Source organism: Lolium perenne, chromosome 6 (genome assembly GCF_019359855.2).
Source record: "Lolium perenne isolate Kyuss_39 chromosome 6, Kyuss_2.0, whole genome shotgun sequence".
NCBI lineage: Eukaryota > Viridiplantae > Streptophyta > Magnoliopsida > Poales > Poaceae > Lolium > Lolium perenne.
The window spans coordinates 109,818,206-109,962,384 of record NC_067249.2 but is presented as its reverse complement, the minus strand read 5'-3'; the positions used below and the strand labels follow the sequence as shown (position 1 = coordinate 109,962,384).

At 42.9% G+C, this 144,179-nt stretch overlaps 1 protein-coding gene and 1 long non-coding RNA gene across 2 annotated transcripts; one reads left to right on the top strand and one right to left on the bottom strand.

Annotated features, from left to right (window-relative positions):
• Positions 1 to 4,684: 4,684 nt before the first annotated feature.
• LOC139832005 (uncharacterized) lies at positions 4,685 to 10,447 on the top strand. Its single transcript, XR_011746434.1, has 3 exons — positions 4,685 to 4,785; positions 4,864 to 4,989; positions 10,355 to 10,447. It is a non-coding gene; the product is annotated as an uncharacterized lncRNA (long non-coding RNA).
• A 30,313-nt stretch (positions 10,448 to 40,760) lies between these two features.
• LOC139832475 (uncharacterized) lies at positions 40,761 to 114,373 on the bottom strand. The gene is made up of 7 exons (XM_071822248.1): positions 114,230 to 114,373; positions 113,908 to 114,145; positions 113,726 to 113,798; positions 113,377 to 113,640; positions 113,027 to 113,298; positions 41,168 to 41,218; positions 40,761 to 40,766 (listed from the first exon to the last, which is right to left on the bottom strand). The coding sequence occupies exons 3-7, from the start codon at positions 113,793 to 113,795 to the stop codon at positions 40,761 to 40,763; spliced, it is 663 nt and encodes a 220-aa protein (XP_071678349.1). The 5' UTR covers positions 113,796 to 113,798; positions 113,908 to 114,145; positions 114,230 to 114,373.
• Between the last annotated feature and the right edge of the window lie 29,806 nt (positions 114,374 to 144,179).

The following is a 144,179-nucleotide window of genomic DNA, read 5'->3' as shown; positions in this document are numbered from 1 at the left end:
GTCTAGACAAATTGAAAATACTGAAACTCCTAATGCTGCTACACCTGTTCACCTGAACTTGATTATTCTAGTGATGATCCTGATGAGGATTATGTGGAGCTTAATGATGATTTTATTGATAAATGCAATGCTATTACTGATGCAAGAAAAATTAAAAAGTTTCTCGCATAATATACTGTAAGACATAAGTTATCTCCTAATCCTAAATTTGCCACATCTCCTATATGCATTAAGGATAAAGATTATGATTTTTCCCTTGATCTATCTCATATAGCTATTGTAGAGAAAGCACCCTTTTGTGGTACTGAAAAAGAAAGTGCTGTAGAACACATGAATGAACTTTCTTCTATGAGTAGATTGTTTTCTGATGATGTCAAGATACGTACTTATTTTGTTGCTAAAATTTTTCCTTTCTCATTAAAGGATGATGCTAAAACTTGGTATAATAATTTGCCTCCTGGTTCTATTAAAAGTCCAGGTGATTTTTTTAATGTTTTATTTCGGAAATACTTTCCTGCTAGTGCTCAACATGCGGCTTTACAGAAAATTTATAGCTTTGACCAGGAAGATGGAGAGAAATTGCCTGAAGCTTGGGCAAGATTTTGCTCTCTTATCAGAGCTCGACCTAGACATGATTTGGAAAATCATGATTTACTAGATATATTCTATAGTGGACTAACCGTTGAGTCTAGAGCATATTTGGATAGTTGTACTGGTTGTGTTTTCAGGAAAAGAACTCCATTTAAGTCAAGAATTATTGGCTAAAATAGGCCGGAATCATGATGATTGGACTACACCTGAACCAACTCCAACACCAATATTGAAGAAGAGGGGTTTAATTAAATTGAATGATGAAGATATGAGGGAAGCCAAGAAGTCTCTTAAGGAGAAAGGTGTTAAATCCGAAGATGTGAAGAATCTACCTCCCATAGAAGATTTATGCGAGATAATTCCCCCTTCATCCATGATTGAGGTAAACTCCCTTCAACGCTTTACTACGGAAGATATTCCGTATTCAAAACCTCCTTCTCAATGTTTAGATGAGTTTGATAATTATATTGTTAAGCAAGAAAATTTTAATATGAGAGTAGAGAATCATCTAATAGAAAATTATCAAGCTATTAGCAATTTGCATGATATTGTGGAGAGAACCTCCAATGATGTTAAGATGCTTGTTAAACATTTTCAAATGGTTCAAACTCAAATTGATCAACTCACTAAAGTTCAAAATGACTTGCTAAAAAATAATTCTAAAGAGAAACATGCTTATGAAGTAACAACTAGAGGCGGTGTTTCTACCCAGGATCCTCTATATCCTGAAGGGCATCCCAAAAGAGTTGAACAAGATTCTCAACGCATTGAAACTAGTGCTCCTTCTAAGAAAAAGAAGAAGAAACATAAAACTGTTGTAGAATCCTCTGAACCTGTTAATGATCCAAATAGTATTTCTATTTCTGATGCGGAAACTGGAAGTGGTAATGAACATGAAAATGATAATGATAAGAATGATGCTTCTGATAAAGAAGAAGTTGAAGATGAACCTGAAAAGCATGCTAAAAATAAAAAGTATACTAAAGAAGATTTTATTGCTAAGAAACATGGTAATGAAAGGGAACCTTGAGTGCAAAAGCAAATGCCTTTTCCTGCTAAGAAACTAAAATCAATGGAAGAAGAACACTATAATAAATTTTGTGATTGGATGAAACCTTTATTCTTGCAAATCCCTTTGACTGATGCTATTAAATTGCCTCCTTATTCAAAGTATATGAAAGATATTGTCACTAACAAAAGGAAAATCCCAAATGAGGAAATTTCCACTATGCTTGCTAATTACTCTTTCAATGGTAGAGTTCCAAAGAAGTTGGGCGACCCAGGTATACCTACTATTCCTTGTTCTATTAAGAATAATTATGTTAGAACTGCTCTATGTGATTTGGGAGCCGATGTTAGTGTTATGCCTTTTTCTCTTTATAAGAGACTTTATTTAGATAAGTTGATACCTACTGATATATCTTTGCAAATGGCTGATAAATCTACTGCTATTCCTTTTGGTATATGTGAGGATGTTCCTGTTCAAGTTACTAATAACTGCTTGATATTAACTGATTTTGTTGTGTTGGAAATGCCTGAAGATGATAATATGTCTATTATTCTTGGGAGACCTTTTCTTAACACCGCAGGGGCTGTTATTGATTGCAATAAAGGAAAAGTTACTTTCAATGTTGATGACAAGGAGCATACCGTCTATTTCCCCAAGAGGATTGATAAAGTATGTGGAGTTAATACTATTTCTAATGTGAGAACTATCGATTGTCCTATATATGAGCCTAAAGAAGGATATCAAAATCTTATGATTGGATCCATATCAATACAATTCAAGGTAACATGATTGATTTGAGGTTTATTTCTTCTTATGCTATGTAAAATTTATTTGGTGGCAAGACTTGATCAACCTTGTTAACAAATACTTTTTATATGCATAGAGGAGGTAAACAACATCTCTTTCTTTCTCCCTCCACTTGTTCTACTTGCTGTAGCACTTTTGTTTTGCAAAGTTCCTTAGTTAATTAGAGATTTAAAAAAAAATTCATGTCCAGTAATAATAAACTTAATACCCAGAAATGTGCATTTTTCAAAGTTTTCAAAAATTCACAAAAATTATACCGTTGGTCCTATTTTTCGAAGACGCACCTGGGAGCACCTGGGGATGACCAGTGGGGCACCCCAGGGTGGCACCCAACAGGCCGGCGCGGCCTGGAAGGGGGGCGCGCCACCCTGGTGTGTGGGCTCCCCCTTGCCCCACTTCTTCATCTCTTCCTCCCACACTCTTCTCTCTCCCGAAAAAACCAGCACCAGCTTTCTCTCACTCGTGTTTTTGCTCAAGAGCTCAAGATTTCTCGATCTCTTTGCTCAGCCCAGATTTCTGTCTGAAATTTGGCACATTTGCTCTCCGGTATGTGACTCCTCCGATTATCCAAGTAGAATTTTGTTTGGTTGAGTATATCTTGAATATTTTGCTGCTGTAGGTAACATGTTTAGTGAGCTTGCATGCTTGTTCTAAGTTGTAGAAGCTAGTTTTGATGCATAATAAGTACTCTAGCAAGTTCCTAGAGTAGTTCTCCTCAATTATATGTCACAAAATCAAATTTTATATTGTTTGTTGAAAAATTTCAGAAAATGGAGTGGAATAGACATCAACTAAACCAACAAGAATTGGAGGTGCAACAAGTCATGAGAGTGAACCGCGAAGAGGGAGTATACCCCTCTTACTACCCGTGCACAGATTTCATGAGAAGTGCAAGAATCTTGGGAGATGTTCAGAATCTAATTTCTCGTGCAGGGTTGAATGATTTTGTTGACGGAGAACCATGCCAATATGCAAAATTGACCATGTCTATTGTGCAGGATTTTAAGTTCAATTGGTCGCAATCTAACCCCATGGTTCAGTACAAAATGTATAATAAAACTGTCAACTTGCCATTCAATGATTTTTGTACTGCAGGAGAACATAGCTTTGGTAACACTGTCATGTAACATATGCAAACTTGTGTTACATGTAATTATAAAGTAACACATGATTTATGTTACAAGTTTAGCCTGTAACACATCGTAAGCAAGATCTAAATAGATGTTACAAGGATATTAGTGTAGTAACATGTAACTTTCTGTTACTCAAAATGTGTTATAAATTATAGATTATAGTAACATAGAATCATGTGTGGGTACATATGTGTTACAAGTCTGATATGGACCAAAGGAAAAGAACTTCAATAATTAAACAAAATAAGCGCATGATGAAATTGTATGCAGAAGAAAGCAGAAAATTATGCAATTAGATGATGTCGAACAGACCACCATCCATTACTAGCTCCGGATCAATTTTGGAATTATTAAATTTAATATTAGCACTACATAATCATTTGTTAAACCAAACTGATAGAGGGTTATCACTCGTGCATGTTCCCCTTTTATGCATCCTTGATGGCTTAATTTTTTCACTGCCAATTTGCATATGACCTTGGAGCCTAGTATCGGATTCGAGAAGCTAAGTACGGCTTGGACATGAGGAAGAGTACCTAGGAGTTGGATCCAAAAAGTCGAGTACATCATTGACTTTCTATACCAAACCTCACTTGACGAATCTTAACGTACGACTAAGTCGTGATGTAGCGAGGCATAAACTATGCAGAAAATATCGTTGTTTCAATACATTTTAGTGTACGACGACCTTCGGCAAAAAAACCATTTTACCCATTGGGTTGCCACTTGCGACTAAGTGTGAAATTATACCCCCTAGTTTGTCATCGTTGCAACAGTACCAAAATTAACATGTAGCTCAAAAATATTAAAATAGAAATAAAGATGTAATTTTGGGTCTATATACAAATTTAGGCCATATACTCTAAAGTAGTTGCAAAAGTCTATTGTTCGTCAGAAAAAGTTAAGATCTGAATTTTCTTTGTTTTTCAAGGTTGATTTATGCCTGTTGTTCCTTTTCTTTCTAACAAAATGCTGAACACAGTATGTCTCGTGGGGCCAATATAATTTAGGTCCCAGTAGCAGCCAATGGAAGACAAAATACTGATGTGAAAAAAATTAGCGAGGACGCTGCGCGCGAGGTTAAAACTTCAGTTCCATATATGCGGGGAGGAAAACTACATACTCCCTAATTTAATCATGTATCGTCCGAAGGCTAACCCTATTCGTCTCGCCCTCCGTGTGCCGCCGTCATAGAGCCTCCTCCGCCACGTACTCGCACGCCGCCATCCGGATCCGTCAAAGATGGTGTGTCGCCATTCTCTCCTAGCAGCGCCCCAAATATCTTCATCCTAACCCTTAACAGATGCGTCCTGATCTCCATAGATGACGCACCATCGAGGCAGATCCCGGCAAGGAAGGCGGCAGTGGTCACGAGACGGCGGTGGCCTTCATCATGGACAAGAAATCATACGGATTGATCTCCATCAGACCTTTCTGTAATGGAATACGGTGAGTCAAGGCCGTGTATGTGCCTTATCGTCCATCTGCCATTGCCTGCCTTTGTCACGTATCTGCAGGCTTTGAATCTCTGTTTTCGTCCGATATTATACTGCTCGGATACGAGATCGTCGGAATATATGAGAGCAGGTCGTCGGGCACCTCCGCCACTTTTCTCTTCATAACAACACATGGATGGATGTTAAGATGGGTCTGCTTCGCTCGCACCTAAGTTCCTAGGTGAGTATAGGCCTTTAGTTGCGGTTGCGCAACCGCGACCAATTAAGCGCGACTAAAAGCCCCCCCTTTAGTCGCGGTTGCTTACGAACCGTGACTAAAGGTCCGTCCACGTGGGCGGCTAGCGTGCGCCTGGCCGAAGGACCTTTAGTCGCGGTTGGTGTCCCCAACCGGGACTAAAGGCTATTTCGTTAAAAAAAAAATTCATTTGGGTTTCTAATTTTTTTTTCACTCCGTTTTTTTTCTATTTTTTCATAATTTCTATTATTTCAGTTATTTGCATAGCTTAGTCCCTATCTCTAACTACACTTATCTCTAGTCAAATTACTTACTCGTGGTCAAACTTCCCGCTCGGTCACACATCCTCCCACTACTCCACCTCTAGCACGCTTAATTTCCGAGTTCCATTCCGTCCCGCATCCAAGTGCTACGTGCACATGTATGTGATACATCATATCAATCCTATTAACATGTTGGTCGAAGTCACATTTTTTTATTTTTTGAATTTCAAATAATTTTTTTCATAAACAAAAATAATGATGTAATAATAATCGTGAATAAATAAATAAACATTTACTTTTTAATTTTTATTATTTTCAATTTTTTAATTTGTTAAATATTTTTTTGCCAAAACCTAAAAATTTGAAAATCTAAAAATTGGGTAAAAGTAATATTAATCTTTATGCTGGATGCAATTATTAATTTTATTTTTTTGAAAAATTTAAAAAATATAAAATCCATAATTTATAGCAAAAACTAAAATCTTCCTGCTTTCATATTTCCATTTGGAATTTTGAGAATCTAAAAATTGGCTAACCGGGTAAACCCTAGTGAATCCGGATGTAACTTTTTCCCAGGATTTTTTTGATATATTATACGTTTTTTTTCCGACGTCGTATGCAAAAGTTATTGCGGTTTTACCATTTTTTAATTTTTTTTTTTAAAAGTGAAAATTCGAATTTCTTAATTTCTCCGAATAGTAGATTGCATAACATACAAGAATCTGAAAACAATTTTTTTTGAATTTTCTATCATTTTCTTTTGTATTTTACAAACCAAAAAAAGGCGATCCACGGGGGGGGGGGGGGGGGGGGTGGGTGTGTGTGTGCAAGGTGCGTGGGAGTAAAAAAACTCGGAAAAACCGGGACTAAAGGGGTACCCTTTAGTCGCGGTTGGTGTCCCCAACCGGGACTAAATGTTTTTCCGCTGGCCGCATCCCTCCATAGCCCTTTAGTCCCGGTTGGTGTTACCAACCGCGACTAAAGGGGTACCCTTTCGTCTCGGATGGAGCATTAGTCGCGGGTCACCTCTCGAACCGCGACTAAAGCCCCCTTTAGTCGCGGTTCGAATATTTCCGGGACTAATGGAGGTGGACGGAAGCCTCTTTTTCTACTAGTGTGTTCACCGGTAGTTGCCTTTATTTTTTTTTTGGCAGAAATTAGGAATCTCATTCATCAAGACGTACAGGTCATAAATCTGCAAACCGGTTTTCACCAACACGGCAACACCACGTGTACATGCCATCCCACCAAGTTCCTAAGGGCATCTCCAGCGGCGCGACGCAAACGGTCGCTGAGCGACCGTTTTCGTCCGCCGTGACCGGAAATGCGTCTGGGGCATGTTCCAGCGGAGCGACCCAAAGTGACCGGGCCGTCCGCGGAGCGCCAGGCTTGCGTCTCCGCGGACGCTCGGCGGTCGCGGAAAATGTCCGCGTTGGGTACATCCGGGCCCGGTCGGCAGTGACTAGGTAAGCAAAAGATGTTTTCATTACTATTGATTGGTCAAAAGGACCATCTTTACACAGATGGTTAGTCGAGTTAACCTAAAACTACAACGGCCGTACCTACTCGCCGTCGCGCGGCCTACACCGGCCTCGGTTACTCGCAGTCGCGCGCCCTACTACTGGCCGCCGGATGGGCCGGCGCCGTCGTCGAAGCGGGAGCGCTTCTTGCACTCCGCGCGCCGCGCACGCCGGCGAACGGACATCTCGTCCTGCCGCTTGCGGCATTCGAGGGCCTCGGCCAGGGAGCTGTCCCACAGGGCCGTCACCGTCGCAACGGCCACCTTGGTAGCCGCCGCCTTCGCCGTCGCCCGGGCCTCCTCCTCCTCTGCCGCCGCCTGGACCGCCGCCGCCGCCGGGCCTCCTCCTCCGCTTCCGCCGACCGCCACCGCCGTCGCCGCGTCCTCCTCCGCCTGGATCGCCGCCACGTCGGCGACGAAGCGGGCCCTGCCCCTAGCCGCCGCCACAGCTTCGTCCCTGGCGGCGATGGCGACCTCCAGCTCCCGGTTCTCCTGCTCGACCCGCGCGGGAGAAGGGCCCCTACGCTGGAGCGAGTCCAGGTCGGAGCACATTAACCCCCCAGCCATGGCCATCGCATAGTTGTGGGCTTCCTCCTCCGCCAGCCAAGCCTGATGGCGCTGGGCATCCCCAGCCAGGGACTCGAAGGACGCGAGCAGAACGAGCTGGTCACCGGCGCACTCGAAGCGCATGGGCACACGGACGTCGTCGTCCGCGATGTCGTGGATGACGGCGTCGGCCGGAGGGGCCGCGATGGCCGCCCGCGCCTCCGCGAGCTCGGCCCTGGCGTCGGCGAGCTCGGCCATGGCGTTGGCGATCTCCGCTCTGGTCGCCGCGAGGCGCCCTTCCGCGCGCTCTGCCGCCTCCGCCTCCGCGACCTCCGCCTCCGCCGCCACCACCTCCAGGTCCAGCTGCTGCGCCTCAACGCCAACGGTGGCTACCTCGTCTTCCTCCTCCTCCGGGTGGAGCTGGCGGCACATCTGAACAACGTGCTCCCAATTCATGTGGTCGGCCATGGATGGATGGTAGCTTGAGGTGTGCCCGTCGCCCCCGCCGGTGTCCACCGTATATAGCCACGGCGCGGCGGGAAACGGCGTTGGCGCGCAGGGCGTTTCCCGCGCGCGCGAACCGCCGGCGAAACTTGCCAATGTATTGGGCGTGCGCGGGAACGATCGTCGCCGCGCGGGAACAGTTAATCGCCGGCGGCAGTCCTCGACGGGACGTAAAACGCCATTAGCGACCTTGACGCTGTCCCGGGATAAAATATGCGTCCGCACCGCTGGAGCTACCCCCGACGCAAACGGTCGCCCTGGCCCACAACGCGTCCGCGGGCCGGCGCAAACGGATATTTCGGACGTCCGAAATGCGTCGGCCCGCTGGAGATGCCCTAAAGCCATTTTATTGGCATTTCTCCCTATCTGAATACTTCAAATGTCTAGTTGCAGATCAAACTGCTTGATCTCTTCATAGATGTTCACTGCATTTAGTACAACCCCACTGTCTGATTCCAGCACAAAAGGCCCATTGACCATTGCAGTTACCAACTGTTTAGGCAAGACAAATTGTAGGCTTCCTCCGCATCTACACACTTTGAATCACTTAACTGACAGCTATTTTACCACTCTATAACTGTCTCTTAATGTACATGAACTATCTTTCTGCAGTTTGTAGGAAAACCTCGTGGCTCTTGGCATCAACACTCGAGCTGATGTTACCAGGACACTGGATATTGTAAAGAATGCGAATAAATCCGGTACTGGTAATAGAGAAGCCACCTGCAAAACGGTGAAGTAGTGTTGTTACTTCGTGCAGCACTACTTCATATAAAATGATGTAATGATTTCATGCATATTTGCACTACCTTTGTTGCAAACTATAATAAATCGAGAGAGCACACTTCCTTCTTAATGTATGTGTCTACTCTCATAACGTATTGCATAGTAAATCTGGTTATTTATATGAAATATATGTAGTTTTCTTTATAAATATACTTCTAGTTGTGTGTGATTAAGTGAAGGAAAGGTAAGTTCATGTAAGTATTTACCAGGATATCCATGTTTAGTGTCTCTATGGTATTAAATTTATTTTTTCATATGTTGTTGCACCACCACCAACAATAATAACAACAACAACAACAACAACCAAGCCTTTCAGTCCCAAACAAGTTGGGGTAGGCTAGAGTTGAAACCCATAAGATCTCGAAGCGAAGTCATGGTTCCGGAACGTGGATAGCTAACTTCCACGCACCCCTATCCATGGCTAAATCTTTGTCGATATTCCAAACCTTCAGGTCTCTCTTAACGGACTCCTCCCATGTCAAGTTTGGTCTACCACGACCCCTCTTAACATTCTCATCACGCTTTATCCGTCCGCTATGCACTGGCGCTTCCGGAGGCCTCCGTTGGATATGTCCAAACCATCTAAGACGATGTTGGACCAGCTTCTCTTCAATCGGTGCTACCCCAACTCTCTCCCGTATATCGTCGTTCCGTACCCGATCCTTTCTTGTGTGGCCACATATCCATCTCAACATGCGCATCTCTGCTACACTTAACTGTTGGATATGTCGTCTCTTCGTTGGCCAACACTCAGCGCCATACAACATCGCAGGTCGGATAGCTGTCCTATAAAACCTGCCTTTTAGCTTTTGTGGCACTCTCTTGTCACAGAGTACGCCAGAAGCTTGGCGCCACTTCATCCAACCAGCCTTGATTCGGTGGCCCACATCTTCATCGATATCGCCATCCTTCCAATAGAACTCAAAAATTCCGACCTGCACCACCAGTAGGAACAATTCCAATAGAACTCAAAAATTCTCCATGACTATTAGGAAACAAGTTCAAGCTTTCGACACTTCGGTTCAGTCAAAACGGCCAACCGCCAAAAAGGTATATGCATATAATTATTCTGCATCTGCTGGTTGTTCCTATAGCTCCTGATGTACAAGTTCTTCTAGATTAACATGCACGTTCTTCTGTTTGGCGGCTGACACAAATTAACCCTTCAGAAATTGTATGGATGAGCAAAAGTTAACTTATCTATCCGTTTGTTTGAGTTGCTCTGTGTATATACCATAGTTAATATGTGTTATGTAATAGCTTATAATGTGTAGTAGTTGACTAGATATTCTGACCATGAAACATTCATGATTTCGCATGCAGCTAGAAACATGTGTGTTTTATTTGGAGTAGCTGATTGTTAGTCTCGATTTCTGATCTTGCTTGTTCACAACAGTGAGTATACTAGCGAGGCCTGAGTACTCTTCAAAAAACTTGTATGCTAGCAAAAGTTTAGCAATAGCTGGTGATGTTGCATGTTATGATGTCCAATTTTATTTTACAGATTCGAAGAAGGATTGAGTTGCAGCAGCTAATTTCTCCGGTTGGACCAAGAAGAATATTTTGAAGATTTTACATACAAATAATTGTAGTTTACATTGGCAGATTGAAAAATATAATATCTTTCATATAATCTTATTCCTTTGTCAAATTGATGCAAATACTATGTTGAAATATTCTTCACAGATGTGTTTTCTATGGTCAAATTGATATCAATGTTTTGTTGTTGCACCAACAATATTGGTATTTATTTATTGTAATGCATATGTACCATATACTTGTATATTTGTAATAAATGTATTGACATTCTGTGTCATTATTATGGTGCTAAGCATCATTACAGAATTTAATTAATTAATTGAGTATGTGCGGAGATTCTATTAAATAAATGTATATCCCTAAAAAGAGTATCTACTTTTGTGTTTAATAATAATAAATAAATACATTAATTATGTTGGAATAATAATATTATAGTGTTAATAATGGTGTTACGAGAGTTAGAAAATGTGTTACTAAGGTAGCGGACGACTATAACTTATAGTGTTACAATTTCTTGATATTGTGTTACTAATTGTGCCCCAAAGCTATAAAAAAAAATGGCCACCAACTATGTTACTAAAGTTGCAAAAATATGTTACCACCAATGTTTTACGTCCACGTAAATATGTTACTACTGGTGTTACCATAACCATTAAAACATGTTACTAGCGCATGTAGTAACACAAAATATGCATGTTACTAGAACGGAATTGTAACACAGTTTTTAACATCTGGTAACAATTATTATGTGTGATAGTGGACACCACTTAGTAACACGGCCTAATGGAACACATTTCAAAACGTGTTACTGCATGCCCTAGTAACACTGTTTTGGATCTGTAGTAACACAATACTATGTTACCAAAGCTATGTCCTGCTGTAGTATACAGCAATTAGAGTACCGCAATGGGGATCATGCGAGAAGATAAGGGGATCGCCGCGAGAGCTCTTAAACCTCTTCGAGATGATTTGTCATGGAAGGAGCTTCTCAGAGGTTGGTGGTAAAATCAGTAGCATTCAACTCCCAGCTATCCGCTACTTTGCTTATTTTATTACTAAGTGCGTTCTTGCTAGAAAGAATGGTAGTAAATTATCTATCCAGGATTTAGCTTTTCTAGCTGCTGCATGACACGCGTACAGCACGCGACCGTTGGGAACCCCAAGTGGAAGGTGTGATGCGTACAGCAGTAAGTTTCCCTCAGTAAGAAACCAAGGTTTATCGAACCAGTAGGAGTCAAGAAGCACGTTGAAGGTTGATGGCGGCGAAGTGTAGTGCGGCGCAACACCAGGGATTCCGGCGCCAACGTGGAACCTGCACAACACAACCAAATTACTTTGCCCCAACGTGACAGTGAGGTTGTCAATCTCACCGGCTTGCTGTAACAAAGGATTAGATGTATAGTGTGGATGATGATGTTTGCAGAAAACAGTAGAACAAGTATTGCAGTAGATTGTATTCTTTTAAAAGAATGGACCGGGGTCCACAGTTCACTAGTGGTGTCTCTCCCATAAGAATAAGCATGTTGGGTGAACAAATTACAGTTGGGAAATTGACAAATAAAGAGGGCATGACCATGCACATACATGTTATGATGAGCATTGTGAGATTTAATTGGGCATTACGACAAAGTACATAGACCGCTATCCAGCATGCATCTATGCCTAAAAAGTCCACCTTCAGGTTATCATCCGTACCCCTTCCAGTATTAAGTTGCAAACAACAGACAATTGCATTAAGTATGGTGCGTAATGTAATCAACACATACATCCTTAGACATAGCATCGATGTTCTATCCCTAGTGGCAACAGCACATCCACAACCTTAGAACTTTCTGTCACTGTCCCAGATTTAATGGAGGCATGAACCCACTATCGAGCATAAATACTCCCTCTTGGAGTTACTAGCAAAAACTTTGCCAGAGCCTCTACTAATAACGGAGAGCATGCAAGATCATAAACAACACATAGATAATAGATTGATAATCAACTTAACATAGCATTCACTATTCATCGGATCCCAACAAACACAACATGTAGCATTACAGATAGATGATCTTGATCATGTTAGGCAGCTCACAAGATCCAACAATGAAGCACAATTGGGAGAAGACGACCATCTAGCTACTGCTATGGACCCATAGTCCAGGGGTGAACTACTCACTCATCACTCCGGAGGCGACCATGGCGGTGAAGAGTCCTCCGGGAGATGATTCCCCTCTCCGGCAGGGTGCCGGAGGCGATCTCCAGAATCCCCCGAGATGGGATTGGCGGCGGCGGCGTCTCTGGAAGGTTTTCCGTATCGTGGCTCTCGGTACTGGAGTTATTATCGACGAAGGCTTAAGTAGGCGGAGGAGATAGGTTTAGGGGCGACGCGAGGGGCCCACACACTAGGCCGGCGCGGCCAGGGCTTGGGCCGTGCCGCCCTAGCGTCTGGCTGCCTCGTCGCCCCACTTCGTTTCCTCCCTGGACTTCTGGAAGCTTCGTGGAAAAATAAGATCCTGGGCGTTGATTTCGTCCAATTCGGAGAATATTTCCTTACTAGGATTTCTGAAACCAAAAACAGCAGAAAATAGCAACTGGCTCTTCGACATCTCGTTAATAGGTTAGTGCCGGAAAATGCATAAATATGTAAAGTATGCATAAAACATGTAGGTATCATCAATAAAGTAGCATGGAACATAAGAAATTATCGATACGTTGGAGACGTATCAGCATCCCCAAGCTTAGTTCATGCTCGTCCCGAGTAGGTAAACGATAACAAAGATAATTTCTGAAGTGACATGCCATCATAATCTTGATCAATACTATTGTAAGCACATGTAATGAATGCAGCGATTCGAAATAATGGTAATGTAATCAGTAAACAAATGAATCATATAGCAAAGACTTTTCATGAATAGTACTTTCAAGACAAGCATCAATAAGTCTTGCATAAGAGTTAACTCATAAAGCAATAAATTCAAAGTAAATGTATTGAAGCAACACAAAGGAAGATTAAGTTTCAGCGGTTGCTTTCAACTTGTAACATGTATCTCATAGATATTGTCAATGTAAAGTAATATAACAAGTGCAATATGCAAGTATGTAGGAATCAATGCACAGTTAACACAAGTGTTTGCTTCTTGAGGTGGAGAGAGATAGGTGAACTGACTCAACATAAAAGTAAAAGAAAGGCCCTTCGTAGAGGGAAGCATTGATTGCTATATTTGTGCTAGAGCTTTGGTTTTGAAAACAAGAAACAATTTTGTCAACGGTAGTAATAAAGCATATGCATTATGTAAATTATATCCTACAAGTTGCAAGTCTCATGCATAGTATACTAATAGTGCCCGCACCTTGTCCTAATTAGCTCGGATTACCTGGATTATCATCGCAATACATATGTTTTAACCAAGTGTCACAAAGGGGTACCTCTATGCCTTTGTACAAAGGTCTAAGGAGAAAGCTCGCATTGGATTTCTCGCTTTTGATTATTCTCAACTTAGACATCCATACCGGGACAACATAGACAACAGATAATGGACTCCTCTTTAATGCATAAGCATTTAGCAACAATTAATGTTCTCATATGAGATTGAGGATATTTGTCCAAAACTGAAACTTCCACCATGAATCATGGCTTTAGTTAGCTGCCCAATGTTCTTCTCTAACAGTATGCATGCTCTAACCATTCAACTAGTGGTAAATCGCCCTTACTTCAGACAAGACGGACATGCATAGCAACTCACATGATATTCAACAAAGTGTAGTTGATGGCGTCCCCAGAAACATGGTTATCGCACAACAAGCAACTTAATAAGAGATAAAGTGCATAAGTACATATTCAATACCACAATAGTTTTTAGGCTATTTGTCCCATGAGCTATATATTGTAAAGATGAAGAATAGAAATTTTAAAGGTAGCACTCAAGCAATTTACTTTGGAATGGCGGAGAAATACCATGTAGTAGGTAGGTATGGTGGACACAAATGGCATAGTGGTTGGCTCAAGGATTTTGGATGCATGAGAAGTATTCCCTCTCGATACAAGGTTTAGGCTAGCAAGGTTATTTGAAACAAACACAAGTATGAACCGGTGCAGCAAAACTCACATAAAAGACATATTGTAAACATTATAAGACTCTACACCGTCTTCCTTGTTGTTCGACCCTTACTAGAAATTATCTAGACCTTAGAGAGACCAATTATGCAAACCAAATTTTAGCAAGCTCTATGTATTTCTTCATTAATAGGTGCAAAGTATATGATGCAAGAGCTTAAACATGAGCACAACAATTGCCAAGTATCACATTTTCCAAGTTATTATTCCAATTACTACATGTAGCATTTCCCGTTTCCAACCATATAACAATTTAACGAAGTAGATTCAACCTTCGCCATGAATATTTTGAGTAAAGCCTAAGGACATATTTGTCCATATGCAACAGAGGAGCGTGTCTCTCTCCCACGCAATGAATGCTAGGATCCACTTTATTCAAACAATACAAAAACAAAAACAAACAGACGCTCCAAGCAAAGTGCATAACATGTGATGGAATAAAAATATAGTTTCACTAGAGGAACCTGATAATGTTGTCGATGAAGAAGGGGATGCCTTGGGCATCCCCAAGCTTAGACGCTTGAGGCTTCTTGAAATATGCAGGGGTGAACCACCGGGGCATCCCCAAGCTTAGAGCTTTCACTCTCCTTGATCATATTGTATCATCCTCCTCTCTTGATCCTTGAAAACTTCCTCCACACCAAACTTAAAACAACTCATTAGAGGGTTAGTACATAATCAAAATTCACATGTTCAGAGGTGACATAATCATTCTTAAAACTTCTGGACATTGCACAAAGCTACTGAAAGTTAATGGAATAGAAAAATCCATCAAGCATAGCAAAACAGACAATACGAAATAAAAGGCAGAATCTGTCAAAACAGAACAGTTCTTAAAGATGAATTTCTAAGAGGCACCAGACTTGCTCAAATGAAAATGCTCAAATTGAATGAAAGTTGCGTACATATCTGAGGATCACTCACATAAATTGGCATAATTTTCTGAGTTACCTACAGAGAATTAGGCCCAAATTCGTGACAGCAAAGAAATCTGTTTCTGCGCAGTAATCCAAATCTAGTATGAACCTTACTATCAACGACTTTACTTGGCACAACAATGCAACAAAACTAAGATAAGGAGAGGTTGCTACAGTAGTAACAACTTCCAAGACTCAAATATAAAATAAAAGTGCAGTAGTAAAATCATGGGTTGTCTCCCATAAGCGCTTTTCTTTAACGCCTTTCAGCTAGGCGCAGAAAGTGTATATCAAGTATTATCAAGAGACGAAGCATCAACATCATAATTTGTTCTAATGATAGAATCAAAAGGTAACTTCATTCTCTTTCTAGGGAAGTGTTCCATACCTTTCTTGAGAGGAAATTGATATTTAATATTATCTTCCTTCATGTCAATAATGGCACCAACAGTTCGAAGAAAAGGTCTTCCCAATATAATGGGACAAGATGCATTGCATTCAATATCCAAGACAACAAAATCAACAGGGACAAGGTTATTGTTAACGGTAATGCGAACATTATCAACTCTCCCCAAAGGTTTCTTTGTAGAGTTATCAGCAAGATTAACATCTAAATAACAATTTTTCAATGGTGGCAAGTCAAGCATATTATAGACTTTTCTAGGCATAACGGAAATACTTTCACCAAGATCACATAAAGCATTACAATGAAAGTCATTGACCTTCATCTTAATGATGGGCTCCCAACCATCCTCTAGCTTCCTAGGAATAGAAGCTTCACGATTTAATTTCTCTTCTCTAGCTTTTATGAGAGCATTTGTAATATGTTTTGTAAAGGCCAAGTTTATAGCACTAGCATTAGGACTTTTAGCAAGTTTTTGTAAGAACTTTATAACTTCAGAGATGTGGCAATCATCAAAATCTAAACCATTATAATCTAAAGCAATGGGATCATTATCCCCAATGTTGGAAAAAAATTTAGCAGTTTTATCACAAAGTGGGCTTCAAAGTAGCTTTAGCGCTTTCAGTGCTTTTGCACGCTTTGCATTAGAAGTGGAAACATTGCCAACACCAATTATTTTACCATTAATAGTAGGAGGTGCAGCAACATGTGGAGCATTAGCATTGCTAGTGGTGGTAATAGTCCAAACTTTAGCTATATTATCTTCTTTAGCATTTTCTTCTTTCTCCCACCTAGCATGCAATTCGGCCATCAATCTTATATTCTCATTAATTCTAACTTGGATGGCATTTGCTGTAGTAACAATTTTATTATTATTATTTTCATTAGTCATAACTTTCGATTTCAAAAGATCAACATCAGCAACAAGACTATCGACTTTAGAAGCAAGTATATCAATTTTCCCAAGCTTTTCTTCAACAGATTTGTTAAAAGCAGTTTGTGTACTAATAAATTATTTAAGCATGGCTTCAAGTCCAGGGGGTGTGTTCCTATTATTGTTGTAAGAATTCCATAAGAATTACCATAACCGTTACCATTATTATAAGGATATGGCCTATAGTTGTTACTAGAATTGTTCCGGTAAGCATTGTTGTTGAAATTATTATTTTTAATGAAGTTTACATCAACATGTTCTTCTTGGGCAACCAATGAAGCTAACGGAACATTATTAGGATCAACATTAGTCCTACCATTCACAAGCATAGACATAATAGCATCAATCTTATCACTCAAGGAAGAGGTTTCTTCGACAGAATTTACCTTCTTACCTTGTGGAGCTCTTTCCGTGTGCCATTCAGAGTAATTAATCATCATATTATCAAGAAGCTTTGTTGCGTCGCCTAGAGTGATGGACATAAAGGTACCTCCAGCAGCCGAATCCAATAGGTTCCGTGAAGAAAAATTTAGTCCTGCATAAAAGGTTTGGATGATCATCCAAGTAGTCAGTCCATGGGTTGGGCAATTTTTAACCAAAGATTTCATTCTTTCCCAAGCTTGGGCAACATGCTCATTATCCAATTGTTTAAAATTCATTATGCTACTTCTCAAAGATATAATTTTAGCAGGAGGATAATATCTACCAATAAAAGCATCCTTGCATTTAGTCCATGAATCAATACTATTCTTAGGCAGAGATAGCAACCAATCTTTAGCTCTTCCTCTTAATGAGAAAGGAAACAATTTTAATTTTATAATGTCACCATCTACATCCTTATACTTTTACATTTCACATAATTCAACAAAATTATTAAGATGGGCAGCAGCATCATCAGAACTAACACCATAAAATTGCTCTCTTATAACAAGATTCAGTAAAGCAGGTTTAATTTCAAAGAATTCTGCTGTAGTAGCAGGTGGAGCAATAGGTGTGCATAAGAAATCATTATTATTTGTGGTTGTGAAGTCACACAACTTAGTATTTTCAGGAGTGCCCATTTTAGCAACAGTAAATAAAGCAAACTAGATAAAGTAAATGCAAGTAACTAATTTTTTTGTGTTTTTAATATGGAGAATGCAAACAAGACAGTAAATAAAGTAAAGCTAGCAACTAATTTTTTTGTGTTTTGATATAATGCAGCAAACAAAGTAGTAAATAAAGTAAAGCAAGACAAAAACAAAGTAAAGAGATTGGATGTGGAGACTCCCCTTGCAGCGTGTCTTGATCTCCCCGGCAACGGCGCCAGAAATTTATGCTTGACACGCGTACAGCACGCGACCGTTGGGAACCCCAAGTGGAAGGTGTGATGCGTATAGCAGTAAGTTTCCCTCAGTAAGAAACCAAGGTTTATCGAACCAGTAGGAGTCAAGAAGCACATTGAAGGTTGATGGCGGCGAAGTGTAGTGCGGCGCAACACCAGGGATTCCGGCGCCAACGTGGAACCTGCACAACACAACCAAATTACTTTGCCCCAACGTGACAGTGAGGTTGTCAATCTCACCGGCTTGCTGTAACAAAGGATTAGATGTATAGTGTGGATGATGATGTTTGCAGAAAACAGTAGAACAAGTATTGCAGTAGATTGTATTCGATTAAAAGAATGGACCGGGGTCCACAGTTCACTAGTGGTGTCTCTACCATAAGAATAAGCATGTTGGGTGAACAAATTACAGTTGGGCAATTGACAAATAAAGAGGGCATGACCATGCACATACATGTTATGATGATCATTGTGAGATTTAATTGGGCATTACGACAAAGTACATAGACCGCTATCCAGCATGCATCTATGCCTAAAAAGTCCACCTTCAGGTTATCATCCGAACCCCTTCCAGTATTAAGTTGCAAACAACAGACAATTGCATTAAGTATGGTGCGTAATGTAATCAACACATACATCCTTAGACATAGCATCGATGTTTTATCCCTAGTGGCAACAGCACATCCACAACCTTAGAACTTTCTCGTCACCGTCCTGCATTTAATGGAGGCATGAACCCACTATCGAGCATAAATACTCCCTCTTGGAGTTACTAGCAAAAACTTGGCCAGAGCCTCTACTAATAACGGAGAGCATGCAAGATCATAAACAACACATAGATAATAGATTGATAATCAACATAACATAGCATTCACTATTCATCGGATCCCAACAAACACAACATGTAGCATTACACATAGATGATCTTGATCATGTTAGGCAGCTCACAAGATCCAACAATGAAGCACAATTGGGAGAAGACGACCATCTAGCTACTGCTATGGACCCATAGTCCAGGGGTGAACTACTCACTCATCACTCCGGAGGCGACCATGGCGGTGAAGAGTCCTCCGGGAGATGATTCCCCTCTCCAGCAGGGTGCCGGAGGCGATCTCCAGAATCCCCCGAGATGGGATTGGCGGCGGCGGCGTCTCTGGAAGGTTTTCCGTATCGTGGCTCTCGGTACTGGAGTTATTATCGACGAAGGCTTAAGTAGGCGGAGGAGATAGGTTTAGGGGCGACGCGAGGGGCCCACACACTAGGCCGGCGCGGCCAGGGCTTGGGCCGCGCCGCCCTAGCGTCTGGCCACCTCGTCGCCCCACTTCGTTTCCTCCCCGGACTTCTGGAAGCTTCGTGGAAAAATAAGATCCTGGGCGTTGATTTCGTTACTAGGATTTCTGAAACCAAAAACAGCAGAAAACAGCAACTGGCTCTTCGGCATCTCGTTAATAGGTTAGTGCCGGAAAATGCATAAATATGACATAAAGTATGCATAAATCATGTAGGTATCATCAATAAAGTAGCATGGAACATAAGTAATTATCGATACGTTGGAGACGTATCACTGCATTGCAAAGTAATAAGGCTTATAATTTGGGTGCGTTGATAGCTTATAGACTTGCTACTAACCGTGAGAAGGGCGGAATTTGTGGAGGTCTCATCGCCTCTCGTTTACTAGCTTTGCATGGTGTAGAACCTCACCATCTTGATATTCAACTTCCCATAGAAAAACTTGACATAGTCTCTATGATTAAACATGAATTTGTTTCTAATTCATCTAATTTGGGTAACCTGTTCTACAAGATGACATTTTATAAGAAAGCTTGGAGAATAACTAAGAAAACTGAAAAACTACTAAGATTGCCTGCACCTGTTCTATTTAACCTTGATTCCAGGGAGGATTGGTCAGTCACAGAAGGTGCACTGAATGCATACATAGAGGGAGGAGGCCATCGTGCAAGAGATAACACGGAGGAGGCCGAGGAACACCTCGACTCGTCATCCGATGCAGCAAGTTCTTCGCATCAACATTTTGGGCATGTGGAGCCTCCACGCTTTTCTTCTGCATCGGGACCTCACTATGATTACGCCATGTATGATCCACCGGCGTGGAACAGCGACCCTCGCTGGGGTTGAACTCCACTTAGGCCAAAAGCCTAAGCTTTGGGGGATGATGAGGTCTAACACCCCGTGTGTGGCCCGATCTCGCGGAGTGACTTCGAAACCAAGGGGAGAGATGGGAGAACGCGAGGAACATGAAGAACACGATGAACACGAGGAACTCCGAGACTCACGCACGCACACCAACCCGATACACCCGATGCTTACCTCCGTGGCTCGATGGACCACGCCAATAGAATCTCCGAGGAAGAGGCCGTGGCAGAATTCCCGGAGAGAGATTGGGGTTGGAGAGGAAGAGCTTGGTGAGGGAGAGAGAGTAACTTGTACTAGAATCTCACTCAACAAGATCAGAGTCAACAACCAAGGTGCCTTGATTACAGAGGGATGATACCCAAGGGAGACTAAGCTCAAAGGTAGGTTTGAGTTCAAAACAAGTCTAAAGAGCTAATGAGGGGTCCCAGCTACTTATATAGGCACACATGGCCAGCAAGGGCGAACAGGTACGCGAATGGATAAGTTAAGGCAGTTTGGTGGGGCATTCCCATCAGATCCGGTTTGGGTCCGGTCTGACCGGGCCTTTGACCGGGCTGTCCGGTTTGGGTCCTGGCTCGACTGGCTGTGACCGGGCTGTCCGGTCATGGGTCCGGTCGACCGGCGCAAACCGGAATCTGCGAAGAATCCGGTCCTGGGTCCGGTCGTCGTCCCGCATGAGGGAGCTGGGCCGGTTTGCGCCCGATCGGCCGGGCCTCGTGGACCGAGCGCCCGGTTGTAGGTCCGGTCTGACCGGGTCCTGGACCGGCCAGCGTCCGTCTCTTCCTTGGAGCGCTTCGAGCGACGTCGGCTTCGGCTTCATGATCATCTCCATGTCCAGCTGCTTCTCTCCTTCCCTTGACCTTGGCGTCTCCTCCTCTCCGGGTTCTTGATGCACCTTGTACCTAATGACACATAGCACGTCGGCATGAGGTAGCAATCCATCCAAAGGGGTACCAAGATCAAGGGTGGTGAGGAGCGAGTTCACCTCATCATGTAGAGCTTTGACTCGGGCTCGTGTCATCGGTCCACTTGGGGGACTTGTTGGTCTTGGTGTAGCGACGTCGGTGACCGGGGCTACATCATCTCCCCCCCCTTGGGAAAGAGTCGTCCTCGACTCTTGCACTTCCTCATCTCCATGATAGGGTGACAAGTCCGAGACGTTGAACGTGTTGCTCACCAAGTACTTGGATGTCGGTATGTCGATGACGTAAGCGTTGTTGTTGATGCGTTTGAGGACCTTGAAGGGGCCATCTCCTCTTGGCTTGAGCTTGGAGTTGCGCTCATGAGGGAACCGTTCCTTCCGGAGGTGGATCCAAACGAGGTCTCCTTCTTCGAATATTCTTGCCTTCTTCTTGGCGTTGATGCGGTTGGCTTGATGAAGAACATGTTCTTGTATGGTTGCCCTTGTCTCTTCATGTAGTTTCTTGACGGCGGCGGTGCGCTTGTCGAAGTCCATGTTGATGCGCTCGTGGAGTGGAAGCGGAAGTATGTCGAGTGCCGTGTAAGGTTCGAAGCCATAGACGACCATGAAGGGGCTCCTTGACGTAGTCTTGTGCTTGGCGCGGTTGTAGGCGAACTCGGCGTGAGGAAGGCACTCCTCCCATGACTTCAAGTTCTTCTTCACGAGGATGCGTAGGAGGGTGGAGAGGCTTCGATTGACCACTTCCGTTTGGCCATCCGTTTGCGGGTGCGATGATGATGAGAACAAGAGCTTCACTCCAAACTTCGCCATGAGCGACTTCCAAAGATAACTCATGAACTTGACGTCTCGATCCGACACAATGCTTTGCGGTACTCCATGTAGGCGGACAATTTCCCTGAAAAACAATGAAGCAATGTGTGAAGCATCGTCGCTCTTATGGCAAGGTATGAAATGAGCCATCTTAGAGAATCTATCCACTACAACAAAGATGGAATCATGACCATGCTGAGTGCGAGGCAAACCTAGAACGAAATCCATGCTAATATCGGTCCATGGTGCATAAGGAATAGGCAATGGAGTGTAAAGACCATAAGGGTTGGAGGTAGACTTAGCTTGTAAGCAAGTGGTGCACCGGCGGCAAAGGCGTTCCACATCTCGCTTCATCTTTGGCCAATAGTAGTGGGTTGAGAGCATGGCATATGTCTTGTCACGTCCAAAGTGACCCATAAGACCACCTCCATGTGACTCTTGCAAAAGCAATTTTCGAAGCGAAGACTTGGGAATGCAAATCTTGTTAGCTTTAAACAAGTAGCCATCATGCAAATAGAAATCATCCACTCCTCGTTCAACAGAGCACTTCTCAAATATGGGAGCAAAGAAAGAATCGGAAGGATAGAGTTCTTTGATCTCTTCAAGTCCCAAGACATGAACATCCAAACGAGTAAGCAAAAGGGTGTTTTTGCGGGAAAGAGCATCCGCCACAACATTGTCCTTGCCCTTCTTGTATTTGATCACATATGGGAAGGACTCAATGAACTCGACCCATTTTGCATGTCGTTTGTTCAAGTTGTGTTGGCTTTTCAAATATTTCAAGGACTCATGGTCGGAATGAATGATAAACTCTTTTGGCCAAAGATAGTGTTGCCAAACTTCAAGAACACGAACCAAAGCGTAGAGCTCCTTGTCATATATAGGATAGTTGAGGCGTGCGCCATCTAACTTCTCACTATAGTATGCCACGGGTTTGCCCTCTTGCATAAGAACACCACCAATACCAAGCCCACTTGCATCACACTCAATCTCAAAAGTTTTGGCAAAATTTGGAAGAACAAGAAGGGGAGCTTCGGTAAGGCGTTTCTTCAACTCATCAAAAGCATTTTGTTGGGCCTTGCCCCAAACAAACGGAACATTCTTCTTGGTAAGCTCATTCAAAGGGCAAGCAATGGTGCTAAAATCTTTCACAAAGCGGCGGTAAAACCCGGCAAGTCCATGGAAGCTTCGGACTTGACCAACATTTGTAGGAGTAGGCCAATTGTGGATGGCCTCCACCTTGGAAGAATCAACTTCAATCCCATTAGCGGAAACCACAAAGCCAAGGAAAACCAATTTGTTTTGAGCAAAGGTGCACTTGGGGAGGTTAGCATAAAGCTTTTCATGACGCAAGATGCACAAGACCTCTCTCACATGTTGCACATGGTCCTCGAGGTTTTTGCTATAAATAAGAATATCATCGAAGTAGACAACCACGCTCTTGCCAATGAGAGGACGCAAGATGTGATTCATGAGGCGCATGAAAGTAGATGGAGCATTGGAAAGACCGAAAGGCATAACGAGCCATTCATAGAGACCGAGTTTGGTCTTGAATGCCGTTTTCCATTCATCACCAATAGCCATGCGGATTTGATGGTAACCACTACGCAAATCGATTTTAGAGAAAATCGTGGCACCACTAAGTTCATCAAGCATGTCATCTAAACGCGGAATGGGATGGCGGTAACGGACGGTAATGGCATTGATGGGGCGACAATCCATACACATCCGTTGTGTCTCATCCGGTTTAGGCACAAGAATCACGGGAACCGCACAAGGGCTAAGGCTTTCGCGGATACCCTTTGGCGAGGAGATCTTGAATTTGGCGTTGGATCTCCTTGGTCTCTTCGGGGTTGGTGCGGTAGGCGGCACGGTTTGGAAGCGGAGCGCCGGGTATGAGGTCGACGCGGTGTTCTATGCCTCGGAGTGGTGGTAGTCCATGAGGGAGCTCGTCGGGGAAGACGTCTTGAAATTCCTGCAAAAGAGACAACAAAGACGGAGGAATGTTGGTTAAGTCGTTAGCCGCCGATGAGGGTCCCTTGCATATGAGCACATAGTGCAATATGGTGGATGGGTTCTCTTGAAGCTCTCTCCACTCACTCTTGGTGGCTAGAAGGACACTCTTGGACTCACTCATATATGGCTTGTGGTGCTCACTATCTTTGTGGTGGGTCGCTCCCTCTCCTCTCATCTCACTATGGTGGGTGCGGAGTTGTGCCCTCGCTAAAGCCTTCGCATTATCCGCGATGATTTGGCTAGGAGTCATCGGGCGCAACTCGAACTTCTTGTCGTTGACCTTGAAGGTGTATGTGTTGGAGAGTCCATCATGTATAGCCTTCTTGTCATATTGCCAAGGGCGGCCAAGCAACATGTGGCACACCGTCATGGGTACCACGTCACACTCGATAGTGTCCTCATAAGGTCCAATCTTGAAAGTGACGGTGACGGTATGTTGTATCTTGACGTTGCCCTTGTCACTCAACCATTGGATATGGTAAGGGTGAGGATGCTTGCGGAGAGTGAGGTTGAGCTTCTCGCACAACTCGGTGCTCGCAAGGTTATGGCAACTTCCACCATCTATGATGACCTTGATCGACTTGCCACCAATTCCGGCACGGGTTTGGAAGATGTTACACCGTTGTTCTTCCATAGCATGAGGTTGTGTGGTTAGCACCCTTGTGACCACAAGTGAGGGACTTGGGTCATGCTCACATAAGAGAGGATCTTCTCCACATTCTTGCTCATAAGCTTCTTCACTTTCCACGGCGGCTTGCACAAGGGCTTCGTATTCTTCTTCATCTAGTGTCTCGATGTCACCATTCTCCATAGTGATCATAACCTTGGTGTTCTTGCACTCGAACGATTTGTGACCTTGGGTGCCACACTTGAAGCAAGTGACACTAGAGGGTCCCGTGGATGCCTTAGAGGAGGCGGTGGAGGAGACCGTTTGCTTCATGCGACTTTGGATAGTCGGTTTTTTGGATGGTGTAGATGACACGTCGGCCTTGGCACTTGTAGCATGAGGAGTTGATGTAGTAGGAGGAGTCGATGTAGCGAGCTTGGAGGAGAAATAGGTCTTGGCCTTGGAGTACTTGATGTCCTCAATCACTTGGCGCTCGGCCTTCGATGCTTGGTGGACCAACTCAACCATGTTGGAGTAGGGTTGGAACTCGACGATCCTCTTGATGGGATAAGTGAGGCCATTGAAGAAGCGAGCAATGGTTTGTTCCTCGGACTCTTGGATGTTGGCTCGCATCATAGTGAGCTCCATCTCCTTGTAGAACTCCTCAACGGTCTTGGTGCCTTGCTTCAACTTTTGGAGCTTGTTGAAGAGGTCGGTCATGTAGTGCGTAGGGACAAAGCGAGCATGCATCTCTTTCTTCATTTCTTCCCAAGTGTCAATAGGAGGTTCACCCTTCTCTTCTCGAAGAGTGAGGACTTGCTCCCACCAAGTGTTGGCATAGTCTTCAAACTCAAGAGACGCCATAGCCACCTTCTTGGCACCGGAGTAGTTGTGGATGCGGAATATCTTGTCAACCTTGAGTGCCCATGAGAGGTAGGCCTCGGCATCTTCTTCTCCCTTGAACTTTGGCATGGTGAACTTGAGTCTTCCAAACATGTTCTCTTCATCCTCCAAGGTTCTTCTACGAGGAGGGGCGACTTCATCTCTTGCGGCTTGAGGAGGAATAGGAGGTCTTCTACGGCCAACCATAGCATTGGGTTGGTGTTGGAGGTGCACACTTGCTTCACTTGGTTCACGGTGAGGATGTGGTTGAAGATCTTGTCGTAGTTGAGGGCGATGCTCAATGTTGGGTCTCTCATCTTGATCATGGTGCGGCTCTCCTCGTCCACGTTGGTCATGGCGAGGGTGGCGACGGAGATCTTGCCGAGGTTGATCTTGAGGACCTTGGTCTTGGGGATGGCCATCACGCCCATGGTGGGCATGGCGATCCGCTTGGTGACGATCTTGTTGAAGGACTTGGTATTGTGGAGGTCGCTCATGTGGACGAGCATGGCGATGAATTTCTCCACGCCTAGAGTTGGAGCGGGAGTCTTCATGACGAGCTTGTGGGCGATGAGGTCGATGATGGTCTTCATGCCTTGACGAGGAGCTTGAGGACGAAAGGCCACCATGAGAATAGTAATCTTGTGGCGAGCTTGATGAAGAGGAAGTAGAGCGGTGTCGACGATGACGACCCAAGTTGGTGATGGCACGCTCAAGGCTATCCATGCGCCGCTCCATGTTGGCATCATTGGCCGCCATTTGGCCATTCAAGTTGTCCGTAGCTTCACGAAGAAGAGCCAAGTCTTGGTTCACGGTGGAGAAGTTGTGAGCCACCTCATCGTATTGCTCATCGATGCGCGTCTCGAAGAGGGTGAGTTGCTCCTTGAACTCTTGTCGTTGCGTTCATAGGTTGTGTTGAGTAGCCAACCTCTCGGTGTTGCGGAGGATCTCTTCATCCCTATTGGTATCTCCGTTCCTATCCATGATGGAAAGACAAGAACTATGTTGTGTATGTTAGTGGAAGGAGACTACCTCGCACTCTTACCAAGGTAAGATAGTATTGAGGCAATCCACCAAGCCGAAAGCAAGATCAAGTGTATCGGGAACACACGCAAAACCACACGCAAAAGCTAGCAAATATGGTGTTAGGCGAGTGTTGTGGAAAGCCAAATGACAAATCCAAGATCGAGTATGTTGTTAAAAGTGGGTGAGGTCCAAAAATCCAAATGTCAATGTGAAGATCACTATAAACACGGAAAAAGTTGTGGAACACACACACGAGATAAGCGGGGTTAGTGCAACCAAAAGTGAGCGGAAAAGTGTATGTATAAGTGCTCGGTGTCACACTAACACAAGGAGAGCCAAAGCTTCGGTTGCAAAGGAAGAGACAACAAGATTCACACGCGGCCTCTCTTCTCGTATCTCTCTTTGCTTAAAAGCTTTTTCTCTTTTGTATATGGTGGCACTTGCACTCGTTTGTATCTTTGGTGGCACGTGGACACTTTTGTATGTATGGGCGTATGGATGTATGGATGTATGGTGCTACTCGCACTCTTTTTGTGTTTTTGGGGCTTTTTCACGCACTATGTTCGCGTTAGCCTCGCTTTTGCTATCTTGCCACACGAGTGTTTGCTTGGATGCCTTACTCAACGCGACACACACACCTCACAATGCGGGGCCACGTGCAATGTCTCGCAACACTAGACAAGCAATGCTCGATGGGATAGATCGCAAAAGGAAGAGGGGTTACAAGGTGAAAGCTGCAAGTTATACCTGCGATGGTGGTGGTGGTGGTGGTGGTGGTGGAGATCGCCGGAAGTCGAGGTAGAAGGAGGGCGCGAAGAGGCGCCCGGTCTGGGGCCCGGTTGGACCGGATCCTGGACCGGCCTGCCCGGTTGCCGCCCGGTCGACCGGGTTCTGTGCTGGCTCGTCCAGCTCAGGGGTCTTGCTGACCGGGTTCGAAACCGGGTTTCACGATTTGGAGCTTTCTCTCTCCTGTTCTTCCCCAAACCAAAACCAAATCGACCAAAACGAAGGGAAACGATGGAATCGGAGGCTCAAAGTTGGGGAAATAGTAGATCAAGCACAACAACACCAGATCCACGGACCAAAACCACTCAAAACGCAACCAAATCACAGATCGGTCAAGAGGCAATTTGGGGCTATTTTTGGGGATTTTTTGGAAAATTTTCTAGGAACGAAATCGAGTGGGTGGAAGGTCAAATCCGCGGTAACCAAGAGCTGCTGATACCATATGATGAGGTCTAAGACCCCGTGTGTGGCCCGATCTCGCGGAGTGACTTCGAAACCAAGGGGAGAGATGGGAGAACGCGAGGAACACGAAGAACACGATGAACACGAGGAACTCCGAGACTCACGCACGCACACCAACCCGATACACCCGATGCTTACCTCCGTGGCTCGATGGACCACGCCAATAGAATCTCCGAGGAAGAGGCCGTGGCAGAATTCCCGGAGAGAGATTGGGGTTGGAGAGGAAGAGCTTGGTGAGGGAGAGAGAGTAACTTGTACTAGAATCTCACTCAACAAGGTCAAAGTCAACAACCAAGGTGCCTTGATTACAGAGGGATGATACCCAAGGGAGACTAAGCTCAAAGGTAGGTTTGAGTTCAAAACAAGTCTAAAGAGCTAATGAGGGGTCCCAGCTACTTATATAGGCACACATGGCCAGCAAGGGCGAACAGGTACGCGAATGGATAAGTTAAGGCAGTTTGGTGGGGCATTCCCGTCAGATCCGGTTTGGGTCCGGTCTGACCGGGCCTTTGACCGGGCTGTCCGGTTTGGGTCCGGTCTGACCGGGCCTGTGACCGGGCTGTTCGGTCATGGGTCCGGTCGACCGGGCGCAAACCGGGAATCTGCGAAGAATCCGGTCCTGGGTCCAGTCGTCGTCCGGTACGAGGGAGCTGGGCCGGTTTGCGCCCGGTCGACCGGGCCTGTGACCGGGGCATCCGGTTGTAGGTCCGGTCTGACCGGGTCCTGGACCGGCCAGCGTCCGTCTCTTCCTTGGAGCACTTCGAGCGACGTCGGCTTCGGCTTCATGATCATCTCCATGTCCAGCTGCTTCTCTCCTTCCCTTGACCTTGGCGTCTCCTCCTCTCCGGGTTCTTGATGCGCCTTGTACCTAATGACACATAGCACGTCGTCATGAGGTAGCAATCCATCCAAAGGGGTACCAAGATCAAGGGTGGTGAGGAGCGAGTTCACCTCATCATGTAGAGCTTTGACTCGGGCTCGTGTCATCGGTCCACTTGGGGGACTTGTTGGTCTTGGTGTAGCGACGTCGGTGACCGGGGCTACATCAGGGGAGGTATACCGGCATCACTCATTATTTGCATATTATGGTTGCTGGATACTTGTATATACTTGTTTAGTTTCTTTGAGTGGTTTTCTAATGAGAGGGAGATGATATTTGGGGAAGTGCTGCCTGAAAACAGATTCTGGACTGTTACCAAAAAAATTCTCAAAACTAGCCAGAACGATATTTTGCAAAGCCAATTTTTGTGCATGTTCCCCAGGTTGTTATCTAACTTTCATTAGTTGAGAACTTTTCGATTTGAGCAGTGGAAGAATTTCTTAAAAATCGATTACTGTATTGCTGTCAAGTTTGATGAATTCCTGCTGCTTTGTGTTTATGTGATTTTTCTAGTTTTCCTTTTCTTGTTCTTGCTTGGTTTCTTTCCTAAAACACAAAAAGACCAAAAATATTTATGTTGTTTCTCTTCACCATTTTCTTGTTTTGGTTTCTTGCATTTATTTTGCTTTATTTGCTATCGTTGGTTTGCTATAAGAAAATCCAAAAAGATTTTGCTTTGTTTGCTTGTTTCCTCTTGTTCTTGTTTCCAATTCGAAAACACCAAAAATATTTGCTGTTCTTCTTTGGTTTTTTAAAGTTCATTATGAGTTCAATGGTCTTCGGTGGCTGGAGCGTGGTTTTCATTTCATATTATCCAAGCTACACAAGTGAAAGGCAATAATGACGATCTACGACAATCCGATTGTGGTGAGAGGCTGGTATGAACTCTATTTGTTTTCATTTTTGTACATATACTCATCCATGTGAGCATGCTTAGTTGGTTCATGTGAGGTATATGTCATTTAAGAAAGTCTAAGTAGTTCATGATCTCTCATGTCTAGCTCCAATTTATTAATATGAGTAGCATGTCATGGATGTTTGCTTGCATTGTTTTATTCATAAATAGGTATGACATTGTGGTATCCTCCTCTGAATAATTCATTTGAATCGACTTGGCACATGCTCACGCATGCATATGACTGAACAAAAGTCAATTAAGCCTCTATGATTTACATTGCTTCAGAGTTCTTGTATCACTTTTATGCCTCCGTTAATTTATTTTGCCGCAAGCATGATTATGACAGTGACTGCTCTCTTGATTGTCGCTCCCCAGTCTATTGCTAGCCTTCACTTGTACTGAGCGGGAACACTGCTCGTGCTTCCAAACCCCTGAAAACCAAGTTGTTCCAAAGTATCCACCATAAATACCTATGCATGGCATTTCAAACCAATCCAAGTAAATTCTCATGCGCTACCTTTAAACCTTCAAAATGCTTCTCAATTTGTGTTAATGTTTTATAGCTCATGAGGAAGTATGTGGTGTTCATCTTTCAACCTTGTCATTTACTCTTGACGGACTTTCATTATGGACTAGTGGCACATCCGCTTATCCAATAATTTTGCAAAAAGAGCTGGCAACGGGGTTCCCAGCCCCGATTAATCAAACTTCATTAATAATTCTCTTCACATGTTTTGCTCTGATTCATCAGTAAGCAACTTAATTTTGCAAATAGACACTCCTCCATGGTATGAGATTGATGGATGGCACCCGAGGATTCGGTTAGCCATGGCTTGTGTAAGCAAAGGTTGGGGGAGTGTCACCCATAATAGAACTAAAATACGTGTGTAAACAAAAGAGAAGAGGGATGATCTACCTTGCTGGTGGAAATAACGTCCTTCATGGGAGCCGCTCTTGAAAGTCTGGTTGGCGAGGTAGTTGGTGTACCCATTACCATTCGTTGACAACAACAAACACCTCTCAAAATAATTTTACTCCTGTTTTAAAAATGAAAAGCTCTAGCGCATGTTAATCCCTGCTTCCCTCTGCGAAGGGTCAATCTTTTACTTTTATGTTGTGTCTCCATCCTTTCTTTAAGCACTTTCTTGAGAGCACAACTGTCATTCTTAGTATAATATGCTTGTCTCAAAATATGATCGATTGTGGTATAACTTTGATGCTTTTATCTTTGGCAATCACTATTTCTAGCTTTTCTATGAACCTCAGAGGTGCCTGGGCATTTATGTTTTCCTGATCAAATATGCGCAAGCGAGATACCACTTTATCATACTCTTTTATGAACATTGCAATCCTGCTTATAGACATGATTCATGATTCTTATTATTAATTGTTGGTACCTTTCCATGATTGACATAGCTATTAGATGATCTTATTTGCATATATCTTATTATGAACTTCCTAAGTGTTAGCCATATCATGACAATATTTACATCATATGAGCAAATGTGTTCGTGAAAGTTCTTTTATCGCACTCAGTTGTTAACTGAATTGCTTGAGGACAAGCAATAAGCTAAGCTTGGGGGGAGTTGATACGTCCAAAACGTATCTACTTTCCTGAACACTTTTGCTATTGTTTTGCCTCTAATTTGTGTATTTTGGATACAACTAACGCGGACTAACGCTGTTTTCAGCAGAATTGCTCTGGTGTCTTGTTTTTGTGCAGAAATTCAACTTTCAGGAAAATCCTCGGAATTTATACCAATGGGCCTATTTTACCAGAAGACTCACGGAGCCAGAAGGGGAAGCCAGGTGGAGGCCCGAGGGCCCCACACACCAGGCTGGCGCGGCCCAGGGGGGGCGCGCCACCCTAGTGTGTGGCCCCCTCGGCTGGCCTCCGATGCCCTCCTCTGGACTACTTAAAGGTTTCGATCTAAAAACCCGAGACACGAAGTCGAAGTCGCCAGAAACCCTCCAGAACGCCGCCACATCGCGAAACTCCGTCTCGGGGGCCAGAAACTCCGTTCTGGCACTCCGCCGGGACGGGGAATTGGAGGAGATCATCGCCATCATCATCACCGGTGCCTCTCCATCGACCAGCAATGCTTCCCCCATCCATGTGTGAGTAATTCCCCCGATGTAGGCTGAAGGGGATGGTAGGGATTGGATGAGATTGGTCATGTAATAGCATAAGATTGTTAGGGCATAGTGCCTAGTGTCCGTAATTGGTACTTTGATGATATTGTTGCAACTTGTTATGCTTAATGCTTGTCACTAGGGCCCGAGTACCATGATCTCAGATCTGAACATGTTATTATTTCATCATGATATGCATTGTTTTATGATCTTACCTGCAAGTTGTATACACATGTCACTATCCGGAACCAAAGGCCCCGAAGTGACAGAAATCGGGACAACCGGAGGGGATGGCGGTGATGTGAGGATCACATGTGTTCACGGAGTGTTAATGCTTTGCTCCGGTGCTCTATTAAAAGGAGTACCTTAATATCCAGTAGATTCCCTAGAGGCCCGGCTGCCATCGGCTGGTAGGACAAAAGATGTTGTGCAAGTCTCTCATTGCGAGCACGTACGACTATATATGGAACACATGCCTATTGATTGCTTTGTACTTGGACACCGTTTTATTATTATCTGCAAATGCCCTGCTTTGATTGTTACATGAGTTTCTCTCATCCATGCAACGCCCGTCATCCATCCCTGTGCCTACAGTATTTTAATCCTGTTGTTTACTATAATCACTACTGCTGTATGTGTTACTCTGCTGCTGTTATTTCACTACTGCTACTGCTATAAAAGCTGACCTCTTGATAAACTCTTGCGAGCAAGTCTGTTTCCAGGTGCAGCTGAATTGACAACTCCGATGTTAAGGCTTTCAAGTATTCTTTGTCTCCCCTTGTGTCGAATCAATAAATTGGGTTTTACTTCCCACGAAGACTATTGCGATCCCCTATACTTGTGGGTTATCATGCCGCCACCATCTTCTGAAAACCTCCTCAAGCACAAGGCCACGAGCCAGCTGGGTGGTATCCTTTTCAGTAAGCAGGTATATTTTCTTAATCCTCATACATTATTTGATTTGTCTATTTATTGCTGGCTTTGTCTAATGCTTACCAATAGTTCAGAAACACACACAACCATATTCTTCCACTTACATCCAGCACTATATGCATCAGTGTATCATAGATTAATTTTATATATCACTGCTGATGTCTGTTGCTCTTCAATTTTCATATGCATGGCGCTAAGCCTTCATTGGTCAAAAGGATTGCAACTGCTGTTGATGAGGCATCTGCAGAGGCTGCCACCAAGTTACTGTCAGCCCCACCTTCTGGATGCTTATATAAGCTCAAGTCCAAGGACCAGCCGGGCCGTAACCATCCAAGGGTTCGGGTATATTTTCTTAAGCCACATATACACGCCATGATTTATGTCTGATATTATCACCGGCTCTGTCTAATGCTTTTTGGAATTCGGAAACGCCAAATTAGCATGCTTATATTCATCATACACTAAATTTTGACTGTTCAGTTTGTAACGTAGTGCTATGCACTCGCTTTTCAACATTTGCATTGCTCTGGACTATGCACTCTACACAACCTAATTCTTCCACTTACATTCAGCGCTACGCACCAGTAGTACCTCCCATGTTTCCTTCACCATCCTGATGCCGAGCTTGCGGGAATATGGCGGGCCCATGTACATACCCCGCATATAACACCTCCTACGGCTCTATCTACCTTTCTAATAACTCCTTCACAGAGTTAAAGGTATGTATTCTCAGTGGTTTAGCATGAATTGGCATATAATAAAGTCTTGTTTTTAGTCTTCCTGCTTCTTACATTAGTATCAATTTTCACCTGCAGACTGTACCTTGTGAACTTCGTCCAATGATTAACCAGATGTGTCCGCATGAAGGGTCTTTCACTATGCATGGCAATGGCAAATTGATGGACACCTACACGGTCTATGAGGTGTATGTCTACAAGACACATGCCATCACATATTTGTATGGACATGATTGGATAAAGTTTGCTTTTGACTACGATCTGAAGAAGGACGACGAGCTGAGGATCAAAAACTGAAACGGGCAGATATACGCAACTGCTTACAGAGTTGGAGACACTTCCAAATATATAATATGTAACTTTTTTGTACTCATATCCTTTGATTACCGCATTCTGAGCAGTTGTTCTAAACCATTCCCTCTGTTCTAGCTTGCTGGGTTTAACATGATCAAAGCTGCAGATCCCCTGATGGAACAGGAGCGGATGTCACAAAGGGCACCCACACCAGCACCGGCACCGGCTTCCCACTCTCCTGCATCAGCACTGGTTCCTGTACCAGCTCCGTTTAATGCATCTATCCAGCAGGCCCCTACATCAGCATTGGTTCCTGTAGAGACCCCATATATTACACCTGCCCAGCAGGCTCTTGCATCAGCACTGGTTCCTCTAGCTGCACCGTTTACTGCACCTGCCCAACAGTCTCCTGCATCAGCACCGGTTCCTCTAGAGGCACCGTTTATTGCACCTGCCCAGCAGTCTCCTGCATCAGCACCAGCTCGTGTACCAGTCCAGGCTCCTGCACCTGCCCCAGCCAGATCACCGAGGTCTCAGCTCATTGCTGTGGCTACCCGTGTGGTGACCAGGACGCATCTGAAGGCTATGTTCGTGAGTATATGACAGCATAACTGCTCTTATCTTGATGTCTTCTCTGCTCAAAGTCTCACATGGTTCAGTCTTCAGTGCATTGGTGCCATTGACTAATTTTGGTGGTATCTCTTGCTTTGAATCAGAAATTGCCTAAAAGTATCTCCAAGGATCTCAATGCCGGCCGAAGGGGCAAGATGTCCCTCGTCATGGAGAGTGAAGGTCTCACCGTGAGGTACGGTACTCCGTCAGTCCCACAGATGGTCGCTTGGCTGTTACTTCCAGGTGGAAAAAGTTAATTGACGGTGCCAAACTTCGCATTGGATCAAAGTTGAAGGTCAAGATCTTTCGATGCTGTTGTGACATGCTGGTCATAAAGTTTGCGGTTGTCTAGTTCTGTTGTCCCATGAGCCCTTAGCAAATGCATTTGTAGTTATACTTATATAAGGTTATCTTATCTGAACTGCTAATTAATTGTATGGGTGGTAAAACTCTGGCAAGCTTTTGCTCTTAGCAAGTATGTATGTATGATCAGCTATTATGATAACTAATGTTTGTGTTCATCTTAATTTGCATTTCCGTTTTAGAAAAAACTTAATTTCTATTTTGGCTGACCTGTTAGAGAACTATCAGATTGAATCCACAACATGATTCAAATAGATTCATTAGACCGAGCCACATATCTTGACCTTGCTATACACTAGTTCCATTAATCAGTGCAAGAAGGCTTACCTAAGCTGCCTGAACCACGGCAGATTCGAACCCACCTTAGCTATCTAGCTAGAAATACAACCTTTGCAGAAAGAGGATTTGCAGTACGGGGAGGCTGACATTGGGGACCCATGAGCCAGCAGCGTCGTCAACGTTTTAAAGGCGGCAGGAGATCGAAACAAAAAAATAAGCCAAAAATCAGTTGGTAAACAAAATCCAAGAAATGAAACATTTACCTTTCTGAGAGGATGACATGCGGGACCCATGAGGCAGGCATCCTCAACTATTCCAAGGCGGCAGGGGATCAAAATAAAAAAAGGAAATAGCCAGAAATTAATTAGGGTCAAAAATAAATCTATCAAAGGAAACCTTTATTGTTCATAGAGGATGACATGTGGGACCGACCTGCCAGCTGCGTCGTCATCGCTTCAAAGGGGGCAGGGGATCAAAAGAAAAAGGCAAATAGTCAGAAATTAGGGGTAAAAAATAAATCCAACAAAGGCAACTTTTATTGTTCATAGAGGATGACATGCGGGACCCATGAGCCAGCAGCTTCCTCAACATTTCAAAGTCGGCATAAGATTGAAAGAAAAAGGCAAGTGACCAAATATCAGGAGCCAAAAATAATCCAAGAAAATAAATTTTATTGTACATAGAGGATGACATGTGGGTCCAATTTTGCAGCAGCGGTCTCAATGTTTCCAAGGAGGCACATGACCAAAAGAAAAATGAAGTAGCCAGAAATCAGGGGTGAAAAAAATCCAAGAAAATAAAGATTTCAATTGGGCTGCATCTGGACATCTGGGCGTTCGAACTATCCTGCTGGGCCTTTTGACTCGTACAATTTCAGCCCACTCCAAAACAGGAAAGTTCAGATTTTTCTAAAAAAAACAGGAAAGTCCTATGCTTCGCAAAAACACAAAACAAGGATATTCAACATATAAGTTTGTTTATGTAAAAATAAAGATTTAATTTATCCATTTGCAATAGCTCAGAGCGAAATAAAATGTTTATTGTCTGCAAAATAATCAAGATATCACATGTTTCTTGTATGGGGAGGCTGACATGGGGACCCATGAGCCAGCAGCGTCGTCAACGTTTTAAAGGCGGCAGGGGATGGAAAGAAAAAATAAACCAAATATTTGTTGGTAAAAAATCCAAGAAAAGAAACATTTTCGTTATGAGAAGAAATGACATGCGGGACCCATGAGGCAGCAGCATCCTCAGCGTTTATTGTTCATAGAGGTGACATGTGGGACCCGTGAGCCAGCAGCGTCCTCAACGTTTTAAAGGCTGCAGGAGATCGAAAGAAAAAATAAGCCAAAAATCGTTTGGTTAACAAAATCCAAGAAAAGAAACATTTACCATTCTGAGAGGATGACATGCGGGACCCATGAGGCAGCAGCATCCTCAACAATTCCAAGGCGGCAGGGGATCAAAAGAAAAAAGGAAATATCCAGAAATTAATTAGGGGTTCAAAATAAATCCATCAAAGGAAACTTTTATTGTTCATAGAGGATGACATATGGGACCGACCTGCCAACAGCATCCTCATCGTTTCAGAGGGGGCAGAAGATCAAAAGAAAAAGGCAAATAGCCAGAAATTAGGGGTAAAAAATAACTCCATAAAAGAAAACTTTTATTGTTTGTAGAGGATGACATGCGGGACCCATGAGCCAGCAGCTTACTCAATGTTTCAAAGGCGGCATGAGATCGAAAGAAAAAGGCAAGTGACAAAATATCAGGAGCCAAAGATAATCCAAGAAAAGAAACTTTATTGTACATAGAGGATGACATGTGGGTCCCATTTAGCAGCAGCGGTCTCAATGTTTCAAATGCGGCTTGAGATCAAAAGAAAAAGAAAGTTGATTGTACATAGAGGATGACATGCGGGTCCCATGAGTCAGCAGCTTACTCAACGTTTCCAATGCGGTAGGGGCTCAAAAGAAAAAGGAAATAGCCAAAATCAGAGGGTGAAAAAAATCCAAGAAAATAAACTTTTATAGCACATAGAGGATGACATGCGGGTCCCATGAGCCAGCAGGTTCCTCAACATTTCAAGGCATGAGATCGAAAGAAAAAGGCAAGTGACCAAATATCAGGATCCAAAAATAATTCAAGAAAAGAATCTTAATTGTACATAGAGGATGACATGCGGGTCCCATGAGTCAGCAGCTTACTCAACGTTTCCAAGGCGGCAGGGGATCAAAAGAAAAAGTAAATAGCAAAAAATCAGAGGGTGAAAAAAAATCCAAGAAAATAAACTTTTATAGCACATAGAGGATGACATACGGGTCCCATGAGCCAACAGGTTCCTCAATGTTTCAAACGTGGCATGAGATCGAAAGAAAAAGGCAAGTGACCAAATATTAGGATCCAAAAATAATTCAAGAAAAGAAACTTGATTATACATAGAGGATGACATGTGGGTCCCATTTAGCAGCAGCGGTACGTATCACCGTTTGAGAGGCTGCACGGAATCGAAAGAAAAAGGCAAGTGACCAAATATCAGGAGCCAAAAATAATTCAAGAAAAGAAAGTTTTATAGTACATAGAGGATGACAAGCGGGTCCCATTCAGCAGCAGCGGTCTCACCGTTTGAGAGGCGGCAGGGGATCGAAAGAAAAAGGTAAGTGACCAAATATGAGGTGCCAAAAAATCCAAGAAAAGAAAGTTTTATAGTACATAGAGGATGACATGTGGGTCCCATTTAGCAGCAGCGGAATCACCGTTTGAGAGGCGGAAGGGGATCGAAAGAAAAAGGCAAGTGACCAAATTTGAGGTGCCAAAAAAAACTCCAAGAAAAGAAAGTTGATTGCTCATAGAGGATGACATGCAGGTCCCAATTAGCAGCAGCGGTCTCAACGTTTCCAAGGCGGCAAGGGATCAAAAGAAAAAGGAAGTAGCCAGAAATCAGGGGGTCAAAAAAATCCAAGAATAGAAAAAAATTTGGTTCATAGAGGATGACATGCGGGACCCATCATCCTGCATCGTAAACGGCTCGATCGGAGAGCGTTGAACGAGATGGCGCGATCGAGAGAAAAAACAATGCCAGAGAGGCTGCCATCTGGGCCCAACATCCCTGGGCGGTGCGGATTTGCGTTGACTCGGCCGGCGAACCCGAGAATTCGAGATGCACCACGTTCCGGGACACCATACGCGACGTTTTGGCCATTTTCGTCGGGCTAGGTGGCCTCAAAAACGAGAAAAAAAACGTTTTGACATGCACAACGGAGAGACCAAAAATCGTCGGCCATAGTGCACCAGCAACCACGGCGCGACTTCAACTTCGTCGGCCATGGCAACTTTTCTTGTAGTGGATGGTTTGGTTTGGTTTTGGTTTGATTCTCTGGATGATCTATGGCAATACACTACTGGTGTGTTCTTTAGCTATTCTTGTTATTCTGAATGATCCAACCTTATCCCTAAACCACTGTGCTATATATAACACAGGGAGCTGCTCTCCTTGGTCGACACCACTTGTGTGGCTGTGTGTGCTATGCTGTCTAGCCCTTCTCCCCTTTCTCATGATGGATAAAAGCTGATGGGCCTCCCCTTTGGCTTTGGTTGGGACTTGATCCCCCTGCCAAGGATTATCTCATGATTTCTTTTTATTTTACTGCGAAGTGTCAATGACACTTGTTACTAGACAAAACCATTCTATTTGTTGCTCTTATGCAGTTTTCGAATTGGACAAAGCTTTGGAGAAGATCAAATGAAGATTTGATGAAGACTTTAGCATAGAAATAATTTCATTGATGTAATCTTCATTTTCTTTCTTAATTTTGTTTCATATATTCCATTTATTGTAATATAAAGAATTCTATAATGACAATGTAATGTGTGTGTGCAATCAATAAAGCTCAAGGTTTTGTTTATGAGCTTTTATATAAATTTGATATTCACTTATGAATTATTTGTATAAGTGTGATGTGCTTTTGAATTATGAATTCATAATTCATTTATATATATTGATTCATTTATAATTCTTTTGTTTGAATTCACATTTGAAATGCCAAATCAAACCTTCTCGCAAAACCCTAAGTTTCAAAAGAGGTCATGTCGAAATTCATAGCACTCACATTGCTCTAGCCCTAATAGCAACGAGAGAGAGAGACCTCGATCCCTCTTATGTTTTATGCAATAAGGCGCGAAAATCTCCCTATTTTGCGATGAAATGCACATCCCATTTCTAAATCTACCCTTCGTTGTTCCTATGTTCTGGGATATTACAGTTTCCTTGTGTATTTTATACGATCAATGCTAGGACTTGATTTTAGTTCATATAGGTAGCCTACCTACAGCCCCACATATATCATGTTTTGTCGTGTGATCGCTCTTTTATCCTTGGTATTCGCTTCGCTACATCCGTGCACTAGTTTGTCAATCCAAGTTGGTAAGCAATACTAATCACTTTGGAGCGGTAAGATTTACCTTTCTTATCAGTTTTGAGTAAGTTGTGAGAGTACCACCAAAGATTTTTGATTTAGTGGACTAACCTACTAATCATGTCTTCTCGTGATGTTGATGTGATGCAGAAAAAGGATCCAGCATCGCCGATTACTTGGCGGGAGTATGAGTCTCTCTGTGATCATTTGCAACGTGAAATTTGTGGCGCCACTGATGCATTTGATAAGGACATTCAGAACATTCACTTGAAGGTCGATGAAGCTACTGCAACAATTAATACAGTCCAAACTCAAGTGACATAGATTCAAGCAGCCATACATATATTAACTCAAGCATTCACTGATATACCTACTTTTGTGCAACCACAAAAACAACCGCAACCTGAAGATGAGGACAATGTACATGTCGATTTTGAGGCTGCACCTGCTGCCCATGGACTTGGTAGTTGGCGTGGTGCTGGTTTTGGTCTCCGTGGTCGTGGTTTTGTCCCCATCGGAGCCCAAAGTGTTCCTTGACAAGCTCTGGAAGATGGTTTGGGTAAGCGAAATTCTCAATACCCAGATTTTAAGGAGGTTCTGATGTTGAAGAGTATCTCACATGGGAGCTCTAAATTGAGAAGCTATGGCGTTTACATGATTATATTGAAGATATGAAGATCAAGCTTGCTTCCTCGGAATTTAATAGTTATGCATTGCGTTGGTAGGATGGAATTGCTCGTGCTCGGGAAGAAGATGGAGAACTTATCATTATTACATGACGCACCATGAAGGAGGTGACGCGAGCTCATTTTGTTCATACTAATTACTTGCGATTAGTTTTTGATAAATTGACCCAATTGAGTCAAGGTGCTATGACGGTTGATCCTTATTACATGGAGATGGAGATGCTTATGCAGCGTATCAGTGTCCGTGCATCTATTGAGATGACTATGCAACGTTTTCTCCATGGTCTAAAATTTACCATCAAGGGTATTATTCGTCATCACCGTTACACCACTATGAATGAGCTACTACATCATGCAAGAAAAGCTGAATCACAGTTGGCTGAAGAGGCGCAAATCAAGGTCCGTGCTACGGGCGTCGGGCGCTACATGCCTAGGGCGCCACCCTCTACGGTGTCATCTTCGCGCCCCGGAAATGTTTCTACTTATTCTAGCAAGCCGGTCTCCAATGAGTCCAACACAAAGAAACCTGCAGCAAGTGGAAGTGGTTCTAGCATGTCTGCGGTGTGCAAGATATGGCTTGTCATACATGTGGTGGCAAGGGTCACTTCAAGAGAGATTCTCCTAACCGCAAGGTGATAATTGTTAATGAGGACAATGAGTATGAGACTGGAGATGATGATGATCCGGAAGCACCAGAAGATGATGATTTTGATAGCGATAGTGTTGATGCTTTCCCTTCTGAAGCACAAACTATTGTTGTTTCATAGCGTGCTCTTAATGAGCAGCCAAGTGCATCTACTCAAAGCTGCAATTTGCTCCAAACAAAGGCACTAGTTGGTCTCAATAAAGCTTGCAGGGTCAACCGCATTGATGATGTTGGGACTCCAAGTGCAGAGTGTTGCATCAGCGTAGTATTTCCCCACAAGGGTGACTCGAGGGTTTATATCGAGCTCTCGGGGAACTAGCTCAAAGAGTATTCTCTTCTCTCTTCTTCAAGCAATCCATCTAGTAAATAATGCCTTGTGTCACCAACTCCACCTTGTGGTTGTCAAGCACAAGGTTTCGTCTTGATAAGGCAAAGGTGTCCGATCTTTTGATGAGAGTCTGATAACGTCGATTTGTTGGTGGAGTTCGTTCTTGACGATCCGACTACACGTGCAAAGCTCGTGCGCCAATGCAATCGATAGGAAAATCTCTGGGAGTTACTGATCTTGCGGATGCACGATCAACCTGACCAGTAAGGGTCTTAATTCTTACCTGAAATCAAGAACAAGTAAGAACTAAAGATGCAATCAGAATATTGCGGATATAGATGAAAACTTGATTGATAATGGTGGGATTCCGAATAGTCGGTCTTGTTCTGGGCGTTGACCTCAAAAGAAGTACACGAGAGTTGCACCAATTGGCTAAATTTTAGTATAATCAAAATCCGAGTTCAACCCTAGATGGTGGCTAACTATTTATTGGAGGTTCTGGTACACACTGGTGGAAAAAGGGCCTTCCATCCAACCCCATTAGTCCCCAAATATTTCGAACCGTGACTAATGGGAGCTTTAGTCGCGGTTCGGGAGGCGAACCGCGACCAAAGGCCTGGGCCCAGGGCGCTCGGTGGCCAGTGATAACCCACAAGTATAGGGGATCGCGGCAGTCTTCGAGGGAAGTAAAACCCAAATTTATTGATTCGACACAAGGGGAGGTAAAGAATACTTATAAGCCTTAACAACTGAGTTGTCAATTCAGCTGCACCTGGAAAAGCACTAATAACAGGGGTGATGTGAAAGCAGCAGTAATATGAGAGCAATAGTAATAGTAACACAGCAGCAGTAATAGTAACACAGGAGCAATGGCACCAGAAAATAGTTGATACTACTTCCAATGACATGTAGAAACGAGTATATGATGATGAGAGATGGACCGGGGTTCCCAGCTATCTACACTAGTGGTAACTCTCCAATAACAAGTGTTGGGTGAACAAATTACAGTTGGGCAATTGATAGGATTGATAAAGCATTAAGACAGAACATCAATTCATTAATCATGTAGGCATGTTTTCCATATATAGTCGTACGTGCTCGCAATGAGAAACTTGTACAACATCTTTTGTCCTACCAGCCGGTGGCAGCCGGGCCTCAAGGGAATCTACTGGATATTAAGGTACTCCTTTTAATAGAGTACCGGAGCAAAGCATTAACACTCCGTGAAAACATGTGATCCTCATACCTACGCCTTTCCCTCCAGTTGTCCCAATTTCTGTCACTTTGGGGCCTTTGGTTCCGGACATAGACATGTGCATACAACTTGTAGATACAATCTAAGCAATAATTATAGAGCTTAAATCTAAGATCATGCCACTCGGGCCCTAGTGACAAGCATTAAGCATAACAAGATTGCAGCAACAATAACTTCACAAACTTTATAGATAGACTAATCATAATGTATCATCCATCAGATCCCAACAAACACAACACCGATTACATCAGATGGATCTCAATCATGTAAGGCAGCTCATGAGATCATTGTATTGAAGTACATGGGATAGAGAGTACCAACTAGCTACTGCTAGAACCCGTAGTCCATGGGGGAACTACTCACGGAGCATGATGGAGGCGGTGGCGTCGATGGAGATGGCTTCCGGGGGCACTTCCCCATCCCGGCAGGGTGCCGGAACAGAGACTTCTGTCCCCCGAATTGGAGTTTCGCGATGGCAGTGGCGCCCCTGGAGTCTTTCTGGAGTTTCGTCAATTGGTCTCGCGTTTTTAGGTCGAAAGGGGTCTTATAGGCGAAGAGGCGGCGCAGGAGGGGCACAAGGGTGCCCTCCCCATAGGCCGGCGCGGCCAGGGGCTGGCCTGCGCGGCCCTATGGTGTGGGGCCCCCATGCCTCCCCTCTGACTTCCCTTCGGTGTCCTGGTCTGTCTCGGTGAATTATGATGTTTGGTCTTCGTTTCGTCGAATTCCGAGAATATTGCCCGAACAGCCTTTCTGGAACCAAAAACAGCAGAAAACAGGAACTGGCACTTCGGCTTAATAGGTTAGTTCCGGAAAACGCATAAAAACATTATAAAGTGCAAGAAAAACATGTAAGTATTGTCATAAAACAAGCATGGAACGTCAGAAATTATGGATACGTTGGAGACGTATCAGCATCCCCAAGCTTAGTTCCTACTCGTCCTCGAGTAGGTAAACGATAAAAAGAATAATTTCTGTAGTGACATGCTACTTACATAACCTTGATCATACTATTACAAAGCATATGAAATGAATGAAGTGACTCAAGGCAATAATCTATAGTTGCTAACAAATAGATAACATATAGCAAAACTTTTCATGAAGAGTACTTTCAAGACAAGCATCAAAAGCCTTGCATAAGAGTTAACTCACAAAGCAATAGATTCAAAGTAAAGGCATCGAAGCAACACAAAGGAAGATATAAGTTTCAGCGATTGCTTTCAACTTTCAACATGCATATCTCATGGATAATTGTCAACATAAAGTAATATGATGAATACAAATAAGCAAGTATGTAAGAATCAATGCACAGTTGACACAAGTGTTTGCTTCTAAGATGGAAAGAAGTGGCTAAACTGACTCAACATAAAGTAAAAGAATGGCCCTTCGCAGAGGGAAGCAGGGATAAAATCATGTGCTAGAGCTTTTTAAGTTTTGAAATCATATAGAGAGCATAAAAGTAAAATTTTGAGAGGTGTTTGTTGTTGTCAACGACTGGTAGCGGGCACTCTAACCCCCTTGCCAGACAGACTTTCGAAGAGCGGCTCCCATGTTGTTTTCATTTTTGGGTGACACTCATTCCAACCTTTGCTTTCACAAACCATGGCTAACCGAATCCTTGGGTGCCTTCCACAATCACATACCATGAAGGAGTGTCTATTTTATTTTAGTTTTATTTAGTGATGACACTCCTCCCCACCTTTGCTTTCTCAAGCCATGGCTAACCGAATCCTCGGGTGGCTTCCAATCATTCACATACCATGGAGGAGTGTCTATTTGTGATTAATTGGGGCTGGGAACCCCGTTGCCAGCTCTTTTTGCAAAATTGTTGGATAAGCGGATGAAGCCACTAGTCCATTGGTGAAAGCTGCCCAACAAGATTGAAAGATAAAACACCACATACTTCCTCATGAGCTATAAAACATTGACACAAATTGAGAAGCATTTTGAATTGTTTAAAGGTAGCACATGAAGTATTTACTTGGAATGGCAGGAAATACCATATAGTAGGTAGGTATGGTGGACACAAATGGCATAGGTTTTGGCTCAAGGTTTTGGATGCACGAGAAGCATTCCCTCTCAGTACAAGGCTTTGGCTAGCAAGGTTGTTTGAAGCAAACACAAGTATGAACCGGTACAGCAAAACTTACATAAGAACATATTGCAAGCATTATAATACTCTACACTGTCTTCCTTGTTGCTCAAACACTTTTACCAGAAAATATCTAGACCTTAAGAGAGACCAATCATGCAAACCAATTTTAACAAGCTCTACGGTAGTTCTCCACTAATAGGTTCAAACTAAATGATGCAAGAACTTAATCATGATCTACTTGAGAGCTCAAAACAATTGCCAAGTATCAAATTATTCAAGACAATATGAGGCATTTTCTGTTTCCAACCAAATAACAATAAGTGTTGTAGCTTCCAACTTTTACCATTGAACATTAAAAGTAAAACGAAGAACAAGTGTTCATACGAAAAAGCGGAGCGTGTCTCTCTCCCAAACAAGGATTGCTAGGATCTGAATTTATTCAAACACAAACAAAATAAAAGCACACAGACGCTCCAAGTAAAGCACATATGATGTGACTGAATAAAAATATAGTTTCAATAGAAGAAACCTGATAAGTTGATGAAGAAGGGGATGCCTTGGGAATCCCCAAGCTTAGACGCTTGAGTCTTCTTGAAATATGCAGGGATGAACCACGGGGTCATCCCCAAGCTTTGACTTTTCACTCTTCTTGATCATATATCATCCTCCTCTCTTGACCCTTGAAAACTTCCTTCACACCAAACTTCTCATAAACTTCATTAGAGGGGTTAGTACTCAATATACTTGAATCCACCTTAGTCCTGTAGTGACACATTGCAAGAACTCAATAAAACATTAGCTACAACTCTCCACGTCTAGAAAGCCTTGCTTAAAGTCCACAAGAGACAATGCAAAAAACAGAGACAGAATCTGCCAAAACAGAACAGCCAGTAAAGACGAATTTTAAAGAGGTACTTCCGTTGCTCAAATCAGAAAACTCAAAACTAATGAAAGTTGCGTACATATCTGAGGAACACGCACGTAAATTGGCAGATTTTTCTGAGTTACCGACAGAGAACACAGCCCAAATTCGTGACAGATAGAAATCTGTTTCTGCGCAGAAATCCAAATCTAGTATCAACCTTCTATTAGAGACTTTACTTGGCACAACAATGCAATAAAATAAATATAAGGAGAGGTTGCTACAGTAGTAACAACTTCCAAAACACAACAAAACAGTAGCAAAATAAAGACATGGGTTATCTCCCAAGAAGTGCTTTCTTTATAGCCATTAAGGTGGGCTCAGCAGTTTTAATGATGCACTCGCAAGAAATAAGAGTTGAAGCAAAAGAGGGCATCAAGAAGCAAATTCAAAACACATTTAAGTCTAACCCACTTCCTATGCATAGGAATCTTGTACACAAATAAATTCATGAAGAACAAAGTGACAAGCATAAGAAGATAAAACAAGAGTAGTTTCAAAATTTTAAGCATATAGAGAGGTGTTTTAGTACCATGCAAATTTCTACAACCATATTTTCCTCTCTCATAATAATTTTCAGTAGCTTCATGAACAAACTCAACAATATAGCTATCATATAAAGCATGCTTTTCATGATCCATAAACATATAATTTTTATCAAGCTCAAAATAGTGGGATTAAAACTTTCAAACCCACTTTTATCAATAATATAACATGATGATTGATCAATCTCAAGAGATATGGGACTCATACATGAAGTAAAGAACTCTCCAATCCCATTTTCATTAGTAGTACAATTAATATTATCAAGTAACATAGGACCATCATCTAGAGCTTTATCATAAACATTTGCTACGCAAAACTCTTTAGTACCATGCATTTCGACATCAGGCACAAACAAAGAATTATCATAAGATTTATCAAAGTAGCATGGATTATCATAGATAACAGTAGCATAATTATTCTCACAAGTTTTACTCATAGGGAATATTTCAAGAGAATCCACAGGAACATAACATTCAACCTCCTTTGGTAAGCATGGAGGACAATCAAATAGTGTAAGAGATAAAGAGTTACTCTCATTAGAAGGTTGGCATGGGTAGCTAATCCATTCTTCCTCCTTTTGTTCATCACTCTCCTCTTCTTTTTCATCCAATGAGCTTTCAGGTTCACCAATTTCCTCCTCTTTTTCATCCAATGAGCTTTCAGGTTCAATTTCTTCTTCCACAGGTTCCTGCAAATTGTGAGTGCATTCTTGTGCATTAATGAGTCTCTCTTTATAATCAATGATATAAGGATTATCACTGTAACTTTCATTGCAAAAATTAAGGATAGAAGAGACATAATCTTTAAGGTCCTTACAAACAACACAAGTTTCATAATTCTTAACCATGAAGGATTCGATCTCAGAAGCTCCCATAAATATGACAAATTGTTCTACCTCTTCGAACCCAAGATGTATATAGTTATTCCAATTATAGTTCTTAATTAAAACTTCTTCACTAAAGCCACATTGAAATTTCAGATGTTTAGTATCCTCTTTAGAGCAACAATTTATATCATGGCGTTTAAGCAAAATTTTAGCAATTGTATTCAATTTTTCTATCATAGCACTCATTACTTTACCAGTTCTTGATTCTCTATAATTATTATAATATTCTATGAGCTCCAAATAGGTTGTGGGTTCTCCCATAACAGCAGTTTTTAATTTTTAGGTTTTTCAATTTTTTATGGATTTTCAGGTATATGAGGAAAACTAAAACAAGATAAAAAGAAACTAAGAAAAAGTAAACTAAGGAAAATAATACTAGACAGAAATAAACTAAGCACAAATAAACTAGACAAAAGTAAACTAAACAAAACAAAATAAAATAAAATTAAAACAGAGAGAGAGGTAGAGTGTACTCCCCAGGTGAACTTATGAGTAGAGCTATGCCTCCCCGGCAACGGCGCCAGAAAACAGTCTTGATAACCCACAAGTATAGGGGATCGCGGCAGTCTTCGAGGGAAGTAAAACCCAAATTTATTGATTCGACACAAGGGGAGGTAAAGAATACTTAAAAGCCTTAACAACTGAGTTGTCAATTCAGCTGCACCTGGAAAAGCACTAATAACAGGGGTGATGTGAAAGCAGCAGTAATATGAGAGCAATAGTAATAGTAACACAGCAGCAGTAATAGTAACACAGGAGCAATGGCACCAGAAAATAGTTGATACTACTTCCAATGACATGTAGAAACGAGTATATGATGATGAGAGATAGACCGGGGTTCCCAGCTATCTACACTAGTGGTAACTCTCCAATAACAAGTGTTGGGTGAACAAATTACAGTTGGGCAATTGATAGGATTGATAAAGCATTAAGACAGAACATCAATTCATTAATCATGTAGGCATGTTTTCCATATATAGTCGTACGTGCTCGCAATGAGAAACTTGTACAACATCTTTTGTCCTACCAGCCGGTGGCAGCCGGGCCTCAAGGGAATCTACTGGATATTAAGGTACTCCTTTTAATAGAGTACCGGAGCAAAGCATTAACACTCCGTGAAAACATGTGATCCTCATACCTACGCCTTTCCCTCCAGTTGTCCCAATTTCTGTCACTTTGGGGCCTTTGGTTCCGGACATAGACATGTGCATACAACTTGTAGATACAATCTAAGCAATAATTATAGAGCTTAAATCTAAGATCATGCCACTCGGGCCCTAGTGACAAGCATTAAGCATAACAAGATTGCAGCAACAATAACTTCACAAACTTTATAGATAGACTAATCATAATGTATCATCCATCGGATCCCAACAAACACAACATCGATTACATCAGATGGATCTCAATCATGTAAGGCAGCTCATGAGATCATTGTATTGAAGTACATGGGATAGAGAGTACCAACTAGCTACTGCTAGAACCCGTAGTCCATGGGGGAACTACTCACGTAGCATGATGGAGGCGGTGGCGTCGATGGAGATGGCTTCCGGGGGCACTTCCCCGTCCCGGCAGGATGCCGGAACAGAGACTTCTGTCCCCCGAATTGGAGTTTCGCGATGGCGGCGGCGCCCCTGGAGTCTTTCTGGAGTTTCGTCAATTGGTCTCGCGTTTTTAGGTCGAAAGGGGTCTTATAGGCGAAGAGGCGGCACAGGAGGGGCACCAGGGTGCCCTCCCCATAGGCCGGCGCGGCCAGGGGCTGGCCCGCGTGGCCCTATGGTGTGGGGCCCCCAGGCCTCCCCTCTGACTTCCCTTCGGTGTCCTGGTCCATCTCGGTGAATTATGATGTTTGGTCTTCGTTTCGTCGAATTCCGAGAATATTGCCCGAACAGCCTTTCTGGAACCAAAAACAGCAGAAAACAGGAACTGGCACTTCGGCATCTTGTTAATAGGTTAGTTCCGGAAAACGCATAAAAACATTATAAAGTGCAAGCAAAACATGTAAGTATTGTCATAAAACAAGCATGGAACGTCAGAAATTATGGATACGTTGGAGACGTATCAGCCAGCTGGTGCACGTGAGGGGCTTTAGTCGCGGTTGGCCAGGCCAACCGCGACTAAAGGCCTTCGGGCACCTTTAGTCGCGGTTTGCCAGGCCAACCGCGACTAAAGCCCCTCCCCTATATATACCCATCCAGCAGCCACACTTAGCCATTTGGAGCCATTCTCTTCACAAACTTCACAAGGGGGTGTTAGGTTTGCTTTTGGTTCCTCTTATGCACACAAGGTGTTTGATGAAATGCCCCAAGAGCATGAAACAAACATGATATGAAGTGTCGGAGCCACACTTGAGCTTCCTCATTTAGTTTTTCCTCCTCGATCACGGTTAGCAACTTGAACCTTTCATGTGTCATTGATAAAATATGCATGTGTGTAGTTCATTGTTTAATTTCTATTGTTTGTAGCTAGTTAGTTTAACAAATGCATGATGGTTAATTATATATTTTATATTATAATAATGCAGATGAATCGGCAATGGATGTACGGTAACCAACTCTCCGGCGAGTTCACTACGGGTTTGAAAGATTTCCTCGTAGTGGCTAATGCGAACAAGCAGGGGGGGTTTGTTATCTGTCCATGTGTTGCCTGTAAGAATCAGAAGGGTTACTCTTCCTCAAGAGATGTTCACATGCACCTGCTTCGGCAGGGTTTCATGCCAAGCTATAATTGTTGGACCAAGCATGGAGAAAGAGGGGTTATAATGGAAGAAGATGAAGAAGGGGATGATTTCATCGATGACAACTATCTTGATCATTTCGGTGATACTTTCATGGAGGATGCTAAAGGTGGGGAAGGTGAAGGGGAAGGTGAAGAAGAGGCACGTGATGAGCCCGTTGATGATCTTGGTTGGACCATTGTTGATGCACGGAGAAGCTGCAAAACTGAAAAGGAGAGGGAGAATTTGGATCGCATGTTAGAGGATCACAAAAAGTCGCTGTACCCCGGATGCGATAATGGTCTGAAAAAGCTGGGCTGCACACTGGATTTGCTGAAATGGAAGGCACAGGAAGGTGTAGCTGACTCAGGATTTGAAAACTTGCTGAAAATGTTGAAGAATATGTTTCCAAAGAATAACGAGTTGCCCGCCAGTACGTACAAAGCAAAGAAGGTTGTCTGCCCTCTAGGTTTAGAGGTTCTGAAGATACATGCCCGCATCAACGACTGCATCCTCTACCGCGGTGAATACGAGAATTTGAATGAATGCCCGGTATGCACTGCATTGCGTTATAAGATCAAAGGCGATGACCCTGGTGACGATGTTGAGGGCCAGAAACCTAGGAAGAGGGTTCCCGCCAAGGTGATGTGGTATGCTCCTATAATACCACGGTTGAAACGTCTGTTCAGGAACAAAGAGCATGCCAAGTTGTTGCGATGTCACAAAGAGGACCGTAAGTCGGACGGGGAGTTGAGACACCCCGCAGATGGAACGCAATGGAGAAAGATCGACAGAGAGTTCAAAGATTTTGCAGATGACGCAAGGAACATAAGATTTGTTCTAAGTATAGATGGCATGAATCCTTTTGGCGAGCAGAGCTCCAGCCATAGCACCTGGCTCGTGACTCTATGCATCTACAACCTTCCTCCTTGGTTGTGCATGAAGCGGAAGTTCATTATGATGCCAGTGCTCATCCAAGGTCTGAAGCAACCCGGCAACGACATCGATGTGTACCTAAGGCCATTAGTTGATGAACTTTTACAGTTGTGGGGCAGACCTGGTGTACGTGTGTGGGATGAGCACAAAGAAGAGGAATTTGACCTACGAGCGTTGCTTTTCGTAACCATCAACGATTGGCCTGCTCTTAGTAACCTTTCAGATCACAAATAAGGGATACAATGCATGCACGCACTGCTTACATGAGACTGAAAGTGTATATTTGCCAAATTGTAAGAAGAACGTGTACCTTGGGCATCGTCGATTTCTTCCAAAAATTCATCCAGTAAGAAAGAAAGGCAAGCATTACAACGGCAAGGCAGATCACCGGCCGAAGCCTGCGGAACGTACTGGTGCTGAGGTATTTGATATGGTCAAGGATTTGAAAGTCATCTTTGGAAAGGGTCCTGGCGGACAATCAGTTCCGCAGGGGGCTGATAGGCACGCACCCACGTGGAAGAAGAAATCTATATTCTGGGAGCTAGAATATTGGAAAGTCCTAGATGTCCGCTCTGCAATCGACGTGATGCATGTTACGAAGAATATTTGCGTGAACCTCCTAAGCTTCTTGGGCGTGTATGGGAAGACAAATGATACAAAGGAAGCACGTCAGGACCAGCAACGTTTGAAAGACCCTAATGACCGGCATCCGTAATGGTTTCAAGGTCGTGCCAGCTACGCTCTGACCAAAGAAGAGAAGGTCATCTTTTTTGAATGCCTGAGCAGTACGAGGGTCCCGTCTGGATTCTCGTCGAATATAAAGGGAATAATAAACATGGCGGACAAAAAGTTCCAAAACCTGAAGTCTCACGACTGCCACGTGATTATGACTCAATTGCTTCCGATTGCTTTGAGGGGGCTCCTACCGGAAAATGTTCGAGTAGCCATTGTGAAGCTATGTGCATTCCTCAATGCAATCTCTCAGAAGGTAATCAATCCAGAAGATCTACCACGGCTACAGAATGATGTGGTTCAATTTCTTGTCAGTTTCGAGTTGGTGTTCCCGCCATCCTTCTTCAATATTATGACGCACCTCCTGGTTCACCTAGTCGAAGAGATTTCCATCCTCGGTCCTGTATTTCTACACAATATGTTCCCCTTTGAGAGGTTCATGGGAGTATTAAAGAAATATGTCCGTAACCGTGCTAGGCCAGAAGGAAGCATTGCCAAGGGCTATGGAAATGAGGAGGTAATTGAGTTATGTGTTGACTTTGTTCCTGACCTTAAGCCGATTGGTCTTCCTCGATCGCGGCACGAGGGGAGACTAAGTGGAAAAGGCACGATCGGAAGGAAATCAACGATATGTATGGACGGCCATTCTATGACTGAAGCACACCACAAAATTCTGACCAATTCCAGCTTGGTGGCTCCGTACTTTGAGAAACACAAGAATATTTTACGCGAGGACAACCCGGGGAAGCCTGAATCCTGGATTACGAAGGCCCACATGGAGACTTTCGGCAGTTGGTTGAGAAAACATTTAATGAATGACGATGATGTTGTAGATCAGCTGTACATGTTGGCCAAGACACCATCTTCGACTATAACGACTTTCCAAGGGTACGAGATAAATGGGAATACATTTTACACGATCGCCCAAGATAAAAAGAGCACCAACCAAAACAGTGGTGTCCGCTTTGATGCAGCAACCGAGAATGGGCAAAAGGTCACATATTATGGTTACATAGAGGAGATATGGGAACTTGACTATGGACCCTCCTTTAAGGTCCCTTTGTTCCGGTGCAAATGGTTCAAGCTAACAGAAGGTGGGGTAAAGGTGGACCAGCAATACGGAATGACAATGGTGGATTTCAACAATCTTGGTTACCTTGACGAACCATTCGTCCTAGCGAAAGATGTTGCTCAGGTTTTCTATGTGAAGGACATGAGTAGCAAACCGAGGAAACGGAAAGATAAGAAAACGATCAGTACATCATGCGATGATCCAAAGCGCCACATTGTTCTTTCAGGGAAAAGAAACATCGTGGGAGTGGAGGGCAAGACAGTCAGAAGATTATAATATGTTTGGTGAAATTCCGCCCTTCAAAGTGAACACCGACCCAAGCATTAAGTTAAATGATGAGGATGCTCCATGGATACGGCCCAATCGTAAGCAAGCAGGGACACAAGGGAAGAAATGATGTGTAATAATTTATCGTACCAAACTTTGTTGAATGGATCATGTGAATTATATTATCTGTGATGTGTTTGGTGTCCATTTTCGAATGATTCGATTGATTCGAGATACCACTGATGATACATGAAATATGGAGTGACTAAGTCATACTCCTGCCTAGGCGTATAATGGGAAAAGGACTAGAGGAGCCGTAATTGCATGGGATTTGGTGGATCTAGCATTGCCAAAATTGATTGGCCATGCCATAAATGCCACTGATGATACATGAAATTTGGAGTGACTTAGTCATACTCCTGCCTAGGCGTACAATATGCATACTCGTAGTCTTCATAGTCGACGCTGTTGTACTGGTAGTCGTCGCCTTCTAAGTTGTCGTCGTCGTCGTCGCTGCCGTCTTCGTCGTTGTCGTCGGGCGGCGCTCGTGGCTCGAACTGAGGGTAGCGCAGGCGGGGGATATCGCCGGCCGTGATGTAGTCCATGACGCTCTGTAGAGTCTGGCCGTACCACAATAGCCGACGGCCGGTCTCGTGGAAGTTCCCAGGAGGCAGACCGTCCTCCTCATACCTGGCGAGCGCCCTGTCACGCCGATTGATGAAGAAGGCGTCCCAAGTATGCTGGTTATCGGGATGCCAGTGGGGATTCATCCGCTGCTCCGGCGTGAGATCGAGGTAGTAGTGGTTCGTGATGGCCGCCCGGCGCGCAGTACCCTGAGGGACGGGAGGGACCGGCACACCTCCGGTGCTTAGGCTCCAGCCGGCGGGGATGAGGTAGCCCGGTGGGCAAGGGTAGTTCGAGGCGCAAAGCTCCTCCACCAGCTGGTAGGTTAGAGTGGGTGCGGTGGAAGCCATGAGAGAGTGATGAGTGATTGTAGAGATGTGATAATGCTGGCCAAGCCGGGCTACATATATGTAGTGAGAAATGGCGGGAAAAATGGGAGCGGGAAGACATGAGGCGGGAAGACAGGGAAGAAATGGCGGGAAGAAGAGGAATCCAGAGCTGGTCATCTAACCTTTAGTCCCGGCTGGTGGGTGAAACCGGGACTAAAGGTGGTTTTGTATCATCTAACAAAACTGTCGGTGGGATAAGCACGTCTGGGTAAGCTTTAGTCCCGGCTGGTGGGTGCAACCGGGACTAAATGTGGTTTTTGTGTCATCTAAGAAAACTGTCGGTGGGATAAGGACGTTTGGGTAAGCTTTAGTCCCGGCTGGAGGGTGCAACCGTGACTAAAGCTGTCGGCAGGATAAGGACGCATGGGTGGACGCACTGCTCGATGAGATAAAGCATGTAGCGCACGATGCCCTGTCGGAGGAACAAGACAAAGCATCAGCGGCGCCGTGCCTATAAAAGGAGCATCGATACGCCTTGGCAAGCAGACCAACAAGCCATCCTAGAAGGTAGGAGGAGTTTCATCCCCATGGATGGAGTAAAGGGTTGGAAAATCTCCCGTGGCGCAACTTCTCGAAGATGTCGTCGGTGCACACGCCCTACGACATCTTCGGAAGTTGCTCCTCGGGAAAATTTTCCTGCAGGCCCGTGAAAGACTCCATCTCCTCTAACAGTGTTGGGTAAAGGGTTGGAAAAAATCTCTCGTGGTGCAGCTTCTCGAAGATGTCGTCGGTGCACACGCCCTACGACATCTTCAGAAGTTGCTCCTCGGAATTTTTTTTCCTGCAAGCCCATGAAAGACAAAGGCGGGAAGACAGAGGCGGGAAAGAACTGGCGGGAAGAGGGGCGGGGGAAGACAGAGGCGGTCGGGAAGAACTTGTGGGAAGCAAGGGCGGGAAGACAGGAGGCGGGAAGACAGATGAGGGAAGAAATTTATTTTTATGAATTTTTTGATATATTATTTGTATTTTTAAGATTTTGAAATGAATTAGTTTTATTTTTCTGAATTTTTTGATATATTATTTGTATTTTTAAGATTTTGAAATGAATTAGTTTTATTTTTTGAATTTTTTGATGTATTATTTGTATTTTTAAGATTTTGAAATGAATTAGTTTTATTTTTCTGAATTTTTTGATATATTATTTGTATTTTTAAGATTTTGAAATGAATTCGTTTTATTTTTCTGAATTTTTTTGATGTATTATTTGTATTTTTTAAGATTTTGAAATGAATTAGTTTTATTTTTCTAAATTTTTTGATATATTATTTGTATTTTTAAGATTTTGAATTGAATTAGTTTTATTTTTCTGAATTTTTTGATATATTATTTGTATTTTTAAGATTTTGAATTGAATTAGTTTTATTTTTCTGAATTTTTTGATATATTATTTGTATTTTAAGATTTTGAAATGAATTAGTTTTATTTTTCTGAATTTATTGATATATTATATGTATTTTTAACATTTTGAAAAAGAAAAGTATTTTGAATAAGGGCCTTTAGTCGCGGTTGGCCTCGCCAACCGCGACAGGCCAACCGCGACTAAAGGTATTTGCGCGCGGGAACGAAAACCCCGGCGAAAAAACCCTTAGTCGCGGTTGGTGTGGCCAACCGTGACTAAAGGTACCCCTTTTAGTCGCGGTTGGGGACACCAACCGCGACTAAAGGGGGGTCCCTATATAAACGTGCGCGCGATGGGCGGTTCATCTCTTCGATTCATTCTCCGTCGATCTCTGCAGCGCCTCGCCGTCGCCGTACCGCCGCACTCGAGCACGCCGTCGCCGCATTCACTCCGTCGCCGCCCTCTCGTCGCGCCGCCCCGAGCGTCCCCGCCCCGTACGTCGCCCCGTCGTCGCCGCCGCCCACCGTGTAACGCTCGCGCGCGCTGCCCCTGCCCCGTGTCCCCGCCGGCCCCATCGACGTCGTCGCCGACGTGGTCGCCGGCGCCGCCGCTCGCAGTGAGAGAGAGGAGAGGGAAAGAGCGCGGCGCCATGGCCGCGCGCGCCGCTGCTCGCCGGCGCCGCTGCTCGCCTGAGAGAGAGAGAGGATAGAGGCGGCCGGCGTGGCCGCGCGCGCTGTGAGAGAGAGAGAGAGAGAGGGAGAGGCTGCGCGCCCCGGCCGTGTTTTTTGTTTCTTTTTTTAGTTTTTGTTCTTGTTAATTTTAAAACAAAAAATAACTAAAATTTGAGTTAAAAGTTTGTCTAAAAAAAGAACTACAAATTGACTTAAAAAACAAAAAATTGACTTAAAAATTTTGTCTCAAAAAGAACTACAATTTGACTTAAAAAAGATTGTGTAAAAAAACTAAAATTTGACTTAAAAAAACTAAAAATTGACTTAAAAATTTTGTCTCAAAAAAGAACTACAATTTGACTTAAAAAAGAACTAAAATTTGACTTAAAAGTTTGTCTCAAAAAGAACTAAAATTTCACTTAAAAGTTTGTCTAAAAAATGAACTAAAATTTCACTTAAAAAAGAACTCAAATTTGACTTAAAAATTTTGTCTTAAATTTTTTGACTTAACTAAAATTTGACTTAACCACCGCGCATATACGGAGGGGGCAGCGAGCCATTCGTCGCCCCCTCCGTATACGCGCGGTGTTTTTTTTTGGGATCGAGAGGGGGCGGCGAGGGTTATGTGTGTTTTCCTCGGCACCGCCACTGCCCTTTCGCCACCGCCCTTTCGCCACCGCCACAGGTCTCTCGGTCACGCGGTCATTGCGAGGCGAGGTCGATCGTCCGCATATACACATCTAATACGCGTCCCCCCTCTCACCTCCCTCATCGCCCTCTCTCTTTATATGTAGAGGAGATGTGATAATGCTGGCATATACACAATTAATTAGTTTTTACTACATGTTTTCAGGAGTGACACATATGGCGGACGATAGAGCCGACCCGATTAGGGATAACTATAATCCGGAAGCTGAGGCACATCTTTTCGGCATCATAAACGGCGACATTCTTTATGTGCCGGCCGAATAAGTTGAAGAAGAGGGTATCTCTTCTTATCTGAACCTTGGTGGTGAAGATGAAGGTCGTCAGCGCGGTGATGACGAAGGAACGGGCACTGTTGATGGAGGTCAACCGTCGACAAATACCTCCGGCGATGTTGATAAGCAATTAGCAATCACCGCCTCCGGCGAGGTATATATATACATTGAGCCTCTGGTGATACAAATTTACCGATTTCAATAAATATGTGTATTAACTCGACTCTCTTTCTTATTTTAGCCCTCGGCCAGCGGATCGTCGAAAAAATCGGTGAAGACAAAGCGTGGCAAAACCAAGACGCTGAAACAAGGAGTAATATATACCACTGATGTTATCAGTCCAAAAGGCAAGCCGCTGGAGCCCGAAGAGGTGTACATCAAGTTCATCAACCAATGCGGAGTCGTTGTTAGAGACAGCGTCCCGATCATCGTCCAGGAATGGCATGAGCCAGTGAAGGCACGTGTTGGTTCCAGTTTCGTCAGCAAGAGAAAGAAAAAGGAATGCTGGAGAAATCTTATGGAGCATTTCGTTCTACCTCCGGAATACAACAAAAAAGATGAATTCGGTAACGACGGTCCGGAGGAATGTAAGAGGAGGAGGCTGGTCAAAGAGTTTGCTCTTCAGAAGATGGCCACAGCATTCCGGACATACAAGAAAAATTTAGCGGCTTAATATGTCGAGAAGCTGAAAGATGATTGGCCCAAATTTGTGAGGCAAAAGAAATCAGAGGAATTCAAGGCCATATCGGATAAAAATAAGGCAAATGCAGCTAAGAAGCAGTACAATCATATTATGGGGCCAGGAGGATACCGCCTTTCGAAGCCTAAGTGGCAGAAGATGGAGGATGACCTGAGGGCGCGAGGAATCCCTCTAGGTACAGAGGGATGGGACCCTAGGGCCAAAAGCTGGTGGTACGGGCATGGGGGAACGCTAGACCCGGTGACAGGGGAGTGTACCCACCGAGACACAAAGTTTAAACCCACCCAAGCCCTTATTGACGCAATGAGGGATGCTCAAGAGGGGAAGATCAAGTTCAACAGAGAGAATGACGCGCTGACAAAAGCCCTCGGGAATCCTGAACACGGAGGACGTGTACGAGGCAAAGGCGTCATTTCGTGGGAAGAAGGGTTTTCCCAGGAAAATGACCCCTACAGTTACAGAAGCCGTAAGAGAAAGGCGGATCGGGAAAAAGATGTTGTGGCGCGGGTGGCATCGGAATTCAATGAGATGAAGAAAACCCTGGATGTACTAGTACAAGAAAGAGAGGCAGCTCGGACGCATGAAGATCATCCACCGGATGTCGGAAGCCAGCAGCGGAGAAGCAGCGTGGCTTCCACGGAGCCCCCACCGGCTGGTGCTACTGCACATGCACCGACGATCGATATTACTGCACCGGAGCCTCCTCGCTACCCCGTGGACGATGTAAAGGAGATGAAAGAATGTCATCTGTATTATCCAATGGGGAACATGTCCATGAAGGTAGCCATCGGCAGTGCTTTACCATGTGAACCTGCAGCACTCCACCACAACAACCCCATTCAAGATGGCTATGCTCGTGTCACGGTGGAGGACATAGTACAAGGGTTTGAGGACCTGGAGATTGACATTGCTACACCTGAAGGGGAGAGAAGACTTGGAGATGTCAAGCGCCAGTTCATTCTATGGCAAAAGAAGTTTATCAAGTTTTCAGGCGAGGTGCCAAGGCCAACAAGTCCACCCCCCTACGGTGGTGGTGGCGGTGGCGGTGGTGGTGGTGGTGGTGCTTCACCTACACCTCCTTCACGTCAGCCGACGCCGCCCCCCAATTCACCTCCGGCGGGTAAGCAGCCGCCGCCCCCCAGTCCGCCTCGGGAGGGTAAGCAGACGCCGCCCCCCAATCCACCTCCGGCGAAGAAGCAGAAGCAGTCCTCGACTATTAACCCGGACCCTTATGTACCTAAGACCACAAAGGTACCGGAGCCATCACTGAAGCCTCTCCCCACAAGGCCTTGGGAACATAGTGCCGAGGAAGTCGACGCGGCCGCGGCTGCTGACCATGAGAAATGGAGGGCGGAATCGAAGGCGAGAAGAGAGCCTGAGCCCAAGCCAGTATATTCTGACAAGGAAAAGAAGTGGGCTAAGTCATTTTTTGAGCACACCGTCCCAAGCCGCGAAGAATCTGCCTGACGACTATGCACGTGAACTTCGTAGGCAAGCACTCATGTTGAAGGAGAAGAAAGAGCTGGCGGAGAAGCAGGAGAAGAAAGCCTTGGAGGAGGCCGAGAAAGAATTAGCAAGTAAAAAAAAGCGGGAAACGAGTTGCCCAGCTCGGGGAACAAAGTAAACAATCGATCGCCCCGCTCATAGTGAAAGCCGCCGGTCCGGATGCTGAACTAATGGACCCCACAATCATAGCAGCTGCGGCAGAACGGGGAATGACCGTAACGGGTGCCAGAGAACAAGCGGCCCTGATCGGTATGACTCTTCGTGCACTGTTAGGCCTTGATGAGGCGCCAGTGAGGGAGGTAGTAATTACATATGTGCTGAATGGGCCTCTCGTCGAGCCTGCGCAGGAAGAGGATCTACCTCCACAAATGAAAAGTCTGCTGAAATGATACAAGGGTTACATAAAAAATAAAAACGCCAAAGAATATATTTATGCGGTAGTTAGACATGAGCATCACTTCAAACATTACTATGTAACAGTTCATCTGAGTGAATTGTTCCTGCTTTTCAATCTGCGCGAGCTCGACAAATCTATCATCAGTTGCTACGTTCTGTAAGTGATTTATTTCTACCCCATCTCGTTCATTGCCTGCACTATATATATAGATATATATATATATATATATATATATATATATATATATATATTGTCCTAACTATATTGTTGTGTACGCTATTATGCAGAATGAAGATTAAGGAATGCAGAATAAGGAACATCCGTGATGTTGGGTTCATTGACCCACACATCGTTAATGGATATGTGTTAGAAAAACACCCCGCCGACGTGGAGGAAGACTTGTGGCGGTTTCTTACAAAGAAGGAACTCAAAAGTGATATTATATTTCCTTACCATTTTGGGTGAGTGTTTCTGTCTTGAGAACATTCTCTTTTGTTTACTCCATGCATGGTATGTGGCTAATCGATGAGTTATGCATGACTGTGCATGTATCGTGTCCGCGGGTTCCACTGGATTCTGCTAGTAATTCAATTTCACACCTCCACAGTTCTCGTCCACGACTCTCTGACTCTGGATTCAAAGCTTTGGGCCGACATGAGAAGAATGATGCAGAAGTAATTATTTTCATTCATTTGCGCTCTATATCGATCGGCCTATTTCGTTCATTTCCTAATATCAAGTAACTAATAACTCTCTTGTTCATTTAATTTTCTTTGCCTCGTAGGGTTTGGAGACGGTTCGTAGATGAAAAGGTCGGTGAATTCCAAAAAGAGCTACAATTTAAAAGGTCAGTGGTGGGACTGGGGATATTCAGCCACCGGGGACCAATCTATGTGGATATTATGTTTGTGAGATGATCCGGAGATACACCTCTGAGCGGGTTGCGTGTGATAACAATTTCAAGAGGAATAACCTCCGAAAGATGCTTAGTCCCCGACCACTTCAAGAGGAACTAGCTGGATGGTTCGCGAGGGAAGTCGTCCATCCTAAAGGAGAACACTATGTAGAGGACGTAGAACTTCATATGCAGTAAATTATGTATGGAAACTTGTTCAAAATTGTATATGGTCATCCGATGATATTGAATATATATTGTATATTCCTCTTGAATTCTTTTTGGTTCTAATTTCAAATTTGTTTGAAATTGTACATTCATATGCATGTATGTAGTACCGTAGAATATGTGAAGCTCCTTCAAAATTAAAATAAAACACAAAAGAAATAAAACAGTACAAATTAAAAAGAAACCAGATTTAGGGGGGCTAAAACCCTAAACCTGCGGCGGCCTTTAGTCGCGGTTGGCCAGAAGAACCCCGACTAAAGGTCCTCCGCCCCGACGGTCGCCTGACGCTCACGTGGACGGGCCTTTAGTCGCGGTTTGTAATCAACCGCGACTAAAGGGGGAGGGCTTTAGTCCCCCATGTTTAATACCGGTTACGCAACCGGTATTAATGGCTGTTGCCAACCGGGATTAAAGGCCCTTTTTCCACCAGTGACATCGTGACACGTATCCCAATCGGCAACTCCGGCCGACAGCGATGGTGGCCTCCCTATGGGCTTCACGAGCAGGCCTGCACATACACGCCAACCAGGCCTTGTGTTGGACCTATCATACCTGCTGACATATGCATCTATACATGAAATTATACGGATGCATGGACTGCTTGGCTCCAAACTTTCCACGTGCGTGCTTCTTCTTAAGAGCATGGTCGTCCTATGCATGGTTGTAAGATGATTTTCTTTGGTTAAACACATTTGGCTTCGCTGGTACTTTTGGTAGCATCTCCTCTTGTATGTATATACATGGAGATGCCCACATCTAGTGCACACAGGCATCTTAACACGATGCTTGTGTATAAGTAATCCATAATTCTGCATATAACAAAAAGAAGCATTGCATCTCTGGCTCGATTGAGAGAATAATATAATATATTATAATTACTAGAATTCAACTGATAAATATATTCATGAGTAATAATTTTGGTCGTATCCGGGGTAGTCATGTCCACATCACGCCTTGTGTCCCCAACTCCACCGTGTGGTTGTCAAACACAAGTAGTAATAAAGCAAGTAAAAACTAAACTAGATAAAGTAACTAAGTAAAAACTGTAAAGAGATTGATTGTTTTTGGTGTTTTGGATGCAAATAAGAAAAGTAAATATTTTTGTAATTTTGGAATAAAATAGTGCATCAAATAGAAAACAATGTAAAAGCAATATAAAGGTGTTTCTGATGATAGAAAGTGGACCGGAATTCATGGGTTCACTTGACTATTCATCAATTCATCAATGAGATATGAAGGTACAAATAATATTATATGAAAGATCAGAATTAATATGGGCATCACGTCCTAACATAGAGATGATGCAACACACCTCTCTTATGCTCCACACGAAAGAAACTTCATCAATCTTGTATTAAGAATTAAGAGAGCATAGCAATAAGTACTTTGACATGAAGTTTGAATATCAAATATGCTACCTTTAATAAACAAGATCATCATTGCTGTCACATGATGAACATAGCACATGCATTCACTTAATCCCTAGTGAGGTAGCAAAAAAAGGCAAAGGCATAATAGATCATGAACATATTGTCACTATCCAATCACTAAAACCATGCTACTTCATCTAACACAGACATCACACCACACACGCTCTTGCATAGATGTTGGATCAGAACATAAACTTAAGAACGGGGTACATAATATGCATCTATGAATACATCTCACAATATAGTAAGATCAGATCTCATAAAACAATATCACAGAACAAGGATCCACCACATAGGTATTACAAATATGGCCATAATCATGATAGGAAGCTCATATGGCAGTAAGTACTATGAAGAACACGAGAGAAATAGATCAAGCTACTTCCACAAACCCGTAGTCCAGAGGTGGACTACTCACTCTTGATCATGGCAATGATGAAGACGTTGGAGAAGGTGGAGATCCCTCCGGCGGTGATCCCAATGGAGTTTCCCCCTCCAATCTTCTCTACAACAGCCTCCGTTTTGGTGTTTCTATCTTTCTGCGGCGCACTTCTCCCGAGAACTCTTCGGGGCCATATATATTGGTTTTTAGGGAAACATACATCGGTTCGCTAAAGAATTAGGGCAAACGGACGATCAGGGGCTGAACGGAGGTGGGTGGCGCAGCCAAAATCTTGGGCCACGCCACCTATTCTCATTTGGCCCACAGGCCTGATAAGTCTCAAATGTATCTATAATTTTTGATGCTCCATGCTTGTTTTACACCAACTTATATATGTTTTGCTCATACTTCGTTGCACTTTTATACATTTTCCGTCACTAACCTATTAACAAGATGCCACAGTGCCAGTTCCCTGTTTTCTGCTGTTTTGTATTTCAGAAAAGTTGTACAGGAAATTTTCTCGGAATTTGACGAAACAAAAGCCGAAGTCAATATTTTTCCGTAACGAAGACAGAGTCCAGATGGGGGGTCGAAGAGGAGTCATAGGGCGGCCACGCCATGCCTTGGCACGGCCAAGCCTGTGCCCGCGCCAAGGGGTGGTGTGGGCCCCTAGCCTCCACTAACCTCACTCTTCCGCCTATTTATTCCCGATCTCAGAAAAAACCTAAACACCCGAGCCTCCATCCACGAAAAGTTCCGTCTCGGTCGCCATCGCAGACCCAAACTCGGGAGGGTTCTGAAGCTCTTCCCGGCACCCTGCTGGAGGGGGAAATCATCGCCGAAGGCCTCTACATCGCCATGCCCGCCTCTGAAGTGATGCGTGAGTAGCTCATCCCCTGGACTATGGGTCCATAGCAGTAGCTAGATGGTTGTCTTCTCCAATTTTTGCCTCATGTCTAGATCTTGTGAGCTGCCCTACATCACCAAGATCATCCTTATGTAATGCTGCATGTTGTGTTTGCTGGGATCCGATGAATATTGAATACTATGTTGAGATCGATTATATATTCTTTTCATATGTTATTTGTGATCTTGCATGCTCTCCGTTGATAGTAGATGCTCTGGTCAAGTAAATGTGAATCCAAGAGGGGGTATTTATGCTCGATAGTAGGTTCATGCCTCTAGTTTTCTAGAAGAGTGATAATAACTTCTAAGATTGTAGATGTGTCGTTGCTACTAGGTAGAAAACAACAATGTTTTATCCAAGGGTAATTCTATTGTTTACTTTACACATATTGCTTAATGCGATAATCTGTTGCTTGCAAGGAATTCTGCAAGGGGAGTCTCTCATCTCCATTCTCTTTACTTTGTTATAGTTTTTCTTAGTTTATTTTATTTTTTATTGTATTCTTATTTATATAAAAAAAACACAAAAAATAGTTTCGATTATTGCTGTTATTGTTGTTTTGTTTTAATCTTGCTAAATTGAGTATTCCTGAAGTTGAGGTTAGTTCTTTTAAGCAACAAGGGGGAGAAAGTTTGAAAGATGCTTGGTATAGAATAAGTAATGCTCATCATAGATGTACTAAAAAAAATTCTACCATGATAATCCTTAGAATTTTTATGTTGTTTTATCTAGCTGGAATAGATATGTTTTGGATACTCTCACGGGGCTAATTTTCTAGGTACTCCCACTTTGGAAGCCTGTAATTTAATTGAAAGCTTGCTAGGAATCCCACCTACTAATGTTGTTAAAACTGAGATCACTTTAAAAGAGGTTTTAGAAATTCTGAGCTCTCTAGAGAAAACTTTGCCAAATTGCCTTGAAAATTCTAGCCAAATTAATGAATCAATAGAAAGTATTGATGTCTACGGGAGCTTCTATTCTTGTAGACAGTGTTGGGCCTCCAAGAGCAGAGGGTTGTAGAATAGCAGCAAGTTTCCCTTAAGTGGATCACCCAAGGTTTATCGATCTCAGGGAGGAAGAGGTCAAAGATATCCCTCTCAAGCAACCCTGCAACCACAAAGCAAGAAGTCTCTTGTGTCCCCAACACACCAAATACACTTGTCAGATGTATAGGTGCACTAGTTCGGCGAAGAGATAGTGAGATGCAAGTAATATGGATGAGTATGAGTGGTGATAGTAATCTGAATAAAATATGGCAGCGAGTAAACATGCAACAAAACAGTAAACAAACGGAGATTCGATGCTTGGAAGCAAGGCCTAGGGATCATGCTTTCACCAGTGGACACTCTCAACAATGATCACATAATAGGACTACTCTACACCCTCTTGTTGGATGACGAACACCACTAATTGTGTAGGATTACACGAACCCTCAATGCCGGAGTTAACAAGCTCCACAATATTCGATATTCATATTTAAATAACCTTAGAGCGCAAGATAGATCAACACAACCAAACCAAGTACTAACATAGCATGCACACTGTTACCATCACACTATGAAAGGAGGAATAGATCACATCAATACCATCATAGTAATAGTTAACTTCATAATCTACAAGAGATCACAATCATAGCATATACCAAGTACTTCATGATGCACACACTGTCAACATTACATCATGGAGGAGGAATAGACTACTTTAATAACATCACTAGAGTAGCACATAGATGATATTCAACTAGATCACATAAAGAGAGAGATGAACCACATAGCTACAGCGGAGCCCTCAGCCCCGGGGGTGAATTACTCCCTCCTCATCATGGAGACAGCGATGGCGGTGAAGATGGCGGTGGAGACGGCGGTGGAGATGACTCCGGGGGCAATTCCCCGTCCCGGCGGCGTGCCGGAACAGAGACTTCTGTCCCCCGAATTGGAGTTTCGCGATGGCGGCGGCTCTGGATGGTTTTCTCTGGTTTCGTCAAACTGGGTCGAGGATTTAGGTCAGGGACGACTAAATAGGCGAAGAGGCGGAGTCGGAGGGGCCACATGGGGCCCACACACTAGGGGGTGCGCCCCCCCCTTGGCCGCGCAGCCCTGTGGGGTGGGGCCCCCCTGTCTCCCCTCTGGCCTTTCTTCGGTGCTCTGGAAGCTTCCGGGGATTCTAAGATCTTCGGTGTTGATTTCGTCCGATTCCGAGAATATTTCCTTACTAGGATTTCTGAAACCAAAAACAGCAGAAAACAGCAACTGGCCCTTCGGCATCCGTCAATAGGTTAGTTCCGGAAAACGCATAAAAACGATATAAAGTGTGCATAAAACATGTAGATATCATCAATAATGTGGCATGGAACATAAGAAATTATCGATACGTCGGAGATGTATCAGCATCCCCAAGCTTAGTTTCTGCTCGTCCCGAGCAGGTAAACGATAACAAAGATAATTTCTGAAGTGACATGCCATCATAACCTTGATCATACTATTGTAAGCACATGTAATGAATGCAGCGATCAAAGCAATGGTAAATGACATGAGTAAACAAATGAATCATATAGCAAAGACTTTTCATGAATAGTACTTTCAAGACAAGCATCAATAAGTCTTGCATAAGAGTTAACTCATAAAGCAATGATTCATAGTAGAGGTATTCAAGCAACACAAAGGAAGATTAAGTTTCAGCGGTTGCTTTCAACTTATAACATGTATATCTCATGGATAGTTGTCAATGTAAAGTAATATAACAAGTGCAATATGCAAGTATGTAGGAATCAATGCACAGTTCACACAAGTGTTTGCTTCTTGAGATGGAGAGAAATAGGTGAACTGACTCAACATAAAAGTAAAAGAAAGGCCCTTCGCAGAGGGAAGCATTGATTGCTATATTTGTGCTAGAGCTTTGATTTTGAAAACAAGAAACAATTTTGTCAACGGTAGTAATAAAGCATATGTGTTATGTAAATTATATCTTACAAGTTGCAAGCCTCATGCATAGTATACTAATAGTGCCCGCACCTTGTCCTAATTAGCTCGGATTACCTGGATTATCATCGCAATACATATGTTTTAACCAAGTGTCACAAAGGGGTACCTCTATGCCGCATGTACAAAGGTCTAAGGAGAAAGCTCGCATTGGATTTCTCGCTATTGATTATTCTCAACTTAGACATCCATACCGGGACAACATAGACAACAGATAATGGACTCCTCTTTAATGCATAAGCATTCAACAATTATCAATTTTATCATATGAGATCGAGGATATTTGTCCAAAACTGAAACTTCCACCATGGATCATGGCTTTAGTTAGCGGCCCAATGCTCTTCTCTAACATTATGCATGCTCTAACCATTCTAGCGGTAAATCTCCCTTACTTCAGACAAGACGGACATGCATAGCAACTCACATGATATTCAACAAAGAGTAGTTGATGGCGTCCCCAGGAACATGGTTATCGCACAACAAGCAACTTAATAAGAGATAAAGTGCATAAGTACATATTCAATACCACGATAGTTTTTAGGCTATTTGTCCCATGAGATATATATTGCAAAGGTAAAGGATAGAAATTTAAAGGTAGCACTCAAGCAATTTACTTTGGAATGGCGGAGAAATACCATGTAGTAGGCAGGTATGGTGGACACAAATGGCATAGTGGTTGGCTCAAGGATTTTGGATGCATGAGAAGTATTCCCTCTCGATACAAGGCTTGGGCTAGCAAGGTTATTTGAAACAAACACAAGTATGAAGCGGTGCAGCAAAACTTACATAAAAGACATATTGTAAAAATTATAAGACTCTACACCGTCTTCCTTGTTGTTCAACCCAATACTAGAAATTATCTAGACCTTAGAGAGACCAATTATGCAAACCAAATTTTAGCAAGCTCTATGTATTTCTTCATTAATGGGTGCAAAGTATATGATGCAAGAGCTTAATCATGAACACAACAATTGCCAAGTATCACATTATCCAAGACATTTTACAAATTACTACATGTAGCATTTCCCGATTCCAACCATATAACAAATTAACGAAGCAGTTTCAACCTTCGCCATGAAAATTAAAGGCTAAGAACACATGTGTTCCTATGAACCAGCGGAGCGTGTCTCTCTCCCACACAAGCATTTATTCAAACAAAAACAAAAAAAATAAACATACAGACGCTCCAAGTAAAGTACATAAGATGTGACCGAATAAAAATATAGTTTCAAGAGAAGGAACCTGATAATTTGTCGATGAAGAAGGGGATGCCTTGGGCATCCCCAAGCTTAGATGCTTGAGTCTTCTTGAAATATGTAGGGATGAACCACCGGGGCATCCCCAAGCTTAGACTTTTCACTCTTCTTGATCGTAGTATATCATCCTCCTCTCTTGACCCTTGAAAACTTCCTTCACACCAAACTCGAAACAACTCATTAGAGGGTTAGTGCATAATCAAAAACTCACATGTTCAAAGGTGACACAATCAATCTTAACACTTCTGGACATTGCCCAAAGCTTCTGAAAGTTAATGGAACGAAGAAATCCATCCAACATAGCAAAAGAGGCAATACAAAATAAAAGGCAGAATCTGTCAAAACAGAACAGTCCATAAAGACGAATTTCTAAGAGGCACCAGACTTGCTCAAATGAAAATGCTCAAATTGAATGAAAGTTGCATACATATCTGAGGATCACTCACGTAAATTGGAATAATTTTCTGAGTTACCTACAGAGAATTAGGCCCAGATTCGTGACAGCAAGAAATCTGTTTCTGCGCAATAATCCAAATCTAGTATGAACCTTACTATCAAAGACTTTACTTGGCACAACAATGCAACAAAACTAAGATAAGGAGAGGTTGCTACAGTAGTAACAACTTCCAAGACACAAATATAAAACAAAATTACTGTAGTAAAATAAACACATGGGTTATCTCCCAAGAAGTTCTTTCTTTATAGCCATTAAGATGGGCTTAGCAGTTTTAATGATGCACTCGCAAGAAATAGTATTTGAAGCAAAAGAGAGCATCAAGAAGCAAATTCAAAACACATTTAAGTCTAACCCACTTCCTATGCAAAGGAATCTTGTACACAAATGAATTCATGACGAACAAAGTGACAAGCATAAGAGGATAAAACATGAGTAACTTTAAGATTCTCAACATAAAGAGGGGAAACTTAATATTATTAAGATGCTTATAACCATGTTTCCCTCTCTCATAATAACTTTCAGTAGCATCATTGATGAAATCCACAATATACCCATCATTTAAAACATTCTTATCATGGTTCATATGCATAGAAGTATCATTAATTTTGGCATAAGAAGAGTTCTTCTCATTAATAGTAATTGGAGCAAGATTATTATCAAGAATTTGAACATGGTAAACAAGTTGCATATTAAGGGAATTGTTTTTGGCAATCCAATCATAACTATGACAAGTTTCATAAGGATAGTTATAACCTATATCATAGCATTCTTTATAATAATCATTAAAGGTCGGAGGCACAGTATCATCATAAGAAATAGAATAGTTATCTTTCACAGTCGGTTTATCTGTGACCATACCATCATTGTTATTAGAAGGAGATGTATCAAACACATAATGATCAGTAGCAAAAGGATTTTCAAACACCTCCTCCCCAAGCTTAGAGCTTTCTATATCATTATGGGAGGAAGCATGGATAGCACTGATACTATGGCAATTATTATCGTCATTATTTTCAGAATTAGTTTCCCAGAGATTTGCAATATCAAAAGTAGTGAAAGATCGAGATGTCGCCTAGAGGGGGGGGGGGGTGAATAGGCAATTACAAACTCTTGCGGATTTTGTCTTGTAAGAATGCGGAATTAAACTATCGTTTAGTTTACAAGCACAAACCCTAAATATGCTAAGCTCAACTAAGTGTAACAATAGCAACTAGAGCTAAGCAAGATAGGCACAAGATATATGTAGCACAAGTGATAGCAAGATATATATATATATACTTCAAGCACGATGGCTATCACAAGGAAAGAGAGCTCGGGTATAGAAATAACCGAGGCACGCGGAGACGAGGATGTATTCCCGTGTTCCCTTGCTTTGCAACAAGGTACGTCACGTTTGGAGGAGTGGAGGTCCCACGAAGGATTCCCCGCGCCACGAAGGCTCACCCTATTCTCCGAACCACACCCACGAAGGATAATGGCCCTTTCCTTATGGTTAGCTTTTCCTCCGCTCCGGAGATGGCAAGCTCCACAACCACTTCACAAGCTCCACGAAGGAGAAGCCCGGGCCCCTTCACAATCTTCCACGAAGAGATCACCGGGACACCAACCAAGCCAACTAGGAGGTCACCCTCCAAGAGTAACAAGCTCACGGTCTCTCACTCGAACAAATCGTGGTGGAGAGCTCAACACTATGCAATAATGCAAAGCAAGAACACCGGAGGTGTTCAAGTCCTTCACACTCAAATCCCACCAAAGCAACGAATGCTAGGATGAGATTGGAGAGGAAGAACAAGGGGGAAAGTCAACCAAAGACTCCAAGATCTAGATCCCAAGAGATTCCCTCACTTAGAGAAGAAACGGTTTGGTGGAAGTGTAGATCTAGATCTCCTCTCTCAAATCCTCAAATATGAGCAAGAACGGTTGGAGGAATCAAGGGGGAGAGCAAGTTCTTCAAATAGCAACAATGGAGGTGAGAGAATGGGAAGAACAACCTGCTCAAGGTGGAAGAAAGGGCTATTTATAGCTAGGGAGCAAATATAACTGTTGGGGGAAAAAACAGAGAAAGAGACAAGAAAAACGGGCAGAAAAGTCGGCCCAGGCTTGGCCGGCTGACCGATCGACTGTGGCCGGATCGCCGGTCTGGGATCCGGCCCACCGGACCAGCAGCGGGCGGGGCGCGCGCGCCGCTCATGGGCGGCGGATAGGCCTGCGAGCACGCGGGGAGAAGAAAAGGGCCCGGCCCGGCCAGAGGCCGGTCGGCCGAGCAGGCACCGAGCGGGCCGGTGGGGCGCCGGCGGCTGGGCCGGATGGGGCGGCGGCCCTACGGTCCTGGTCGGACCGGAGGGCTGGCTGGGCTGGCCGGCGCATGGGCCGGTGGCCGCCGGTCGACCGGGTGGGCCGGGCGTGCGGCCCGGCAGGCCGGGCGGCAACCGGCCGCCTCCCCTTTTTCTTTTCTTTTTCTTTTTCTCTTTTACCTTTTCTTTAATAACTATTGCTCCCGAACTCCGATTGACATGAAACCAATTTTGTTGGAAAGATAACGGTTTAATATAACCCCAACAAAAACTGGAAATATGGAGACTCCTCTCAGAACATTTTAGATGATTTTAGAGAGGGAGTCTCCACCGTCAAGACACGGTGTAGACGTGCAATCTCGCAAACGCAATAGAAGATGCCTGCGGATTCCGTTTCGATGAACTTGGGCTTGTTGTAAAGCTAGCAACAAGCTCAAGAACCTCACACAGATAAACACCAAGAAGCAATAAGGATATGCAAAGTATGCAAAGGATTGAGCTCCCTAAGACGATGTGATCAAGTTACTTAACCGAAAGCCCCTCTTAATAGTGCGGCTATCTATCCTATAATCCGGTCTCCCAACATCCACCTTGAGACCGGTAAAAGGAAAACCTAGCAAGTCCATACCTTCGCCTTGCGCATCCCGCTTGATCTTGATGATAACTCTTCAAGCTTCACTCAAGCCGGAATGCCTCACTTGATCAATGTTGCTTCGTGAAGACTCACAAATACTCTCCCATACACTATGATGGGAAAGCCACATTGATGCACATCTTCACATGTCCATTATCACCAAATGGACTGCAAGCTTCAAGCATGTGATTCACTCAAGATGCTCATCTTGAACTTGCCCAACTCAACCTTGTATCTTCTCATACTCACATAAGATAGAGCATGGCTAATATTGAGTTCCACATAAGAACTCCATCTTCATTTCTTCTTCTTGATCATATCACATATATATCTTCATACCGATGATCTTGATGCCAATACACAAGGTATACCTTTATCTTCATGGCATCCATACTTGAATCCAACACATGGAGAGCAAGTAGTACCTATGGAATATTCCTTCATATAAACTCAATGAAAACATTAGTCCATAGGGGTTGTCATTAATTACCAAAACCACACATAGGGGCAATGTACCCTTACAATCTCCCCCATTTTGGTAATTGATGACAACCACAATAAGAGGGTTTATATAATGAATATTAGTGACAAGTACGCAACTTATCCGAGAATAAGTTGTATACAAGAGGTTGTATTTGATATGGTCAAGTAACACAAAGCAACTAGTCCATATCAAAACCGGCTCTACTCACACAACTACAACAAATACAATGGATGCGAGTAGAACCAATATATATAGAGAAAACTCCCCCACAATGTATGCACGTGTGATGAACATGAATTCATTGCATATATTGTCAAGATTAACCTTTAGGATAGTTTCCACTATATATATACAACCATGCAAGACATATAAATATGAAATGCATGAGAGGCAAAACACTTAAGCACAAACCAAGCTTAAGTATAAAACCATTCCCTTAAACCCTCTAAACTTCTCCCCCATTGGCATCAATTGTCAAAATGGGCGAAAAATTTAGAAGGCCAATATAATGTGAGTTCCTCCCCAAAGTGTGCACTTCTCATAATTTGAGTGGAATCAAGTGCACATATTCAATGATGAATACTTGAAGGAAATCAAACTATATTGAGGATCAAAGATTGCATAAAGATAACATGGTGAGGTGAGCTTCAACAAATAAAGCAAGAAATCAAAGATCCAATTGGACAAACAAAGATATCATGATAAGAGAAATATAGTGCTCAAAAAATAAGAACAATATGCACAATTTATAATGTTTGCATTTGAATACAATATGCACAAACATGGAATCCTCACTCCCTATATATCATTTAGAACACAACTAAGATAAAGAGAGTATGCTTATCAAGAACAACTTTAATCCAACAATTACGAGATATGAGTGCATGAAGAAAATAAATAAACCAAGCACTCATAAATTTTCTTTACCAACCCACTAAAAACAAAAGGGGTAAAAGATGGTCGGCAAAGATCAAGGATATCAAGGTGATGGATTAACACTCTTATGTATATGAGTTTCTAAAGTGAACAAAGTGATCCATAAAGAAACATGCACACACAAGAGGTTAACAAAATAGATAAAACAAGATATCCAAGATGAAGTTATAAAATATACCAAAGGATGTTTGCTTAAGAAGCATATATAGCCTATGGCTCCAATTTTCACTTATGGTATATATGAATGAACTTCAACCAAGTTAAACCTCAAAAACATTACAACTAACAATAAGGGAAGTAGAGCTAGTTGGAGTGTTTTGAGAAAGGCAACAAGTATCACAAATATGGATTTATTTCACAAATTCATCAATATTGCACACAAGAGCTCTTTGAGGAATTGATATGCAATAAATTGCTAGAGGGCATATTTGTGATAGGTGAATCATAAAATATGATATATATATAACCTATCATATGCATCTTCTCAAATTACTCAAATGTTCAATAAGAAGTTTTACTTTAAAAGGGTTTTTCAAGAACCGCAATATTTTCGAAATAAATAATTTCATGCCAAGATACAACCTACAAGAGGTTGGATGCTATATGAGAGCGCATGAATAAGATACTTGTTACCGAGATGGCAATGGCTTGATGTAGTAGATAAGAGTTCATCGATCATCCTAGCTTGACTCCAATCCTCATATGGTGACAACACCTTCCTTATAGATGAGACAAGCCTCAATTGCATCTCCAATGTACCTAAAACATCATTCAAGTACATCTTGGTCCCCAAACTCATTGGGTCCAACATGGTTAGACTAACCACAATATATAGGACACACTCCATATAAACATGTGCATATTTAGATGAAGTTTGAATTTCATGCACATCTTAGCCATTTAGGATTTGATGGAGTATATCCTACATAATGGATCGAAAGAAAGCAAGCATGCTACAAGTATAAACAAATTACATATAAGCATGCACCAAAACTTTTAAAGATCCAAGAAAGATATACTTTGGACAAAACACCGAAGGAATTAAATAAGGCATAGAGGTGTCACAAAACAAATTTGTTGTCCAAATTATATCTAAGAAGCAAATCACAAAAGATTTGTTCAACAAAGTTCAACAAGTGAACTAAGAAGAAACCATTGAGCATAGAGGATGAAATAAAGCAAACATGCTCAAAGATTTATCTCATTCAAGCTAATAGAATATGTAAGAAGGAATGAGATAGCAAACTCCCCAAAAGAGCAAGGTTCGAACAAATAAACCAAACCCTCTACACCTTTCACAATGGCACAATGTACCATAAAGAAAAGGTTTGTCTTCCAAAACAAACACTTGATATGAATCAAGATAATTTATCAAAAGATTTTTCAAAGAGACAAGGAAGACACATGGGAGCAACAAGGATTTGTTGGAAATAAAATAAGACAATAAGAAGCAATCCAAGGTGAAGGTGATCCATAAATTCAACCACATATAAGGTTATCAATTGTCAAAGACAATGAGTATATTGGAAATAATTTCCGGTGGTGAACTGACAAAGATAGTAAGGATCAACTTCACAATAACATGCATAGGATAAGTATATAGAATTAAGCACTATGCATGGATGAAGATTCTTGATAACTTCAACTAGTCACACAATCACGCACGGCAATGATTAGAATAACTTGAAGCAAACGGTATCCCAAATAAGATATAGAGATATGTACTTGAGGAAAAACCGCACCAAGAATTTCTTATTCAAACAAGAACCAAAAGATGAGCAATAAAATCTTTTTACTACAAGTGGAGCTTGTTTGAGCAAACATGCCACCTAGAAACAAGATAATTAAGAGCATCAACTCTAAGTGGCATAACCTCATATGTTCACATTTTCTAGGCTTGTGATATGTACAAAACATATTACTCCCCCATAATGTGATAAGTCATTTCTTCCCAAACAAGAGGCAACTAAAATTTAACTAGAGATGATTAATGGATATTTTAGAATTTGAATTTCTCATGAGTATGACACACCACATAGTGACTAGATAATCTTGCAATATCAATACTAAGTGGTGGTACCCATGTACACATTTTTAAAGAAAGAGAGATGCACGAAGCATATCACTCCCCCAAAATGGGATGTTCCATTAATCACTTCAAGAGAGCCAAATAAGATATCATCAAGATGCATTAGGCTCAAAACAATACACAAGTATATGATGAGTCAAACAAACATACTTGAATACACAAGATAGGCAAGTAAGACACAACACATACATACACATATTTGGTACAAAAACCAAACATGCAAAGGGGCAAGTAACTTACAATAAACATGAAGAGTTGAAATATAAGTTACCGCAAAGAGGAACATTGGATATAAGATATAGATGATAATCCATACGACTTGGCTTGGTAAAAATATAATATATGAAGATCCCTTAATTCTTCATGAAGTAGCCAAGTCTCCAATGCCCTCCACTTGTACCTATTGATCAAGTTTGAGATTGTTGGTCCCCAACCAAGTTGGGTCCTAAGAGGTTAGTCACAATAGGCTTGGCAACCCAAATGGTTCTTTTCTTGAAACCACTTTGAGTTCCAACAAACTTGGCAAACACATTGCCATCCTTATCCTTCCCTAGAGAATAATCATCATCAACAATTATAGGGTTAGATAAGGTACCACCTAAGCAAGAAGAAGCAAAGTGCCCCTTCTCACGGCATAAGTAGCAAGTGTTCCCCTTTCTCTTCTTTATTGATTTCTTCTCTTGGGGAACAATATCTTGATTCTTCTTGGGAAGTGGCCTATCTTCAACTTGAGGTCGAGCATGAGCTTGACCTTTACCTTGTGGCCGTTTCCCTTGTTGTTTCTCACTCAAGTGCTTCTTCTTTTTCTTCAATGGGCATGATCTAACATGATGCCCTTCAACCTTGCACTTGAAGCAAACCAACTTGGCCGGATCCTTGACTTTGTCTTGGCCCTTCTTCTTGTTGCTCTTGCTCTTGGACTTGTTCTTGTTATTGGAGTTGAATCCAAGCCCACTCTTGTCATTGGGGGATTGTTGCACACTTAGCATCTTGTCAAGTGCGGATTTCCCTTCATGATGTTTTTCCAAGTCTTTCTTCAAAGAAAGGACTTGGGCCTCGAGCTCTTTGATTTCCTCTACATGGTTAGTAGAAATACAAGTACTAGAGGAAGTAGAAGCTTCATTGTTAGAGCAACAAGGCAAAGTGAGTAATCCAACACAAGGTGTATCACTAGTTTGACTAGATGGATTACAAGGACTAACACATGGCAATATAACATTTGTAGTAGATATTGTGCTAACATCCATATGAGGCTCACAAGATGTTACCTTAGTGATACTTGCCTCATGAGCTAACTTTAGCCCATCATAGGAAATTAGAAGATCATCATGAGAGCTTGAGAGCTTTTTATGACTTTCTTCCAATTCCCTATAATTGCTAGTTAGCAACTCAAGTTGAGCCCTTAGCTCAACATTCTCCTCTAAGGTAGATGCTTCACAAGAATTAGAGTTAGTAGCACAAGCATCAACAATAGTTTTCTCATTTTCATGCATATAGGATTCAATTTTTTGTATAAGCATAAAATTAGTATGCTTCTCATCTTTTAGCTCATGCTTGAGGAGAGTGAATCTCATTTCCTCATTTTCAACATGGGACTCCAACTTCACTATGGTTTCCCTATATTTATTCAAGATATCCATAGAGTGTTCGAGATTAGCACGAGCTTCTTTATTACCATGAAGAGAAGCATATATCATTGCCATATTATGCACCAAGGTATTATATTCTTCATCATTATCATCATCATCACTCTCATCATTAGAGGAAGTGTTAGGAGTCAAAGTAGGAGATACCTTTGATCCATTTGCCATAAGGCACATGTGCATACCGGAGAATGAAGATGAAGATATTCTTGAATCCTCATTTGAAAACATGTCTTGATCCATAGAGTGTTCGGTTTCCTCTACATTGTTAGTCAACAAACAACTAGAGGAAATATAAGCATTTTGATTATGGGAGCAAGACAAGGTAAGCATATCTTCATGAGATCTATGTAAGCAATTTACACATGATATGCAAGGACTATCAACACAAGCATGTAGGTCATTTTCAATGCTAGATGTGTTTAAGTCCAAAGAGGAAGCATTACAATGGGATAGAGATGAAGAATCATCACTATTGAGCACAATATCAACATTGCAATTTTCCTCACCACTCACCATATCATTACCTCGTGTCTTGCTACACGTTGGTGAAGTGAAAGAAGATGATAACTCATCACGACCGGAGGTGGAAGCAACTTGGAGCTCTTCATGATGTGAAGGGGAAGAGAGCTCCTCGGAGTCACCACCGACCAATTGAGAAGTGGATCCACCAAACATTTCCTTAAGCTTGATCCACATCTCATGAGACGATTTTCGCTTTATATATATCAAGAACCTACGAAAATCGGGTCTCAAAGAGAATAAAAGCTCATTAGATACTTGAGCTTCAAGATGTAAGTTTTTCTCATCCTCTAAAGATAGATTTTGAGAATCCATCGGAGGAGAAAAACCGACATCTAGAAATTGCTCTATATGTGGACACAAGGTCCGAAGCTTACAAAGCAAGCAATTTCTCCACAAAAGATAATTTGTGCCATTAAAGACAATTGTGTCATTGTGCACTATACTAGCCGACATCTTTACTCTCAAGGCGGTGAAGCCTTAAACAAGGAGAGACCTTGCTCTGATACCAATTGAAAGATCGAGATGTCGCCTAGAGGGGGGGGTGAATAGGCAATTACAAACTCTTGCGGATTTTGTCTTGTAAGAATGCGGAATTAAACTATCGTTTAGTTTACAAGCACAAACCCTAAATATGCTAAGCTCAACTAAGTGTAACAATAGCAACTAGAGCTAAGCAAGATAGGCACAAGATATATGTAGCACAAGTGATAGCAAGATATATATATATACTTCAAGCACGATGGCTATCACAAGGAAAGAGAGCTCGGGTATAGAAATAACCGAGGCACGCGGAGACGAGGATGTATTCCCGTGTTCCCTTGCTTTGCAACAAGGTACGTCACGTTTGGAGGAGTGGAGGTCCCACGAAGGATTCCCCGCGCCACGAAGGATCACCCTATTCTCCGAACCACACCCACGAAGGATAATGGCCCTTTCCTTATGGTTAGCTTTTCCTCCGCTCCGGAGATAGCAAGCTCCACAACCACTTCACAAGCTCCACGAAGGAGAAGCCCGGGCCCCTTCACAATCTTCCACGAAGAGATCACCGGGACACCAACCAAGCCAACTAGGAGGTCACCCTCCAAGAGTAACAAGCTCACGGTCTCTCACTCGAACAAATCGTGGTGGAGAGCTCAACACTATGCAATAATGCAAAGCAAGAACACCGGAGGTGTTCAAGTCCTTCACACTCAAATCCCACCAAAGCAACGAATGCTAGGATGAGATTGGAGAGGAAGAACAAGGGGGAAAGTCAACCAAAGACTCCAAGATCTAGATCCCAAGAGATTCCCTCACTTAGAGAAGAAACGGTTTGGTGGAAGTGTAGATCTAGATCTCCTCTCTCAAATCCTCAAATATGAGCAAGAACGGTTGGAGGAATCAAGGGGGAGAGCAAGTTCTTCAAATAGCAACAATGGAGGTGAGAGAATGGGAAGAACAACCTGCTCAAGGTGGAAGAAAGGGCTATTTATTGCTAGGGAGCAAATATAACTGTTGGGGGAAAAACAGAGAAAGAGACAAGAAAAACGGGCAGAAAAGTCGGCCCAGCCGGCCTGGCAGCCGGCTGACCGGATCTGGCGGGCCGGATCGCCGGTCAGGATCCGGCCCACCCGGACCAGCAGCCGGGCGGGGCGCGCCGCTCATGGGCGGCGGATAGGCCTGCGAGCACGCGGGGAGAAGAAAAGGGCCCGGCCCGGCCAGAGGCCGGTCGGCCGAGCAGGCACCGAGCGGGCCGGTGGGGCGCGGCGCCGGGCCGGATGGGGCGGCGGCCGGTTACGGTCCGGTCGGACCGGAGGGCTGGCTGGGCTGGCCGGCGCATGGGCCGGTGGCCGCCCGGTCGACCGGGTGGGCCGGCGTGCGGCCCGGCAGGCCGGGCGGCAACCGGCCGCCTCCCCCCTTTTTTCTTTTCTTTTTCTTTTTCTCTTTTACCTTTTCTTTAATAACTATTGCTCCCGAACTCCGATTGACATGAAACCAATTTTGTTGGAAAGATAACGACGAATAGAACCCCAACAAAAACTGGAAATATGGAGACTCCTCTCAGAACATTTTAGATGATTTTAGAGAGGGAGTCTCCACCGTCAAGAAACGGTGAAGACGTCCAAACTCGAAAACGCAATAGAAGATGCATGCGGATTCCGTTTTCGATGAACTTGGGCTTGTTGTAAAGCTAGCAACAAGCTCAAGAACCTCACACAGATAAACACCAAGAAGCAATAAGGATATGCAAAGTATGCAAAGGATTGAGCTCCCTAAGACGATGTGATCAAGTTACTTAACCGAAAGCCCCTCTTAATAGTGCGGCTATCTATCCTATAATCCGGTCTCCCAACATCCACCTTGAGACCGGTAAAAGGAAAACCTAGCAAGTCCATACCTTCGCCTTGCGCATCCCACTTGATCTTGATGATAACTCTTCAAGCTTCACTCAAGCCGGAATGCCTCACTTGATCAATGTTGCTTCGTGAAGACTCACAAATACTCTCCCATACACTATGATGGGAAAGCCACATTGATGCACATCTTCACATGTCCATTATCACCAAATGGACGGCAAGCTTCAAGCATGTGATTCACTCAAGATGCTCATCTTGAACTTGCCCAACTCAACCTTGTATCTTCTCATACTCACATAAGATAGAGCATGGCTAATATTGAGTTCCACATAAGAACTCCATCTTCATTTCTTCTTCTTGATCATATCACATATATATCTTCATACCGATGATCTTGATGCCAATACACAAGGTATACCTTTATCTTCATGGCATCCATACTTGAATCCAACACATGGAGAGCAAGTAGTACCTATGGAATATTCCTTCATATAAACTCAATGAAAACATTAGTCCATAGGGGTTGTCATTAATTACCAAAACCACACATAGGGGCAATGTACCCTTACAAGTAGTGTGCTCATTCAAATCATGATCACTAATGTATTTAAAGGGCATAGGAAGATCATTGTATTCAGATTCATTATCATAATAATCATTAGGAGCAACATACTTACGGTTACCTAGCGTTATCTCATTCATGCGGGAATATGCCGTTACCTCTTTCTTTTTATTCTCCTTCTTCTTATTCTTCTTCTTCTTCTTCTCTTCCTTCTCCTCGTTCCCTTCTTTAGGAGGAAGAGGCTTGAAGGGTGGCTTGTCCGCATAACCTGATTTACTTTCAGAAACAATAGAAGAAACTTGGGAGGATTCCTCCTTTTCATTAATTAGTTCAAAACACACAGCGGTCCTATCATATTTTGGCAAGGTGTCATCTTCTAAAATATTTTGTATGTAAGTATTTGTATGGCTATTATCAATGCAATAAGAAAAACACCCATGCAGGACATCAACAATATCAAGATCATTAATATCTAACAAAGAAATTTTCCTTGATAACTCTTCACACCACAAAAATAAAGTGAGTTCATCATGCTGATTAGGAGTAATTTCATCATCACAATACAAATTTGCAGCACTCATGGGGTTCAAATTATCATTGGAGGAGCATTGAAAATTAAAATGGCCCACTATATGGCAAACTTCACAAATAAAAGGATAGAGGGCACAAACTTTTTTACCAAGATCATCTAGAGCCCTAAACCACTTTCTAGTTTTTTCATTAATATGATGGATACAATATTCATCTTTGATTTGATTAATTCCACAAGGTCTATGCATTCCACAAAAATTAACATGCTTATAGGAAATAGCATTCTTAGGAGTTTGAGCATGCTTATTGCAATCATTAACAACAATTTCATTCTTCATGCAAGCCTCTTTAAAAGGTTCATGATACTTATCAAAATTCTTCTTAGGCAATTCAAAATGAGAAGCAAAGGCTTTATAAAGATTTGCAGCAACTTGAGAGTCAAGACCATAAGTAGCACTCATATTTCGAAATTTATCGATATCCATAAAAGCTTCAATGCATTCATAATCATAATTTATACCTGACTCTTCACCTTTGTTGTTCTCCCATCCTTCAGCGTTCTCCTCAATCCGATCAAGAAGATCCCACCTAGCTTCAACCTCCTTGCTTGTAAAAGATCCCTCCGAACAGGCATCCAGATAATCCTTGTGTTGTCCTGAAAGCCTCGCATAAAAATTGTTAACAATAACATTACGGGGGAGCTCATGAATGGGACATTTGAGCATTAGTGACTTCAATCTCCCCCACGCTTGAGAAATACTCTCTCCATCACGAGGATAAAAGTTATAAATATAATTCCTATCAATATGCACTTCATGAGGAGGATAAAATTTAGAATAAAAGAGTGATACAATTTCCTCCCAACCAAGAGAATGACTATTCTTCAACAATTTATACCAATGCGCCGCTTTACCAGACAGCGAAACAGAGAATAGCTTCTTCCTCACTTCATCCATAGAGATACCTGCACACTTGAATAACCCGCATAATTCATGCAAAAACAGTAAATGATCTCCAGGATGGACAGTTCCATCCCCTTCATAGCGGTTATCAATAACACGTCCAATAATTTTCATGGGTATCTTGAAAGCAGTACTTGCAGTTGGTGGATTTAAAATATCACAAGCATCATTAGAGTTATCGCATATGGGAGATAAAGCATTATCAGAACAAATTTTCTCCCCTAAAGATGGGAAGCTAAAAAGATCACAAAAACTAGCTTCCCCAAGCTTAGACTTATCCATAGCATTAGCAGTGATTGCGTTCATACTAATAACATTGCTACTAGCATGCAATTGAGGCTCCTTAGGTTCTTTAATTTTCGCATCACACAATTCATGTCTTAACTTAGGAAATAAATTAAAAAGCTCATAGTTGTATTCCATTATGCCTAACTAGTGTAAAACAAGAAACAAAAAGATGCAATTGCAGGATCTAAAGGAAATAGCTTCGAGTACTTACAACGGTGGAAAATAGCTTGGTAGCCGAGATCCGGAGTGTGAGTACCTTTTACCTTTCCTCCCCGGCAACGGCGCCAGAAAAGTGCTTGATGTCTACGGGAGCTTCTATTCTTGTAGACAGTGTTGGGCCTCCAAGAGCAGAGGGTTGTAGAATAGCAGCAAGTTTCCCTTAAGTGGATCACCCAAGGTTTATCGATCTCGGGGAGGAAGAGGTCAAAGATATCCCTCTCAAGCAACCCGGCAACCACAAAGCAAGAAGTCTCTTGTGTCCCCAACACACCAAATACACTTGTCAGATGTATAGGTGCACTAGTTCGGCGAAGAGATAGTGAGATGCAAGTAATATGGATTGAAGGAGATATGCCCAAGAGGCAATAATAAAAGTGGTTATTATATATCTTTATGTTTATGATAAATGTTTATATACCATGCTATAATTGTATTAACCGAAACATTGATACATGTGTGATATGTAAACAACAAAGAGTCCCTAGTATGCCTCTTAACTAGCTTGTTGATTAATGGATGATTAGTTTCATAATCATGAACATTGGATGTTATTAATAACAAGGTTATATCATTGTATGAATGATGTAATGGACACACCCAATTAAGCGTAGCTTAAGATCACGTCATTAAGTTATTTGCTATAAGCTTTCGATACATAGTTACCTAGTCCTTATGACCATGAGATCATGTAAATCACTTATACCGGAAAGGTACTTTGATTACACCAAACGCCACTGCGTAAATGGGTGGTTATAAAGGTGGGATTAAGTATCCGGAAAGTATGAGTTGAGGCATATGGATCAACAGTGGGATTTGTCCATCCCGATGACGGATAGATATACTCTGGGCCCTCTCGGTGGAATGTCGTCTAATGTCTTGCAAGCATATGAATAAGTTCATAAGAGACCACATACCACGGTACGAGTAAAGAGTACTTGTCAGGAGACGAGGTTGAACAAGGTATAGAGTGATACCGATGATCAAACCTCGGACAAGTAAAATATCGCGTGACAAAGTGAATTGGTATCGTATGTGAATGGTTCATTCGATCACTAAAGTCATCGTTGAATATGTGGGAGCCATTATGGATCTCAAGATCCCGCTATTGGTTATTGGTCGGAGTGAGTACTCAACCATGTCCGCATAGTTCGCGAACCGTAGGGTGACACACTTAAAGTTGGATGTTGAAATGGTAAAACTTGAATATGGAATGGAGTTCGAATATTTGTTCGGAGTCCTGGATGAGATCCCGGATATCACGAGGAGTCCCGGAATGGTCCGGAGAATAAGATTCATATATAGGAAGTCATTTTATAAGATTTAAAATGATCCGAAAGGTTCTAGAAGGTTCTAGAAAAGTCCGGAAGAAACCACTAAGGAAGGCGGAGTCCCGGAGGGACTCCACCTCCCATGGCCGGCCAACCCTAGGAGGGTGGAGTCCACCTTGGTCTCCACCAAGGGGGCCGGCCAACCCCCCACATGGAAGGGGGGAATCCCACCCCAAGTGGGATTCCCACCTTGGGTAGGTTTCCCTATCACATGGAAGGTTTTGGGTTCGGGTCTTATTCGAAGACTTGTAGTCCAACACTTGGGGCTTCCACCTATATAATGAGGGGCCAAGGGGAGGGGGCCGGCCACCTCAAGACCACAAGGTGGCCGCACCCCTTAGTGGCCGGCGCCCCCCTCTCCCAAACCCTAGCGGCCCTCTCTCCTCCACCACATCCCGCACGCTTAGCGAAGCTCCGCCGGTTTTCTCCACCACCACCGACACCACGCCGTCGTGCTGTCGGATTCAAGAGGAGCTACTACTTCCGCTGCCCGCTGGAACGGGGAGGTGGACGTCGTCTTCATCAACAACCGAACGTGTGACCGAGTACGGAGGTGCTGCCCGTTCGTGGCACCGTGATCAAGATCTTCTACGCGCTTTTGCAAGCGGCAAGTGAACGTCTACCGCAGCAACAAGAGCCTCATCTTGTAGGCTTTGGAATCTCTTCAAGGGTGAGACTCTATAATCTCCTCGTTGCTACCGTCTTCTAGATTGCATCTTGGCTTGGATTGCGTGTTCGCGGTAGGAAAATTTTTGTTTTCTATGCAACGAATCCCTACAGTGGTATCAGAGCCGTGTCTATGCATAGATGGTTATACGAGTAGAACACAATGGTTTTGTGGGCGTTGATGCTCTTGTTGTCTTTAGTTTGAGTACTTTGCATCTTTGTGGCATAGTGGGATGAAGCGGCTCGGACTAACTTTACATGACCGCGTTCATGAGACTTGTTCCTCGTTCGACATGCAACTTGTATTGCATAAGAGGCTTTGCGGGTGTCTGTCTCTCCTACTATAGTGAAGATTCAATTTACTCTTCTATTGACAACATTAGTATCACCGTTGTGGTTCATGTTCGTAGGTAGATTAGATCTCTCTCGAAAACCCTAAACCACGTAAAATATGCAAACCAAATTAGAGACGTCTAACTTGTTTTTGCAGGGTTTGGTGATGTGATATGGCCATAATGTGATGATGAATATGTATGAGATGATCATTATTGTATTGTGGCAACCGGCAGGAGCCTTATGGTTGTCTTTAAATTTCATGTTGAGTAGTATTTCAAAGTATGTAATAGTTCCTACATGAGGTGAACAACCATGAAGACGGCGCCATGAACCTTGACGCTACGCCGACGATGATGGAGATCATGCCCGTTGATGATGGAGATCATGTCCGTGCTTTGGAGATGAAGATCGAAGGCGCAAAGACTAAAGGGCCATATCATATCACATATGAATTGCATGTGATGTTAATCCTTTATGCATCTTATTTTGCTTAGAACGCGACGGTAGCTGATACGTCCAATTTGCATCACTATTTTGTATCATAATTTGCTGTTATTCATTGATATACTTCATATTTGGACATAATACTTATGTTATTTCATCTATTTTGCATGTTTCATGATTATTGGAGGATCGAGCACCGGAGCCAGGATTCTGCTGGAAAAAAGTACCGTCAGAACGCAATATTTCGGAAGATCAACTATTGAAGGAAATTATACCAAAAATCCTATTTTTCCAGATGACGAAGGAAGCCAGAAGGGGGAGCCGAGGGGACCCAAGGTGGGCCCAGATCATAGGCCGGCGCGGCCCATGGCCTGGCCGTGCCGCCTGGTGAGGAGGGGGGCCCACAGCCCCTCTCGCCTCCTTTTCTTCGCGAAATCCTTCGTTCCGAAGACCTAAGCTCCAGAGGGTACCTCACGAAGAGTTACAGCCGCCTCTGCGGGGCGGAGAACACCAGAGAGAAAAGAGCTCTCCGGCGGGCTGAGATCCGCCGGGGAAATTCCCTCCGGGAGGGGGAAATCGACGCCATCGCCACCGTCATCGAGCTGGACATCATCTCCATCACCATCATCATCATCTCCACCATCATCACCGCCGTCTCCACCGCTGGACATCGTCACCGCCGTAGCAATTTGGGTTTGATCTTGATTGTTTGATAGGGGAAACTCTCCCGGTATTGATTTCTACTTGTTATTGATGCTATTGAGTGAAACCGTTGAACCAAGGTTTATGTTCAGATTGTTATTTGTCATCATATCACCTCTGATCATGTTCCATATGATGTCTCGTGAGTAGTTCGTTTAGTTCTTGAGGACATGGGTGAAGTCTAAATGTTAGTAGTGAATTATGGTTGAGTAATATTCAATGTTATGATATTTAAGTTGTGGTGTTATTCTTCTAGTGGTGTCGTGTGAACGTCGACTACACGACACTTCACCTTTATGGGCCTAGGGGAATGCATCTTGTACTCGTTTGCCAATTGCGGGGTTGCTGGAGTGACAGAAACCTAAGCCCCCGTTGGTATATCGATGCAGGAGGGATAGCAGGATCTCAGAGTTTAAGGTTGTGGTTAGATTTATCTTAATTACTTTCTTGTAGTTGCGGATGCTTGCAAGGGGTATAATCACAAGTATGTATTATTCCTAGGAAGGGCGGTACATTAGCACAGGTTCACCCACACAACACTTATCAAAACAATGAAGATTAATTAGCCGTATGTAGCGAAAGCACTAGACTAAAATCCCGTGTGTCCTCGAGAACGTTTGGTCATTATAAGTAAACAAACCGGCTTGTCCTTAGTGCTAAAAAGGATTGGGCCACTCACTGCAATTGTTACTCTCGCACTTTATTTACTCGTACTTTATTCATCTGTTACATCAAAACCCCCTGAATACTTGTCTGTGAGCATTTACAGTGAATCCTTCATCGAAACTGCTTGTTAACACCTTCTGCTCCTCGTTGGGTTCGACACTCTTATTTATCGAAGATACTACGATACACCCCCTATACTTGTGGGTCATCAAGACTATTTTCTGGCGCCGTTGCCGGGGAGTGAAGCGCTATTGGTAAGTGGAATTGGTAAGGGAAACTTCTACTGTTTGTGCTGATTTTATTTCTGCCTGCTGCCATAATTCATTATGGAGAGATCTCCTTTTGAATGTTTATTTGGAAAATCTGCTACTACTGCAAAGGTAGTGGATGAGGCGCCAGGTGAGGAAGAGATACCATACAAAATACCTATGAAAATTATTGAACGCGTAGTGGGTAACCGTTATACAGGGGATGGAACTGTCCACCCTGGAGATCATTTACTGTTCTTACATGAATTATGCGGTTTATTCAAGTGTGCAGGTATTGCTCTGGATGAAGTGAGGAAGAAACTATTCTCTATATCGTTGTCTGGTAAAGCGGCGCATTGGTATAAATTACTGGATAATGGGGATTCTCTTGAATGGAATGATATTGTGCCCCGGTTTTATTCTAAGTTCTATCCTCCAAGTGAAATTCACAAGGATCGGAATCGCATATATAATTTTTGGCCTCATGATGGAGAGAGTATTGCCCAAGCGTGGGGGAGATTGAAGTCTTTAATGCTCAAATGCCCCATTCATGAGCTTCCTGGTAATATTATTATTGATAATTTCTATGCAAGACTTTCTTTTGAAGACAAGACCTTGCTGGATACTTCTTGTTCTGGATCATTCACGCGCAACAAGGAAGAGTTTAAAAGGGACCTTCTTAATCGGATCCAGGAAAATACCGAAGGATGGGAGAACGACAAAGATAGAGAATCAGGTATAAATTATGATTATAAATGCATTGAACTTTTATGGATACTGATAAATTTCGTAATATGAGTGCTACTTATGGTCTTGATTCTCAAGTTGCTGCAAATCTTTATAAAGCTTTTGCCTCTCATTATGAATTGCCTAAGAAGAATTTTGATAAGTATCATGAACCGTATAAAGATAAAATTGATTCATCTATTAATAAATGCGTTGTAGTTGAAACTGTTGGTCATGTTATTCCTGAAGCTTATATTGAAAAAACTCCTTTCCCTGCTAAAATGAAGGAGTACTCTGTTATAAATAGTGCGGTTCATAAAAGTGAAAAGAAACCTATAGAACCCGAAGAACAAATAAAAGTTGAACCTGCTGTTGCAATAGTTAAAGATCTTGTGACTGAAAATTTGGAGGAAGGTCATATTATTTTCTGTGAAGATGCTTCTAATATTGTTTCACATCCTAATAAACCCAAGCAAGCTAGTGTTCCTATGCTATCTGTTATAATTGGTGATCATTGCTATTATGGTTTATGTGATATTGGTGCAAGTATTAGTGCTATTCCTTATGAGCTTTACACGGAGATTATGCACGAAATTGGTTCTTGTGAACTTGAAGATATTGATGTGGTTATTCAGCTGGCTAATAGAGAAACTATTTCTCCAATTGGTATTGTTCGAGATGTGGAAGTTCTATGTGGTAAGATTAAATATCCTGCTGACTTTTTGGTACTTGGTTCTGCTGCTAGTGATTATTGTCCTATCATTTTTGGTAGAACTTTTCTAAATACTTGTGGAGCTATTATAGATTGCAAGAAAGAGAAAATTTTGACTAAATTTGCTGGTGAATCTTATGAGTTTAACTTCTCTAAATTTACCAAAACTCCTATAAAGCTGATTTGCCTAATAATGATTTTAAAATGGAACAGTGTGCATCTATTGTTCTTGTTCCTAATATCCTTTGCAGCAACATTTGGAGAATAGCGAGAGTGAAGTTTTTAGGAAAGAAAGAGATGAGCTTGAGGAAATTTTTCTTCGCCAGCCTATTCTTAAGCATGATTTACCGGTGGAAGATCTGGGTACGACACCGCCACCGAAGGAAGATCCTGTCTTTGATTTAAAACCTTTGCCTGATAATCTTAAATATGCTCATATTGATGATAAGAAAATATATCCTGTTATTATTAGTTCTAAGCTTACAGAGTTTGAAGAAGAAAGGTTATTGGAAATATTGAAGAAGCACCGAGGAGCTATTGGCTACACTCTTGATGACTTGAAGGGGATTTCTCCCTCTATTTGCCAACACGCCATTAATATGGAAGATGATGCGAAGCCTGTTGTTGAACCTCAGCGTCGTCTAATTCCTAAGATGAAGGATGTGGTAAGAAATGAGGTATTAAGACTTCTTGAAGCTGGTATTATATATCCTATTGCTGATAGTAGATGGGTTAGTCCTGTGCATTGTGTTCCTAAGAAAGGAGGAATGATTGTTGTACCTAATGACAATGATGAGCTCATACCTCAAAGAGTAGTTGTAGGGTATAGAATGTGCATTGATTATCGGAAAGTTAATAAGGTTACTAAAAAAGATCATTACCCTTTGCCTTTTATTGATCAAATGTTAGAAAGGTTATCTAAAAATACTCATTTTTGTTTTCTTGATGGTTATTCTGGATTTTCACAAATTGCTGTTAAAACTAAGGATCAAGAGAAAACCACTTTCACTTGTCCCTATGGAACTTATGCTTATAGACGTATGCCTTTTGGTTTATGTAATGCTCCTGCTACTTTTCAAAGATGCATGTCTGCTATTTTTCATGGCTTTTGCGAGAGTATTGTAGAGGTATTCATGGATGATTTTTCTGTCTATGGGAATTCTTTTGATAATTGCTTGCGGAACCTTGATAAAGTTTTGCAGAGATGTGAAGAAACTAACCTTGTTCTTAATTGGGAGAAATGCCACTTTATGGTTAATGAAGGAATTGTATTGGGACATAAAATTTTTGAGAGAGGTATTGAAGTTGATAGAGCTAAAGTTGAAGCAATTGAGAACATGCCCTATCCTAGGGATGTTAAAGGTATTCGTAGTGTTCTTGGTCATGCTGGGTTTTATAGGAGGTTTATTAAAGACTTCTCTAAGATTTCAAAGCCTCTTACTAATCTTCTTCAAAAAGATGTACCTTTTGTTTTTGATGATGATTGTAAGGAAGCTTTTGAAACTCTAAAGAAGGCCTTAACAACTGCTCCTATAGTTGAACCCCCTGATTGGAATTTACCATTTGAAATTATGTGTGATGCTAGTGATTTTGCTGTAGGCGCTGTTCTTGGACAGCGGGTAAACAAAAAATTGAATGTTATTCATTATGCTAGTAAAACTCTTGATGCTGCTCAAAGAAATTATGCTACTACTGAAAAGGAATTGCTAGCTGTAGTTTTTGCTTGTGATAAGTTTAGATCTTATATTGTTGATTCAAAAGTTACTATACATACTGATCATGCTGCAATCAGATACCTTATGCAAAAGAAAGATGCTAAGCCAAGGCTTATTAGATGGGTACTTCTGTTGCAAGAATTTGATTTACATATTGTAGATAGGAAAGGTGCTGATAATCCTGTTGCTGATAATTTGTCTAGATTGGAAAATATTGCTTATGATCATGTTCCTGTTAATGATAGTTTTCCAAATGAACAATTGGCTGCAATAAAGGTGAGCTCACGAGACAGTCCTTGGTATGCTGATTATGCTAACTTTATTGTTTCCAAGTATTTGCCTCCAACCTTTTCAGCTCAGCAAAGGAGGAAATTCTTTTATGACTTGAGGCATTATTTCTGGGATGACCCACACTTATATAAAGAAGGAGTGGATGGTATTCTACGAAGATGTGTTCCCGAATATGAACAACAAGAGATATTGAGTAAATATCATGGTAGTGCTTATGGAGGACATCACGCCGGAGAAAGAACCGCGCAAAAGGTTCTACAATCAGGTTTTTATTGGCCGACTCTCTTCAAAGATGCAAGAAAGTTTATTTTATCTTGTGATGAATGCCAAAGGGTTGGTAATATCTCCAGACGCAATGAAATGCCTATGAATTATACTCTTGTTATTGAACCGTTCGATTGTTGGGGATTTGACTTCATGGGACCTTTTCCCTCTTCAGAAGGTAACACTCATATACTTGTTGCTGTTGATTATGTTACTAAATGGGTGGAAGCCATACCTACAAAAAGTGCTGATGGTGAGACCTCTTTAAGAATGCTTTTAGATATTATTTTTCCTAGATTTGGAGTTCCTAGATATATTATGACTGATGGAGGTTCTCATTTTATTCATGGTGGTTTTAGAAAAACTCTTGCTAAATATGGTATTAATCATAGAATTGCTTCCGCTTATCATCCTCAAACTAGTGGGCAAGTAGAACTATCAAATAGAGAAATTAAATCTATCTTGCAAAAGACTGTTAATAAAACTAGAAAGAATTGGGCTAGTAAATTGAAGGATGCACTATGGGCTTATAGAACTGCTTATAAAAATCCCATGGGAATGTCACCTTATAAAATGGTTTATGGGAAAGCTTGTCATTTACCTTTAGAACTAGAGCACAAAGCTTATTGGGCAGTTAGAGAATTAAATAAAGATCCTAAACTTGCCGGTAATAAGAGATTGCTGCAATTGAGTTCTCTAGATGAATGGAGAAGTGAAGCTTATGAAAATGCTAAACTCTTTAAAGAGAAAGTTAAGAAATGGCATGATAGAAGGATTATCAAAAGAGAATTTAATATTGGGGATAAAGTCCTATTGTATCGGTCTCGTCTCAGATTCTTTGCAGGGAAATTACTCTCAAAATGGGAAGGACCATATGTTGTTGAGGAGGTGTATCGTTCAGGAGCAGTTAAAATTAGCTCTCTCCAAGGCAATGCCACGCAAGTGGTGAATGGACAAAGACTCAAGCATTATATCTCAGGTGATTCTTATAATGTTGATGTTGATATTATTCGAGTGGAAACACCGGAGGTTTTCATCAAAGGACAAATCGACAGTCAGCCAGAACTCGACTTTGAATAGGTAACAGTACTGGTAATGAAAAGTTCGCAATTTACTTTCCGAACAATATTTTTGCTGTTTTTGGAAAATATGAAAAATTACGAGATCGAAACAGAGTGGAGGAGACGCACGAGGGCGTGCCGCCATAGGCCGGCGCGGGCCCCAGCTAGGCCGCGCCGCCCTATGTGCTGGCCGCCTCGTCGCCTCTTTCCGACTCCGGTTCGACCTGGTACTTTCCTTTTGTCGTGAAAATTTTTGCTATATAATCCCCCGGACCCCTGGAGGTCCGTATATCGTTTTCTCGACGTGTTTTGTTTTGAGCTGTTTCTGCCAGGATCTGTTTTCGGTCTAGAAGCACCATGGCCTCCAACAACAAGGGCAAGGGGTTTTCGGAGGAAGAAGTGAAGAGGGGCCATCAAAACAAGAGCAGCAAGTCGTTGGGAGCAAGCAAATCTTGGTGGGATCTGTTGACACTCGACGTTCTTTTTCTCATAACTTGCAGGGACCCTTACCACCCTCTTTTAGCCTCGACTCCTTCCCCGTGTTGGAAGAAGCTCTACGGACTACCGATGAGTTTTGTGATCAATATCGGGCTCTAAGAAGGGAAGTGGAGATACTCCAGGAGGAGAATTACCGTCTCCGTAGAATGCTGGAATACTACTCGATTCCCATCACAAGGTCATCATCACCAACTTCAGATAACAATGAATCTCTTCGAGTCTTAGTGCAGAATTGCCAAGCTGAGAAACTGAAGCTGAAGGAGATCTGTAAGAAGCGCGGGAGGAGTTCATCACCATCATCGCCGAAGGAGTAATTCATCATCGGTATTGGCATCCCCTTGGTTTGTTCCAAGCTTGGGGGAGTGCCGCGGTATCACATTATCACTACCTTTTACTTTTTACTATCAAGTAGTGTCATATCATGAGTAGGGAAGTTATCATATAAGATGGGTTGCAGTTTGGAAGTATCTCTCCTTTAGTTAGTCGTCTATGTATCCCTTGGTGTGAGTTATCGTTATGGAATATTAATGAGAAGTCTTATCATTTACATGTTGCGCATCTTATTTTAGTTTGCAATCTCTATTATATGATTTATCTTGTCATTAGTATTGGTATCACTTTGGGAGCATTGAATAAATCTATTTGGTTTTGGCAAACTTAGCATTGGTCAATAGCAACAACACTTTGAGGTTTAAATAGAAAAGAGAAATACATGTAGTTGTTTCATTGTCTTTCTTTCTTGTTAGCTCATAGCTTATTATTCTGAAGTTAAAAATGTTTGTGCCTATAAGGAAGATGCATGATTATTTCTATCACATGTATATTTGTTTGTTTCCTTCAACTCTTATGCTTGCTAATTAACCTTGCTAGCCAAAGACCTGTACTGAGAGGGAATACTTCTCGTGCATCCAAACCTTAACCCAAACCTATGCCATTTGTGTCCACCATATCTACCTACTACATGGTATTTTCTGCCATTCCAAGTAAATACTTCGTGTGCTACCTTTAAATAATTCAAAATTTACTATCTCTTATTGGTGTCAATGTTTTATAGCTCATGAGGAAGTATGTGGTGTTTTATCTTTCAATCTTGTTGGGCAACTTTCACCAATGGACTAGTGGCTTCATCCGCTTATCCAATAATTTTGCAAAAAGAGCTGGCAATGGGATTCCCAGTCCCGAATTAATTAAACTAAATAGACACTCCTCCATGGTATGTGATTGATGGACGGCACCCGAAGGATTCGGTTAGCCATGGCTTGTGTAAGCAAAGGTTGGGGGGAGTGTCATCATAATAAAACTAAAATAAAAAGGCACTCCTTCATGGTATGAGATTGTTGGCAGGCACCCGAGGATTCGGTTAGCCATGGTTTATGAAAGAAAGGTTGGAAGGAGTGCCGTACAAAATAAGAATAAAATGGGAGCCGCTCTTTGAAGGTTTGTCTGGCAAGGGGGTTAGAGTACCCGCTACCAGTCGTTGACAACAACAAGCACCTCTCAAAATGTTACTTTTATTCTCTTTATATGATTTCAAAACTGAAAAAGCTCTAGCACATGATTTAATCCCTGCTTCCCTCTGCGAAGGGCATGTCTTTTACTTTATGTTGAGTCAGTAAACCTATTTCCCTCCATCTCAAGCAAGCATTTGAGTAGTTGTAATCAAACCATTATATTGTGATTTGCTTCATCATGTCTTTTATTCTTCCTTGTTCAGTACAAGTTTTATCTGAATGAATATAGCTTTGCAAGTTATCAATGATCATGAGGAGACTATTATGATTGAGTATGCAAGTTGTGCCATATAAACTTTAACATGAGAACGCTGCTCAATGAGATAAGTATAATCTGTTAATTGTTCTCTGACCAAGAACGAAGTTTGCCATCACCAACTATAATTTCTTATGCACCTTTATTTGTGATTACCTTATACTTGTTTCAAGTTGAGTTATATATGAGGAAGTTGTTTACTAGAATGTCTTGTGTGAATGAATATGATGCTTCTTGTCCGTATTTTATTGATCGACTCTTCACTCCATAAACATGTGGTCGTGTTTACTGAGTTCAGTTTCGCTTGGGGACAAGCGAAGTCTAAGCTTGGGGGAGTTGATACGTCCAATTTGCATCACTATTTTGTATCATAATTTGCTGTTATTCATTGATATATTTCATATTTGGACATAATACTTATGTTATTTCATCTATTTTGCATGTTTCATGATTATTGGAGGATCGAGCACCAGAGCCAGGATTCTGCTGGAAAAAGCACCGTCAGAACGCAATATTTCGGAAGATCAACTGTTGAAGGAAATTATACCAAAAATCCTATTTTTCCAGATGACGAAGGAAGCCAGAAGGGGGAGCCGAGGGGACCCAAGGTGGGCCCAGATCATAGGCCGGCGCGGCCCATGGCCTGGCCGCGCCGCCTGGTGAGGAGGGGGGCCCACAGCCCCTCTCGCCTCCTTTTCTTCGCGAAATCCTTCGTTCCGAAGACCTAAGCTCCAGAGGGTACCTCACGAAGAGTTACAGCCGCCTCTGCGGGGCGGAGAACACTAGAGAGAAAAGAGCTCTCCGGCGGGCTGAGATCCGCCGGGGAAATTCCCTCCGGGAGGGGGAAATCGACGCCATCGCCACCGTCATCGAGCTGGACATCATCTCCATCACCATCATCATCATCTCCACCATCATCACCGCCGTCTCCACCGCTGGACATCGTCACCGCCGTAGCAATTTGGGTTTGATCTTGATTGTTTGATAGGGGAAACTCTCCCGGTATTGATTTCTACTTGTTATTGATGCTATTGAGTGAAACCGTTGAACCAAGGTTTATGTTCAGATTGTTATTTGTCATCATATCACCTCTGATCATGTTCCATATGATGTCTCGTGAGTAGTTCGTTTAGTTCTTGAGGACATGGGTGAAGTCTAAATGTTAGTAGTGAATTATGGTTGAGTAATATTCAATGTTATGATATTTAAGTTGTGGTGTTATTCTTCTAGTGGTGTCGTGTGAACGTCGACTACACGACACTTCACCTTTATGGGCCTAGGGGAATGCATCTTGTACTCGTTTGCCAATTGCGGGGTTGCCGGAGTGACAGAAACCTAAGCCCCCGTTGGTATATCGATGCAGGAGGGATAGCAGGATCTCAGAGTTTAAGGCTGTGGTTAGATTTATCTTAATTACTTTCTTGTAGTTGCGGAAGCTTGCAAGGGGTATAATCACAAGTATGTATTAGTCCTAGGAAGGGCGGTACATTAGCACAGGTTCACCCACACAACACTTATCAAAACAATGAAGATTAATTAGCCGTATGTAGCGAAAGCACTAGACTAAAATCCCGTGTGTCCTCGAGAACGTTTGGTCATTATAAGTAAACAAACCGGCTTGTCCTTTGTGCTAAAAAGGATTGGGCCACTCGCTGCAATTGTTACTCTCGCACTTTATTTACTCGTACTTTATTCATCTGTTACATCAAAAACCCCTGAATACTTGTCTGTGAGCATTTACAGTGAATCCTTCATCGAAACTGCTTGTCAACACCTTCTGCTCCTTGTTGGGTTCGACACTCTTATTTATCGAAGATACTACGATACACCCCCTATACTTGTGGGTCATCAGTAGCATTATAAGATGATCCCTCACATTAATATCAAGATAATAAAGTGTTCTCCCCTCGTATGCACCGTTGCCAAAGTTCGTCGTTTCAAAGCATCTCGTGATGATCGGATGTGATAGATTCAACGTTCATATACAACGGGTGTAAGCCATGTTGCACACGCGGAATACTTGGGTTTGCTTGACGAGCCTAGCATGTACAGACATGGCCTCGGGACAACGGAAACCGAAAGGTTGAACACGAGTCATATGGATGATATGATCAACATGTTGATGTTCACCATTGAAGCTACATCATCTCACGTGATGATCGGTTTTGGTGTAGTGGATGTGGATCGTGTACCACTTAACAACTATGAGGGATGTTGTATTAAGTGGGAGTTCATTAGTAATTAGATTAAAACATGAACTAATTATCATAAACATAGTCTGAGTAGTATTTTGAATTAATTTTGTAGTATTGGCATCCGTTTTCTACCATGTGCTAGTCTTGTAATTGAGATAGAAATACTGTTAAAATCTGATAAGAAACTTTACGGATTGGTACCGTATTGTCAAAGAATCAAGAAGTGATTAAGTCCTGTAGCAAACTTTTAGTAAACCTCACATTGTTGATTCAAAGAGCTATGGTTTCAATTAGTACATAAAGTTATCTTGTCTCCGTGAAACATGAAGTTCAAATCTGTTTGAAAAGTAAGGAGCTGAAAATTTAGTTTTCAGAAATAATCAAGGTATGAGATATATGTGATATCTAAGACCTTATTGCAAGATGATAGAATATAATTTGGTGAGACTACATAAACTCATAAGTTTTATGGGAATGTACGAAGGTTGAAGACGCAAGGCGTCCCAATCCTCCAACTATTGGGGCACTAACAATATTCGCATATCCATGAAGTTATCATCCTTAGTATGCACCGTTGCTAAGACTCGTCGTATCGAAGCATCACGTGATGATCGGGTGTTATAGATTCTACGTGTGCATACAACGGGTGCAAGCCAGATTTGCACATGCGAATACCAAGGTTAAAACTTTATGAGCCTAGCATGTACAGACATGGTCTCAGAAAGTCATCATGATACAATGGATAAAATTATGAGTGAAATTGTTCATCATATTACAAGGTTACTAATAGTGAAATCCGGAACACTTGTCATATGATGATCAACTTCAAAGTAAGAACCTCAAGGTTATTGGTATTTGACCAACAAAACGAGAAGTTATTGAAGTTGATATGTTTTTCTGAATAATGAGGAAAGCTAAAAGAGAAACTACAAAAGATTATTGGCAGAAAGAAAAGAAAGACTAGAATGTCTAGCTCAGGTGTATATAAATGACATACATGTTATGGTTGTATTCCTAGTTAGGTCACACAATGAAATTCTTGGGTATTAATACTATATTGGTTGGTATGAAGTGTCATACAAAACAACGCAATACAAGAATACAATGGCCTAAGTGACTGACAAGGAATATGATAGGAATGCACGACTAGAACGAAATAAAGTGTTATTATGTTCGTCGTTAGCATTCTATCTAGCCCTTAGAATTTATAATAAAGAACTTAATAATTGTTATTTTGCTCTGGTCAAATCAAAACAATGAGTTGTTCAAATTATGACATTACTCCATGTACGATGGATAAGTTATTATAAATCTTAATGGTGAAACACACACACATAATACTGACGCTAAAATGCCATAAGGCAAATGATTTGAATTCCACTTATTTGTGGAACCGCCATTTAGGTCATATTGGAAAGGAACGCATGAAGAAACTCCATGCAAATGGATTATTGGAGTCATTTGATTTTTGAATCATTTGGCGCTTGCAAATCTTTTCTAAAGAGAATGACTAAAATACCGTTCATAGGCCAAGAGTTGAATGGGCAACTAACTTAGTGAAAACATACATGATGATGTATGTGGTTCACTGGGCATAGTTGTGTGCGGGAGATTCTTCTACTTCATGAAAACTTTCAACAATGAATTGAGTATATGTGGATATATTCGATAAGGAAGAAGTTTGAAACATTTGAATGGATTCAAATAATTTCAGCATGAAGAGGAAATCATCGTAATAGAAAAGTCAAATATCTATGATTGGATCAAGGTGGAAATATTTGAATTACGAGTTTTAGCGAACATCTAAGAGAGTTATGAAATTGTTCTACAACTCACGTTTCTTGGAGTATCATAGTGATGATGAAGTATCCAAGAGATGTATCCAAACTTTGTTGGATTAATGATGAGATAAAATAAAATAAAGCCATTATATTTTTGTGGATTATGCTTTAGAGACTACCGCTTTTACACTGAATAGAGCATCATCATGATCCGTCGAAATGACACCATACGAGTTATGGCATGGGTATGAACCCTAATAGTCCTTTCTTAAATCTTGGTATGCATAGCATAAGTAAATAAGTTTACAACCAAAATCGGATGAATGTCTTTGTTGGTTATCCCAGAGAATTGATTGGGAATTCTTCCCACTATGGAGACAAAGACAAAAAGTGTTTGTCAATGTTTCTTATTTCAAGAAATTGTTTCTAGCGAAGTTTTTGAGTGGGAGGACAATAGAACTTGATAAGGTTTATGAACCTGAGCATAATGATCAGAGTAGCGCAGCATCGGAATTGGTTCCGGAAGCGGCCACGACGATCATGACTCCCATGACTATAAGGTGTTTTAGCCATGGAGATCGAAGTACATATTGAACCTTGTAGGTATGGTTTACTTTGTGATCAAATAAATGATTTGTGGACAAAGGATTGATTTTGAACAATGATAAACCAGCTACAAACAAAGAAGTTATGATGGGCCCTGACTCCATTAAAATGGCTATAAGCTATGAAATCCAAGATAGATGAATACTTTTTGGAAGTAAATGGATCTATAAAATTGATGGACTTGGATGAAATATCATTGAAGAAGCTCGACTTGTCGATAAGTTGTTTACGACAAAGTTCAAAGAGTTGACTACGATAAGATTAGATCTTCCGTATCAATGCTTATAGTCTATGTGGATTATTCTAGTAATCACTACATATTTCTTTTATGAGATATGCTAGTAGGATGGCAAGATACATTACTTAACAGAAGTGTGTATTAAAGGTGTATACAAGATACAACCAAAAGTTTTGCTGGTCCGTGGAAAACTAGATAGGCATACAAACTTCAGTTGGATGAAGTGAGTATCACGGAGTTGGAATCTTCACCAGATGAAATAGTCAAAGAGTTTTTGATTTCATCAGAAACGATGAAGAGGCTTGCATTTGCAAGAAATTAAGTGGGAGTGCTGAGACATATTTATAATACTTTATGTAGATGACATATAATTGGTTATAAATGATATAATTATATACTTGATTAAAAAGGTTTCATTGAGAAATTAACTTCAATGAAAGGATATGGACTGAAACATATTTAGTGTCAAGATCTATGAAGATAGATTGGAATACATAATAAGTTTAAGTCAAAGTACATAGAAATATTAAGAAGGTGTTCTTTTCATGTGAAGGTTTAACAAGACTTGAGTGTATTTGACACTCGATGAGTAAAAACACATGAGTGATTTTAGATCACGAAGAATATGTACAAAAATCAGATGTCCTGTGCTCTAAAGAGTTAGGAGCATATACCAGAATAATTCATGTGATGATTATTGGACAAACAGTAGGAATATCCTTGAGTACTTTAGAAGATCCAAGGATATATATATATAATTTTATATGGTGTAATGACAAACAAATCGATGTAATGTGTTGCACCGATATTAATTTGGTCGCATATAAAATAAATTTCAATCTCGATTAGACTAAGTGTTGTTTAAAAGGTAGCACAATGAGATAGAAGTTGTCTATGCTAGATTTAGAAGAGTTCTAAATATTGTGACGGATTCTACGAAAGAAGGCAGAGTATGTCATTGTTTTGACAATGACAAAAGATGTTAAGTCAAAAGATTCTTTGAGAACTTGGTATAGTTCCGATAGTGTCAGAACTTTGAAGCTATATTGTGTATGACAATATTAGTGACATATTTCAGACCGCGGAATTAAGGTTCCACCAAAAGACCAAACATATTTAATGCCGACTCATTTGGAAATGAGTGATGCGTTGAGACGCAAATGAATTACAAAATACATACGATTATGAGCATGTCAGATCCGTTGACTAAAACCTCTCCCGTGAGCAAAACATGATAAAGCACCTGAAGGCCAAGGTGTTATATCTTTACAATGTAATCTAGATTATTGACTCTAGTGCAAGTGGGAGACTGAAGGAGATATGCCCAAGAGGCAATAATAAAAGTGGTTATTATATATCTTTATGTTTATGATAAATGTTTATATACCATGCTATAATTGTATTAACCGAAACATTGATACATGTGTGATATGTAAACAACAAAGAGTCCCTAGTATGCCTCTTAACTAGCTTGTTGATTAATGGATGATTAGTTTCATAATCATGAACATTGGATGTTATTAATAACAAGGTTATATCATTGTATGAATGATGTAATGGACACGCCCAATTAAGTGTAGCATAAGATCACGTCATTAAGTTATTTGCTATAAGCTTTCGATACATAGTTACCTAGTCCTTATGACCATGAGATCATGTAAATCACTTATACCGGAAAGGTACTTTGATTACACCAAACGCCACTGCGTAAATGGGTGGTTATAAAGGTGGGATTAGGTATCCGAAAAGTATGAGTTGAGGCATATGGATCAACAGTGGGATTTGTCCATCCCGATGACGGATAGATATACTCTGGGCCCTCTCGGTGGAATGTCGTCTAATGTCTTGCAAGCATATGAATAAGTTCATAAGAGACCACATACCACGGTACGAGTAAAGAGTACTTTTCAGGAGACGAGGTTGAACAAGGTATAGAGTGATACCGATGATCAAACCTCGGACAAGTAAAATATCGCGTGACAAAGGGAATTGGTATCGTATGTGAATGGTTCATTCGATCACTAAAGTCATCGTTGAATATGTGGGAGCCATTATGGATCTCCAGATCCCGCTATTGGTTATTGGTCGGAGTGAGTACTCAACCATGTCCGCATAGTTCGCGAACCGTAGGGTGACACACTTAAAGTTGGATGTTGAAATGGTAGAACTTGAATATGGAATGGAGTTCGAATATTTGTTCGGAGTCCCGGATGAGATCTCGGATATCACGAGGAGTCCCGGAATGGTCCGGAGAATAAGATTCATATATAGGAAGTCATTTTATAAGATTTAAAATGATCCGGAAGGTTCTATGGAAGGTTCTAGAAGGTTCTAGAAAAGTCCGGAAGAAACCACTAAGGAAGGCGGAGTCCCGGAGGGACTCCACCTCCCATGGCCGGCCAACCCTAGGAGGGTGGAGTCCACCTTGGTCTCCACCAAGGGGGCCGGCCAACCCCCCACATGGAAGGGGGGAATCCCACCCCAAGTGGGATTCCCACCTTGGGTAGGTTTCCCTATCACATGGAAGGTTTTGGGTTCGGGTCTTATTCGAAGACTTGTAGTCCAACACTTGGGGCTTCCACCTATATAATGAGGGGCCAAGGGGAGGGGGCCGGCCACCTCAAGACCACAAGGTGGCCGCACCCCTTAGTGGTCGGCGCCCCCCTCTCCCAAACCCTAGCGGCCCTCTCTCCTCCACCACATCCCGCACGCTTAGCGAAGCTCCGCCGGTTTTCTCCACCACCACCGACACCACGCCGTCGTGCTGTCGGATTCAAGAGGAGCTACTACTTCCGCTGCCCGCTGGAACGGGGAGGTGGATGTCGTCTTCATCAACAACCGAACGTGTGACCGAGTACGGAGGTGATGCCCGTTCGTGGCGCCGTGATCAAGATCTTCTACGCGCTTTTGCAAGCGGCAAGTGAACGTCTACCGCAGCAACAAGAGCCTCATCTTGTAGGCTTTGGAATCTCTTCAAGGGTGAGACTCGATAATCTCATCGTTGCTACCGTCTTCTAGATTGCATCTTGGCTTGGATTGCGTGTTCGCGGTAGGAAAATTTTTGTTTTCTATGCAACGAATCCCTACATGGATGAGTATGAGTGGTAATAGTAATCTGAATAAAATATGGCAGCGAGTAAACATGCAACAAAACAGTAAACAAACGGAGATTCGATGCTTGGAAGCAAGGCCTAGGGATCCTGCTTTCACTAGTGGACACTCTCAACAATGATCACATAATAGGACTACTCTACACCCTCTTGTTGGATGATGAACACCACTAATTGTGTAGGATTACACGAACCCTCAATGTCGGAGTTAACAAGCTCCACAATATTCGATATTCATATTTAAATAACCTTAGAGCGCAAGATAGATCAACACAACCAAACCAAGTACTAACATAGCATGCACACTGTTACCATCACACTATGAAAGGAGGAATAGATCACATCAATACCATCATAGTAATAGTTAACTTCATAATCTACAAGAGATCACAATCATAGCATATACCAAGTACTTCATGATGCACACACTGTCAACATTACATCATGGAGGAGGAATAGACTACTTTAATAACATCACTAGAGTAGCACATAGATGATATTCAACTAGATCACATAAAGAGAGAGATGAACCACATAGTTGGGGACGGGATATGATTGCTTTCTTAAACAAACCTTTTAGAGCGTTGTCATCTTACCAGCACAGGACTCAATAGTAAGGACTGTCACTGCATTGATATCGCTCATGGATCGTGTTATACTTGGGAAGATCCGGCCCAAGGGGAAGTCTGTTATCCACAACCCAACCTTAGATGAGGGAGAAGTTAACGCTTGATCTACAGCGGAGCCCTCAGCCCCGGGGGTGAATTACTCCCTCCTCATCATGGAGACAGCGATGGCGGTGAAGATGGCGGGGGAGACGGCGGTGGAGATGACTCCGGGGGCAATTCCCCGTCCCGGCGGCGTGCCGGAACAGAGACTTCTGTCCCCCGAATTGGAGTTTCGCGATGGCGGCGGCTCTGGATGGTTTTCTCTGGTTTCGTCGAACTGGGTCGAGGATTTAGGTCAGGGAAGACTAAATAGGCGAAGAGGCGGAGTCGGAGGGGCCATAGGGGGCCCACACACTAGGGGGGCGCACCCCCCCCCCCTTGACCGCGCCGCCCTGTGGGGTGGGGCCCCCCTGGCTCCCCTCTGGCCCTTCTTCGGTGCTCTGGAAGCTTCCGGGAATTCTAAGATCTTCGGTGTTGATTTCGTCCGATTCCGAGAATATTTCCTTACTAGGATTTCTGAAACCAAAAACAGCAGAAACAAGAACTGCCCTTCGGCATCTCGTCAGTAGGTTAGTTCCGGAAAACGCATAAAAACGATATAAAGTGTGCATAAAACATGTAGATATCATCAATAATGTGGCATGGAACATAAGAAATTATCGATACGTCGGAGACGTATCAAGTATCAATAAAAGAATCACTGTTTTAGAAGCTAGAAATACCCATGATAATATAAATCTTAGGATTGGTAAACTAGAGGAGGCTATGGAAACTTTAAATTCAACTTTTTCTTCTCTTGGGTTTAAGAAGGATAAAGCTTTTGTGGGAAAAGAGCAAAAATTTATGTATGTTCCAAAGGCGCCTAAAGCAAAACCCCATAATATGTTTAAAATTGATAAAACTTTTAGTACAACTAAGAGTGGTTTACATGTTGAATCATCTCCAGGGGTATCTAAAGTGCCTATTTTGACAAGTTGTGTTTCGGAGGAAGTGATTGATCTTGATTCTTCTTCACTTGATAATACTTGATGCTAGTTCTTTTTCTGCGCCTGGCTGAAAGGCGTTAAAGAAAAGCACTCTTCTGAGATAACCCATGTTTTATTTCTATAACTTTCTTTTGTTGAGTCTTGGAAGTTATTACCTCTGTAATAACCTCTACTGATCATTTTTCTTTCCTTTTTGTTCCAAGAGTAGCCTTTAATAGAGAGAAAGTAAGATTTGGGGAAGTTGCTGTCCTGAAACAGATTATGTGATGTCGCCATAAAAATTTGTATTCACATCCAGAGCAGAATTGTGAACTGCAATTTTTTTGCATATGCCCCAGCTTATTATGTAACTTTCGTTAGTTGAACACTTTTCGATCTGAGCAACTTAAGATTTTTGAAAAAAATCGATCTTTACCTACTGTTCTGCTTTGACATATTTCTACCACTATTTGCATTTGCCTCTTAATCTCTATCTTTCTGAGTTCTTTAGATCAAAGGAGGTTTTTTGAAGAGGTTGCGACAGTAGCCAAGTGGATTTGTAATTTTGATTGTACTAATGTTGCTAATAAAGAATTGTGTGAAGTTTTGTATGAAGGAAGTTTTCAAGTGTAGGGAGAGAAGAATGATGTAATGACATGAAGAATGAACAAATGCTCAAGCTTGGTGATGACCCACAAGTATAGGGGATCGCAACAGTCTTCGAGGGAAGTAAAACCCAATTTATTGATTCGACACAAGGGGAGCCAAAGAATATTTGTAAGCCTTAACAGCGGAGTTGTCAATTCAGCTGCACCTGGAAACAGACTTGCTCGCAATGGTTTATCAGTAGCAACCGTTTTATAGCAGTAGTAGTAGTGAAATATAAGCAGCAGTGTAATAAAGACAGCAGTAGTGATTATAGTAAACAGCATGATTAAAATACTGTAGGCATAGGGATGGATGAACGGGCGCTGCATGGATAAGATAACTCATGTAATAATCAAGACTAGGCATTTGGTGATATGGGGTGGCCCGATCTTCTCAGTAAGCGACGGGTGGTGATGAACACACGATGGTAGCAGCGGATGGAATCGATGATGATGAGAAGGATAACTTGTATGATGCCGACGAAGTCTCTCGATTGATTCCTGATGCCAATGCAACAGCTCTCAACCCTGCAAGATATTCGCAACTCCACACACTTGCGCACGTAGCCGCCGACCACGAAGCGGTAGATTGCAATCTTCTAATCCCCAATGGAACAGCAGATCACACAAACTTTCAGTAGCATAAAACTCCAGATCGCAACGAATTGGAGAGTAGTATTCAATAGTTTTGCATAGCAAACAACTAAGAACTATGGTTTATCTTAAACGTGGTCTAAAGCAGCTAGGGGGTCATCCAAGGCACTTATATAGGCGTCCGGGACGAGTTCTCGTCGAAAGATACAAGTAAAACCGACCCAGAATAGATCTGGTCGAGACAGACTCGGACTAATCCGGTCTGGAATCCGGTCAACCGGGCCTAGGACCGGGCTGGCCGGTCTGGCATCCGGTCAACCGGGCGGCAACCGAAAAGTTCGCAAAACTTCGTCCGGTTTGGCCCCGGTACGACGCATCTGGTCTGCCGCCCGGTCAACCAGGCCAGGGACCAGGCGTGCCGGTCTGGAGGCCGGTCTAACCGGGCGCTGGGCCGGCCTAGACATCGACTTCTCCTCTCGCGCATGCCTCCTGCTCCTCCCTCGCGCGTCCATGAGATATCTTCATGTCCAGCTCCATGTCCAGCTTCACGCCCATCTTGACGTCCGTCTTCATGTCCAGCTGCTCCTCTACTCCTCGTGCGATGCTCGTCTCCTCTTGATACCTGATGATACATAAGTAATAGGACTTAGGCAGTATAAAGGTCTCATCAATCAAAGTATCGTTTAGAAACAAGTTCACCTGTTGTTTAAGTAGCTTCGCACGAGCCCTTGTAATTGGTCCAATCCGAACTTCATTGGACTTGAGCTTCACAGCAGGTTCATCTTCATTTATCAATGACGGAGGTAGTGGTGTAGTAGGGATGTCCTCATCATCTCCCCCCTTCAAAAGGCGTCGACCTCGACGCTCCAAGGTCTTCTCCGTCATATGGTGTCAAATCAGCAACATTGAAAGAATTACTGACACCAAACTCATCAACTGGAAGATCTATCGAGTATGCATTATCATTGATCTTGGCAAGCACTTTGTAAGGACCAGCACCACGAGGCTTCAACTTAGACTTCCGCAGCTTCGGGTGACATAGGCATCCCAAATGGGCCTGCCGAAGATAGTACCCGGGGTTTACTGAAGGCCCACTACCCGAAGAATAAGAAGATTCGGAAGCCCAAGATATTATTAAGGAAAGCTAGAGTTGTAATAGAAAGTCTTATTTGTAATTTTACGTGATAAGTTAGAAACCTTCCCGGACTTTGTAACTTGTACAGCACGAATCCCTCGGCTCCGCCTCCTATATAAGGGGGAGTCGAGGGACGCGGAAATCATCGAATTATTGTTTACAAACCCTAGTTTTCATAATCGTCGAGTACTTTTCGGCTGAAACCTTCGAGATCTACTGCCCTCTACTTCCAACTAAACCCTAGCCTACAATCCATAGGCATTGACAAGTTAATACCTTGTCAATTGGCGCCGTCTGTGGGAACTAGAGGCGTAAGGATCTGATCTCGATGGCACGTTCAAGATCTTCGACATCATCAACTGCAAGCAACGCAATGGATCGAGGTAAACAGATCGCTGCTGGTCCTGTCGATTTTGTTCCTCACCCACCCTCCCGTTTGGATGCATATGCGTATCTGGCGGAGCCTATGGAGATGACGTTCGGAAGGTTTCGCTTTCGCGTCGAGAAGGAAGGATCGTATCGTGTCGAAATTCCGATTTCATCGGGATCGTCGGCGGTCGATTCCGATTTTTCAAGCTATACATCGTCAATCGAATTAGGAGAAGAAGAAACTTCGTCGTCACGCTACATCAGCATCAGGGCAAGAGAGAAACTCGCCAAGATCTTCAGCGACATGTCGTTTGAGTCATCTGCGGACTCATATATAAGCGATGGCTCAAGCAGTGTCCACAGTTACGACCTCATCGATAAATCTACTACAGTGGGCGAGGTCTTCACCAATCTCAACGATGGTGTCACCAAACCCAACATAGATCTGAACACAAAATATCATCAGATTTATGTCATTGGAGAGCCAAGCAATGACCAAGAGGAAACATCTGAGGCTTTCGACGATCTGGGAAATCCATACGTCGATCCCTCCGATCTGCGACGAGGCCTGGGCAGTAAATACGTCGGGCCACAGCCACGACACAGAGTTCGACTCCCGCAAGCAGCGTGGGATAGAGCCGCGAGAGCTATGGATGGATCAGAACCAATGGCCACCACAGCCACGCCAGAGGAATTACAAGCATATCAATATAGGCTCGCACGAGCTGCAAGAGAATTGGAAAAACAGGCAGCTGAGTTAAACAGAAGAAAGGAGGCAGCTTCTGCATCCAGCAGGAGAAGGGCAGAGTTGAGTCGACAATCTAGAACTTCGGGTGATAGCCACAGGGAAGCTCGGAACAGAGCAAGATCAAGGTTACAACACATACCCGAAGCAGAAAGAGAGCACCTGGTCCAAAACCTCGACATGTCCTTTATGTCGATAGACACAAGAGGAAACATCATCCCTAAGACACCAGAGGCTGGGTATATGGCGACACATGCTTTTATCCTCGCATCTAAACCACCTCCAGGAGATCCAAGGGAAACACTGTACAACATGGCGATAGCAGGAGTTGGAGCCATGGGGACGGCGTTTGTATCAACACCTCCCGAAGGAACAGCAAGGCAAAATAGTCCACGACCTGCGGCAGCAGCAGCAGCAGCTCCTGAGGGACCAAGTGGAGCAAGAGATACGGCAGCACAAGCAAGGGTCGACAGAGCGCGACAAAGCGTAAGAGAACATCGGCAGTCCCCGAGTTAAACGACGAGGATATGTGCGGTTTGCCGTGCTTCACGAGGAGAGTGCGAAAAACTCGAGTACCTTCGGGATTCAAGTTGCCTGATAATTTCAAAAAATTCGACGGCCTTCAAGATCCAGAAGATTGGCTAGTTGATTATCTCGAGACGGTGAAACTCACAGGAGGAACCAGAGCAACAGCTATGCAAAGCATCCAGGTGCATTTGAGTGGAGCCGCACGGTCTTGGATAAAGAAACTCCCTCCAGGATCTATCGACAGTTGGGAAAGCTTCGAGGACGTGTTCGTCAAGAACTTCAGGTCCACGTGCAAAAAACCTGCATCGTTAGAGGAGTTGAGAGCATGTCGACAAAAGCCAGACGAGCCAATGAGAAAATATATCCAAAGGTGGAACATCATCAAAAACTCGGCAGAAAATATATCTGACGAGAGAGCGATAGATGTGTTTGTCGCAGGAATCAGGCGTGGAGATTTTGTCGAGGACTTGGGAAGGACCAACCCAAAGACAGTATCCGCATTAATGGAAATAGCAAACAGATGGGCAGATGGAGAAGATGATGTCCACAACAAACGGCACAGGTTGCCAGAGGAGGACCGTGGTCGAAATTATCAACCGAGGCGACGATTTCCTCGGCAGTACCCGAACTATGATGCTCCAGGACAAATTTTGGCAGGTTTTTGGGCAAACACAGGAGGAAACATCAGAGATGATTATCAGAGAAGCAATGAGCAGCGAGGCGATAATAGAGACGATTCTTGAAACAACAGGCAAAATAGCGGGCCTAGGTTCCCGAGGCCTTTCGTGTCTCCTGAAGAGATGATGAATGGGCCGTGTCAGATGCACTTTTTCCTCGACAGCAACGGAAAAAGACAGTCAGGACATCTGCAGAAAGATTGTCGCAATTTCCAGGCAATGTTAAGGTGGGCAGAGCACGCTAACGCTCGGGCAGCACAGAGAAATGCTCGAGAACCCAGGAGTGAGATCCACTTGCCACCTCCTCCCGCAATTACAGAAGATAATCGACATCAGCTCAGAATAGCGGCAGCACCTCCACCACCACCTTACGTTGATCCTAACTCCAACGGAGCGGTGTCGATGATTCAGAAGGGAAGGCCATCCAATAGAGCTCAGAAAGTAATCTCACGACAGGTGTTCATGGCAGAAAAAATTCCTCCACCAACAGTCGAGTATCTTAATTGGTCAGGGCAAGATATTGGCTTCACCATAGCAGATCATTCGCAGCAAGTTCCTCGACCAGGGCAGTCAGCACTTATCTTACCAGTAGTTATTGCGGGATTTGATGTCTCTCGAGTGTTCATAGATGGCGGCAGCAGCTTAAACCTTATGTATGCAGATACATTGAGGAAGATGAACATATCCCTAGCAAACTTGAAGCCAACAGACACGAGGTTCCATGGTATCACACCGGAGAAACCAAGTTATCCATTGGGGAAGATCAATCTCGACGTTCAGTTTGGAACCCGAGAGAATTATAGAATCGAGAAGCTGGAATTTGAAGTTGTGGATTTTCCATCGCAGTACCACGCTCTGTTGGGACGACCAGCATATGATAGATTTATGGCGGTACCACACTATACATACCTGTTGTGGATGATGCCTGGACCGAAGGGGCCAATCACAGTCAAAGGAAGCTTCGCCTTAGCCGATAAGTGCGATAAGGATTTTCATCGGATATCAGAAACTTTCGGGATGCAAGCTGAGTATTTGGCGTCAAGGAGTATGATTGACTACGACGTGCTGCCAGACGTTGGAAGGCCAAATAAAGAATCAACTTTCAATACCGAGAAAAATTCTAAGGAGGTGCAGATTCACCCGACAGACCCGAAAAAGACGACGTCCATCGCAAACGACATGGACCTCGCATAGGAAAGCGCGCTCGTCGAGTTCCTCCGTGAGAACTGGAAAATATTTGCATGGTGTCCAGCTGACATTCCAGGAGTACCCAGGGAACTTGCCGAGCACCATCTAAACTTGGATCCACTAGCGAGACCAATCAAACAACCCTTGCGGCGTTTTTTAGAACCAAACCGCAAGGCCATGCTGTCAGAAATCGATCGACTACGAGAAGCTGGTTTCATCAAGGAGTTGCACACAGAAGCCACATGGGTAGCAAATCCTGTGTTGGTGCCGAAGAAAAACACTAAGGTCCTTCGCATGTGCGTCGACTTTACGTGTCTCAATAAAAATTGTCCAAAGGATCACTTTCCCCTCCCGAGGATCGATCAAATTATCGACTCCACGGCTGGATGTGAACGTCTTTCCTTCCTGGACGCATATTCTGGTTACAACCAGATTAGATTGAAAGAAGAAGATGAAGTAAAGACAGCGTTCATCACACCTTACGGCGTGTTTTGCTACAGAACAATGCCCTTTGGTCTGAAAAACGCGGGAGCAACATATCAGAGGATGATGCAGAAGTGTTTGGCGACACAGATTGGGAAAAACGTGCAAGTATACATCGATGATGTCGTCATAACGTCAAAAAAGGAGGCAACGCTGATCGAGGATCTCAAGGAAACCTTTGACAACCTCGACAAATTCTGCCTCAAGCTGAACCCGACGAAGTGTTCTTTCGGCGTACCAGCAGGAGAACTTCTGGGGTTTCTAGTTTCAGCAAGAGGGATTGAAGCAAATCCCGACAAAATACAAGCTATCGTAACAATGAGGAAGCCAACAAAGTTGAAAGAAATACAGCAGCTAACTGGGCGAGTCGCAGCTCTGAGCAGATTCGTCGCCAGGCTGGGAGAAAAAGCGTTACCATTTTACGCTCTGATAAAGCAAGGGGAGAAATTCCAGTGGAACGAAGAGGCCGACGGAGCTTTCGAGGATCTGAAGCGCACAATCTCGACACCACCAATCTTGGTGGCGCCGAAGGAAAAAGAACCTCTCCTGCTGTACATTGCAGCCACGCCCCAAGTGGTTAGCACGGTGCTAGTTGTTGAAAGAGAAGAAGAAGGAAAACTCCATGGAGTGCAAAGGCCAGTATATTTCATCAGTGAAGTTTTATCGCCTTCCAAACAGCGGTACCCGCAGTACCAGAAACTAGCATATGGAGTAATTGCAACGGCAAGAAAGTTGCGCCACTATTTTTCGGCACACCCGATAATAGTAGTCAACGAAGCACCTCTTTCAAATATACTGAACAATCCAGAAGCTACAGGGCGTGTCTCCCTTTGGGGAATAGAACTTTCCCCTCGGGACATCACGTATGAAAAAAGAAAGGCAATCAAGTCGCAAGTTCTGCCAGATTTCATTGCAGAGTGGATGGAGCTACAAAACACGGGACCCCCAGATTTGTCGAGAACTTGGACCATGAACTTCGATGGGTCCAAGAGAGTAGAAGGAGATGGCGCAGGAGTAGTACTTATATCACCTGAAGGCGACAAGTTGAAATACGTCCTTCGGATGACGTTCCCTAACGCATCCAACAATGAAGCAGAATATGGAGCCCTCATACACGGGATGAAGATGGCGAAAGCTTGCGGTGTAACTCGACTAAAAATCTTTGGCGACTCGCAATTGGTGGCTCAGCAAGGTATGAACCAATGTGACGCAGTCAATGATAGCATGATGGCATACAAGGAGGTGTACAATGAGCTTGAGAAGCTGTTTGATGGGTGTGAGGTAAATCACATCAGTAGATTGAGCAATGATGAAGCCGACGTTCTCGCAAACATCGGATCGCAGTGCTTCCCAATCCCGCCAGGAGTATTTTGGGAAGAAATAGCGGAGAGATCTACAAAGCCGAAAAAGGTGCAGAAAAAAGCAAAGAAAGGAAAAACTTCGGCGCCCCTCAAAGAAACCACGGAGGATGAAGAGGACCAAGAACTTGTGATGATGGTAGAAGTTCCTTGGATGCAAGCGTATATATCATATATCCTCAGGAAAGAAATACCCGACGATCCAGTTGAGGCCAGGCGAATTATTCGACGATCCAAAGCTTTCATAGTGATCAAGGGGGAGTTATACAAGCGAAGTATTTCAGGCGTTCTGCAAAGGTGTATCACACCCGAGGAAGGAAGAATAATTCTGAAGGATGTACACGAAGGAATATGTGGCCACCACGCAAGTAGTCGAGCTATTGCAGCCAAAGTTTTTCGGGCAGGATTCTATTGGTTGACAGCAATCGAGGATGCCAAGGAAATAGTAAGAACTTACGACGCGTGTCAAAGATTTGCCGCAAAACCTCACTCTCCAGCGGCGGAATTAACACCAATACCATTGTCGTGGCCCTTTGCCCAATGGGGACTTGATATGGTGGGCAAGTTGCACAAAGCTTCGCCAGGAGGGTATGAGTACTTGCTGGTCGCTGTCGACAAATTCACCAAGTGGGTAGAAGCGAAGCCAATAAATTCACCAGATGCAGCATCGGCAATAAAGTTTGTGAAAGGCCTCGTTTTTCGGTTTGGAGTGCCTCATAGCATTGTCATAGATAATGGTTCAAACTTCACATCCAAGGAATTCAAGGAATACTGCGCAGAAGTAGGCATTAAATTGCACTTTGCGTCAGTTGGGCACCCGCAAACTAACGGACAAGTCGAGAAAGCCAATGGAATCATCTGCAACGGCCTCAAAAAGCGCATGCTAGGACCGCTTGAAAAAGCTCGACATAATTGGCCAGAGGAATTGCCAAGTGTTTTGTGGAGCATCCGAACAACACCAAATACGGCGACACAAGAAACTCCATTTTTTCTCGTCCACGGAGCCGAAGCAGTATTACCAATTGAAATAGAGCATGATTCGCCAAGAGTAACAGAGTATGACGAAGAAACATCACAAAAAGCTCGGGAGGATGATATGGACGCACTTGACGAAGCTCGAGATGAAGTACTTTCACGAGTCACCAAATACCAGCAAGACCTCAAAAACTACCACAGTCGACGGTTAAGGCCAAGATCTTTTCAAGTTGGGGATTTGGTCTTGCGATTAAATCAAAAAAGTACTGAGAAGCTCGAATCACCATGGTTGGGGCCTTACGTTGTCACGGAAGTCATCGACGGAGGCGCATACAGGATCAAGGACAAGAAGACAGGGGCTCCCGAGAAAAACCCCTGGAACGTGGCGCAGCTCAGGCGGTTCTACGCCTAGAGCTGAAATATAGTCCTTCTCTGTAAAAATACAATGTACTGAAACGCCCGCGAGTTTTCAGACGCACTCTTTTCCTTTTCGGGGCACCGAGTGGGGCCGGAAAGGTTTTTAATGAGGCGGGCTCGCGGTGCTGCAATATAATAAAGATAGTGGAGATATACTTCTTATTCTTCGACACGTTCGGGGGCTCAACGCCTTCAAGTCTCAAAATACGTACAATATAGACAAACTAGACTTACCGAAATATTTTGCCTTGGTACACTAATACCTCGCCAAATGTAAAAATCGGAAGCTAACAATTATAAATATAGTGTACACGTCAAAAATCTTATTGCTTTGGTCTAAGAACCTCGCAACAAAAATATAGAACTTCGACACTAAGATACTCGGGGGCTTGCAACCAATTTGATGAAAAAATAAAGATATCTTCTTACGGCAAGATGAAAAATCTTCGAGATGGAAAAAACAGTACAAACTCTAGCCAGAAGGCTTGGGGGCTCCAACAATATAGAGCACTTTACAATATACAACAAATTTCTTCGGAAATAAAAAAGAAATCAAAAAAGATACAGACACAATGTTTTGCAATATGGTACAAATCAGTCAAAGCCTAAAATACTATCTATGGACAAGCCTCTGGTTGTTTTATGTTCAGCATAGGACCCCTTGACGAAGAATTCTGAGTCCATCCGAAGAAGCTCATCTATCATCGACTCGGCCACAGGAGTTACCATCTCATTGATTGTGTCAATATCATTTTTTCGCCGCGATTTCTTGGCCAGGCAATCAGCAACAATCTTCGTCAGGTCTAATTTTGGATGGCAAATATTTATCATAATCATGGCGAACCTTGCTCCAGCAGTCAATTGAGCTCGCACAAAATTATGAATGTGGGGAGCATCTCTGAATATCTCCAGCAATTCAGGAAGAGTTTTGGGAACTTCATTTCGAGGAAACAAAGTCTTGTAAACAAGGGTTAATGTTGTCGTGCAAAAATTGAGAAATTCGCGCACTTGGCAAGCATGATCTTGGAACCTGACAATTTGCTGGGTCTGCTCGAGGTGGCCCAGAATAAACAGCCATGGTTAAGGGAAAGATTGACAAGAAGATTTGTTCTCTCGTTTACTCTTCGATCTTCGGCGGCAGCATCAAGAACCGAGCCTATTAAGCGACAAGGCAAGAAATTTGAAGGGGGCACAGCAAAATAAAGAGGAGGCATTGTGAGGTTGGACAAACATACCTAACATATCTGTGCTAGCTTCCAACATTAGCTCGAGCATGCTATTTTCTCGGGTAGTGGCTTCCTTTGCTTCCAATACAAGAAGATCCTTGGCAGCCATAGCCTCTTTGGCTTGTTGGAGAGCAAGTTTTTCTTGTTCGGATGCTTTCCGAGATTGTTCCATCATTGCCAGAGTTTGTTTCTTCATGGATTGAAGTTGTTGTCGAAGTTCTTGCAAATCTTCCGACAAATGTTTGCTCGAAGAACCTTCAAGGGGGTCGTCATCAACTAGCATTTTCTTCGAGAAGGAAGAAGCAGGTGAAGCATCGGCAGAGCAAGGATTGGTCGAATAGTTATCAAATATTAACTGGAAAAGAAAGCGCCAGGATCAATGATAGTGCCAGAAGGAATTTCATTAAAAATTTACATAGACATTACAAAAGAAGTTTCTCCAAAAGGACTACCAGGATAATTGTCGCCACAGCTAAATTGGCGACAAGGGCAAAAGAGACAGAGAAAGCAAAAAAAACAAAGAGGCATGCAACTAGACCTCCGGCCTCGATGAGCTAGGAGTTGAAGATGGCTTCATCCCGAGATAGGCCAGAATTTTCTTCGTATTGGGCTTGGCTGCCTTGATCAAATACCGCCATTTTGTTTGCTCTATCTGCTCGGTGTCATCCAGTCAACAGTTTGTTGGCTGTCAGCGACCAAGGCAACAGTGCTCTCGACAGCAATCTTCATGTTCTCCTGGCGCATTTTCAGCCCACGGTCCTCTGATGGATTGAAGCTCTGGGCAAGGGCAAGGAAAGTCTTGGGCTCCTCTTTCTTCGGGAAGAAGTAGGGGAATAGCTTCGACAATCCTGCGTCAGCATTCACCACGCCTTCATGAATTTCGGATCCATGAAACTCCAAATAAGAAAGTGCGTCAAGGAGAGGATCATTGTCGGGATTCTCCAGATCAAACTCTTGGTTTGTTTGGCCTGCCACAGGAAATAAACGTTGGTCAAAAGCAAGAAAAAGCAGGTCCTATAAAAAATAGAAAGGATCGATAAAATTACCTTGGAAGCGCCGATTTTGCGAATTCAGGCGCTTGAGGATCCCCTTTTCACGAGTAGCCTGTGCGGCTTTGTGCTCGTTTAAAGCAGTTTCAGTATCCTCAAGTCTCTTCTGCAGTTCCTCGACACTAGCAGCTTTTGCCTTGGCTTCATTAGCCTCTGCTTTGGCTTCGCTAGCAACAAGTTCGGCTTTCTTGCGGGCCGCTTCACTTTGCTCCAGCTTTTGAGCAAGAGTGTCGGCAAGCTTGTTGGCCTCTGCAAGTTTCTCTGTCGAAATAGAAAAGAAAGGTCAAAATTGCGACAAAAAACAGGAGCAAGAAGTCAGAAACAACGACAGCAAAAAAGTTATTACCTTCAGTTCTGCTGGCATACTCACGGTACCCAATGAATTGGGATCCGATGCGAATAAGCTCTTTGATCATGGGCTGTTAAAGAAGAACAAAGAAAGAGAAACATCGGTATGGAAAAAGAATGAAGGCGTAAAAAAGCAAATAGAGGAAATATAGATACTGGCAAGAAAATTAAAAAACTTACATCATCCAAGAGCGGAGTAGAAGAGCTACCCAATTGAGGGGCAGGCTCAATGATCGTTTCAATCCTTGTCCTTTTTGGTGAAGGAGCAAGGGGGCTTGAAGGCGGAGTAGTGGTGACGACGTTTTGTTGAGGAGGCGAGGATTCTTCTCCTTCAACTGGCGTATCCGAGACAAGTAAAGTATGTGACGTGCTCGTCCGAGGAGCCACGTCAAAAGTTGGTACTTCTTCCTCATCATCGCTGTGATTAAAAATCGACAGCATAAAAAGCAAGATAAGACAAAAATTTCGAGTACAGAAATAAAGAGAAATAAAAATGACTTACGAGCTGACGAGGGATTCAAGATAAGGATCATAAGTTGCCTTCTGACGTGAAGGATCAACTTCTTCGGCTTTGGAAGTGCCGGAATCTTCGACGTCATTCCTCTTCCTTTTGCCTTTTGGAGAAACAGCGGGAGGAGGAGATAGTGCCGACGTAGTGCCTTCGGAAGATCTCGCAGATTTTCGAGAATCCACGGGTTCATTCACAAAAGACGGAGCTTCTTGATTGTCGTCAGTGACAATGGCCCTTTCTTCGACTTCTCCACCTTCAGGAAGAGGAGGAAGCGAGACAAGGTCTGGATGATTCTGTGCAAAATAAAACAGGGAGAGATGTCAGAAAAGAAGTTACAAAAAAGATAGCAAAGCAACAACAAGACAATAGACAAAGATTACCTTGGGAAGTGGATTGGCGGCGCTGAATGGTGTCACACGGCAAGAAGAAGGGATAGCATCTTTTTTGCTGAGAGACGAAATTTTTCGGACAAGTTTTTCTAAATCCTTGACCTCCAAATTCACCGACAGCCGATCTACGTCCTTGTCGCCAGCATATTTCCATAGAGGATATTTGCGAGCCTGAAGCGGCTGCACTCTAGTCCTAAGAAAGTATGCAGTGATTTGGACACCCGATAACTCTTTGCCGTGAGTATTTTGCAACTCGTGGATACGAGCCATCAAGGTTTCTGTCGACGCCCTTTCTTCTTCGGTGGCCTCCGCGTCCCAGGAGCGTCAGCGAAAGATTTTCTCGGCACCATCAAAAGGAGGGATGTTGTCCTCCGCACATCCATGGTTCTCCTCCTGAATGTACAACCACTTCTTGCACCATCCTTGAACTGAGTCAGGAAGCTTGACGTCGAAGTAGTCGACAGTGGGCCGAACAGAAATTACAACGCCGCCTATATTATAGGCGACATTGGGCGAGCCATTACGGCGGCAGAAGAAAATGCGCTTCCATAGCGCCCAGTTAGGCTGGACGCCAAGGAAGGCCTCGCACAAAGTGATGAAAATGGAGATATGGAGGATAGAATTTGGCGTGAGGTGGTGGAGTTGCAGACCGTAGATAAAAAGAAGTCCACGGAGAAAAGGATGAATGGGGGCGGAAAGACCGCGGATGAGGTGGTCGACAAAACTTACCCGGTACCCCATTGGAGGGGTTGGGTAGCTTTCCTCACTGGGGAAGCACAGTGCCTTGGGTTTCTTGCTGATCCCCAGCTTCTTGAGCATGTTGATATCTTGAGTGGAAATCTTCGATCTTTCCCACTCCGCCGCCCCAAGATCCACGGCGGCCATGGAGGACTCCGGTGTACTGTGCCTTGTCAATCGACGAGGTGGCATCAACAATGGCGCAGGGTTTGCAGCTCAGAGGCGAGGAGCTTAGGTGGCTGTGGATCGTAGGAGGAAATTTGCAGATGGGAGCAGGAGGACGGCGCGAGCGGAGGTGCTCGAGGAGGAAGAAGAAGACCTTATATAGAGGTGCGCTGAAGCGGCGGACCGTTGGATAAGGAAAATGTGTGACAGATGATAGCCACGTAACAACAAGGGTAAAAAAGTAATTCAACATTGGGGAAGTTACGGTGCGTGCGCCAGAAAAAGCGGAGGACGTGTGTCCCCCACTTGCACGACGTGTCAAGATAGTGGATCAATTGGGCCCGCATGGCAGCGAGAAAAGACTTGTCGCAAATTTCTGACTAGCAATCGTGGCTATCGTCAGCAACAACGTCACCTTAGCAGAAGAAAAAATTCGATTCAACAGCTTCATAAAAGGCGACACGGAAAAATAATGCTGAGCCTTTGATCAAATACAAGTTTTTGATCAAATGCTCGGGGGCTACTTTGGAAAAAAGGAAAAGATCCAGAAGGACAAGATAGAAATGGCGTGAGCCTATGACCAAATACAAATATTTGTTCATAGCCTCGGGGGCTACTCCCATCGGGAGCGCTGTTCGCGCACCCGAGAAATTATAAAACTTCAGGAGATAAAAGAAAATATAGCGGCATAAGGCGTGGAGCCTACACCCAAGTACAAGTCCTTGGCTGTAGCCTCGGGGGCTACTCCCATCGGGAATGCTGCTCGCGTGCCCGATGAAATTATAAAAAAGAAAGAAAGAAAGAAAAAAGATAGAAGAGCAAAAAAGTATATTTCGAGTTATAATTAACTCTACATATACTCCCATCGGGAGGGAAATATAAGTCATTTTTGACTCGATAAAATGTGCCATTCCAACAGCCGAAAAAGCACTCGACAATATATTCTCAGAACGCCGAAGTTGCGATCAATTTCTGAATGCCGCAAATTTGCGAAGGTAAGACCCCAGATCCGTTCTGCTGGGCGTGGCATCGCCGAAGACTGCGCTCTGCTACTTTTATCCGTATCAACAGATACGAAGAAAAATCCTAACGGACGCGTTAGGTACTCGATAAATTTTACTGGGACTCGACAGAATGGTAAGACCTTAAGCGGCACCTGTCGAAGTTTACACCAGTATCCCGAGGTCATGTCCAGGGACGTGATCTTGAAGTAGGTTTTTGCGGATTGCCACTAGAGCAGTTAACTAGTACCTGATCCGTCAGATGAACTAGCCCCAACTACCATCATCCCTATACAATATAGATGTTTATGAGAAGAAATATAGAAAAAGTCCAAGCTGTCGAATAAAAATAAACAGTGGAGATTTTCCTTGACCCTACGATTCAAGCAAAATCTCGGGGGCTACTGACATAGGCATCCCAAATGGGCCTGCCAAAGATAGTACCCGGGGTTTACTGAAGGCCCACTACCCGAAGAATAAGAAGATTCGGAAGCCCAAGATATTATTAAGGAAAGCTAGAGTTGTAATAGAAAGTCTTATTTGTAATTTTACGGGATAAGTTAGAAACCTTCCCGGACTTTGTAACTTGTACAGCACGAATCCCTCGGCTCCGCCTCCTATATAAGGGGGAGTCGAGGGACGCGGAAATCATCAAATTATTGTTTACAAACCCTAGTTTTCATAATCGTCGAGTACTTTTCGGCTGAAACCTTCGAGATCTACTTGCCCTCTACTTCCAACTAAACCCTAGCCTACAATCCATAGGCATTGACAAGTTAATACCTTGTCATCGGGAACCTATCCTTGCGAAAATGTACCCAGACCATATCACCAGGCTTGAACAACATCTCTTTGCGCTTCTTGTTCATCCTTGCAGCATTGCTCTTGCCTTTCTTCTCTATCAACCCTTTAGTCTTCACATGGATTTTTCGCACAAAATCTGCCCTCTTCGATGCCTCCATATTAACTCTCTCATGTATGGGTAAAGGCAACAAATCAAGTGGAGTAATGGGTTTGAAACCATACACCACCTCAAAAGGACATAGCTCCGTGGTAGAATGTACCGCCCTGCTGTAAGCAAACTCTACATGCGGCAAACACTCTTCCCACTCCTTCAGGTTCTTCTTGATCATGGATCTCAACAATTGTGACAAGGTTCGATTCACCACCTCAGTTTGACCATCAGTTTGGGGATGACAAGTAGTACTGAACAGTAGCTTTGTCCCCATCTTTCCCCAAAGTGTCTTCCAGAAGTAGCTCATGAACTTCACATCATGATCAGAAACAATAGTCTTCGGGACTTGATGGCGTGTATTTCACACGTTCGTTGGGCAACCCCAAGAGGAAGGTATGATGCGCACAGCAGCAAGTTTTCCCTCAGAAAGAAACCAAGGTTTATCGAACCAGGAGGAGCCAAGAAGCACGTTGAAGGTTGATGGCGGCGAGATGTAGTGCGGCGCAACACCAGGGATTCCGGCGCCAACGTGGAACCTGCACAACACAACCAAAGTACTTTGCCCCAACGAAACAGTGAGGTTGTCAATCTCACCGGCTTGCTGTAACAAAGAGTTAATCGTATTGTGTGGAAGATGATTGTTTGCAGAAAACAGTAGAACAAGTATTGCAGTAGATTGTATTTCAGTAAAGAGAATTGGACCGGGGTCCACAGTTCACTAGAGGTGTCTCTCCCATAAGACGAACAGCATGTTGGGTGAACAAATTACAGTTGGGCAATTGACAAATAAAGAGAGCATGACCATGCACATACATATCATGATGAGTATAGTGAGATTTAATTGGGCATTACGACAAAGTACATAGACCGTCATCTAACTGCATCTATGCCTAAAAAGTCCACCTTCAGGTTATCATCCGAACCCCCTCCAGTATTAAGTTGCTAACAACAGACAATTGCATTAAGTATTGCGCGTAATGTAACTAGTGACTACATCCTTGAACATAGCACTAATGTTTTATCCCTAGTGGCAACAGCACATCCATAACCTTAGAGGTTCTTGTCACCCCTCCAGATTCACGGAGACATGAACCCACTATCGAGCATAAATACTCCCTCTTGGAGTTACTAGCATCAACTTGGCCAGAGCATCTACTAATAACGGAGAGCATGCAAGATCATAAACAACACATAGATATAACTTTGATAATCAACATAACAAGTATTCTCTATTCATCGGATCCCAACAAACGCAACATATAGAATTACAGATAGATGATCTTGATCATGTTAGGCAGCTCACAAGATCCGACAATGATAGCACAATGGGGAGAAGACAACCATCTAGCTACTGCTATGGACCCATAGTCCAGGGGTAGACTACTCACACATCACACCGGAGGCGACCATGGCGGCGTAGAGTCCTCCGGAGATGATTCCCCTCTCCGGCAGGTGCCGGAGGCGATCTCCTGGATCCCCGAGATGGGATCGGCGTTGGCGGCGTCTGGAAGGTTTTCCGTATCGTGGCTCTCGATGCGGGGTTTCGTCACGGAGACTTTTATAGGCGGAAGGGCAGGTCAAGAGGCGGCACGGGGCCCCACACTACGAGCCGGCGCGGCCAAGGGGGGCCGCGCCGCCCTATAGTGTGGCCCCTCCGTGGCCCCTCTTCGTCTCTCCTTCGGACTTCTGGAAACTTCGTGAGAAAATAGGCCCCTGGGCTTTGATTTCGTCCAATTCCGAGAATATTTCCTTACTAGGATTTCTGAAACCAAAAACAGCAGAAACAAAGAATCGGCACTTCGGCATCTTGTTAATAGGTTAGTTCAGAAAATGCACGAATATGACATAAAGTGTGCATAAAACATGTAGATAACATCAATAATGTGGCATGGAACATAAGAAATTATCGATACGTCGGAGACCTATCAGCATCCCCAAGCTTAGTTCTGCTCGTCCCGAGCGAGTAAAACGATAACACGGATAATTTCGGAGTGACATGCCATCATAATCTTGATCATACTATTTGTAAAGCATATGTAGTGAATGCAGCGATCAAAACAATGTATATGACATGAGTAAACAAGTGAATCATATAGCAAAGACTTTTCATGAATAGCACTTCAAGACAAGCATCAATAAGTCTTGCATAAGAGTTAACTCATAAAGCAATAACTCAAAGTAAAGGCATTGAAGCAACACAAAAGAAGATTAAGTTTCAGCGGTTGCTTTCAACTTGTAACATGTATATCTCATGGATATTGTCAACATAGAGTAATATAATAAGTGCAATAAGCAAGTATGTAGGAATCAATGCACAGTTCACACAAGTGTTTGCTTCTTGAGGTGGAGAGAGATAGGTGAACTGACTCAACATTGAAAGTAAAAGAATAGTCCTCCATAGAGGAAAAGCATCGATTGCTATATTTGTGCTAGAGCTTTGATTTTGAAAACATGAAACAATTTTGTCAACGGTAGTAATAAAGCATATGCATCATGTAAATTATATCTTATAAGTTGCAAGCCTCATGCATAGTGTACTAATAGTGCCCGCACCTTGTCCTAATTAGCTTGGACTACCGGATCATCACAATGCATTGTTTTTACCAAGTGTCACAAAGGGGTACCTCTATGTCACTGTACAAAGGTCTAAGGAGAAAGCTCGCATTGGATTTCTCGCTATTGATTATTCTTCAACTTAGACATCCATACCGGGACAACATAGACAACAGATAATGGACTCCTCTTTTATGCATAAGCATATAACAACAATTAATAATTTTCTCATTTGAGATTTGAGGATTGTTGTCCAAAACTGAAACTTCCACCATGGATCATGGCTTTAGTTAGCGGCCCAATGTTCTTCTCTAACATATGCATGCTTAACCATATGGTGGTAGATCTCTCTTACTTCAGACAAGACGAACATGCATAGCAACTCACATGAAATTCAACAATGAATAGTTGATGGCGTCCCCAGTGAACATGGTTATCGCACAACAAGCAACTTAATAAGAGATAAAGTGCATAATTACATATTCAATACTATAATAGTTTTTAAGCTATTTGTCCCATGAGCTATATATTGCAAAGGTGAATGATGAAATTTTAAAGGTAGCACTCAAGCAATTTACTTTGGAATGGCGGAAAAATACCATGTAGTATAGGTAGGTATGGTGGACACAAATGGCATAGTGGTTGGCTCAAGTATTTTGGATGCATGAGAAGTATTCCCTCTCGATACAAGGTTTAGGCTAGCAAGGCTTATTTGAAACAAACACAAGGATGAACCGGTGCAGCAAAACTCACATAAAAGACATATTGAAAACATTATAAGACTCTACACCGTCTTCCTTGTTGTTCAAACTCAATACTAGAAATTATCTAGACCTTAGAGAGACCAAATATGCAAACCAAATTTTAGCATGCTCTATGTATTTCTTCATTAATGGGTGCAAAGCATATGATGCAAGAGCTTAATCATGAGCACAACAATTGCCAAGTATCACATTACCCAAGACATTTATAGCAATTACTACATGTATCATTTTCCAATTCCAACCATATAACAATTTAACGAAGGAGAAACTTCGCCATGAATACTATGAGTAGAAACCAAGGACATACTTGTCCATATGCTACAGCGGAGCGTGTCTCTCTCCCATAAAGTGAATGCTAGGATCCATTTTATTCAAACAAGACAAAAAAAACAAAAACAAACCGACGCTCCAAGAAAAAGCACATAAGATGTGATGGAATAAAAATATAGTTTCAGGGGAGGAACCTGATAATGTTGTCGATGAAGAAGGGGATGCCTTGGGCATCCCCAAGCTTAGACGCTTGAGTCTTCTTGATATATGCAGGGGTGAACCACCGGGTGCATCCCCAAGCTTAGAGCTTTCACTCTCCTTGATCATGTTGCATCATACTCCTCTCTTGATCCTTGAAAACTTCCTCCACACCAAACTCGAAACAACTCATTAGAGGGTTAGTGCACAATATAAATTGACATGTTCAGAGGTGACACAATCATTCTTAACACTTCTGGACATTGCATAATGCTACTGGACATTAATGGATCAAAGAAATTCATCCAACATAGCGAAAGAGGCAATGCGAAATAAAAGGCAGAATCTGTCAAAACAGAACAGTTTGTATTGACGAATTTTAAAATGGCACCAGACTTGCTCAAATGAAAATGCTCAAATTGAATGAAAGTTGCGTACATATCTGAGGATCATGCACGTAAATCGGCTTAATTTTCTGAGCTACCTACAGGGAGGTGGACCCAGATTCGTGACAGAAAAGAAATCTGGAACTGTGCAGTAATCCAAATCTAGTACTTACTTTTCTATCAACGGCTTAACTTGGCACAACAAAACACAAAACTAAGATAAGGAGAGGTTGCTACAGTAGTAAACAACTTCCAAGACACAAAATAAAAACAAAGTACTGTAGGTAAAATAACACATGGGTTATCTTCCAAGAAGTTCTTTCTTTATAGCCATTAAGATGGGCTCAGCAGTTTTAATGATGCACTCGCAAGAAATAGTATTTGAAGCAAAAGAGAGCATCAAGAGGCAAATTCAAAACAAATTTAAGCCTAACATGCTTCCTATGAAAAGGAATCTTGTACACAAATAAATTCATGAAAAGCAAAGTGACAAGATCAGGAAGATAAAACAAGTGTAGTTTCAAAAATTTCAGCACATAGAGAGGTGTTTTAGTAACATGAAAATTTCTACAACCATATTTTCCTCTCTCATAATAACTTTCAGTAGCATCATGAGCAAACTCAACAATATAACTATCACATAAAGCATTCTTATCATGAGTGTCATGCATAAAATTATTACTCTCCACGTAGGCATAATCAATTTTATTAGTTGTAGTGGGAGCAAATTCAACAAAGTAGCTATCATTATTATTCTCATCATCAAATATAGGAGGCATATTGTAATCATAATCAAATTTATCCTCCATAACAGGCGGTACTAAAAGACCAATATCATTATCATAAATAGGAGGCAAAGTATCATCAAAGTAAATTTTCTCTTCAATGCTTGGGGGAATAAAAAGATCATGAAAACCAGCTTCCCCAAGCTTAGAACTTTCTATATTATTATCAACAATGGTGTTCAAAGCGTTCATACTAATATTACTACCAGCATGCAAATAAGATTCCATAGGTTTTTTAATTTTCGCATCAAACAATCCATGTTTTAAATCAGGAAATAGAATAAGAAGATCATTCTTGTCCATTATGCCAAACTAGTGTAATAAAAACATGCATGATATTAAATAAAGTAAAACAAGTAACTAATTTTTTTTGTGTTTTTGATATAGCAAACAAGATAGCAAATAAAGTAAAACTAGCAACTAATTTTTTTGTATTTTGATTTAGTGCAGCAAACAAAGTAGTAAATAAAACTAAGCAAGACAAAAACAAAGTAAAGAGATTGAGAAGTGGAGACTCCCCTTGCAGCGTGTCTTGATCTCCCCGGCAACGGCGCCAGAAAAAGAGCTTGATGGCGTGTATTTCACACGTTCGTTGGGCAACCCCAAGAGGAAGGTATGATGCGCACAGCAGCAAGTTTTCCCTCAGAAAGAAACCAAGGTTTATCGAACCAGGAGGAGCCAAGAAGCACGTTGAAGGTTGATGGCGGCGAGATGTAGTGCGGCGCAACACCAGGGATTCCGGCGCCAACGTGGAACCTGCACAACACAACCAAAGTACTTTGCCCCAACGAAACAGTGAGGTTGTCAATCTCACCGGCTTGCTGTAACAAAGAGTTAACCGTATTGTGTGGAAGATGATTGTTTGCAGAAAACAGTAGAACAAGTATTGCGATGATTGTATTTCAAGAAAGAGAATTGGACCGGGGTCCACAGTTCACTAGAGGTGTCTCTCCCATAAGACGAACAGCATGTTGGGTGAACAAATTACAGTTGGGCAATTGACAAATAAAGAGAGCATGACCATGCACATACATATCATGATGAGTATAGTGAGATTTAATTGGGCATTACGACAAAGTACATAGACCGTCATCCAACTGCATCTATGCCTAAAAAGTCCACCTTCAGGTTATCATCCGAACCCCCTCCAGTATTAAGTTGCTAACAACAGACAATTGCATTAAGTATTGCGCGTAATGTAACTAGTGACTACATCCTTGAACATAGCACTAATGTTTTATCCCTAGTGGCAACAGCACATCCATAACCTTAGAGGTTCTTGTCACCCCTCCAGATTCACGGAGACATGAACCCACTATCGAGCATAAATACTCCCTCTTGGAGTTACTAGCATCAACTTGGCCAGAGCATCTACTAATAACGGAGAGCATGCAAGATCATAAACAACACATAGATATAACTTTGATAATCAACATAACAAGTATTCTCTATTCATCGGATCCCAACAAACGCAACATATAGAATTACAGATAGATGATCTTGATCATGTTAGGCAGCTCACAAGATCCGACAATGATAGCACAATGGGGAGAAGACAACCATCTAGCTACTGCTATGGACCCATAGTCCAGGGGTAGACTACTCACACATCACACCGGAGGCGACCATGGCGGCGTAGAGTCCTCCGGGAGATGATTCCCCTCTCGGCGAGTGGTGCGGAGGCGATCTCCTGGATCCCCGAGATGGGATCGGCGTTGGCGGCGTCTCTGGAAGGTTTTCCGTATCGTGGCTCTCGATGCGGGGGTTTCGTCACGGAGACTTTTATAGGCGGAAGGGCAGGTCAAGAGGCGGCACGGGGCCCCACACTACTGCGGCGCGGCCAAGGGGGCCGCGCCGCCCTATAGTGTGGCCCCTCCGTGGCCCCTCTTCGTCTCTCCTTCGGACTTCTCGGAAGCTTCGTGAGAAAATAGGCCCTGGGCTTTGATTTCATCCAATTCGAGAATATTTCCTTACTAGGATTTCTGAAACCAAAAATAGCAGAAAACGACAAGCGGCACTTCGGCATCTTGTTAATAGGTTAGTTCCAGAAAATGCATGAATATGACATAAAGTGTGCATAAAACATGTAGATAACATCAATAATGTGGCATGGAACATAAGAAATTATCGATACGTCGGAGACGTATCAGGACTCCATGTAGTCGAACAATCTCCCTGAAAAACAGGTTAGCAATATGCGACGCATTGTCGCTTTTGTGGCAGGCAATAAATTGTGACATTTTAGAAAATCTGTCCACTACCACAAATATAGAATCATGGCCTCTTTTAGTACGCAGCAAACCCAACACAAAATCCATACTAATACCTTCCCAAGGTGTAGTAGGTGCCAGTAATGGAGTATACAAACAGTGAGGCTTCAGCTTGGACTTGGACTTGTTGCAAGTAATGCACCTCTTCACATACCTGTCCACGTCCCGCCTCATCTTTGGCCAATAAAAGTGATCAGTGAGCATGAGTAGCGTCTTCTCACGCCCAAAGTGACCCATCAAACCTCCAGCATGTGATTCCTGCAATAAGAGCAAACGCACAGACGATTCTGGAACACATAGTTTGTTAGCTCTAAACAAGAACCCATCGTGTATGTGATATTTTTCCCATGCTTTACCAATAACACATAAGCGGTATGGTTCAGCAAAATCATGATCAGTCGCATATAAATCACATAACACCTCTAATCCAGGAATTTTAACATCAAGATGAGTTAACAGCATAGTCTTCCTAGATAGAGCATAAGCAACAATATTATCTTTTCCCTTCTTATGCTTAATAATATACGGAAAAGACTCAATGAACTCAACCCACTTAGCAAGACGCCTATGCAAAGTAGATTGGGCTTTCAGATATTTCAAAGCTTCATGATTAGAATGTATGATAAATTCTTTTGGCCACAAATAATGTTGCCAAACCTCAAGAACTCTAATTAAAGCATACAATTCTTTATAATAAATAGGATAGTTCAACTTAGCACCAGAAAGTTTCTCAGAAAAATATGCAATTGGGCGACCCTCTTGCATCAACACACCACCAATTGCAATACCACTAGCATCACATTCAATCTCAAATTGCTTATTGAAATCAGGAAGTGCAAGCAACGGTGAAGAAGTTAACAATCATTTCAGTTCATCAAAAGCATGATCTTGGGCAACGCCCCACTCAAATGCAACACCCTTTTTAGTCAATTCATTCAAAGGTGCAGCAATAGTAGAAAAATTGGGCACAAAACGGCGATAAAACCCAACTAGACCATGAAAACTTCTAACTTGACTCACATTCATGGGAGTAGGCCAATTTTGAATGGCTTCAATTTTAGACACATCTACTTCTACTCCATGCTTAGAGACAACATAACCCAGAAATATGACCTTATCTTTGCAAAATGTGCACTTCTCAAGATTACCATAGAGTTTACTATCACACAACACTTGCAAAACATGTCGAATATGTATATGAATGGATCGTAGCGAACAAGAGGGGGGTGAATGGCGCTACGACAAGTTTTAACCTTTTTCAATTTTAGCGCAACGGAAGGTAAAGGTGATAACTTTAGCAATAGTGGTGTTCCTACAATGATGCTAGGACAAGTGCAACAAGTAAAGGAATCAACAAGATAGTAAGAGTAAGGAGCGAGACAACCGGAGGGCGCGGAGGCGAGACGAGGTTTGTTTACCGCAGTTCCTTCCACAATAGGAAGTACGTCTGCGTTGAGGAGGTGCTAGTCTCACACAAGAGACTAGACGGCCACACCACGAAGGAAGGCCTCACCTTCTTCCTCGAGAGAGCTCCACGGAGGTGCTCTCCCTCTTCCACTAAGGCACCGGTCGAGGCGGTGATTCCTTCACAAGGTTGGGCGAGCTCCACACACAAGGATGCTCCCAACACCCTATGGAGCTAGTACATCACCAAGCTAGCTTCCATAGCTGCACATCTCCAATGCTCCACCATAGGAACCCTTCCAATGCCCCACCAAGGAACTCTTCCAATGCTCCACCAAAGGAACCCTTCCAATGCCCCACCAAGGAACTCTTCCAATGCTCCACCAAAGGAACCCTTCCAATGCCCCACCAAGTTACTCTTCCAATGCTCCACCAAAGGAACTCTTCCAATGCTCCACCAAAGGAACCCTTCCAATGCCCCACCAAGGAACTCTTCCAATGCTCCACCAAAGGAACCCTTCCAATGCCCCACCAAGGAACTCTTCCAATGCTCCACCAAAGGAACCCTTCCAATGCCCCACCAAGGAACTCTATGCTCCACCAAAGGAACCCTACCACCAAGATCCACTAAGGAGTACCACGAATTGGTGAACTTTCTCTCGGTAGAATGATAGATCGGGGTCTCCTCCACCACCTCTCAAAGTATGAGCAAGATTGGTTGGGTGGATGAGGAGATCCCCTCAATTTTGAGCTCAGCAACAATGGAGGAGAGAGAGAGGAGAGCCAAATCGGGCTGGAGAAGAAGGGGCCTTTATATAGGTCCCTCCAAATCCAACCGTTGGATGCTATTTTTGCCTAAGCGGTACTACCGCTTCTAGGAAGCGGTACTACCGCTCTGAGTTCGAATCCCCACAGAACTTGTCCACGTGGACACATAGCGGTACTACCGCTCGCGGTACCGCTTGAGGTACCGCAATAGGGTCCAGACCTTACTGGATCCAAAGCGGTACCAGAGCGGTACCAGAGCGATACTGCCGTAACGCGTTACGGTACTTTGAGCGGTACCGTGGGTGGTACTACCGCTCAAGGTACCATAAAGGTACCGTAACGTGTTCTGTGGGACATTTCCGCGTGCAATCCCCAGAGCGGTATCTCGGGCGGTACCAGTAGGGGTAGCGGTACTACCGCTCCTGGTACCGGTAGTACCGCTATGGCTAAAACAGCTTTTTCCTCTTTTCCTCTCCCACCATGTTACCTCGCGACACACACACAAAACCAGAAAGCCTAAGAACTTCGCTTCGGTCTTCTGATCATAATGTGTTCGGCGAGGGTTCCGTGCATCTTGCAAACCTATCAATGACAAACTTTGTGCACGGTTAGAATTGTTCGAGTGTTGTTATCAAACACATAAAACACGGGATATGGATCTTGCTCTTACAATCTCCCCCTTTTTGGTGTTTGATGACAACACACGAATTTGCAATAATTCATAGGATATTATGATACGGTATTTGGTTTGTAAAGGTAGATGAAGCTCCCCCTAGATGTGTGCATATTTAGAATTTGCATTGGTATACAAATACACACATCCTAGAGAGAAACTCCCCCTAGATTCTACAAACCAAGCACAAGTGCTAAGAAGAACATATGATAAGATCATGTAGCACAAGTGCACTATGGAGGCAAGTATATTTGCATATAGGGGAGTTTGGGTGAACCTTTTCATACCTTTGCCTTGAGAAAACCCAAACTCATAATAATAAGAGCCTCCATATGAATGATGTAGCCAATCAAAGGATAAATAATGGAGACCATTAAGCTACGAACGATTAAGTCTTAATACAAACGGGGGGATCGGGAGATCCACAAATAGAGTAGCAAACACACATACGAATAAAGTTCTGAATAACTAGGGGAAGGTTTGATGCCAAGGCCGAAAGAACCAAAACGAAGCCACCAAGCCCTTGGCATCCCCATGCAAATTCCCGTCCTAATAGATCAACTTCTCCCCCTTTGGCATCGAGACACCAAAAAGGGAGAAGGAGCATACTAACGCCCCAAGGGAATCACTCGTCATCATCATCCTCGTCATCGTCATCCTCGTTCTCATCACCCTCATCCTCGACGTCCTCCTCCTCCTCATACTCGCCTTCATCATCTTCTTCTTCTTGGGCAAGGCCCTTGCCATGAGGTGGCTCGGGGATGGATTCCTCAGAGCTTGACCAAACGAGCTTCGACTTCCACTCACCGGGAGGAGTGATGTTGTCCTCGGAGCCCTCGGAGACCGGAAGTTGCATGTGCCTCATCATTGCCTTTTGGCGTTGGCGGATCTTCTTGTTGTCGTGATGAGTTGATACATCCTATCTTCAAGATCCCTCTTGAAGCAAAAGGACTTCTTGAGGCGAGCGGTGAGCTTGGCGAAGAGGCCCTTGGTCTTGACGGAGTTGGGCACATAGTCAGAGTCTTCGCTATCGGCTTCGTCTTCATCCTTGTCCTTGGGAGCTCCCTTGCCAAACCTTGGAAGTTCATGGTCCTTAACAAGAGGACTCTTCTCCTTGTGGATGGTGACGTTGGGGCGGCATTGTTGAAGAAGATCTTCGCGGCCCTCTTGATCCCACTTGAGACAAATGAGCCTCATGAGGTAAGGAGCGTACTGAGGAAGCTTGGGAAGGAACGCACAATCACGCATCTCATGCCAAATGTAATCCATGACGTCCAGTTGCTTGCCGCGGCCCCTCAAGTCATGAGTGCGCACAAGGAACCCATGCACCTCATCGTGGTTGGTATGCTTGGGGTTGATGGTGCTGCGGTAGATGCGGTTCATGATGTCGTAGACAGGTAGAAGGCCTTTGGTGCTTCCACACAACATCCTCCCTCGAATGTAGAGATCGGCCATTTTCTCCTTGGCCATTGGCTTGGCTTGGAGATGAATGCGGAAGGTGTTTGAGTCGTCTTCGGGGAGCTCATAACCAATGCTTCTAGCAAAGTCTAGCCATGAGGCCTCCATCACATGCTCCCTTGTCATCCACTTCAAGGTGCGATAGCCTCCTTCATCCTCAAGAAAGACAACCGTGGCATAGAATTGGCAGATTACCTCCTTGGAGAAATCGTGAGAGAAGGTCATCAAAGGTATGAGTCCTTGTTCATCACATATCTCTAGTGCTTCTCCAAAGTAGTCGAGGTCGGAGTTGAGCTTGTCCATACTGATGGAGTATTGGGGGCAACATTAGAACTCTTTGGCCCCATAGACCTCATTGTAGATCCTCTCTTGATTGACATGATGAAAATATTTATTGGGGCATTGACGAGTATTTCTCGGCAGCAAATAAGGATTAGCCCCTCGCACTTCCATGAACTGGCCCTTTTTGATATCAAGCATTGATCTTTGAGGGCCCCTTGCCCCTGCTACAGCTTCCCTCTGTCGCTTGGTGGTCCTTGTCAGTATGATCTCCTCTTGCTCTTCATCTCGATGACAACGAGAGGATGGCTTGACCTTGCCACCACGGGTCTTAGGTGCTCCTGTGAATAGCAAAGATTTGGGAGGGAATAGGGGATGAGTGCACAAGCCGAGAAATTAAGGATCAAGGAGGATACTAACAAGCAACATTGGTGACTCTAGACAGAGCGGTAGTACCGCAATTTCAATCCGGTAGTGCCTCTTTGACCGGTAGTACCGCTCGAGGATGAGCGGTACTACCGCTTAAGCTCAGCACATCCAGATCGAGATCGAGTTCATGGCAAAAATCGATCTAGTGTCACACATTGTACTACCACTTAAGCTCAGCACATCCAAGAAGGCTTCTCCACCATAAATCTCCATCAAACCCTAGCCTATGCATCTAGGGAGTTCAACACACCCTAGAGAGAGAGAGATTTGGGTTCATACCGGAGGACATGGCGGAGAAGGAGGTGGGGAAGCTTCTCCACAGAGGATATTTGGCCGGCGGCGGCTGGAGGAGGAGATCGGGGCCGGTCTCCTCGAGGTCTTGAGTTTGGGAGCTCCTTTGCTTCGAGGTGGGCAGGGGATTTGTGGTGGTTTTGGGAAAAACGACCTGCCCGGTACCTCTAGTCAAAAGATGCAAGCGGTAGTACCGCTCGTAAAAGCGGTAGTACCGCTTACCAGTACATACCGGTACTTAGGGCGGTAGTACCGGTCTGGGGATAATATTCAGTTTCATCAGATAACTGCCCCAGAGCGGTAGTACCGGCCTGAGAAGCGGTAGTACCGGCTTCCAAACTCAAACACACTCGGAAGTTGGTGTAGACTTGTGCTTTTAGACTGAGTTGGCTCAAGAGATAGATGATGGCTTAGGATTAGATGATGGAACTGTTAAGGTACTACCCAACCAAGCTTGCAAGAATCAAAGCAAGAAAAGCCAAGCTTGGGTGAATCTCCCGTGAAGAAACAAAGAGAAAAGAAGAAACGAAAAACAAAAACAAGAAGAGAAGAGAAAAGAAAGACAAAAGGAACAAAAACTCCTCAAGGAGGAGGTTTGGTGGCCGAAGCCACCGTGTAAGAGTTTGGTAGTGTGAGGTCGCGTAGAGACCTAGGACTCACGACTACAACTCAACATGAAGCTCATAGTCACTTGATTGACGAATAGCATATGCTTTGGGTTTCTTTGTGCATCATGGGGGGAGGGATAGCTCAATAAATTTAAACCGCACTCCCCCTATGTTCATGCGTGCTTTACATCTAGACATATGGAGCAATAGTGGTATGAGTATCCACTTATGACACAATGTCCGGATGAGAAGCACAAAGGTAGAGAGACAAACCTTGACGATTATCGATAGAGAGAGAGTCCATTGTCTTGTCGGGCACATTTGGGAAGAATTGATGCTTGGGATTGCTATACCGTTGGACCCCATCATATCTTGCTCTTGAGTATGTCTTGTACTTTGCTTGAATTATGGAAGAGTCTTGACGCTTTAGCACCCCGGCGAGAATAGATCAAAAGGATAGGTTCTTGTGAAGTTCCTTGATCTTCATCATGATTTGGGTCCTCGCCTTGACCTCATTGTTGTTGATGCCGAACTTGAGGTTGTGGAAGAGGTGACCTAGCACTCGGTTGTCCAATGGAAAAGACTTGGCCTTGTGGTGTAGATGGCTCCACATAGGTGGAACTTCGTCCTTCCCCGGTACTCATAGAAGGTAGCTTTTGAGATCGGCGAGTGCCAACACTCATCCTTCCTATGGTAATCGGGGGAATTGCATCTCCTTTCTCACAAGAAGCACTTCGCCTCCTCCAAAGAACTATCATATCCATCGAAATGTCTCATCACACAATACCACAAACCTCACAATAGACTCATACTCCATCATCATGCTTGAGTGTCTTCTTAGGTTTGTTTCTCATTTCCGGCAACCCTATGAGGTTAGGGTAAGAGTATGGCTAGGAGCAAAAGGTGGATTCCTTCTTTGCCAATGAAGATATCCAAGATCTTGAGCACAAACTCCGTTCCATTGTTGCTTCTTCTTGCAAGGATTATGTCATAGAATTTGTATTGAAATTGTTTGAGAAACTTCATCATGGTTCATTTCTTTCAACACAATTCCTACAAAACACAATCTCTACACAAAGAAGCAAATTCCATTAGTCCGAGGTCGTGGCCTCTTGAAGAGACTAGCTCCACAAGAGGACCACTACATGTTCATAATAGTAGGTACAAAGACCCAAGAGTATAGAGCAATGAACAAAGAGTACATATGTAAGAGTCTTGACAAGGTAGGACTTGATCACCACCTTGTCAAGGCTCCAATACCTTTAAGCTTGCTTGTGTCGTCGTCATGAGAGAGATAGATATAAGGACTTGATGACGACAACGAATTCCTTGCTTCCGGACATAAGACTTGTGGCTTCAAGATAACCACCCAATAAGCATCTCCGAAAGCAAGGCCCTCCATGGATCAAGAGATAGACATAGGAGCCCATTTCACAATGGGCCCTATCTTCGCATTCTTCTCTTCATTGATCCTTCTTTCTCTCTCGATTTTCTTTGGCATAATTGCCACTTCTCCTTCATTGCATAAGTCCTCATAGGCATCGATGACTCCTTCCAAGAATTGGATATAGACTTGGAGACTCTCAATCTCGGACTTCAAGTTGTTAGCTTCATCTTCACGATCCAATAGAGCTTCCTCAAGAAGAGAATTCCTTCTCAAGAGTGAATGCTTGTGTCTCTCCAAAGTGGCAATGTCGTCCTCATGGTTACGGCAAATGTAATCCTTGCTTGAGCGTTTGTATTCTTCTATGGCTTCATCTTGCATAAGCTTGATCACCATAAGTTTGTCCTTGCTTCTCTTAAGATAAGCAATTTCATCCTCATGGTTACAACAAGTGACCTCTTCTTTGCTCAAACGAATCCACTCCAACAAGGATTCATTTTGCCTTTCATTCACTTCAACTAGCTTGGCCTTGTGTTTCTTTAGAATGGCAATCTCTTCTTCATGATCACAACATTGCACCTTCTCTTTACTCAAGCGATGGTATTCATCTAAGGCCTCCTCTTGAGTCGAGATGACATCCAAGAATTTTGCATTGTGTTTTCTCAAGAAGCAAACTTCGTCAAGGAGCTTGTCACAACATGAATTAGGACCTTCATCTTCTTTCGTCTTGGCAAAGGTTGCAACATCCTCAATTGACCATTCATGATTTTCTTCAAGGTAGTCCTTCTTTGCCTTGAGCTTGTCCAACCAACCAAAAGCATAATCTCGGTCCTTGATGATAGGGCAAAGGTGTCCGATCTTTCGATGAGATGGGGATAAATCGATTTGTTGGTGGAGTTCGTGCTTGACGATCCGACTACACGTGCAAAGCTTGTGCGCCAATGCAATCGCTAGGACAATCTCCGAGAGTTACTAATCTTGCGGGAGCACGATCAGCCTGACCAGCAAGGGTCTTAATTCCTACCTGAAATCGAGAACAAGTAAGAACTAAAGATGCAATCAGAATATTGCGAATAGAGATGAAAGCTTGATTGGTAATGGTGGGATTCCGAATAGTCGGTCTTGTTCTGGGCGTTGGCCTCAAAAGAAGTACACGAAGTTGCAGCAATTGGCTAACTTTCAATCTAATCAAAATACAAGTCTAAACCTAGCCGGCGGCTAACTATTTATTATACAGATGAGAGAGGAGGAAGTTGTGTCGTGTTGATTGTGAAATCCGGAGTCGTCCACGACATGCTGCTGGGCCGACGTAGGATAAATCTGGCCCACAGCCTGTACTTAACGCTGCCATGAAGTGGTGCATCGCATGGCACGGTCGGCCACACCCGGTCTGCACTTGCCTGGAGCATGCATGGATTTGCGTAGTAGATGGCCATGTTGCCTCACGTGGCAATGCAATGACTTGAGTGCTCAGGCAGCTACAAGTGATTAGAAATCATTGTACGTGAATGTATAAAGAGCTGGATACACGCGCGTATATTCGTCTCTTCGTCCAACTGGCCCGATCTCCATCTCGCAATTTAATAGGTGGGTTGTACATGTCTTCCTTATTTCTGCAGGTAATAAATAAATGTGTAGTAGTTTTGCTCACAAAACCAAAATAATATATTTTATAATTAGTACTAAAAATCACCTGATAAATATGTCTGTGAGTAATCAGTACGGTCGTATCCCAGGTAGTCATGTTCACATCACTTGATGAGTTGGGAGATGAATGAATTGTTGAAGTCTCTAAGAATAAGAGCACTAGCTTCAAGGGTCATCCGCATGCACACTTCTTCCTCATAAGCTTGGGTGAGAGAGATAAGCTCCAATTCCTTCTTCTTTTCAAGCCCTTCACTTTCCACTATATGATCTTCATCTCCAAGCATATTAGTTCTAGGCTTCTCGGTGGAGGAGATCTTGGTGATGTCTTTGTTGAAGGATATCTTGGAGAGCCCTTTGGAGAGAGATCTAAACCCGCTTTTGCGAACGAGCATTCCATCATGTTCATCTCTTCTCTCAAAGACACATTCCGCAACAAGATGCCTTTTGTCACCACAATTGTAGCAAGATGATCTTGAGCTTCGTCTCTTGATTCCATTCCAAAAACTCTTGGCGGCAAGAGCCATGTGTTCACGATATTCGGCCTTAAGATCATCCGGACTCCACTCAATGGGATTCACATTACCTTCACTAGCTCCATAGTCCTTCATCTTCAATACAAAGTTGAGCTTACGGGTATTGTGGGTGTGAGCAACATGGTCTTCCGCATTCTTCTTAGATATGGCCATTGACTTCGTCATGGCCATGTTGTTCACTTCATAAAAGCGAGAGCTTTGGATGTTCTCATGTCCGAGGAAGAGCATGTCAAGTTTGTCCCAAGCTTCCTTGGCGGTCTTGAGCGAGTGGATATGAGCGCGTTCCTTGGGAGTAATGACCAAGTGAATCATGTTGATGGCGATGGCGTTGAGTTGGTTGTCCACCACTTCCCTTCTTGTCAAGTTCATTGGGTCTTGTGGTGAATATCCCTCTTCAATGATGCGCCAAAGCTCGGTAGAAGCACTGCGCACATGAGAACACATTAAGAATTTCCAATCACCAAAGCTATTATATTCAAGTAGTGGTGGTGAACCATGAGGCAAAATGCATGGCATGGGTATTGGAACATTTACGGCATAATCACTTGGTGGAGATATATCCTTCCCTTTTGATGAGGTGTCAACATCCTCAAGATCCTTTTCCCGATGTGAATTTGTTGATTGCTCAACAATCTCATCACAAGGAAAAGTGTTAACTTGTGGTGGGGAAACATTGACACCACTCTTAGAATCTAGATGGGGTTTGGTTTTGGAGTAATCAACTCCATCATCATAGCCTTCAATTTAGATACAATGGATGACTCCAATTTCTTGAGGTCATCCAAAGTAGCCGGAGTATTATCGGCACTTGATGATGGAGATGATTGCTCACGGGGAAGGACTCCATTCACAACCACCTCTTGTTCGGCCATTTCTTAGGCTGTAAAGCCCGAGCAAGAAAACCTTGCTCTGATGCCACTTGAATGGATCGTAGCAAACAAGAGGGGGTGAATGGCGCTACGACAAGTTTTAACCTTTTTCAATTTTAGCGCAACGGAAGGTAAAGGTGATAACTTTAGCAATAGTGGTGTTCCTACAATGATGCTAGGACAAGTGCAACAAGTAAAGGAATCAACAAGATAGTAAGAGTAAGGAGCGAGACAACCGGAGGGCGCGGAGGCAAGACGAGGTTTGTTTACCGCAGTTCCTTCCACAATAGGAAGTACGTCTGCGTTGAGGAGGTGCTAGTCTCACACAAGAGACTAGACGACCACACCACGAAGGAAGGCCTCACCTTCTTCCTCGAGAGAGCTCCACGGAGGTGCTCTCCCTCTTCCACTAAGGCACCAGTCGAGATGGTGATTCCTTCACAAGGTTGGGGCGAGCTCCACACACAAGGATGCTCCCAACACCCTATGGAGCTAGTTGATGACCCACAAGTATAGGGGATCGCAGCAGTCTTCGAGGGAAGTAAAACCCAAATTTATTGATTCGACACAAGGGGAGGTAAAGAATACTTATAAGCCTTAACAACTGAGTTGTCAATTCAGCTGCACCTGGAAAAGCACTAGTAACAGGGGTGATGTGAAAGTAGCAGTAATGTGAGAGCAATAGTAAAAGTAACACAGCAGCGGTAGCAATAACACTGAGGCGATGGCACCAGAAAATAGTTGATACTACTTCCAATGACATATAGAACGAGTATATGATGATGAGAGATGGACCGGGGTTCCCAGCGATCTACACTAGTGGTAACTCTCCAATAACAAGTGACAAGTGTTGGGTAAACAAATTACAGTTGGGCAATTGATAGGATTCAAAGCATTAAGACAGAACATCAAGATTATTAATCATGTAGGCATGTTTTCCATATTTAGTCATACGTGCTCGCAATGAGAAAATTGTACAACATCTTTTGTCCTACGAGCCGGTGGCAGCCGGGCTTCTAGGGAATGTACTGGATATTAAGGCACTCCTTTTAATAGAGTACCGGAGCAAAGCATTAACACTCCGTGAAAACATGTGATCCTCATATCTAAGCCTTCCCCTTAGGTTGTCCCAATTTCTGTCACTTCGGGGCCTTTGGTTCCGGACATAGACATGTGCATACAACTTGTAGATACAATCTAAGCAATAATGATAGAGCTTAAATCTAAGATCATGCCACTCTGGCCCTAGTGACAAGCATTAAGCATAACAAGATTGCAGCAACAATAACTTCACAAACTTTATAGATAGACTAATCATAATGTATCATCCATCGGATCCCAACAAACACAACACCGATTACATCAGATGGATCTCAATCATGTAAGGCAGCTCATGAGATCATTGTATTGAAGTACATGCGATAGATAGTACCAACTAGCTACTGCTAGAACCCGTAGTCCATGGGGGAACTACTCACGGAGCATGATGGAGGCGGTGGCGTCGATGGAGATGGCTTCCGGGGGCACTTCCCCGTCCCGGCAGGGTGCCGGAATAGAGACTTCTGTCCCCCGAATTGAAGTTTCGCGATGGCGGCGGTGCCCTTGGAGTCTTTCTGGAGTTTCGTCAATTGGTATCAAGGATTTAGGTCGCGAGGGGTTAAATAGGCGAAGAGGCGGCGCAAAAGGGTTTCTGGGGGGCCCACACAGTAGGGGGGCGCCCCCCCCTTGGCCGCGCCGCCCTGTGGGGTGGGGCCCCCTGGCTCCCCTCCGACTCTCCTTCGGTGTTCTGGATGCTTCCGGGAAAAATATGATGTTTGACGTTGATTTCGTCCAATTCCAATATTGCCCGAACAGCCTTTCTGGAACCAAAAACAGCAGAAAACAGGAACTGGCACTGTGGCATCTTGTTAATAGGTTAGTTCCGGAAAACGCATAAAAACATTATAAAGTGCGAGCAAAACATGTAAGTATTGTCATAAAACAAGCATGGAACATCAGAAATTATGGATACGTTGGAGACGTATCAGCATCCCCAAGCTTAGTTCCTACTCGTCCTCGAGTAGGTAAACGATAAAAAGAATAATTTCTGTAGTGACATGCTACTTACATAACCTTGATCATACTATTACAAAGCATATGAGATGAATGAAGTGACTCAAGGCAATGATCTATAGTTGCTTACAAATAGATAACATATAGCAAAACTTTTCATGAAGAGTACTTTCAAGACAAGCATCAAAAGTCTTCCATAAGAGTTAACTCATAAAGCAATAGATTCAAGTAAAAGCATCGAAGCAACACAAAGGAAGATATAAGTTTCAGCGGTTGCTTTCAACTTTCAGCATGCATATCTCATGGATAATTTTCAACACAAAGTAATATGATGAATGCAAATAAGCAAGTATGTAAGAATCAATGCATAGTTAACACAAGTGTTTGCTTCTAAGATGGAAGGAAGTAGGTACACCGACTCAACATAAAGTAAAAGAATGGCCCTTCGCAGAGGGAAGCAGGGATTAAATCATGTGCTAGAGATTTTCAAGTTTTGAAATCATATAGAGCATAAAGGTAAAGTTTTGAGAGGTGTTTGTTGTTGTCAACGAATGGTAATGGGTACTCCAACTACCTCGCCAACCAGACTTTCAAGAGCGGCTCCCATGAAGGACGTTATTTCTACCAGCAAGGTAGATCATCCCTCTTCTCTTTTGTTTACACATGTACTTTAGTTTTTATTTATTTAAGGGTGACACTCTTCCCAACCTTTTCTTTCACAAGCCATGGCTAACCGAATCCTCGGGTGCCTTCCAACAATCCCATACCATGGAGGAGTGTCTATTTGCAAAATTAAGTTGCTTACTGATGAATCAGAGCAAAACATGTGAAGAGAATTATTAATGAAGGTTAATTAATTGGGGCTGGGAACCCCGTTGCCAGCTCTTTTTGCAAAATTATTGGATAAGCGGATGTGCCACTAGTCCATTATGAAAGTCCGTCAAGAGTAAATGACAAGGTTGAAAGATAAACACCACATACTTCCTCATGAGCTATAAAACATTGACACAAATTGAGAAGCATTTTGAAGGTTTAAAGGTGGCACATGAAGTATTTACTTGGAATGGCAAGAAATACCACATAGTAGGTAGGTATGGTGGACACACATGGCATAGGTTTTGGCTCAAGGTTTTGGATGCACGAGAAGCATTCTCTCTCAGTACAAGGCTTTGGGCTAGCAAGGTTGTTTGAAGCAAACACAAGTATGAACCGGTACAGCAAAACTTACATAAGAACATATTGCAAGCATTATAATACTCTACACTGTCTTCCTTGTTGCTCAAACACTTTTACCAGAAAATATCTAGACCTTAAGAGAGACCAATCATGCAAACCAATTTCAACAAGCTCTACGGTAGTTCTCCACTAATAGGTTTAAACTACATGAAAAAAATTAATCATGATCTACTTGAGAGCTCAAAACAATTTCCAAGTGTCAAATTATTCAAGACAATATGAGGCATTTTCTGTTTCCAACCAAATAACAACAAGTGCAATAGCTTCCAACTTTTACCATTGAAAATTAGAAATAAAATGAAGAACAAGTGTTCATATGAAAAAGCGGAGCGTGTCTCTCTCCCAAACAAGGATTGCTAGGATCCGAATTTATTCAAACATAAACAAAAATAAAAACATACAGACGCTCCAAGTAAATCACATATGATGTGATCGAATAAAAATATAGTTTCAATAGAAGTGACCTGATAAGTTGATGAAGAAGGGGATGCCTTGGGCATCCCCAAGCTTAGACGCTTGAGTCTTCTTGAAATATGCAGGGATGAACCACGGGGGCATCTCCAAGCTTAGACTTTTCACTCTTCTTGATCATATATCATCCTCCTCTCTTGACCCTTGAAAACTTCCTTCACACCAAACTTCTCATAAACTTCATTAGAGGGGTTAGTACTCAAAAAATTTGAATCCACCTTGGTCCTGTAGTGACACATTGCAAGAACTCAATAAAACATTAGCTACAGCTCTCCACGTCTAGAAAGCCTTGCTTAAAGTCCACGAGAGACAATGCAAAAAACAGAGACAGAATCTGCCAAAACAGAACAGCCAGTAAAGACGAATTTTAAAGAGGTACTTCCATTGCTCAAATCAGAAAACTCAAAACTAATGAAAGTTGCGTACATATATGAGGAACACACACGTAAATTGGCAGATTGTTCTGAGTTACCTACAGAGAATCCTACCCAGATTCGTGACAGATAGAAATCTGTTTCTGCGCAGAAATCCAAATCTAGTATCAACCTTCTATTAGAGACTTCACTTGGCACAACAATGGAATAAAATAAAGATAAGGAGAGGTTGATACAGTAGTAACAACTTCCAAAACACAACAAAACAGTAGCAAAATAAACACATGGGTTATCTCCCAAGAAGTTCTTTCTTTATAGCCATTAAGATGGGCTCAGCAGTTTTAATGATGCACTCGCAAGAAATAGGAGTTGAAGCAAAAGAGAGCATCAAGAAGCAAATTAAAAACACATTTAAGTCTAACCCACTTCTTATGCATAGGAATCTTGTACACAAATAAACTCATGAAGAATAAAGTGACAAGCATAAGAAGATAAAACAAGAATAACTTCAAAAATTTCAGCATATAGAGAGGTGTTTTAGTACCATGCAAATTTCTACAACCATATTTTCCTCTCTCATAATAATTTTCAGTAGCTTCATGAACAAACTCAACAATATAACTATCACATAAAGCATGTTTCTCATGATCCATAAACACATAATTTTTATCAAGCTCAAAAATAGTGGGATCAAAACTTTCAAACTCACTTTTATCAGTAATATAACAGGATGATTGATCAATCTCAAGAGATATGGGACTCATACATGAAGTCAAGAACTCTCCAATCCCATTTTCATTAGTAGTACAATTAATATTATCAAGTAACATAGGACCATCATCTAGAGCTTTATCATAAACATTTGCTACGCAAAACTCTTTAGTACCATGCATTTCGACATCAGGCACAAACAAAGCATTATCATAAGATTTATCAAAGTAGCATGGATTATCATAAATAACAGCAGCATAATTATTCTCACAAGTATTACTCATAGGTACTATTTCAAGAGAATCCACAGGAACATAACATTCAACCTCTTTCGGTAAGCATGGAGGACAATCAAATAGTGTAAGAGATAAAGAGTTACTCTCATTAGAAGGTTGGCATGGGTAGCTAATCAATTCTTCCTCCTTTTGTTCATCACTCTCCTCTTCTTTTTCATCCAATGAGCTTTCAGGTTCATCAATTTCTTCTTCCACAGGTTCCTGCAAATTGTGAGTGCATTCTTGTGCATTAATGAGTCTCTCTTTATAATCAATGATATAAGGATTATCACTGTAACTTTCATTGCAAAAAATTAAGGATAGAAGAGACATAATCTTTAAGGTCCTTACAAACAACACAAGTTTCATAATTCTTAGACATGAAGGATTCTATCTCAGAGGCTCCCATAAATAAGACAAATTGTTCTACCTCTTCGAACCCAAGATGAATATAGTTATTCCAATTGTAATTCTTAATTAAAACTTCTTCACTAAAGCCACATTGAAATTCAGATGTTTAGTATCCTGTTGAGAGCAACAGTTTATATCATGGCGTTTAAGCAAGATTTTAGCAATTGTATTCAATTTTTCTATCACAGCACTCATCACTTCACCCGCTCTTGATTCTCTATAATTATTATATAATTCAATAAGCTCCAACATGGTTATGCGTTCTTCCATAACAACAGTTTTTAATTTTTCGATTTTTCAAATTTTTATGTATTTTTAGGTATATGAGAAAAGTAAAACAAGACAAAAAGAAACTAAGCAAAGTAATACTAGACAGAAATAAACTAAGCACAAATAAACTAGACAAAAGTAAACTAAGCAAAACAAAATAAAATAAAAGAAAATAAAAACAGAGAGAGATGTACAGTGTACTCCCCAGGTGAACTTATGAGTAGAGCTATGCCTCCCCGGCAACGGCGCCAGAAAACAGTCTTGATGACCCACAAGTATAGGGGATCGCAGCAGTCTTCGAGGGAAGTAAAACCCAAATTTATCGATTCGACACAAGGGGAGGTAAAGAATACTTATAAGCCTTAACAACTGAGTTGTCAATTCAGCTGCACCTGGAAAAGCACTAGTAACAGGGGTGATGTGAAAGTAGCAGTAATGTGAGAGCAATAGTAAAAGTAACACAGCAGCGGTAGCAATAACACAGAGGCGATGGCACCAGAAAATAGTTGATACTACTTCCAATGACATATAGAACGAGTATATGATGATGAGAGATGGACCGGGGTTCCCAGCGATCTACACTAGTGGTAACTCTCCAATAACAAGTGACAAGTGTTGGGTAAACACATTACAGTTGGGCAATTGATAGGATTCAAAGCATTAAGACAGAACATCAAGATTATTAACCATGTAGGCATGTTTTCCATATTTAGTCATACGTCCTCGCAATGAGAAACTTGTACAACATCTTTTGTCCTACCAGCCGGTGGCAGCCGGGCTTCTAGGGAATGTACTGGATATTAAGGCACTCCTTTTAATAGAGTACCGGAGCAAAGCATTAACACTCCGTGAAAACATGTGATCCTCATATCTAAGCCTTCCCCTCAGGTTGTCCCAATTTCTGTCACTTCGGGGCCTTTGGTTCCGGACATAGACATGTGCATACAACTTGTAGATACAATCTAAGCAATAATGATAGAGCTTAAATCTAAGATCATGCCACTCGGGCCCTAGTGACAAGCATTAAGCATAACAAGATTGCAGCAACAATAACTTCACAAACTTTATAGATAGACTAATCATAATGTATCATCCATCGGATCCCAACAAACACAACACCGATTACATCAGATGGATCTCAATCATGTAAGGCAGCTCATGAGATCATTGTATTGAAGTACATGGGATAGAGAGTACCAACTAGCTACTGCTAGAACCCGTAGTCCATGGGGGAACTACTCACGGAGCATGATGGAGGCGGTGGCGTCAATGGAGATGGCTTCCGGGGGCACTTCCCCGTCCCGGCAGGGTGCCGGAACAGAGACTTCTGTCCCCCGAATTGGAGTTTCGCGATGGCGGCGGCGCCCCTGGAGTCTTTCTGGAGTTTCATCAATTAGTATCGAGGATTTAGGTCGCGAGGGGTTAAATAGGCGAAGAGGCGGCGCAAAAGGGTTTCTGGGGGGGCCCACACAGTAGGGGCGCGCCCCCCCTTGGCCGCGCCGCCCTGTGGGGTGGGGCCCCCTGGCTCCCCTCCGACTCTCCTTTGGTGTTCTGGATGCTTCCGGGAAAAATATGATGTTTGGCGTTGATTTCGTCCAATTCCGAGAATATTGCCCGAACAGCCTTTCTGGAATCAAAAACAGCAGAAAACATGAACTGGCACTGTGGCATCTTGTTAATAGGTTAGTTCCGGAAAACGCATAAAAACATTATAAAGTGCGAGCAAAACATGTAAGTATTGTCATAAAACAAGCATGGAACATCAGAAATTATGGATACGTTGGAGACGTATCACTAGTACATCACCAAGCTAGCTTCCATAGCTGCACATCTCCAATGCTCCACCATAGGAACCCTTCCAATGCCCCACCAAGGAACTCTTCCAATGCTCCACCAAAGGAACCCTTCCAATGCCCCACCAAGGAACTCTTCCAATGCTCCACCAAAGGAACCCTTCCAATGCCCCACCAAGGAACTCTTCCAATGCTCCACCAAAGGAACCCTACCACCAAGATCCACTAAGGAGTACCACGAATTGGTGAACTTTCTCTCGGTAGAATGATAGATCGGGGTCTCCTCCACCACCTCTCAAAGTATGAGCAAGATTGGTTGGGTGTATGAGGAGATCCCCTCAATTTTGAGCTCAGCAACAATGGAGGAGAGAGAGAGGAGAGCCAAATCGGGCTGGAGAAGAAGGGGCCTTTATATAGGTCCCTCCAAATCCAACCGTTGGATGCTGTTTTTTCCTAAGCGGTACTACCGCTTCTAGGAAGCGGTACTACCGCTCTGAGTTCGAATCCCCACAGAACTTGTCCACGTGGACACATAGCGGTACTACCGCTCGCGGTACCGCTTGAGGTACCGCAATAGGGTCCATACCTTACTGGATCCAAAGCGGTACCAGAGCGGTACCAGAGCGGTACTGCCGTAACGCGTTACGGTACTTTGAGCGGTACCGTGGGCGGTACTACCGCTCTCAAGCGGTACTACCGCTCAAGGTACCGTAAAGGTACCGTAACGTGTTCTGTGGGACATTTCCGCGTGCAATCCTCAGAGCGGTATCTCGGGCGGTACCAGTAGGGGTAGCGGTACTACCGCTCCTGGTACCGGTAGTACCGCTATGGCTAAAACAGCTTTTTCCTCTTTTCCTCTCCTACCATGTTACCTCGCGACACACACACAAAACCAGAAAGCCTAAGAACTATGCTTCGGTCTTCTGATCATAATGTGTTCGGCGAGGGTTCCGTGCATCTTGCAAACCTATCAATGACAAACTTTGTGCACGGTTAGAATTGTTCGAGTGTTGTTATCAAACACACAAAACACGGGATATGGATCTTGCTCTTACAGTATAATATGATCAGATTCATTTCGGCTGTAGATTGATATTTCATCAAAATACACAACCACAAACTTGCCAATAAAATCACGCAAAACATGGTTCATCAATCTCATGAAAGTGTTAGGTGCATTAGTTAAACCAAAAGGCATTACTAACCACTCATATAAACCAATTTTTGTTTTAAAGGCGGTTTTCCACTCATCCCCTTCTTTCATCCTAATTTGATGATAACCACTACGCAAATCAATTTTAGTGAAAACAGCAGCACCACTCAACTCATCTAGCATATCCTCTAAATGGGGAATAGGATGACGATATCGAATAGTAATGTTGTTTATCGCTCTACAATCTACGCACATACGCCATGTACCATCTTTCTTAGGAACAAGAATAACAGGAACAGCACAAGGACTAAGGATGATGCAGATATAACCTTTGTCGAGTAGCGCTTGTACTTGCTTCTGTATTTCCTTCATCTCTTC

What these genes read in the sequence shown, in the direction of transcription:
- LOC139832475 (XM_071822248.1), bottom strand. Translation starts at nt 113,795, where the DNA reads ATGATCAAAGAGCTTATTCGCATCGGATCCCAATTCATTGGGTACCGT. An exon ending in GCAAAATCGGCGCTTCCAAG is followed by an intron (nt 113,299 to 113,376) that starts GTAATTTTATCG and finishes TTCCTGTGGCAG; the next exon opens with GCCAAACAAACCAAGAGTTT. An exon ending in TCGAGAGCACTGTTGCCTTG is followed by an intron (nt 41,219 to 113,026) that starts GTCGCTGACAGC and finishes TCTTGATTTCAG; the next exon opens with GTAAGAATTAAGACCCTTAC.